Genomic DNA, 144,179 nt, shown 5'->3' with positions numbered 1-144,179 from the left:
TCAGCCAAAAGACTTTAGTTCCTGTCTCCTCATGCTGTATATACCTTTCTCCACTCACCATATCACTTCCTTTTTAGTGCTGGGATTAAATGCATGTGACTTTCCAAGCAAAGGCATGAGATCTCAAGTGCCTTTAAAGGTGTGTGCTACCACTGCCTGGCTCTGTTTCTCTCCTAGACTGAGTCAGTCCCATGTAGTCCAGGGTGGCTTTGAACTCACAGAGATCCAGATGGATCTCTGCCTCCCAAGTGCTAGGATTAAAGGTGTGTGCTACCATTGCCTGGCATCTATGTTTAATCTAGTGGCTTGTTCTGTTCTCTGATTTTCAGGCAAATTTTATTAGGGTACATAATATATCACCACAATTTCCACTATTATATAAAATAATAAAAGGTTATAACCAATATAAGAAAAACTATATGCAATAAGTATATACAATATATACAGTCAAGAATTACATTAACAATGTCTAGCCCATTAACATTTGACAGATTCAGAGAAAATACTCCATTATCTATCCTATTTTGGTGAATCCAAAATGTTGTGCCTAATGCACTTTCTATCCCAACTTGTATTACCAACCCCAAACTATCTTTTGATGTCTTTTGTTTTTTTGTTTGTTTTTTTTTTCTTTCTTTTCTTTTTTTTTTTCTAGACAGGGTTTCTCTGTGTAGCTTTGCGCCTTTCCTGGAACTCACTTTGGAGACTAGGCTGGCCTCGAACTCACAGAGATCCGCCTGCCTCTGCCTCCCGAGTGTTGGGATTACAGGCGTGCACCACCACCGCCCGGCTTTTGATGTCTTTCAATCTTATATACTTTACACTTCTTTAGTGAGTTTCTTTTCTGAATTTGTTAACAAGTAAAACTATAACTATAGTCTTCAGCTCCCTCAGAGACCTGAGAAGGAAATATTTACTAATCAGGAAGTACAAATAAGCAACTTCCAAAAAAAAAATGTGAGAAATGACAGAAACAAACTCACCCAAGGCTCCTCTGCAACATTGGGGCATCCATCTTTGGCCTACAGGCCTAACATATCTGACAGATTCATCTGTAAAACAGGGATTTTCTAAAGGGCCTTCTGACCTTGTCTTGTAAAGTTTGGCAGTCGTTTCTTTTGTGTCTGTCCATTTTGGACAGCATACTGTTAGCATTTGAGGCAAGGACACTTTCTTGCCCAATGGCTAACTTTTGCCACAAAGAAAGTAAACTCCATATGGAGTTTCTTTGATGCCTATCATCGTCTCTGAAGTAGATTGGTGCTGCCAGGACCAGACATGTCTCACAGTCATAAAAAATAAGAATCTATGTTAATAAAACATCTCAAATGCCATATTCTGTAGATCTCTGAAGTGTTTGAAGATGACCTGTCTATCTAAAATATGTTTGATCTTGAAAATATATATAACCTGACAAGTTCCATTGTAATAGGTGACTATCAATTAACCTGCATTTCTTTATATCCTAATTAGTTGGTAATAACTTTCAAGGACTAGAAAATTGCATTACATTATTAAATGAATTGTATAGGTACAATACCTTGAACAAGATTAGCAACGTATGTACAGTATGTTGTAACAAAAATAATCTCAAATTTGTATCAATATACAAAAGTTGTATACAATATAAAAAATCCTATCTAATGTAAAATATTTAAAACTAGTAGTTGCTTTTTAAAAGTAGATTCAATAATCTACCTTTTTATCATATATATATATCCTCCCCTTTTTCTTTCCAGAGTAGATTCAATAATCTACCCTTTTATCCAATCATTGCTATATAATACATTTCTATATCATATCCCCTTCTTCTTTTCTCTTATAAAGAGATTGACTATGACTAGTAACAATTTTTAACCAACCCCTAAACAAAGACAAAAATCCATAATGCATTTGGAAAATGTGGGTGTAGTGTTCTAGGCTACTTCCTGATGATAGGGGGTGCTGGTAGTTTTATGGGGACACAAAGAAAATTTAGAATTATGGTCAAGTCTTGATTGGAGTAGTCTGTGGGACTGTATCATCTCAGCTAGTCATCTCGATATGTCCTGAGTAGTCCAAAGCTGATCTTTGGGTGGTATTTGTCAGCTTAGTGGCATTACTATAGCCCTCATGGAATCACCATTATGAGGTCCCACCATCTTTTTGGAGACTTCAAAGATCACATTGGGTCAGATTATTCCTTTTCTTGGTAGTTTTTTCTGGGTAGTTCTTCCTTCTTTTTTGGATGCTTATATGTCCAAAGGTCTTTAAATTCCTCAAGATAGTTGTTCTTCTTTTTCTGGAATGACAAAAACAAATCCCTTCCCCAACCCTAACTTTGGGGGGGTTCCAAATCTAATCTTTATCAATTTTGATTTATGGTTTCTCCTGAATTTTTTGTTTTCTCTTTTATAGCCGTTTTATCACCCAGAGCCATACGGTTTTTTACAATAGGCATTAGGTTCTTTATTTGCTCTGAGAAGGAGTTTCTTCCATAATGACAGAAAAGGACTGAACAGAATTTGACATGGGGGCCTGCAAGAAGCCCCTTAGGAAATAAGGATTACCTTGTCTGTTCCTTGTTGATCTACATTTGTTAGTCCAGTGTCTGCCTTTGCCACACCTTCTGCATAATCCAGAATGGATTATTCCTTGAAAAAACACTGTTTCTAGAAACATCCTTTTTATAGTCCCTTCTTAGGGACATTTGACATTACTATTTTTCTTCAAACCTCTGGAAATCACCTTTCCTATCCAAGCATCATCATGATCATGAGATTCGATATTTATTGTATCTCGGATCCATTCTTCTAAGGGTGCTGATCTTGCCTTTAACAGCCTAGTTACCTTTTTGCATTGTACATTAGCATTTTCAAAAGCCAGAGATCCAATTATTACTTGTCTAGCTTCTGAATTTGGTATCATTCTATTTACAGCTGAAGTCAGTCTTTGTAAGAAATCAGTGATGGTTTCTTTTAGACCCTGTATAACTTTAGTAAATGACTCAATTTTCTTTCCTACTTCTTCAATTCTGCTCCAGAATTCAAAGCTTCCATGTGGCATAAAGCCAGGGTGTGGTTGCCATATAAAGATTGTCTTTGTATATCAGCATAATTGTCTTCTCCAAGAAGTTGATACCTCTGGCTCTACTTCATTGTTCAATGGTCTTAGCTTCATTTTTCCACCAGGTCCTCCATTGTAATTGTGGGGCATCCTCCAAAAATGCTATAACCAAATCTCCAGTCTTGAGAGATAATTCTATTACAAGTTGACCATGAGTTTAACATCTGCTTCATGAAAGATGAGTGGATGCCATATGAGACTATTGCTTCTTTGAATCTCCTCAAGTCTAACAGTTGCACAGGAGTCCAGTCAGCTCTTACACAGCCTTGAGGATATCTATTACTTGGTAGTTCCTGTAAGGTTACTGGGTAGATTAGGGTTGGCTATTTGAAAGCCTTAGTCTGTTTCTCTGTAACCTTGAAATGCAATGTTAAGATTGATTCTCCTTTAAATTCCTCTGTCTGGGTCTGTATATCTCTATGATCTGTTTTAACAAGTTTTTCTAAAACTTTTATCTTGACACTCATATTAACCAACTTTTTAAATGATGAAACAAATAATATTTATAATTGACATTACATCTATCCCATCAACATTAATTATACTCTCATTTAATTGTTCCATTTTAAAACCATCAATAGTTATTGCATTACCAAGCAGGGACCAATCCCCCACAATTGTAAAAATGTTTCCCATTTTTTAATGTGGGGAAAAACTTTTTTAAACTAATTCCTCTCTTTAAGAAATCCCAATTGACTCACCAAATCTGCCGACAATAATGATTTACAGGATGATGTGGCAGCAGCCTGAGGAAGGGGCTCAAGGAAAGCCAAAACCCATCAGGAGAGGAAAGAAGTGAAAGATCCAGCCATCTGCATGGGGGAAGTGTGCAAAAGTGGCTAACTCTATAGTTTTTGGAGCCCAAAAACTTATCAAGTTTGCTGCAGAGAGGCTGCAACAAAAACTTAGCCAGCAGGTTAGGAAGTCCTGCCCAGGTGGGGTGGAGATTCCAGCTGTGCATAGCTCAGGCCTGAGCCGGAGACTGCAAGGCCACAGGCAAGTGGCATTTTTGTGAATTCATGCCCCATGTTGGGCACCAGATATAACACAAAATTGGAAGGTCCATTCAGGCACTCTTTTCATGATTGATAGTGGTCTTAGCTGGGGTCATCCTGTGGATTCCTGGGAATTTCCCTTGTACCAGGTTTCTCCCTAACCCCATAACGGCTCCTTCTATCAAGATCTCTCTCTTTTTTTTATTTTATTTTTTTAAGATATCTCTTTCAAGCTCCCGTCCACCCTGGAACTCCCATCTGGACCAGAGAGATGGCTCAGGAAGAGGAGAGAACAGATCTGCTGAGGGAAGATTCTGCCAGGGCTTAGCAGTGCTTCTCCTGGGAGACACTCCATCTCTCTCTGAAGATTGTGGTGGAGCCCCAGTGTGGCCCCTTGACCAGGAACCACTTGCAGATGCATTTTTGTCTTCCACCCACATGTTGTACATCTTTCTTCCATAAGAACCTGTATTTGAAATAAATAGATTCTCATTCTCAAAAAAAAAGATACCTCTTTCATTGCTCTCCCTCTCCATCCCTCCCCTAGTCAACCATCCTGTTCCTTCCCTCATGTTTTCATCTCCCATCCTCTACCCCCTCCCCCACTCCCTCCCAGTTTACCCAGGAGATCTTATCTATTTTCCTTCCCAGGGCATTTCATGCATGTCCCTACTTTCTTATTATCTTAGTTTATGTGTATGGGTGTTTTGCCTATATTATGTCTGTGCATAACTTGCATACCTGGTGCCTACAGAGACCAAAGAGGTTGTCAGATCACCTAGAACTAGAATTATAGAAGGTTATGAACTACAGTATAGGTGCTGGGAATAGAACCAACATCCTCTGGAAGAGGAGCCAGTGCCTTTAACTACTGAGCCACCTTTCCAGCCACAAATGTTGCTAATAGCTTTTGGTGATCCTTGGAGTAGTTTTAGAGAACTCTGTTTATTAAAACATAGCCAGATTGCTTTGCAAAAGATTCTTAAAATTGGGGAGGGATATTTGGAAGGGACATTGGGTTCAACCCCAAACACAACTTGGGAAAAGGGGAATTCATTGCTAAGAAGCATACTGATCCATGTCAATAGATGGGAAATGACTAACAGGAAATATGGGTAATAAAGGTGAGTATGACTAAACCTATCTAAGAGGATTCTTATTGAAAACAAGTCAGGATTCTCAGATGTCATTTACATGATGGTAGAGGAAGAACAGCCTAATCTGAAACTGAGGATCATTAGACATTGCAGAGTGAAGAGGGGTTGATAAACTGACCTAGCAATGGTTCTTTGTTAACCCTGGGATCTTCTAAAAAAATCATGGATGAGCTTAAGAGAGATTAAGAGGCCTGGATAAAGTTTGATTAAGAGAAAATCTTTGCTCTTGTTCAAGAAATGCAGAGATCTTGGTGGTACAGGCCTGCAATTGGAGCTATCTGGGAGGCTGAGACAGGAGGGTCACACATTCAAAGCCTGTCTTTAGTATAAACTGAGTTCAAGGCCAGTTTGAGCAACTTAGTGAGGCTCTGCTTAAAAAAAAAAATTTAAAGAAGGCTGGGTATATTATTTAGTTATAGAGTGCTTACCTAACCTATGGATGGCTTCTGGGTTTGATCCCTAGCACTGAACAAAAATTTAAAAATTAATGAAGAAAAATTCCCTTTTCTTTTGAGCAATGTAAGTCAGCTCTCTCATTTGTTCACCTTTTATTAGACACTGGCTGAATCCTGTGTTAAGGCTTGGTAGTAGAGGCTCTCTGTTGGTTGATGCCCATAATCAGACATTTTGTAATGAGAAATTTCTATGAAAATGAAGAAAACAAAGATTATTGTTGTACTGGGAAACCCAGTTTCTGACTATAGAGGGAAGTCAGCTGACATTTCCCAGTATTAGGCTTAAGCACCGCAGTGACAACCTCACAGATTTCCTGCTAGCAGTTTGAATATCTCTGATATTAGTATTTAGTATTCTGATAATCTAATGCATACCCCAGCCATCAAGACCACCACTCCACTGAGGACAGGGAGGCATTGTTGAGTAATACTTGACTCTGTCTTTCGCATATGTACCATGACTTAAGTGCAGTGGGAGAATGTCTACAGGAAACCTTCCCCCTCCATACAGATACACACAGCCTCCTCATATGCAGTGTGGACCCCATTGCCTCATTTGCAGAATCCTGGGAGACCCAGATCCATGACTCTGGGACTGTTTCACTATGGCTTTCCTACCAGGAGCCTTCCTGATGCATTACATAAAGCCATATTCCTGGTCTTAAGCACGCCTAAGTGTTGCTCTGCAGTGTCTGAGTCATCCTCTTCCGCATCTGCCACACTGCCCAAATGCTGGACATGGTTGCCATGGTGATCTCTCCAGTAAAGACAGGGCTCTGAGGATAGGTCTCTGGCCCCAAATGCTGCAATATCCTGCTAAGGCCTCATGAGCACACTTCAACGGGTTTTTAGAGTCTAGGTGCAATGAAAACATTGGCAGAAGCTTAAAAATAAATCGGTTATTGCAAAGAGTTATTTGATTAAAAAATTATGACTCACTTTCCCATTGAAAAGAGAGGCTGTTTGTTCAGAAGTAGTAGAGGGACACCAGCCCCCCCCCCCCCCCCCCCCGCCACTGAAAGATAAGCTCCAGAAGCCCAGCATATATTCTGTGGTCTGTGTGGGCAGAGGAGAGGGTCAGGACATGAAGGGCTCAGGCTAGGCAAGCTGCCTTGGTACACGGGAACAGAGGGAATGGATAGATTGGGAGCCTTCCACAGTTGCTCTAGAATCCTAGGGCTGTGCAGGTACCCATGGCATTGCCAATATGAGAAGTTCAGAGTATGATATTATTATATGACAAGGGGCTCTTAGGCCACAGGAAAATCATGGGGAGGAATCTGGAGGGCTGCAGAGGAAAAAGAACAGGACTAGGAACTGGGAAGGAGTCTGGTTCCAGGCACAGGCACTGCATGTAGTATTTCAACTGATCACAGGCTCCAAGGGTTGCCCTACTATGCACCGCACTTAGCAGTGCTCTTGCTCACATCTGCATTCTCAGCCCAGGTGCCTACATCTTCCTGAGGCCTCTATTTAGTGGACAACCAGACAACCACAGAGTCCATATTTTCATGGCATTATATTTGGGGCCTTCCTGGCGATGAGATCACTTTTCATTTGTTGATTCATCTGATTCTAGTCCCAAACACTATGCCAGGGTAAAAGGAAGAACCTTGATGGGAAACCATTCATGTAAGGAATTGCCCTCAACCATAGAGCAGACACTATGAAATACTCTATCAGCAAATATCCTACTAAAAAGAAATCCAACGAAACATCGTATTTTGCAGAAGTATCATCCATCTGCTCTCTCAAGACTTTTTCTAATCTTATAAAAGAAGGTGATATTCAAGGAGCTATGAGGATAGTGGCCCTCTGAGTGATCAGGACTGACAGGGCACTCCTAAATTCTGCAGAAGGAAGGGTAGAGTGCAACATATTGTGATTAACTAGGAACCTGGGGCCCAGCTATAAACTTCACAATCTGAGTATGGGCTAGGAGCCATAAATGTGGCCTACACCTTGGTTACCTCACAAACTGGCTATCTGGTAATCCCTGGCTACAAGAGTGGGAAATGGGATCTCCAAATAGGTTGCTCCAGAGTCTAGACCTTGCCAGCATCATTAGTGATGGACTGGATTTGTGCTGCATTTCCTCTTCTACCAGATTTTGGAAAATACTTCAGGATTTGAAGAAGTGTGAGATATATAGGACATCTAAGCAAATGGGAGGAAGGGGGCACTGGTAGGAGGACACAATGAGAAAGGAGGCTAAGTTAACATTCTATTCCTATGACAAGACACCATGACCAAGGCAACTTATAAACATTTAGTTCAACTTACACTTTCAGAGAGTTAGAGTTCATAATAATAGAGCAAAGGCATGGCAGCAGGAAGAGTTGAGAGCTCAGATTTGACACCTCCACTGGAAAGAAGAGAGACAAACTGGGAATGGCAGAGTGATGTGGATATCGCTCTGTGTAAATAAAGTTCTGACTGGCCAGTGGCCAGGCAGGAAGTATAGGCGGGACAAGAGAGTAGAGAATTCTGGGAAGTAGAAGACTGGAGAGAGACACTGCCTACCGCCGCAACATGTAAAGACACCGGTAAGCCACAAGCCATGTGGCAAAGTATAGACTAACAGAAATGGGTTAATTTAAGATAGAAGAAGCAGATAACAAGAAGCCTGCCACGGCCATACAGTTTGTAAGCAATGTAAGTCTCTGTGTGCTTTCTTGGTTGGGTCTGAGAGACTGTGGGACTGGTGGGTGAGAGAGATTTGTCCTGACTGGGCCAGGCAGGAAAACTCTAACTACAGCAGAGGTTTTGAAACCTCTGCAGTGACACAGGTCCTCCAACAAGGCCACACTGCCTAATGCTTCCCAAAGAGTTCTAACAACTGAAAAGACAAGTATTTATATACATGAGCCTATGGGGGCTATTCTCATTCCAACCACTACAGAAGCCTTGGGTGAACAATGAGAGAACTAAAGCCTAGGATTAAAGGAATGGGTTCTCAGAGAAAGGAACACACAGGATTAGGATCTTGGAGAAGTGTTGGGTTAGGATGGGCAGGGATCCTGCAGAGCTTTCTGGAAAGGGTAGTAGTGGATTTAGGAACACACAATGGGACCACACACTAGTGGTCCTTTCAGGATAGCAACAAGGGTGTCACTCCAGTGGTACTGCTGTTTGACATACAGGTAAAGCATATATGTAAGGTCACCAGGAGTAACTGAATAATGGGCTTAAGCAGTCATATTCTAGTTTGTTTTCTGTGATAATACCATGACCAAAAGCAACTTGGGAAGTTTACAGGTGATAGTCCATCAAGACAAGAACTCAAGGCAGAAACCAGGAGGCAAGAACTGAAGCAGAAACCATGGAGGGATGTTGTGTATGGGCTTGCTTCCCCTAGTTTGCTCAGCTACCCAGGTTCTTATTCAACCCAGGACCATTTACCCAATGTGGGTACCACTAACAGTGGGCTGGACCCTCCTGAATCAATCAACAATATAGAAAATGATCTACAGATATGCCCACAGACCAGTCTGGTGGAGGCAATTTCTCAGTTGAGATGTCCTCTTCCAAGGTGACTCTAATTTCTGTCAAGTTGATAAAAACTGATCAGTACATCTGAAGTCTTGCCAACTTGATACACAAACATACCACTATTAAACAATAGCTATTCATTACTTGTTTATCCCTCAAATCTCATGCTAATATCACAATATAAAACACAATATAACTTTAAAAGCCCACAGTCTTTAAAAACTCAAAAGTTCAAGTTATCATTAAAAAAAAAAACCTGTAGTCTTTTAACTGTGGGTTCCTGTAAAACAAATAATAATAATAATAATAATAATAATAATAATAATAATAATAATAAGTTATATATTTTCTTACTCCAAAAGTGAAGAACCAGGGAAGAAGAACAATCACACTAAAGAAACTCAAAGTCCAAAATCCTGTAACTCTATGGACTCTAAAGGTTTGGGTAGTCCTACTTCTCCAGCTCTACCATCTGCAGGGACAGCTCCATTCTACATCTGTGACTGACTACCTTTGGTGGTTGTCCTATGGTCCTGGAATCTCCAATATCCCAGGGCATTCACAACAACTAAAGCTAAACGTTAACCAGTGGCCATCTACAATACCAAGTCTTAGCTGTTGTTCATCATAACTGTTTTATTCCTTCAAAACCAGTACCACATGGGGAGACTCTAACATATTTTCAGGCTTGACTTCCAGTTAAGATGCAGCTTTGGGCCCCCTCTGGACTACAGTTCTGTGTGCTAACCCTGGGGAAACACTTCTCAGATGACTCCACCCAGTGATGCTTGTCTCTTATTGATCACAAGATTTTTCAGCTCCACCTAACAAGCATCACACGTAAACAAGCGTGACATTAAAGCACAGGTTTCATTTCAGTGGTGCTGGACTCTTGTTAATCACAGCTGATTTTTCAGCCACAGCTGGGAATGAGAAACCACAGTTTCTTAATTCAAATACATAACATGAATGGACCATGAATAGAGTTTTTGAGGGACTATCAAACTTCCATCTGACATTTGACAAACTATGCTTCTTTCATCTAATTTGTCTCAAATTATCTCCCAAGCTTCCACAGAAGAGCCAGTTAAGCTGAGTATTCAAATGGCTTTAACATCCCAAAGCCTCAAGTTCTCCACCTTCCTCCCACAAGAGACTATGCCAAAAGCAACATGGTTAGGTCCATTGCAGAAACAACTCCACTCTTCTGGTACCAATTGCTGTTCTTACTTACTTTCTGTTGCTGTGATAAACACCACAACCAAAAGACACCCGAGAAAGAAAGAGTTTATTTAGTTTACAGGTTGTGATCTATCATCAAGGGTTATAATCTACATCAACCCAGGACAGGAATCAGGAGGCAGGAATGGAATTAAAGACTGGAAGAATCCTTCTTACTGGCTTTCATCCCCTGGCTTTCTCTGCTTGCTTTCTCATACAGCCCAGTTCCACCTGCCCAGGTACAACATCACTAACAGCGGTCTGGGCTATTCTACATCAATCACCAAGGAAGAAAATGTCCTACAGACCTGTCTGATGGAGGGAAATCCTCAATTGAAGTTCTTTTGCAGGCGACTCTAGATTGTTTCAAGCTGACAAAAATTAACCAACATAAGCCAAAACCACTTTCAGCAGAGTTTCCATGATCAAATACACAGCTAGAATGTATAGAGGGGCAACTGTTTGGGTGTCATTAACACCTGATGTTGGAAGACAAAGATGGCAGCTCTGAGGCTAACAGATCAGCATGAGGAATCGGCATCCAGTGGAGTAATTTTCTGTCAGCAATATCATGCAGTAGATCCTAAGAAGGGGTGTCTCAAACACAAAGCTTAGGAAAAGAGAGGGCAGCAGGCTTAGATGCATGTTAAGCTGGGAGACCTAGCCTACCATCAGAGATCAGGTGGCTCACTTAGCATCTATGGTCTTGCAAACCTCTCTTTGGTCCCAGACCCTCCTGCTGTGCCTTAGAAGCGGTTGGGGTTAACCAAGACTACACACATAAACTAATACAACATGATAATGTTTCCTGTATTCCCCTCCCAGTCCTCTAACAACAGAAGGAAAGTCACAGTTTGAGCTTGCAGCCTTGAATGCTTCACCATCAACAACGCAGACTCAAGGCAGACAACTGTCCAATCGAGGATGCACTTAATGCCAGTTTAGCATCTACTTTCTTTCAGGACCATTTTCCTTCCCATCTGTGGGAACCTAATGAAGGTGCATAGTTTCAAGTCATGACCATTTAAAATTCAGCAAAAGACATAGATGGATAGCAGGAAAATGGCAGAGGAAGGAGCTCCAAAGGCAGAGAAGAAACAAGCAAAGTGTCAGTCAACTGTTTTGGAGCTTCAGAAACGAATTTTCAAAAGCTCACAGGAAAAACAGAGGGCATTAAACTGATGGTGGCGGGTAGACAACAGACCAGATATCCAAGATAGCTACAGAAGCAGAGGTGAGAGCACAAACCTTGACACAAAATGATTGCAGCTGCTCGTGATGCCTGATGGTGTCCAGAGAACTGCATTGTAGGGTTGAGCTCCATTCCACCTAAGGACAAAGACATTATTATTAGTCACCAGTGCCTGGGACATGGATCGAAGCTGATGAGAAAGAGAAAGCAAATGAAACTTTTCTAGAGGATGATGACACAGAATCTAGAAGAGTGAGGAGAGCTACAAAGGCCCCCAGCTTTCTCAGAGGACTGACCCATAAGCTCTGAAGACTGGGAAAGAATGTCAACCAGTGCTGAACAGGAGATTCGCAAGCTCTGAAAGGTTGTCTTTGGTTCCGTGGGCATAAGGAAATCAGGGTTTCTGGTCTGAAGCATAACTCAGCGGTACAGTGCTGAAGTGGTTTGAGTGAGAAGGGCCATCCCACCCCCACTTTTTCCCAGGGTACTCTTGAGCAGGAGCAGCAGGAAATATTAGATAGAAAGATACCTGGAGAGAGAGAGAGAGAGAGAGAGAGAGAGAGAGAGAGAGAGAGAGAACACAGGACAGCCTTGGGAGGGCCTGGATCCTAATCCATCAGGCCCTGACTGTCTCGGCCAAAAGGCTTTTAAAGGAATGCCAAGGGGTGGAGCAAAAGACTTCCCCCCAGCACAACTAAGTGCAGGCCAACTCCAACTCAGACACCTGGTGACCATGCACATGGTCAAGCCATCCCCTAATGCAGCCCTGCTGTGTAAAGCAAGCTCAGATCTAACTAGGAAACCTTTGTGGGCTTCTACATATAGATTCCCAGTTGGTAAAACTGTTTAGGAATGTGTGATGGTTTGGTTGTTAACTTGACTACATCTGGAATTAACTAAACCCAAATGGCTGGGCACACGTGTGAGGGAGTTTTTTCTTAATTAAATCAACTGAAGTGGGAAGAGCCACTTCAAATCTGCATCGTTGAGGTGGGAAGATGTACCTCTAATCTGGACCACACTTTCTGCTGGTAGACTACATAAAGGACATGGAAGAAGGAAGCTTTCTCTCTCTGCATGCTTGTTCTCACCCGCACTAGGAAGTCCATTCCTTCGCTGGTGTTAGAGCCTACTTCTTTGGGATTCTGGGATATATTGAAGACTAGTTGAGACATCCAGCCTCACGGACTGAACAACTACTGGATTCCTGGACCTTCTGTTGGTAGATAGCCATTGTTGGAGTAGCTGGACCACAGCCTATAAACCATTCTAATAAATCCCACACCCCTCTCTCTCCACATATATGTATATATTCTGTAAACTCTGTTCCTCCAGAGAGAACCCCAACCAGTACAGAAGGATTAGGAAGTGTGTCTTGTTGGAGAATGTGTGTCACTGGGGATTAGCTTTGAGGTTTCAAAAGCCTATGCCAGGCCCAGTCTTCTCTCTGCCATATACTTGTGCATCCGATGTAAACTCTTAGCTACTGCTCCACATCATGCCTGGCTGCCTCCTGCTATGCTCCCCACCATGGTTGTCATGGACTCACTCTGAAACTGTAAGGAATCTCCCAATCAAACGCTTTCTTTTATAAGTTACCTTGAGCATACTGTCTCATCAGAGCAATAAAATAGTAACTAAGACAAGTGCTAACCTAGCATAGGTGAGGCCCTGGATTTAAAAAAATACCAAATACCACACACACACACACACACACACACACACACACACACACACACACACTACAATCTGAATGATCATTACCTGACCACCAAGTTAACAGAACATAGTTTCATAATTAATGAAGAGGGCTCCCAGTACTCCCCTCCCCTTTCTCCTATTGCTCTTCCTATGAAACGAATGAAATGCATTTCTATATTCAGATTAGCCAGTGTCACCACTGTGGACACTTAAACTGAATCAAAGCCACTATCACGTGCCTCACTTGGAAAAGACAGACCATGGGTAGAAAAACGTATTGCTTAGAATTAAAACTCAAGGTCATATGCTAATGGTCTTGGAAGTTGGGGCTAATTCCCTCCTCTCTTCAGCACTGTGCTCCATTACCCCTTTACATACACCTACCATTTCAACTACCTCTGGCAGCCAGCTTTGGAAGATGCTATGGGTTTACCAAAAGGATAGCCAATTTTGGCTAGCTAACCCCAGGAAGAGCTTTAGGTCCCTAGCTGGCTCTCCAATTTGGAACTACACACTTCATCAGACTTGCCACTGCATGACAGAGACAAATTGGCTCAGAGGCAAGGTGGTGATAAAGGAACGACATCATTAGAAAGCAACCATAGACACCTTGATTCAGGATAGTTGATGACATGGATCATCACAGGCAAGGGAGGGATTCTGGAAAAAAGACATGATTTCCTAAGCACAAGATGTTTTTTAATTCAGTGAATTTCAAGAACAAAGACCATAACTTCCTGAGTTTATTCTTCTTACGGACTTGTTTGGCTAAGTGCAGTTTGTACCATATTACAAAATTAATAGGAGAAAACAGTGGATCTCAATCTTCCTAGTACCAAGACCCTTTAATACAGTTCCTCATGTTGTGGTGACCCCCCCCCCCCCCCCCCGAGCATACAATTATTTTCATTGCTGCTTCATGACTGCAATTTTGCTACCATTATGAATCACAATGTAAGTATCTGTGTTTTATGGTGGCTTTAGGTGTTCCCTGTGAAAGGGTCCTTTAACTCCCAAAGTGGATGCGACCAACACATTGAGAAGCAATGCACGACAAGAATGGCTGCTCTGAGCTCTGCTTGCCAGTCATCAAATTGGGAGTAATAAAAGTTATTGTGGATACAGAGGGTCACGTGAGGCTAAATGAATAGTTAAGCAGAAGTTCAGTTAGCAAAGCTCATTTTCCAAACCACATTGAAAAATAGCATGGTATTCTACTGTTGACTTGAATACATACGGACCAAACGAGTCAGTCTATGCGTAAGTGTCTTCCAAGGCCAAGTTAAAGCATACATCAAGAAATCTTACAGATGGATGTGCATAAAAGCTTGATTTGAAGATTTAAGTAGCCACAGATTAGAAACTTGCAAATGTCCATCAGAGGCTGAGCACAGGAACAAGCTGTTGGGTAACTAAGCAGGAAAACACTAGACAGCAAAGAAAGCAGACAGAGCCTTGGCTAAGGCAGCAAAATAGGAGAATCTCAAAAGGAATTGCTATTAGGATTGAAAGAAGCCAGATGTGTCAAAAGGTCCATACTGTGGGATGTGTGTCTCTGTGAGGATTTGACAATCAGCATTTGTGCACAATTCCAGAAAGTACAAAGAAGCCCTCATTTCCCAAAAGCGGATCTGTGTTTGCCTAGAGAAAAGGGAGGAGAGTGTCATGGTGAGGGAGAGGGAAGCATTGCTAAGGGCTTGAGAACATGTTCTTAGCTGCGGTGAACACTCTAGGTGTCATGGGTCAAGCCTACCCAGTGCCATATTTGAACTATGAGCATTTTGTTGTGTATCAGAAATACCTCAATACAGCCTCAAAAGTCAAGGGAATAAAAACCACCTAGAAACTCATTAAAGAGTGGGGAAACGGGAAGTCACTGGACTTGTCTGCCATTGCAGTCTCTGAAAAAAAGAAAGAGGGACAGAGGGATGCAACACTCAGAAGTAATTTTGTGAGAAACGGTACAAACGAGAGGCAAGATGAGAAAACCACAGCTCTGGGAAGTGAATGAACTCCAAGCAAAACTATATGGAAGGCTCACAAAGAGAAAGCAGCTTCCAAATGAGAAATGCAGACAGGCTACTGCTAAAGGTGTGTGTGGGGGTCTTGATTACTTTTCTACTTCAGTGAGAAAACACCATGACCAAGGCAAATTCTGCAAGAGTTTACTAGAGATTGCCTGAAGTTTCAGAGGATTAATCCATGACTATCCTGGAGGGGAGCATGGCAGCAGGCAGGCAGGCATGGTGCTGGAGCAGTAGCTGGGAGCTGGGACCTTGATCCATAAGCAAGAGGCATAGAAAGGGCCAATGGGGATTTGTATGGGCAGGAAAAGCAGTACAACACTACAGCTCCCTGTGTTCCCTGTAACCCAGAGTATCTGGGTTCTGGGGGCTGGAAATCATTGACTGCCTGTGCAGAGGTGGCCTCTGTAGTGACAGCATGGGTTCCCACAGAGCAGAAGAACATGGTCTCCATGACCAATGTGGAACAAGAATGCCGTGTGTTGAATCTTATCCCAGATTCTGCACTGAGGCCAGTGCTTGAATAACACGGTACCAAAATGTTGTCAAAGGTAAAGCAGAGATGGTGTGAACACCAATTCCATAGGCGGTTGGTTACAGGCTGAATATTTATTGATATTAGTCTGCCTGCCCTTTGAGGACTTGCATACGTAGGAGACAGATACAAAAAGTGGATTTGGAGATTACTGCTTTGAGTCCAAACTAAACTCACCTTTCAGAAGTTCCTGGGAAGAAAAAAAAAAAAAAAAAAAAAAAGGATGAGATACACACTCCCAAGAGAGTTTGCCTCCTAATCGTTCTGCCTTATGGACGATACAGGTAGAAAAGAGGTGAAAGGCTCCTCATCTTGACTGACTTCGACCTCACCACACTATGGGAGAGTCAAGGATCTATCTGTTAGGCAAACCCAAAGCTGAAATGAACAACAACTTACAATACACACAATTTGGTAAGCCATGAACTGTCTGTCACTTTCACAGTCTTAGACATTGGCCATACTGTTGCAAGGATGACATGGCAGTATCAAAAGGCACCCAGTGCATCTGCACCACAGCAAAGCATTACCTTCTGTGAAGTGTGTCCAGATGTGTCCAGTGAGATTCTGAAAGAGAAGACAGACAACATTCCAGACCCATACACATTTTGATGAGCAAGTGGGTAGCTTCACACCTCTTGGGTGCTTTGCTTGAGGACAGAAGCACCAGGCTTTCATATGCTCATTTGCAAAATGCTTGGACCCCCAGGGGGGAAATCAGTGGACCCTAAAGTTGCTCTGGTTGGGAAAAGGTCAACAGAGGGGTTAGCTAAGTGAGTCCAGGCCAGAGAAAGAGGCAGTGGCCTGGAGTGAAATGTGGCCTTGACCACGGACTGAAGCCAGGAGGTCAGACTCCCTCTGTGCTGACACTTTGATCCTGTTCAGGGACAAAGTTCCAGGCATCCTGGGGTGCCAGAAAGAAAAGTCACTGGCTTCGAAAACCAGAGGAACAAGGCATCCCCAGGACAGAGGGAGATGAGATTAATAAACAGTCTATTGTATTGGGCATTGAATGCATGCCAGGCCTTGGTGAAAAACATTGGCCATACATGACCACTTTTCATGCTCATAAATATCTCTTTGTACAGCCCAGGACTCCAAAGGTAAGAAAACGAAAAGAACATACAGGAACATGTCCAAGGTAAGCACCTCTCCTAAGCCAGGGCCTTTGCTGCATCTTAAGTACACTGTTAAGTGATCACTCCTATAAACTGCCTGTGGTTATGACAGACAGGCCCAGGGGAACCTGGAAGCATGTGATGGAAGGTGAATTGGTTACCAGAGAAAATAGAGTACGGGAAAGCAAGCTGTGAGACAACCCTCAGTCCTGATCACTCTTTGCCATGGGTTTCAAAGCAGGGTTTGGGCAAAGGGACCGTCCTGAAGGAAACTGCCAGGGTCCTGCTGGAGAGTTTCCAAAATTCCAACCTCAGGAAGGAACTCAAGTGCACGGTGGTTACATCTTAGCCTCTAAGATCCTGCGCCAAGTCAGCTTTGTTCCCAGGTCCATCTTCTCCATCCCCTGAGGCAGCAGGTGGTCAGCAGTGCATTAGAGCTGCCAGAACAACATGCTTCTTCATATCTTCTGCCCACACCGAGGCCGATTGTCATCCCTTCTGTGAGCCCTGGCTGCTCAGGCAGGACCAATAGCAAAGAGCCAAAGGGGTTTCCAACTTCAGGGAGGAGGTAGAGTGGGGAAGATGGAGAGAAAACAAGAGAGGAGGGTGAGAGACAGGACGAGAATGAGGATGATCAGATAGTGATAGACCGAGATCTTACTTCCAGAAGAGACGCAGGGGCCACTCTATGAAAGACAGCACAGGGGATTGAATCCGGTTCCTCTGGAACATCAGTCAGTGCTCTTAACCACTGAGCCAACCCCAGACTCAGAAAGACAAACATGGTGTGTACTCACTCATAAGTGGAACTCATAGACAAAGCAAAGGATAACCAGATTACAACCCACAGCTCCAGAGAAGCTAGGAAACAAGGAGGACCCTAAGAGGAACTTAAAGATCACCTTGGGAAGGGGAAGGAGAAAACAGAGGAGATCTCCATGAGTAAACTGGGGATGGGGGGACAATAGATGGGAGGCGATGGGGAATGAGAACATGAGGGAACAGGATAGTCAAGCTGGGTGAGGGATGGAATGGAAGAGCAATGAAAGTGATACCTTGATAGAGGGAGACATTATGAGGAGAGGGAGAAACCTGGCTCTAGGGAAATTCCCAAGCATCCAAAAAGACCACCCCAGATTAGACTACTAGCAATAGTGGTGAGGGTGCCTGAACTGGCTTACCCTGGTAATCAGATGGGTGAATACCCTAACTATCATCATAGAGACTTCATCCAGTAACTGATGGATGTAGAGCTGCAGAGACAACTGAGCCAAGCTCATAGGAACTCTTGAACTTTAGACCAACAGTTGTGGAACCGGCATGAGACTGGAAAAGACCCTCTGCATATGGGAGACAGTTGAGTAGCTGGGTCTGATGAGGGCCCCCTAGCAGTGATGATCAGGATCTCTCCCTGTTGCATGATCTGGCTTTCTGGATCCCATTACCTATAGTTGAACGCCTTGCTAAGCCTTGATGGAAGGGGATAGGGGCTTGGTCCTGCCTCAAATGAAATGTACCAGGCTTAGCTGTCATCCCATGGGAGAATCCCATGGGAGAACTTACCGTTTTGGAGGAGGGGATGAGGGGTGGGTCGGGTGGGGGCTAGGCAGAAGGGAGGAGGAGGAGGGAGATAAGATGGGGATCTGTGGTTGGTATGTAAAATGAATTAAAAAGTAAAAGAACAGCACATGAGAATTAACTACAAAGAGTCACAAAGGCGGGAGTAATTTGATCATTTATCTATTATCTTTTGTCATTTCACAGGAACAAAACATCTGGACTGAAAAACAAAATGTTATTATTGTTGTTGTTCAGTTCTGAAAGACAGGTGCCTGAGCATGTGTTCTGAGACTAGTTGTAACCATCGAATTTTAAAAAGTTGTCTACTATTTCAAGAAGGCTGGAGCCCTCAGGAAGAGTAGGGCTCACAGCTGAGAGCAGTGTCATGGGACTCTCCCAGAGCTCAAGTTGGCCAGGGTATTGAGAGGACAGAAGTAGGTCTTTTGGCAAGGGCTCATCATATTTCAGCCATGCCAAGAAGTTTGCACTTGAGTCAAAGTGCAACAGGCAGCCATTCTGACCAGTTAAGGCCAGGCCAAGGATGTAATAATTCTCCTTTACAGATGAATCTGGCCACTGAGTCGGGCTGGGAATTTTGAGGAAAGGAGTGACCTGTTAGAAGACCATGCTGGGAATGCATGGAGCACAACGGCATTAGAGTTTAAGAGTTCCACTGGCATTTGAGAGTCGGTGGCCACAGAAACCACCTAGACACAGAATGGTGTCCCCAGGTACATATGGAGAGGGAGGATAGGGCAATGCCTCGCCAACACTGTTTCATCTTCATCCTTGGATCAATGCTCGCTATCCATTTTCCTCTGGAGAAGACTAATGGGGGAGTCACAAAGGAGAGGAAGGCACAGTGTTGTGGACTGACCCATCATTCACAAATACTGTCTGGCACTTCTGAGGTTTGGTGAGTGACTTCCTTTAGGGCACTAGTGCATGCTGTCTCCTTTACTGTAAAATTCCTTGGGAATCCATGCATTAGCCCTCAGACTCATGCTTCAGTCAGGAACAACATACTGCAGTCTTGTGCTTGAAAGAATGTCAGGTGGCACAGCCATAGCAACTTGGCTCCCTGCTTATCTCTGGGCCCTCCACATCAGCAAAACTGCCGACATGCAGGAGAGAGAGAGGGAGAGAGAGAGAGAGAGACAGAGAGACAGAGAGAGAGAGAGAGAGACAGAGACAGAGACAGAGACAGAGACAGACAGAGAGAGAGAGACAGAGAGAGAGAGAGAAAAATGCGTCAGTGTGGCTCTGGGCACCGCCTAGACTTAGGGATCTTCCCCACACCAATGAGAACAAGACCAGACCTTGATCTGGAGAGCTGTTCACCCCTGTACCCTCCTCCCTAGGTCCTTCCTTCTTCCCCCGTTACACTCAGCTCCAGGCTCCATGGATGGCAGGCTCCATGGATGGCAGGCTCCATGGACGGCAGGCTCCATGTAGGTCTAGCACCAGAGCCGTACTGACCTGGTGCTTTACAGCTCTGTCTGCTAGGCAGGTTTTCCATGCAAGGCTGGCAGCTCATTATCTTCAGAGAAGCCTTCCCTGGGTTCCATGGTGCTCCTCTGCAGCCTCCAGGACTCTAGAGGAGTGTGCCACCAATCATCTTCTTTATGCCCCAAGAGTTTTGCCTCCTCCTCCATCACGTCACGTTTTTCTGACAAGTCTATCGTCACATTCTCAGTGGAAAATAATCTCACTGAGTATAGGGACAGCCTGGCTAGGAGAGGACAAGGTAGCCAGCGAGGCTCTCCAGGAATCCTTGAGAATCATGAAATGAGGGACAGCAGTGGCACTTCCTCCCATTTGAAAGGGCCGTCCTCCCTGCAGGGACACTGCACAGGGCTCTTTGTCTTTACCCCTGTCACAGTGCTTCGTATTCTGCACACTTCCGGTTACAGGTGGGATGAACTCACCACTCGTACGTGTAGAAAGGAATGTGGGACTTTATGGAGGCTGCAGAGAAAGGACTTGGACAGTTTCCCTGCTGTTGTCCTCCATCACTGTACCGGTCTCCTTACTGTGGTTGGGGATCTTAAGGACCGTCTCTGGGACAGATTTGCAGACTCTGGTGATATTACCCTGCAGCCATTTCTCCAGCCATGCCACTGACATGTGTGGGTCAGTGATCTACAAAGGCAGAGTAGGAGCTTGGGGAACCCTGGCCCTGTGGTTGTCCTCCAATTGCTCTTCCTTCTCATAGGTCTCCTGCTCCCATGAAGAGAAATTCCTCTGCTGTGGTCATATCACACCGTCTTATCACCCTGACCCACCCAACAATCACGGCTTTACCCATGCTTACCCATCTTGGATAGACACCTGAAAAGGTGAGGCATGGCTCCTCTGTCCCTTCTGCCTGCCAGCATCCCATCCCAGACCACTAGGGGATGGCACCTGACTCCCAAGCCCCTTGCCTCTGCTGGTACAAGCTCTGTCTAGGTGCAGAGAGCTGAGAGCTGGGCTTTTCCAGAGGGTAAGGATCCTTCCTATCTGCGTCCCAGCTTTTCAGGCAGAGGTGGAAAGTCCTGCCTCACTGCCCACAGGGACTATGTCCCATTCTCAAGTTCCAGTTGTCCGATCCTGTCTGGGTTCGGCCATTAGCGAAAGGCACAAGAAAGCCTTGTATAAACAAGGCAGACTGGGGTGATGTGACAGGTCCATGTGATGGCAGGTAATATTCCATGGCCACCATAGTCTGATCACACAGACCTGATGGGATGCTAAGTACAAATGGCTAGTTAATACTTGAAACAGTGCTGAACTTCCTCAGCCAGAGGGAAACCACATACAAAACCTGCTGTGGCCCATCTAACCCAAGTCAGAAAGGCCACTGTGAAATAAACAAAGGACAAGTCGTAATGAGGATACAGGGAAAGGGCAGAGTGTGAACTTGGGGGACCATGATGGCAATGAGTTTGGCGATTCCCCACAAAACAACAATACAAGTACTGTACGACCCAGCTTTGCGACTCTTGGTCACAGACACAAAAGACTAAGTCTACACACCACCGAGATATCTGTGCATCAGACTCAGACAAACACCATTTTTTCTGCCAATGTGAATCCAAGATACAAAACTGTGTGTGGGGTGGGGTGGGGTGGGGCAATGACACCTGTACGAAGAAATCAAGATGAAACCCGTTACTTTTTGTTTGCCATTACATTTCAAGAAAATAAAAAAAAGTTTAAAAACAGAACAACTCAGTCTTCGGGGGCGGGGCGGCAATTCTGCTATGTAGAGGGGCATCTTGAGTTACTGTTAGTGCAGTCTAGAAGTCTTGAGGAAAGGCCCCATGGTTTGGGCATTTTAATTTCTGTAACCTATCCGTGATGCCATTGGTTTCCGGTGAGCGTGGGACCCGTTTTTAAAATGGCAGTGCAGACAGAGGGAAAGTTTGTTCAAACTCTTTTGGAACTAGTTCCCTCTAACCTTTGTCTTTATGTTCCACCACACATTTGGGGAAGGCACCCACACTTGTATGCACACTGATGTTCAAATCACTGTCTGCCATTTTGATGACATCACCCTTTCCTTGCACATGCTGAGTTGTGAGCAAGCCCATGGACAGATGTCCTAGAGACCTTCCACCCTATGGCCCTGTAGACTTTAGGTCGTTGGTAGGAGCACCAGTGACCTGTGGGTGCTGCCACACCACAGATCCTGGGGCACAGAGTGATTCCTTTGCTGGGTCCCTTCCCTCTTGCCTAGGGATGGAGATGTTCTACCTCCTTTTCCCAACCCACTTGGCATTACCTTTTCAACACAGCTTCCCTTGATACCTACCAGAACTCTGAACATCTGGTCCTCCTTTCTGGACTTGGGACTCCAGTCCCTGTTGGGCTCTACACCCACCCTGCATGTTGCCAGCTTGCCTGTCCCCTCAGCAGTTAGCTCTGTGTGCCCGCGTTGCCCTCACCACACCAGTGACATAGCAGCATCCCCTTTCCACACTCCCAGCCCCTGGTGCCAGAAGCCCTGGCTGGTGAGTGGGGACTCTGCATCTCACCCTCAAGAGAGATTTCAGGCCCTGTTCTCACCTGCCTTCTGGGCAGGGATGTGCACTTCTTGGTCCTAGTCAGGGTCCTCAGCACCTAAAGGGCATAGGCTGAGAATGAGCAAGCACCTGGCTCTGGACCAGGCCCTTCTCAGCTCCTGGCCCCGCCCCCAGCGACCAGCTCCCAGTTTGAGGACTTACCATTGAGAGGTGCACTAGAGACAAGGTGCTCTTGATTTTCACGTGCCACATGGCAGTGGGATCTGAGGCTCTGCAGAACCCCAGGTTCACAGTAGTCCAGGGGCTGGGGCACAATCATGGAGAGGCTGAGAGTGGAGTAGGGGGCAGTTTCCAGTCCAGGCTCTCTGCTCCCCAGGAGAAGCTGGAAGGCAGCTCATATTCCTCTGTCTTCTAGATCTCTGCATCCCCAGGGACTGGCACAGGCTCCATGTAGAGTATTTGTGGCAGGGCGTTATGAATGAGCATGCATTCTTTATTTTCTCCTTTGGAAATGTTGCAGAGTGGGGGGGGGGGGTTGGAAGGGGGAGCGTACTCAGAAAATGGCTCAGCAGGCTGCGTGGGGAGCTGGGAAGACTCATGCTTTCCTGGGTGCCAGTGGTGCTGGTGACGTTAACTAGTGAGTGGTGTGTGTGTGTGTGTGTGTGTGTGTGTGTGTGTGTGTGTGTGTGTGTTGTTTGAGAGAGAGCTAGACAGCGCATGCTCTCATGCCTCTGTGAGCCTGTGAGAGACATGACAGAGAGACACACACAGAGATATACAACACACAGGGGGGAGAGAGAGAGAGAGAGAAAATGTGCTTACTCCTGTGTGTGTGTGTGAAACTGTGAGAGACACACAGAGAAATACACACACCCATAAATACACACAGACTAGAGAGAATGCTCTTGCTTCTCTCTGTCTCTCTCTGTGTGTCTCTCTGTGTCTCTCTCTCTCTGCCTCTCTCTCTGCCTCTCTCTCTGCCTCTCTCTCTCTCTCTCTCTGTCTCTCTCTCTCTCTCTCTGTCTCTCTCTCTCTCTCTGTCTCTCTCTCTCTCTCTCTGTCTCTCTCTCTCTCTCTCTCTCTCTCTCTCTCTCTCTCTCTCTCTCTCTCTCTCTCTCTCTCTCTCTCTCTCTCTCTCTCTCTCTCTCTGTGTGTGTGTGTGTGTGTGTGTGCCTCTTTCCCAGGGGTGGTGGGGTCTCCACCACCACGGATGTTGGAATACTGCTTCTAGGCTCCACCAGCCAGGGGCACCCCACCCCCTTGATTCATGGCAACCTTCCCTTAGGGTGCTGGGGACAGAAAAGGAGCCACCCCCCCCCACCACCACCACCACTACCCCCACCACTCGCCAGCAGAAGACATGGAACCCGAACTCGAACTCCTTGGGTCCAGAGCTCAGTCCCGTCCCTGGCATCTTCTTCCCAAACGCGTGGGCGCCTCAGAGGCTGCGCACTGGTCCCCCCACCCCAACTTCTGCCCGCCCCCGCGCCCCCGCGCCCGCCCCCGCGCCCCGCAGCCCCGCAGCAGCCACAGGGGGAACCAAAGACACAGAAGCCTTCCCAGCTGCCCGGACCACAGACGCCAACACCCCCCGCCCCCCACCACACGCCGCCCTCCCGCCCGCGCCCCGCACGCCAGCCAGCCAGCCAGCCCACGAGCGAGCGGCGGCGGCGGCGGCGGCGGTGGCGGCGGCTGCAGGCTGCTGCGGAGACTGGGCTCTGCGCGCTACCGGCCGGCGCTCGCCACCCCGGGTGACTCGGTCCCGCCCGCTCGGCCATCCCAGGCTCCCTGTCCGCAGCTCCCGCGCGAGCCCCCGGCCCGGGTTCCGGCGCCCACCGGCTCTCGCCGCCCCTCCGCCCCCTCAGTTCGCGGCAAGGGAGGTCGCGGCAGCGGCCCGGCGGCAGCGGTGACCGTGGCGACCGCGGCGACAGTGGCGGCGGAGGTCGCTGCAGCGGCGGCTGCGGCGGCGGAGGCTGCGGCGGCGACCGTGGCGGAGGCGGTGGCGGAGGCCTCCGTGGCGGAGGCGGAAGCAGAGGTGGAGGCTGAAGTGGAGGCCGAGGCCTCGGCGGCCGCGGCGGAGGCCAGCCTGGCGGAGGCGGCGGCCCTGGCGGGGGAGAAGGCGGAGGCGGTGGCAGCCACCGAGGCCAGCCTGGCGGAGGCCGGCCTCGAGGAGGCCAGCCTGGCGGAGGCCCGGGGGGCCGCTGCGGAGGCTGCTGCGTCGCCTTCCTACGGGAGGGTGGACATGGATGAGGAGCTGGCGGCGGCCTTGGCTGCAGAGGAGGAAGAGGCGGCGGCCGGGGGCTCCGATGGAAACCCAGACTTTCCCACGGCCTCGCTCTACGTGGGCGACCTGCACCCCGACGTGACCGAGTCCATGCTGTACGAGAAGTTCAGCCCCGCCGGGCCCATCCTGTCCATCCGCATTTGCAGGGACAAGGTCACCCGGCGCTCTCTGGGCTACGCATATGTCAACTACCAGCAACCGCTGGACGCCAAGCGGGCCCTGGAGACCATGAACTTTGACGTTATCAATGGCAGGCCGGTGCGCATCATGTGGTCCCAGAGGGACCCGTCGCTCCGCAAGAGCGGGGTGGGCAACGTCTTCATCAAGAACCTGGGCAAGACCATCGACAACAAGGCGCTGTACAACATCTTCTCGGCCTTTGGCAACATCCTGTCCTGCAAGGTGGCCTGTGACGAAAAGGGGCCCAAGGGCTACGGGTTCGTGCACTTCCAGAAGCAGGAGTCTGCCGAGCGGGCCATAGATGCGCTGAATGGAATGTTCCTGAACTACCGCAAGATTTTCGTGGGGAGGTTCAAGTCCCACAAGGAGAGAGAGGCCGAAAGGGGAGCCTGGGCCCGCCAGTCCACCAGTGCTGACTTCAGGGGTTTCGATGATGACTCCGATGACGAGGCCACCTTTCGATGAAGACATCCCAGGCCCCAGCCAGTAGAGCCAAATCTTGGCTCCCACCCCGTTTACAGCCCCCCACCCCACCCCAACCCACCAGCAGTGTATTGTATTGGGAGTGCAGGTTTCTCTCTCCCTCTCCCTCCTTCACCCCTTCCCCCTCCCCTCCTCCCTCCCTCTTCCCCCTCCCCTTTCCCCTTCCCTCCCTCCCTCTCCTGCCCTCTCTCCCTCCCCTTCCTCCCCTTCCCCCCTTCCCTGCCAGCTCCAGCTAGCTTCCCCATCCCCTCTCTGCCCTCAGCCCCCCTCCCTCTCCTTCCCTCTCTCTCCCCACCTCCAGAAAGCCCCCCCCCCCGGAGAATAATCCCACTAATCTGTGCCATTTGAGAGGTTAAAGGCTGCCTCTTCTCCCTGTGGTCGGTCTGATTCTTAAAAGCGTTCTCTGTCTCTTTGTTTACTGCACAGGTGATGCAATTTCGTGGTAGAAATGTCTGGAAGGAGAAGGAAGTCTGATGTGGGAGAAAGAACCAAGAGTGCAATTGCTTCCCATCATCCTAATACTCAGAGAGAACCTCTTTTACCTTCTTTGGTGTGCTGTTTTTCCAGGCTCTCTGCTACCCCTTTCTCCCCCTCTCACCCCAGACCCACCTTCCCTTTTAACATATTCTTGTAGAGTGGTTCCTGTATGTGGTGTTTCTTAACCTGCTTTTTTCAGCGACTAAAACCAAACAGAAATCAACGCATTGAACTTCTTTCCATGCTATTCAACAGGCTTATGGAACGTCATCTTCAGTGCCTGCAGAGTGCTCCTGTGTATCCATGGACCTTAACATTTCTGTAATCATTCCCGCATTGTTGGACATTCAGGTGGTGCCTAGTTCTTTCCCTGTGTTTAAAACCAACACTGCGTGCCCTGATGAGTGAATCCTTCCTTGTCAAGCCAAATCTAGGCTAGCATCCTGGATGGTCTCTCCTTAACTGTGGACTTGCAGGATCCACATATAGACGTTTCAAAGACTTTCCCTGTGTGTTGCCAAAAGGCTCCCTTTCATAAGCATTGTACCAGTTTGTATTTGTGCCAGCCAGCCAGTGCAGCTAGTAAAAAGAAAAAAAAAAAAAAAAAAACCCTGAGTATACCCATCGCCCCTGCACAGTCTCATGGTCTACTGTAACTCCTGCGTGTGTGTGTGTGTGTGTGTGTGTGTGTGTGTGCAGCGTCATGAGCTGCAAATGGTATTCCACTGTCGTTATTTCACTGGAATTGAAAGCTGTTAATCCCCCTTTTCTGCATTCCTGCTTCCTTTCCTTTTCCCTCTTGCCAGAACAATAAATAGCTATGTTGCAGGAAAAAAAAATCTCTAAGCAGATGATTTAACCTAAGACATTGAATGCTATCAGCAATCAATCCTAATGACTCCCTTGCCTTCTTGACTTGTACTCATTTGTATGTGCTCAGTGTTTTTCAAGAACTATCTGAACATTTTTTCTTGTTGCTCCAGTATTGTTCTTATGCATTGTCATATATGTATATTGTAATGTACATATTGTTTTTATATCTGCTTTTCATGTGTGTGTATGTGTGTATATGCACACAGATTGCTGAGCTTCATATCCTGTCATTAAAGATACTTTTAAAATACTTTTTTGGCTGTTCGTACTTAATTTGTGTCTTGGATAATGTGTTTAATATGAATGTAGAGTTTGATAGATTCATAAATGTGCATACATAGTCATGTTTATATTCATCTGTTCTGTGTTTATGTATATTTTAACTCTATACATTCTTGTACATCAACCTTGGTTACATTCAAAATTATTTCCTCAGCAAATGCCTAGAAGAAGTTTCAAGTATTAAAAGTATATGTTACTTCTTTGTGCAAGAAGAGTACATTGTTTAATGGCTCACTTAATGATAGTAAGTTTTCTTCCTTAGGCTGCTCTAGGCCTGAGTGTCTCATATCTACAATTAGAATCATCTCTGCATTTCTGTGTTTGGCTTATCTTTTAAAAGGTTGAAACTCCTTCTGGTTTTCTGTATTTTTGGCACTTGTTTCATATTAATTGTACATAATTATAATTAGAAATACATATTGAAATTTTTCAATATAAAAATGGGCAATAAATACCCTATACTTCTGAATACCACTAACTTGAAACAAAACATTTAATAGATGTCTGGCAATTTATTTATAGTATAATATGCATTATTTCAATGAAGGACATTTTCACCATAACAGTTCTTCAAGAACCATCCTGTTGTAAATCACTCAATATACTCAGGCAATTAAGATAAAAGTTTCATCACAGTGATAAGCAGTCATATCTACAACCAACACATCTGAGGGCATGTTTAAAATATTTTTCTGTACAAGATCAATTCCATGAATACCTCTTTTTCTCTCCCTTTCAGCTTCATTTCAGACTAAGTTACAGAGACTTGTCAGATACTTTGCATGCACTAAGTTGTATTACTTTGAACTTTACACCTGTAGTAGTGCTGGAGAGTGTACATATCACTTCTCACCTCAGTTTCTTCAGTTGTTCGATGTGCTTTTCTAGGTTTTCTAAAGTAAATGCCTCATAATATGCTTTTCTCCATAAAATTTCATTGAAAACATGGAGCTCTAGCACAGTGTTCTCAACTTGTGGGTCATGATCCCCTTGGCAAACCTCTGTCTCCCAAAAATATTTACATTATTACAATTTATACCAGTAGCAAAATTACACTTATGAAGTAGCATTAAATAATTTTTTGGTTGGGGTCACCACAGCATGAAGAACTGTATTAAAGGGTCACAGCATCAGGAAGGTTGAGAAGCACTGTTCTAATCCAGTAAAGGTGGAAGAAAAACATCATTTTAGTTTCTCTACAGGCTTTTTCTATATCTCTCTAAGAATTTCCAAACAAACGTAACCATAACTATATAGAAGTCAGATTTTTTTTAGGAGTTTCCTTATTTGGGCTATTAGAATAGATCTCCATGTTTAATGGTTGATTGTTTTGTGTTGTATTTCCCCTCCTCCCTTACCACAGGGAAAATCATTTAACAGTTGTTTTCCTCATGCTGGCTGTGGAGTAACAGTTAAAAAATCAAGATAATTATCAGGAAGTTGATTAGAAAGAAAAAAAGACTATGTTTAATAAACCATTTGAAATGTTTCTGCAAATTCTGTAATGCCAATGCAACAAAGTCTGCCTCAGTAGGAATGAGTAATTTATGCTCTCTAATACTTCTAAGTACACCCTCCTTGTAGGTCAAGACAACTTTGACAGTTCGGCATAGAAATACGAGAATTGTTTTATTTTAAAATTTTTTTGGTAGGCTATGGATTGCTTTTATTCTTCATAGAAATTATATATTAAATACATCTCTGTTGTATCATTTATTTAGTCCATCCTGTAAGAGGTTCAGAAATAACCTCTCATTCACAAAGATGTATAACTCTTAGTATGACACAAAAGATCCATGTTAATTCAGGCAGGTCTGGTGGTTCACAACTGCAATCTAAGCACCCAGGAGCCTAAGGCAGCAGAATCCTGAGTTTAAGGTCAGCCTGTTAGCTAGACAGTGTCTTAAGAAAAAAAGTTAAAGACATGTTTGCTACCAGTATGGATATTAACTTAACTTTGATTTACTCCATAGAAAATCCATTTCATATCTGTGGGGGGGCTTGCCCCCACCTTCCCCCAACCAGGGTACACTTGAGGGGTGGGGGATAAGAGATTTAGATAGATGGATAGAGAGGAGAGAGACAATTAGAAACACTGGACAGCCTTGGGAGGGTCTGGATCCTTATCCACCAGGCCCTTCTGTCTCTTCTAAAGGGCTTTTTAAAGGAATGCCAAGGGGCGGAGCAAAAGACCTCCCCCTAGCACAGTCAAGTGGAGACTCTTCCAAATACCTGATAATCATGCATGTGGTCAATCCATCCCCTTATGCAGCCCTGCTGGGTAAAGCAAGCACAGATCTCACTGGGAAACCTCTGTGGGCTCCCACACATTTCTACCAGCAAAATAATCTGAATGTACTGAGAGTGAGATCAGTTTGTTATTTTTTACAGAGTAAATTTCTTAACTGTAGCTCTTTATGATAGCATTATAAGTAGAATTTATTCCCTAATTTTTCCTTGGTTGGCTTAATAATGTATAAAATAGAATAGATTTTTATATATTGGTCTTACAGTCTATTTTTCTTGTATTCTGATTCTTATATTTTATAAATAAGAGATTATGTCATTGAAAGCTAAAGTAATCAAAGCAGTAATGTAACATCATTAAAAACAGGCTAACAAGGATGACACCAATAAATATGAATATGGGGAAAAGCCCATAAGAACTCAACCCTACACAAAGAACTATAGACAACAGAAAAGTTGGGAGCAGGAGAGGGGCCTTCCTCAGGAAAGAGAACACCAATTGGGTGTCCAGTGCCAAATGGTCGGCTCTGAAAACATACATGCACGTAACATCCAACAGGTTATATTTAGAAATATATATGTATATACAAATAGATATATGCATGCAATAACAATTAGTGAAATAAGAGACCATGAACGTGTCAGGGAGAAGGGAATATGTATGCCAGGCTTCGGAGGGAGGCAAAGGAAAGGAGAAATGTAATTAAATTATAACCTCAAAAAACCAAAGCAAAACAAAACTGCAGGCACTTCCAGGAAAGTTTAAAGATATATTTGTATGGAATGGCATAATGAAACCAATTAAAACATGTATCAGTGAGACAGAATAGACATACTAGAAACAAATTCAATATGCAGCCAAATGAGCTACAACAAAATTACAAAGAATACATGATAGAGAAAGGATTATTTTTTTTTCCAAAAATGATGTTGGGAATACCAGATATGCAAGTATTGCATCTCCCAGTTTATCCTTACATCATATTACACACAAAACTGACTAAACTTGACTGAAACAGATGAGTGATCTAAACATATGACTTAAATCCATAAAACTCCAAAAAAAAAAACCAGGCAGGAGAAAAACTCCATTCCATTGATATTAACAATGTTTTAATGGATATGGTACCAAAGGAAGGACAACAAAAACAATAATAAATAGCTAGGATTATGAGAAAAGAAAATAAAAGTAAAAAAAAAATCATACAAATGGAAGATAGTATTTGCAATTATATATTCAATAATGAGTTAATATCCAAAATATATGAAGAAACAATGCAACTAAAATCCAAAATGAAAACTGACTTAAAATGAACAAAAAAGACAAATAGGTGTTTTCAAAGGAAGCCTTCCATATAAATGCTCAATGAGTACAAGAAAAGGTGTTCAACACACCCAATCATCAACATCACTGAAATATAAGTTGAAGCCACAATGAGGTGTCACCTCTTGCATGCTAGAATGGCTATATTGAAAGGAAAAGGGAAGAAATTTAATGAGGATGTGAATCAAAGAGAACACTTACATACTGTTGTTGGAAATGAAAACTAGAACAGGTATTTCAACAAACAGTATGGAGGGTCATCAAAAACTAAAAAGTAGGTCTGGATCCACCCACAGGCAGCTTTGTCTAATTTCTACTGCCTCACTCCATACCCAAACATTCTACCTCCTCCTCCTCCTCCTCCTCCTCCTCCTCCTCCTCTTCCTCCTCCTCCTCCAGAGTCTATCCTGGTTAACAACTTCCACCACCCAATACTTGTTTTTCTAAAACCCATCAGATATAGCCTGGGTTCAACAGGCAGTGCCCAAGTCTAGTCTGGCCACCTGCACCTTGCAGCAGCCAACCTCTAGGCTTCCACTAAGTCCCAAATCCCATGCCCTGGCCTAGTCCCATCACTTCTTCCTGTGCCACATCCATCATCTATGCCTTTGCCAGGACCCACCCTCCCCACATACACCCACAAGTTCTTTTGTTCCACCTCCACCACCCCACTCCACACTCAGACTTCCCATGTCCTCCTCCAAGGTCTAGCCTGCTGGGTACCCTTGACCTCCTCATCCACACCTTTTCCACAGTCTACCAGAAATATTTAGCCTGGGTCCAACAACCAGTGTGCCAGCCTAGTCTGGCCTTCCTGCCTGCATTGCAGAAGAGCTCTAGGCTTGGGTCAATATCCTCTCTACGTCTCCACCAAATCACAGGACTCCCCCACACTCCCAGCTTGAAACAGAAGGCACATCTTCAACACTAGTCCAGGCCCCTCAGCCAACTTGACTTCATTCCACCCAAAACATTTCCAACCTCTAGATTCAACCTGCCCCTGTATCGTCTCTTCTCTCCTGACCTGCTCGAACTGATTCACTACAACGCTGATCAAAATCCTCATCTTGTTCTTCACAGAAATAGAAAAAAAAATGTCCTAAAATTCCTATGGAACCACAAAAGACCCCAGATAGACAAAACAATCCTGAAAGATAAACACAATGCTAGAGGAATTACGATTTCAGATCTTAAGATATATTACAGACCCATAGTAATAAACAGTATGTTGTTGGTACAAAAACAGATATATAGACCAATGGAACAAAATCAAAGACCTAAACATGAGCACACATAACTCCAGCCACTTACTATTTGACAAAGATGCCCAAAAACATATACTGGAAAAACTGGATGCCCACATGCAAGAGAATGGAATTAGACCCGTATCTATCACCTTGCACAAAAACTAACTCAAAGTAGATCAATGACCTAAACATAAAATCCTCAAACATTGAAACTGCTAAAAAGACAGCACAGGCAGTATCCATATGATTAAGTGTAGAAAAGGACTCCATTGGCCCAAGAATTAAGGCCAACAATTGTCAAGTGAGACTTCAGGACACTATAAAGCTTCTGCACAGCTAAAGGAACAATCACCTAGGGGAAGGGGAAGCCCACAGAATGGGAGAGAATCTTTGCCAGCTGTACACTTGACAAAGGTTTAATAACCAGAATCTACAAAGAACTCAAAAATCAGAGTAAAAAAAATGAATGACCCATTTGAAATATGGGCCTGAGACCTAAACAAAGAGAGAGTTCTCAAAAGAAGAAAAACAGATGGCTAAGAAATATCTCAAACAGTGTTCATCATCCATAGCAATTAGGGAAATGCAAATAAAAACAACTTTGAGATTTCATCTTAGCCAAGCCAGAGTGTCAAAGATCATCAGAACAACTAACAACAATCACTGGAGATGTAGGGAAAAGAGAAGCCACATTTACTGTTGGTGGATTGCAGATTGGCGCAGCCACTATGGAAATCGGTGTGGAGAACTCTCAAAAAGTTAAAAAGTGAAACTACCATATGACCTATCTGTACCACACCTTGGCATATACTCAAAGGACTTGACATCCTATTCTGCAAATACTTACTCAGTCATGTTTGTTACTGCTCTATTCACAATGACTAAAAAATGGAAACAACTTAAATGTCTGTGCTGGTTAGTTTATGTCAACTTCCACATAGAGTCATTGGAGAGGGAATCTCAATTGAGAAAATCCCTCCATAAGATTGGGCTGTGGGCAACCTTTAGAACATTTTCTTAATTAGGGATTGATGGGGGAAGGCCCAGGCCATTTAGGGTGGTACCACTGGAATGGTGGTCCTGGGTTCTATAAGAAAGCAGACTGAACAAGCCATGAGGAGCAAGCCAGTGAGGGGCACTCTTCCATTACCTCTGCATCACCTTCTGCTGCTTGATTTCCTGTCCTTACTTCCTTTCATGATGAACAGGGCCCTGAAGTGTAAGCCCAATAAACCTTTCCTCTCCAACTTGCTTTTTGGTCATGGTGTTCCATCACAGCAATAGAAACCCTAACTAAAGCAGAAATTGGTACCAGGATAGTGGGGTATTGCTGTGACAGACCTAACCATGTTGTTTAGGGAAGGATTGTCAAAGAACTTTGGAACTTTGGGCCAGAACAGCCATTTTGGATTGAGAGCTCAATAACCTGTTCTGTAGGAACTTGGAAGATAAGAATATTGAGAGCAGGGCAGACAATGGAGGCCTGGCTTGTGAAATTCCAGAGGGAAGCAAAACCTTTACCAGGCCTTTTGTGCAAAGAATTTGTGGTATCTGGTTAGCTGGAGCTGAAGAATCAGCTGTGATTTACAAGAAACCAGAAACACTTTGCTTTTGTGGGACAATGGATACTAGACAGCTGGGGCTGAAGAATCAGATGTGATTAAAAAGAGACCAGCAGGATTGAGGTGAAATCCTCTGGGAAGTGTTTCCTTAGGGTCAGTGCACAGAAGCTGTGTCCCAGAGGTGGCCAAGTTTGTACCTCATGTTGGCACCTGAACTTGATAGTGTAAGAGTCACCCAGGTGGTACTGGTTTTGAAGGCATGAAGGGGTCATGGAGAACAGCTGAGGCTTGGTGCTGTGTGTCAGAGCTGGAGTCCCTGAAGAGAGCCCCCAGGAGAGGCTATTGGTGAAGGTGCAGCCCATTTGCAGCAAATGACCCCAGCATTTTTGGAGATTACAGTACCATGGGATGATCACCAAGAACAGCAGCAGCAGTGGAGTGGAGCCAGCCAAAGATTAAAGACAAACTGTGTATGCTGCAGAAGGCAGAGCCAGAGAAGTGGTCCAAGCCCTTTGGAGGAGCCCAGAAGACTGTGTGAGAATCCCAGACATTGGATATTGAGTTATTTGCACAGTTGGAGTTTGGTTTTTCTTTGTTCTGATTGTGACTGTGTCCTGGTTCTTCCCACTTCAAGTAAGAAAGTATTTAATTTTTTTTTAATTTGATGGGAGTCCAAAGTTGAGAGACTTCAAATTTTAAGAGTTTGGATTTTAAAAGAGACTGGCTATTTTAAAGAAAACGAATTTTTAAAGACTGTGGAACTTCTAAAATCTGGAATTTTATTTGTGGTGCTCATATTAATGTGAGATCTTGGGGATGACTAAGAAAGGAAAGATTGTGGCTTAATAAAGATGTGTTTGTGTGTCAAGTTGACAAAGAGTCAGGTGTGCTGGCCAGTTTATGTCAACTTGACACAAGCTAGAGTCATTGGAGAGGAGGGGGCCTCGATTGAGAAAATGCTGTAGGCAAGGCTGTAAAGCATTTTCTTTTCTTTCTTTGTAAAGCATTTTTTAAATTAATGATTTCATGAATTATGGCTCAAGCCATTGTGAGTGGTAACACCCCTGGGCAGGTGGTCCTGGTTCTATAAGGAAGCAGGCTGAATGAGCCATGGGGAGCAAGTCAGTAAGCAGCACTCCTCTATGGCCTCTGCATTGCTCCTGACTCAAGGTTCCTGACCTGTGGAGTTCCTGTCCTGATCACCTTTGTTGATGAACAGTGCTGTGGAAGTATAATCCAAATAAGTCCTTTCCTCCCCAACTTGCTTTGGGTCATGGTGTTTCATCATAACAGTAGTAACCCAAACTGAGACAATGCCCCACAACCAAGAAATGGATGATGAAAAATGTGGTATTTGTACACTATGGAATATTATTCAGTGGTTTTGTTGACTGCAACACACTTCTTTCTCTTTTGTTGGTTCCACTCCCTGTATGCAGCTCTCCCTGGCAGACATCCCATGGTTCTTGCACTTTCAACACACTGAAGTCTCCAGTGCTATCCAGGATTCTCTTTCACAGCTTCATACAATTATCTCCAGTTGGGGGCCTCCATGCGGGACTCCCTTGCCACATAGATGGCTTCAGCAGCTCTCCTTAGCTGTGGAGGAATTCTCCATAACCGCCTTTCTTCTGTATCCTTCATGACTAAAGGCAAAGCCATGTGACTGATGCTGCCAAATTCTGTTGCCTGCTTGGAATAGAGCTTGGTCCTCTCCTTGAATTACATTTTCATATACCTTCCTTTGTTGTAGCTTTTTATGAGCAGAAAATTTTTTAGACATTTTGTTTTAGTAGGTTGGAAGCTTAGGTAGATGAGGTCTTGCCCTGATGACACCACTACCTTCATTCCATTTCATATCAGGCGTCTCATTTCTTTCAATACAAGCTTTGGCTCTAATGTTAAATTTCCTGATGCTCTTTTTCTTTTCAAACTAGACTTCGTTTTATTCTACTTGCTCTTTTTGCATTGTAGACCTGCATAAGAGAATTTACTAATAACTACACAACAGAGTCATGCTGTGGAATAATACTTCTGTACACTATGAATATGTATTACTCTCATTGGTTAATAAAGAACTGACATGCCAATAGCTAGGCAGGATTTTCGGGGCAGAGGAATGCTGGGAAGAAGGAGTCTCGATCAAGACTCAGAGGAAACAGGAGATAAACATGCTGTGCTGAAAGAAGTTACCATTATATGGCAGAGAGTAGATAAGAAATATGGGTTAATTTAAAATGTAAGAGTTAGATAGTAACCAGCCTGAGATATCTGCTGAGGATTTATAATTAATAATAATATTTGTGTGGTTATTAGGGAGTGACTGCTGAGATACAGAAAAACTCCACCTACATAGTCACTATTAGGCTGTCTTGAAATCTCCTCTACCAACAAAATTAGTCAAAACATTTCTGTTTATCCTTAGGCATAGTCTTAGGCCAGAGGCAAATAGCAGCCACATTTTTTGCCAAAATATTCTAAAAGCGGCCTGTAACCCAATTGCTAATATTGTTCCCCTCAAACTCTCTTGAGCTGGGCCTCAGTAGTCCACATGGCTCTCAGCATTATTGTCTTCCAAGGTCCAAGTAGGAAGGTTTGTTTAGTCCTGTTTACAGTGTTCAACTGCTTTCCTAGTCCAAAGTCCCAAAGTCTTCCCCATTCCTCCAAAAACTAGCACCATCAGGCCTGCCAGAGCAATTGACCACTCCCTAGTACCAACTTCTTTCTTAGTTACTTTTCAATTACTGTAACAAAACACCATGACCAAGGTAACTTATAAACAAAAACATTTAATTGGGACTTACAGTTTCAGGTGGTTAGGGTATGGCAGTAGGCTCTGGAGAAGTAACAAAGTTTATATCTTGATCCACAAGAACAAGGCAATATAATGGGAGGGAGATTGAGAGGGAGAGGGAGAGGGGGAGGGAGAAGGAGAGGGAGAGACCTAACTAGGAATGGTGTGAGCTTTTGAAACCTCAAAGCCCACCCACAGTGACATACCTCCTCCTACAAGGGCACACCTTCTAAGCCTTCCCTAATGGCCCCACCAACTTCTGTAAATCTTACTCTTACTCTGTGTCTTGCTGTGTAGCTGGGTGGCTGGGCCCTGATACCCTCCTCCTTCTCTGGCTCCTTCTTCTTTCTCTTCCCAGATTTCTCCTTCTATATATTCTCTCTACCTGACAGCCCTGTCTATGCTTTCTCCTGCCTTGCTATTGGCCACTCAGCTCTTTATTAGACAATCAGGTGTTTTAGACAACACCAAAACACTGGGGTCTTCTGCTGCAACTAGGCTGCACTTTCATCAATAGCCTCTCATAGGCTATCTTCATGGTGCTAAACCTCAACTTCTTTTCATGACCCCTTCAGTTCTGGTCTTTCAACTGCCAGTCAGGCTGCACCTTCACCAATGGACTTTTCTGGCCTCTCAAAGTGCCAACCCTCAGCTGCTCTCCATGACCCCTTCATACCTTCAAAACCAGCACCACCTGGGTGATTCTTATACATTATCAAGTCTGGCTACCAGCACAAGATACAACATTGGCCACCTCTGGAACACAGCTTCTCTGTGCTCTCAGGAAACACTTCCCAGATTTCACCACAGTGGTTCTGGTCTCTTCTTAATTTCTTAGCTCCAGCTAACCAGCATCAATTGTCCCAGTAACATAAAGATCTCACTTGTAGTTCTGGTATCTTGTTACTCACAGCAGATTCTTCAGCCCCAGTTAAGCAGAACCACAGAATCTTAATTTTAAATAACAAATGACCCTGATAGAGTCTTTAAACTTCCCTCTGAAACTTTGCAAGCCAAGCCTCCATCTTCTGCACTTCTCTTAATATTTTTATCATCCAAGTTCCCACAGAACATCTCACTGAGGTCTCAACTCTCAATGGCTTTTCTAGCTCAAAATTCCAAAGTCCTTCCACAGTCCTCCCCAAAACATGGTCAGGTCTGTTGCAGCAATACCCCACTACACGGGTACCAATTTGTCTTAGTTAGTGTTTCTATTGCTGTGATGAAACTCCATGACCAAAAAGCAAGTTGGAGAGGAAAGGGCTTATTTGGCTTATACTTCAGCATTGCTGTTCATCACTGAAGGAAGTCAGGACAGGAACTCAAACAGGGAAGGATCCTGGAGGCAGGTGCTGATGCAGAGACTATGGAGAAGTGCTGCCTACTGGCTCGCTTCCCATGGCTTGCTCATCCCACCTTCTTATAGAACCCAGGACCAGCAGTTCAGGAATGGCAACACCCACCATGGGCTGGGCCCTCTCCCACAGATCACTAAAAGAGAAAATGCCTTGCAGCTGGACCTCAAGAAGGCATTTTCTCAGATGAGGCTCCTTTCTCTGATGACTCTATAGCTTGTGTCTAGTTGACATACAAAACCACCCAGTACAAGTCCATTAAGTCCATTATCGTCGGGCGGTGGTGGCACACACCTTTAATCCCAGCATTCGGGAGGCAGAGGCAGGTGGATCTTTGTGAGTTCAAGGCCAGCCTGGACTACAGAGCTGGATCCAGGAAAGGCACAAAGCTACACAAAGAAACCCTGTCTCGAAAAACCAAACCAAACAAACAAAAAAGCCGGGCAGTGGTGGCACACGCCCTTAATCCCAGCACTCAGGAGGCAGAGGAAGGTGGATCTTTGTGAGTTCAAGGCCAGCCTGGTAAACAGAGTGAGTTCCAGAAAAGGTGCAAAGCTACATAGAGAAACCCTGTCTCAAAAAACCAAAACAAAAAACAACAACAACAACAACAACAAAAAAAACCAACTCCATTAGCTTATGTCTCTTTATTGGCAAATTGAGCTCTTTGATATTGAAGAATATTAATGACTAATGATTGTTAAATTCTTGTTATTTTGGTGATGGTGGTGGTGGTGGTGGTGGTGGTGATGGTGGTGGTGGTGGTGTGTGTGTGTTTATGGGTATAGTTAACTTCCTGGAGTTGGAGTTTTCCTTCTAGTACCTTCTGTAGGGCTGAGTTTGTGGACAGATATTGTTTAAAATTGACTTTGTCCTGAAATATCTTGTTTTCTCTGTCTATGGTGATTGATAGTTTTGCTGGGTGTAGTAATCTGGGCTGACATCTGTGGTCTCTTAGAGTCTGCAAGATATCATTCCAGGCTTTTCTGGATTTTAGGGTCTTCATTGAGAAGTTGAGTGTGATACTAATAGGTCTTCCTTTATATGCTGCTTGACCTTTTTCCCTTGATGCTTTTAATATTCTTTCTTTTTTCTGTATGTTTAGTGTTTTGATTATTATGTGGCAAGGAAATTTTCTTTCTGATCCAATCTGTTTGGTGTTCTGTAAGTTTCTTGTACATTTATAGGCATTTACTTTGAGAAATTTTTCTTCTATGATTTTATTAAATATATTCTCTGGGTTTTTGAGCTGGGTTTCTTCTCCTTCTTCTATTCCTATTATTCTTATATTTGGTCTTTTCATAATGTCCCAGATTTCCTGAATGTTTTGTGTTAGGAATTTTTTAGATTTAACATTTTCTTTGACTGATTAATCTATTTCCTCTATTGTGTCTTCAAAGCCTGAGATTCTTCCATCTCCTGTATTCTGTCGGTGATGCTTGCATCTGTAGTTCCTGTTGGCTTACCCAGATTTTCCATTTCTGGAATTCCTTCTGTTTGTGTTTTCTTTATTGCTTCTATTTCCATTTTCAGGTCTTGAACAGTTTGCTCTATCGGTTTGTTTTTTCTTGGTTTTCTTTTGAGAATTTAATGATTCCTTCTAATTTTTTGTTTGTCTTTTCCTCAATTTCTTCAAGAGATTTGTTCACATCCTCTTTAAGGACCTCTATTATCTGCATAAAGTCATTTTAAGGTCATTTTCTTGTGTTGGATTGTTCAGGTCTTGCTGTTGGAGGATAGCTGGGCTTGCTGGTGCCATAGTTTTGCTCCTGTCATTGTTTTCTTACTCTGGTGTTTAGGTATCAGGATTTAAGATGATTTTAAGTCTAGTTGTTGATTCCTGTATTTTTCTTTGTTGGATGGGTGTTTCTTTGTCCTCTCTGGCCTTCTGGCCTAAATAGCCAAGGGTTCAGGTGACTAGTGTGTCTTTGGGTTCAGTAGGGTATCCCCTCTGGGTTTTTTAGGGCTAGGGGTCCCTAGATCCGGCCTGGCCTTTGCAAAGTCCTCTTCCAAATTTGTAGACTAGGATATGGAGACAAGGCAAGGGGATGCAGACTGTGGTCCCTAGAGCTGGTCTGGCCTCTGGTGTCCCTAGATCCATCCTGTGCTCCAGCAAGGCTGAATTCTTCTGAAGTTGTAGACCTGGGGTTCCAAAATGAAGACTGGCCTCTGGGGTTCCTAGGATCAGTCTGGCCTCCCATAAGGCTGCCAGGGCTGTGGGCCCTAATATAGAGCCCAGGGGAGGGGGGTAAGGTCTGATGTTGTTAGGCAGGATTTAAGGGGTGTTAGCTGGCAGTAGACAGTGTCTTATCTGGGGTTCCTTGATCCTGCCTGGCCTCTGATAAAGCCAAAGACCTCTTCCAAAGTAGTAGGCTGGGATATGGGGCTCAGGGGTGTGGCTGCACTCTGGGGTTGTTGAAAAGACTAAAAGGGTTTTAGTGGGCAGTGGACATTGGGGTCCCTAGAACTGCTCTGGCCTCCAATACAGTTGCTGGGGACTGTGGGTCTTAGTGTGAAGTCTAGGGGAGGGAGTGTACTCCGAGGTTGCTAGACTGGATTTAAGTAGTGTTAGTGGGAAGCAGGTGGTGCATGGGACAAATCTTAAACTGCCATTGTCAGCCTCCACATGACTCAGCTTAGCGCATGCCTGGTGCTGGTAGCTGGCACTGGCAGCTGGCTCCAGCCTACAGGCAACAGCCAGCCAATAGCCACACCTCTGCATGCTGCCCAGCACCAGACCATCTGAGAGATAGCAGGGCTAGGAAGGTACATCTGGCTCCTTGTTCAGAAATATTTTTAGCTTTCTCAGGCCCTGTGTTTGGATATTTGAGCCCCCACATTGGACACAATATGTAGATGGATTTTTCTTTGGGCCACCAGCTCATAAAAAGGTAACATGGAGACTTATTAATTATGAAAGCTCAGCCTGTACCTTAGGCTTATCCTACTAGTTCTTATAACTTACATTAACCCATTTATATTAATCTACATTTTGTCTCTTGGCTTTTTACCTCTCTTCCATCCTGCACCTCCTGTTTCCTCCCTATGTCCTCTGGTGCCCAGATTCATCCTCCTCTCTCTGCCTGGAAGTCCTGCCTAACCTCTTCCTGTGTAGCTATTGGCCACCCAGCTCTTTATTAAACCAATCATAAGGTGCCTTAGCAAAGACACATCTTCACAGTGTACAAAAAGATTATTCCACAGTAATGTACCTTGGAGAATAACTGGGTTATCACAAGCTTAACCAAGTGGTGACTCCTATGGTAGCTTCTATATAGGACATGGTTTCATTGACTGAGCAAATGAACATATCTTCTGTACTCAGTCCACAGCTACTATTATAGCAAATGTTCTTTGCTCTCTGATGTCAGACCCACCAGAGGCAGTTTGTTTTCAGCTTACAAGGCCAACAGTAACCACTGGCAGACCTCAGATTATATCAGCTTGAAGACATACAGCAAACTTAGGTTTTTAAAATTCTTTCTTTTATCCTTGGAGATTATATGATTACATCTTTTCCCTCTTTCCTTTCCTCTTTGCAAATTCACCTATATACCCTTCCTTTCTCTTTTTTGAATTCATGGCCTCTGTTTTTCATTAATTGTTACACAAATATGCCTAAATACATACATACAATTGGCTCAGTCTGTGTAATGTTACTTGTATGTTTTCAGGGATGACCATTCAGTGTTGGATAACCAATTGGTGTGCTCTTCTCTAGGGAAGATTATTTGGCCTACTCTCCACATTCCTAAGATGGCCATAGTTCTTTGTTCAGGACTGAGGCCCCCTTGGCCCTCCCTGATCCACTTTAACATGTCTTTTGTTGCTTCCCTGTTTCGTTCATGCTTTGGCAGTCAGCTTGATGAGATTTTATAGGTGTAGCTTCTGACATTCCTAGGAGACACAATTTCACAGCAATTTCCCCATTCCTCTGGCTTTTATAACCTTTCTCCCTACCTCTTCCTCAATGATCTCTGAGCTTAGGTATGGGAGTTTTATTAGAATTGTATCTGTTGGGACAACTCTGAAGTTTACTTGGTTGTGGTTTTCTGTAATGATCTCCTTCTGTTGCAAAGAGAAATTTCCTTGATGAGCAGAGATGACTTATCCATGATATATATGTGAGTATTAGGATAAATATTTAAAATGCAGTTAGGGATTAGGCTGGTTTAGTAAAGTGGTAGTTGTAGGTTCTCCTCCAAGATTTGTGACTATTAGCCCTGAGTAGTTGACTAAGTTTCCAGTATCAGGCACGATTTCCTCTTTGTTGAGCAGGTCTTAAGTCCAATTAGAGAGCTCTACCACCAAAGTGTGTGTGCCACTACAGCACTCTTACAGTTACCATAACTGGGTAGGACTGTTGCTTGCTTCCCTCCTTTGGAAGCTTGCATGGTACTTTCTGGTACCATGAAGCTGCTAGCCTTTTGGTAAATTCCAGCTCAGGGACTTTTGAACCCTGTATTTGAAGTACTTGATGTCTTCAGTTATTGAAAACCTTCTACTTCTGGGGGTAAATCAAAGCCAATAGAAACAATAGCCTATGGTGTTTGGGGACAACTCAAAAGAGAGCTGGTCATGTCTGCTGTTGGTTTTTATTGTTAGATGATATTTGGCTTTTGGACTGAGCATTAACACCCCAGTTGGGCAAACTTCATTTAAACTATACAAGTATATTAATACACTGACTTATGGGCATTATAGGTATTTTATGCAGGTAATTAAATATGATTCTTTATGACCTTTTCAGACATTTTTATTGTTATTTTATTCTCTTCCCTCCTTCTTCTTTATTTATCTCATTCCACCTTCATAATTAGAGAGCCCATTTTTCCCATAAGATCCCTTGTACCCTGCTATTCTACTCTCCCTGTGCTGCAAGCCGCAAAGACAAAGGAGGATCTTAGCTGATTATGACAAAGCTAATACCTGGAAGAAGCCAAGGGCCTTCCAGAGGTCAAGCTGAGGCTCAAGGAGTCTTGGTGATATTTGGCTTTTGATTATCAGCTGTTTCCTGCTATGAGTTTCTTGTGTGCTATTGTAGCTTTTCCATCATTGATTGGGCACCATTTCTGCTCTACTAAAGGAATATTTAGATAACCTTCTGTGCTGACAGCTATCCACAGTCAGAACGCCAGTTCAAGCCTCCCTGTAATTATCATCATTGGCAGCATCCGACCAGGTCCATCCCCAGACAGAGGAAAGTACCTTATCAGAGATACCTCTGTACTTGCTAAGAACAGACTTAAACATCTAGACTACCTGTTTGAGAAGGCCTGGCAGATGTGCAATTAAGCTTAACTTCCTCCTTTCCCAAATCTTACCTCTAGTTCCAGATCTCCCTTTAACTATCACCAGAGGCATCTAGCTGTACACAGGTTGCCTGGCGACCGAGCACATTTTCCCCTACCCTGGAGAAAAGCAGCAGATATCTTGGACAGATAGGAGCCACAGGAAAAAAGAAGGCAGTTTTATTTTCTCCCACTGACCTAGCAACTTATAGAGTCTTAACATTTTCTACCAATCATATTTAAGACTGTAGTTGAGTACATAAGATCCCTCTTCTTAGATATTTCCCAAATTTATCCTTTAGTTAATTCTTTCCCCTTTCGTCACTTCCCTTTGGTGTTGCAAATGAAAATTAATGGTTACTGCCCCTCTATGTGCTTCTTATCATCCCTCCATTTGACCCTGGAAGCCTGGTAGTCACTTCCTGAGGAAATTCTTACCTACCTTTATGACCCTGTAGAATTTAAGCCTGGTAACCTTGCTTGACCAAGGGATTGCTATTGCTTGGGTTTATAACTGGACTCCTGAGAGACATGGAAAGGACAGAGAGAGACAGAGAATGTAGAGGGATAAGGAGGATTTTGACCAGAGAGTGTGTGTGGATGAGATGGAAGATGAGGAAGAGTCAGATGGGGTACTATCTGGGTAAGAACATGATGGAAAGGACCTAGATGAGGCAGAATTAAGATGAGAGAATTAAGATAGAACTTAGATGGAGCAGTAGATAAATATAGGGAGAAATCAGGCAAGAAGGAACTAGGCGCTAGAACAGAACTGATGTTATTACAGAGAATTAAAGCAAGTGGACTATAGAGCTTGGTGTGCTGAGATTCTATTTCCCAAAAATAGTCCTCGCCATTAGTAGTTCTCTCTCCTGAGCCCCTGGGATGTATAATATTAAGGCTGGTCCCTCTAATAATATACAATATATAATACAATAATATACCTGGCGCTCTTGGGTACCCAGTCTCAGGAAGAGTAATCTACCAAGCATACTCAAAAAGCAGTGGTGTGCTTGGCGGAGGCTGTCCAGAGAGGAGGCAGTATCTCTGGGGAGTCATAAAGGTGACTTCTGAAGTGCCAGGACCTCACCAAAGGTGCTGCAGACTGGGAGGAACCCCAGGCCTCTTTGTGGTGAGTAGTTGAATATCTCCCTTCCCTATTAAGAATCCTTCTTGCACCGTGAGTCAGAATGAGTCTAAAGAGAATCAGCTTTTGATAGAAGTTACAGGACACAGGCTTAAGACAAAAGGCATTTCAGTCAGCTCCAGTCAGTTTACAGGCTTAGATAAGAAAACAACTGATAATCAAAAGCCAAATATCACCAAGGCTCCTTGAGCCTCAGCTTGACCTCTGCAAGGCCATTGGCTTCTTCCAGGTATTAGCTTTGTCATAGTCAGCTGAGATCCTACTTTGTATATATCTGCAACTTGCAGCATCCCTGCCCCACCCTAGCAATGATCCCTTTTTAGTTTCCCACTTCCTGGATTCCCACCTGAAGATTTGGAGTTAGGAGCCTCAGATGAGAGAGAACATGCTACATGTGTTTCTCTGGGTATGAGCTACCTTTTCAAATCTATCCATTTACTCAGAAAGTTCATGATTTCATTTTTCTTTACGGCTGAGTAGTATTCCATGGTATATATGTACTATGTTTTCATTATCCATTCCTCAGTTGAAAGACATTCAGGTTGTATCCATTCCCTGGCTATTGTAAATAGGGCAGCAATAAACATGGCTGAGCAAGCATCTGTGGAGGAGGTCAAGTCTTTTAGGCATGTGCTAAAGAGTGATTTAGGTTTTTCCACTTAATGGAACACAACTTCTTAAAGTATTGCCTTATAATGTTCTGAATGTCTTTGGTGTCTGTTGTAATGTTTCCATGTTCATTTCTGATTCTGCTAATTTGGGTCCTCCATTTCTTTTTTTGGTTAGTTTGGCCAAGGTCTGCCAATCTTGTTTATCTTCTCAAAGAACCAGCTCTAAAATTCCTTCATTCTTTGTACTTTTTTGTTTCTGTTTCATTGACTTCTGTTCTGATTTTTATTATTTCTTGCTGTCAACTGGGTTTGTATTTGGTTTGTTCTTATTTTTTCAAATTTTTGAGTTGAATCATCAAGTAATTTATTTGTGCTCTTTAAATTTTTAATGTAGTCACTTAGAGATAAAAGTTTCCCTCATAGGACTACTTTGAATGTGTCACAGAGGTTTTGTTATATTGTGTTTGCATTTAGTTTCAGGATTTTTAAAATTTCTTTCTTGATTTCTTCTTTGACCCAGTCATCATTCAATAACAAGCTGTTTAATTGCCATGAGTTTGTGTTTTACTAGAAATATGTTTACTGTTAAGTTTTAAGTTTGTTTCATTGTGGTCAGACAGGATACAGGAAACAATTTAAATCTTTTTGAATTTGTAAAGATTTGTGTGTGTGTGTGTTCTAGGATGTGGTCTATTTCAGAAAAACTTCAATGTGCTGCTGAGATAATGTCTTTTCTTTGACATTTGAGTGATTCATAGATATCTATTAAGTCCATTTGATGTATGGTGTCATTTAATTCTATTGTTTCTCTATTTTTTTTTTATCCAGATGACCTGTCTACTGGAGAAAGCGGGATATTAAAATTATCTACTATTAGTGGGTTAGTGCTAATCTGTGTCTTGAAATGCAATAGTACATATTTTATGAAATTGGTTGCACCAGAGTTTGGTGCATATATATTTAGGGCAACAGTGTCTTCTTGGCTAACTGTTTCCTTGACTAGATGAAGTGTACCTCTTTACCTCATCTGATTAGTTTTAGTTTGAAGTCTGTTTGGTCACATAATAGAATATTGATGCCTGCTTGATTTCTGGTCCTTTTCAGTTGGAGTACTGTCGGAACATGATCCAAGAATGGAGTTGTGTGAGAGGAATTCTGAGTGCTTGTGAGAAACTCTAAGAAAACAGATAAGAATCTTGTGACTTCAGTTTTTTTCAAAAACATGGAATTGTTCTTGGAATGTGTTTTCATACTCCTCCCAGATATAGCAGATAGGCATGAGTTTATTTCAGATTATTCATTACAACTGGCTATTTTTATTGTTTATATGCCTCTATGGAAAAACATGTTGAACTTGAACTTGACAACTTTACTCAAATGACTTTCTTAATCCTCAGGGTATAAATTGTCTGATGCTCTGAATAAAGTTGGGTATGTATACCTCATTTTTAGGCTCCATTCTCCCAGGTTCCACCACCTCTAGATCAGTAAACAGAGTACATTTGTCCATATTTTATTTCTAAAGTAGTGCTTATTTTTAAAGCTAACTTGTGTTTCTTGTAGATAACTAATAGATGGATTTCATTTCTTGATCATTCAATGTGTGTCTTTTGACTGGAGAACTGAAGCCATTAATACTTAGAGTTATTAATGAGTATGTGTTAATTGTTGTTACATGTTGCTGATTTTTGGTGTTGTTTGTGTTCTCAGTGGTACTTTGGATTTCAATAATTATAAGCTTCATTTTACTTTATATAGTCTCTTGACTATCTTTATTCTTCTCTTCAGTCAGAAATATTGCTTTCTGTATTTTATTTGGGCTTGGTTTTATACAAATTTTTAGGTTGTTTGTACCCTGGAAAGACTTCTTTTTCCTTAAGCTGTGGTAGATAGGTTTGCTGGGCATATTAGTCTACATTGGCCTTCATTGTCTTTTAGGACTTGCAATGCAATACTCCAAGCTCTGGCTTTCAAAGCTCTCATTGAGAAATCAGCTGTTATTTTGTGGGTTTTTTCTTTATATGTGATTTATGTGTTTTCTCTTGTAGCTTTCAAGAACATTCTTTGTTGTGTATACTTAGTGTTTTAACTATAATATTCCATGAGGATTTTCTTTTCTGGTGTTATCTATTTGGTATTCTGTGCACTTCTTGTGCATATATAATTATGTATTTTCTTAGTTTGGAAAAGTTTTCTTCTATACTCATTTGAAGATGTACTCTGTCATTGATTTGGGATTCTTCTCCCTTACCTATGCCTATAATTTAAAGATTTTGTCTTCTGAGGCTAGACAGGGATCTAAGGGAAAATCAAATACTACTGTACAACTAAAAGGACATAGCAATAAAATAACTACTAATAACATTCTGTTATACATCAGGACCTTGTTCAGCCATCATTAGTGACGCTTCCTCCTGCAGCAGATGGGAACGAATACAGTGACATTATGCAGAGAGTGAGGGACCTTGGAACACTTATCCCTATAGGATATCTTTCCATCAAATACCTCCCCTCAGGGTTTGGGGAACCCCCCACCCCAGAAGAGGAGACAGAAAAAATGTAAGAGCCAGAGGATAAGAAGGATGCCAAGGAAACAAAGACCTCTAAATCATCAAGATCAGCACATACATGAACTCACAAAGATTGAAGCATCATAAACAGGGCCTGCATGGATCTGTACAAGACAGGGCCCTAGAGCAGAAAGGAGAAATGGACACATATCTTTACCCCTAACTCATAAGCAATCCAATTGATAAACACCTGAAATTTAACTTTTTCCAAGGGAGTGTCACTGGGGGAACAAACTATTCTTAAGGGTAAGCTGCATGCAGTAGTAGATGGCCAATAGAAATGGCCAACAGAAAATGGACTCTGCATATTTGGAGGTTCCTTATCTCATAGTGTTGTATCAGAGCTTTTCTTTTTATTTTTCAATTATATGTGTGTATATATATGTGTGTGTTTATATATATATATGTCCATCTATTCTATAGGTCCTTTGCATATGTATTTTGTTTGTTTTGTCCAGGGGTGGGTCCAGATGGGAGAGGAGGTGGGAAGGAACTGGGAGGGGTAAGGGGAGGGGAAACTGTAATCAGAATGTATTAATTAATAAAAAATATCTGCTTTCTAACAGAGCCCAGGACCAGCAGCCCATGGATGGCACCCCCCACAGTGGGCTGTGTTCTCCCCTATCGATCACTAATTAGGAAAATGCTGTATAGGCTTGCTTACAGCCTGATCTTATGGGGGCATTTTCTTAGTTGAGGTTCCTTCCTCTTAGATGATTTTAGTTTGTGTCAAGCTGACATAAAACTAGCCAGCACACAAGTCCTGGATTGTCTTAGTCATTTCCATGAGCCTTATGTTTGTGTTTTCTTGGGCATCTCTCAGGCATCTATTCTCCTTAAGTTCTTTCTCTTTAGTTTGAGCTGTTTCTTTGTATCTTCTTTAAATTCCCTGTTCTCTTTTTATTTATTTTTCTCTCATACAACACATAATGACCACAGCCTCCCCTTCCTCTCCTCGTCTCAGTCCCCCCACATTCCCATTTCCCCAGTCTACTGCTCTTCTGTTTCCCTTCAGAAAAGAATAAACCTCCTCCCAATGATATCAACCAGATATGGCATAACAAGATGCAATAAAACAAGGCACAAACCCTCATAGCAAAGCTGGACAAGGTAACCCAGTAGGAGTAAAAGGGTCCCAAAAGCAGGCAAAAAGAGTCAGAGACAGCCACTGCTCCCAATGTTAGGAGTCCCAGAAGAAGACCAAGCTACACAACCATAACATATATGCAGAGGACCTAGCTCAGACCCATGCAGGCTCCCTGATTGTCGCTTCAGTCTCTGTGGGTCATGTTCTTGTGGTGTCTTTGACCCCTCTGGCTCCTACAATCCTTCCTCCCCGTCTTCTGTGAGGTACCCTGAACTCCACCTAATGTTTGGCTGTGGGTCTCTACATGTGTTTCCAACAGTTGCTGGGTGAAACCTCTCTGATGATAATCATGTCATTAACCTTGTGTGTGTGTGTGTGTGTGTGTGTGTGTGTGTGTGTGTGTGTGTGTGTGTGTTGTTTGGTTTTACCCTAGGTCTCTGAGCCATTAGGCTTCCCATTCCTGGCCATCCAGGCCATGTCAGACATGGGTTTCCTCTTGTGGCTTGTGTCTCAAGTTAAACCAGTCATTGGTAATCCACACCTACAAGCTCTGGGCCATCATTGCCCCTGAATTCTTTAATGAAGTCTATGGATTGTTTTTTCAACTTCTGTTTCCTGGAATTCATCTAGGTAATTCTTAATGAGAAACATCTCTACAGGACTGATAGGTTTTAGAGGGGAGATATTAGTTTTATATTTCATACTGTGTTCTGTGGTAAGATTTTGTTAATTCTATCTGACATAGACAGAGCAGGATAGGGTAGAAGAGAGGATGTGTGAGTTGTTTGGGCCTAGAAGTTGGAAATGGCTTAAATGGGATGAAGTCAGATTAACAAAGAAGACTGGGCTGGTGTGCAGGATGTACATCATGGTCAAAGCCTAGGGGTTGGAGTAGCCTGGGTTAAAGAGTTGAATTTGCTGTGAAAAGATCCTGTGGATCAGGGCCAGGCAGGGTGAGTTCTATAGGAAACATCGAGGTTGGTTGCATTGCAAGAAGGGGTGGCCAGGATAGGCAGGAGCACTGGGTGTGGGGCCAGGGCTAGGTCTGGAGATTCGAGGAAGGTACATGGAGGGTGCAGTCAGGCATACCCACTGGGAAAGACCCTGGAGAAGGATATGTAGGATCTGGCTGTGTGGAGAGGTTGGATCAAGAGAATTTAGTTTAATCTTGATCTCTTCTCTTCAAGATACTACATTCATTCGTTACATTGATGACATTATGCTGGTGACATCTAGCAACTTCCCCTGACTATTACTATTAGTAAGAACAGTTTCTAATAACTAGGAGGGACTTGTGCAGGAAAATGGACATTCATCTAACAGGTTAATGTTAACTGACACAGCTAGGATAGAACAGTTAATGACATTTAAAAGACTTCTACTTTTCAAAACAACTTTTAGGCATTTATCTTAAGCAAAAAATACAAGGCTACCACTGCAAAAAAATTCATACATATTAAAGTGTTCTGGAGAAATTTTAGAAACTACTTTTATGGCCAAAGTAAAGAAACACTTAAAAAAATATGATATGCCTATAGAATTAGTGAGTTTTGGGAAAATATTAAGTATCAAGATGTGATTTATGTGTTTATATATAAGAAACTTACATTCAATATAAATATATTGAATATACATTTAATAGTGAATATATTCAGTATGATTCAGTATTTGCTTTAAAATGTACTAATAGGCAGTAAAATAAACGCTTAAAGCACTTGGGTGTATTTAATATTCGTTCATTTTGTAAAAAAGAAATCTATTTGTAAAATAAAAAAATATCTACAAGTCTGATAAGACACCTGTCAGAGACTGGGAAATAAATCTAAAATGTCTTTTCTACTTTCACGAAATTTCAGTGAATCCAGGGATAATGGGGCATATTGGAATAAACTGTTACATCTGGTCCTTCCCATAACTAAGAAAGAGGTATGAGGGGCAGTGGGACTATTTAGATCATCAAGGCAACACATGCTTTACTTGAATGTGTTACTCTTGCTGATTCATTAATTGACCTAAAGCTGCTAGTTTTCAGTAGAGCCCAGAATCGAAATATGCTATGAAGCATTTCCAGGATGCTGCTGTGCATGGTGCTTTGCCATTTCTGCCATGGGATACAGTGCATCTAGTATTAGATAGCCATGTCTTTTGGAGCCTCTGAGAGGCCCCTATATGTAAATTGTAGTACACTACTTTAGGATTTTGCAGCTAGGGCATGCCATCACCTAAACTAACTACATCACTTGAGAGAGAGTTCTTGACCTACTATTGAGCCTTAAACACTTCATCACAAACTACCAAGTAACCATTTATCTTGAGTTGCCCAACACTGAGTGAGTTATAACAGACCCAGATTCATAAAGTTAGGCTTGATAATAATGCTCCATTATCAAACTGAGCAGGCCCCAAAGGCACAAAAAATATACAGAAAATGGCCTGAATGACCATGATTCCCTCTCCTGTTAGGCTGCCTTATTGCTCCAACAATCTGATTCTCCAAGTTGGAGACAGCAGACTGTTGAACTTCTTACCCTCCAGTAACCATATAAGTCAACCCTCAAAGTAAATCTCATGTAGTATATGCTCCTATTGGTTTCCCTGAAGAATGCTAATACACAGATCTCATTGTATTATATGAATTTCTACAAATAAAAGTGTAAAAATCATACAATATAATTTTAATAATGTGTTTTTCTCAGTGGTAACATTGTACTTAAATTCTATGGTCTTCAACATATTATATTTCTGAGATTTATCTACCAAATAAAAGAAAAATGTTTATTCTAAGTAAACTTCTAAAGCATGACTTATATTTTATCCCCTAGTAATATAGCAAAACCAACATTAAGTGTAGTAGTTGAGAGCCTTGTGCAGAAAAATGTGTATGTTTTTAGATATGAATAACACAGAATATAAGTCAATCCAATCTTAAAAGCAGAAATTGAGCTACAAAATAAACATTCTTTAAAAATGCATTATAATATTTTTCTGTTTGTTTTACAAGCATTTGCAGTGGAAATGATTATGGAAGTAACTGAATTAAAATAAAAAGTCAGCATAGATGTTTTAAAGTCAAATTGAGAATAAATAAAATTTCTGACAATGTGAATATAAAAATGAGTTACTCTATATGCACAACAAAATTTGAAAGACCATTTGAAATGATGTGAAAAAATAAATACATAGATGCCAGATGTTTATTACTGAATAAAGATTGTGAAACAATGTAAAGCATGGTTTGATATTTTACATACAAAATATATTAATTATAATCTGCAATAAAATATGTATATATTTCTGGAAATACATTGTCCAGCACTAAGGATCAAGTTATAAGAAAATGCTAATGTTTGTCATCTATTAATAGAATTATATGAAATTAAAATCACTATATAACAGTAATGAGAAACTCTAAATTTGTCTGTAAGAATGTTCAGGGACCAATACTAAATGACAGCCATGAATATTCTTAGCATCTTTGGTTTGAATGAGGAAAATAGAAACAAGAGACATACATGAAAATTCAGCAACAAATGAGGCCAGATGAAGAACAAGCCGATCAAAATAGAGTTTTGTTATAGATCAAGAGGTGCATCACATACGTAGATCGAATAATCATTGGTTTTTAATTTGGTAACTTTAACTATATTTAAAAATTAATTTATTTGAATGACAAGAAAAACATTTATAAAAATGAAAGCAAACAAAAATGAGGTATAGTTTTCAGAGAATGGGATTAGTAAGAACAGTTTCTAATAACTAGGAGGGACTTGTGCAGGAAAATGGACATTCATCTAACAGGTTAATGTTAACTGACACAGCTAGGATAGAACAGATAATGGCATTTAAAAGACTTCTACTTTTCAAAACAACTTTTAGGCATTTATCTTAAGCAAACAATACAAGGCTACTACTAAAAAAATTCATACATATTAAAGTGGTCTGGAGAAATTTTAGAAACAACTGTTATGGCCAAGGGAAAGAAATACTTAAAAAATTATGATATGCCTATAGAATTAGTGAGTTTTGGGAAAATATTAAGTATCAAGATGTGATTTATGTGTTTATATATAAGAAACTTACATTCAATATAAATATATTGAATATACAGTTAATAGTGAATATATTCAGTATGATTCAGTATTTGCTTTAAAATGTACTAATAGGCAGTAAAATGCTTACTTTAAAACACTTGGGTGTATTTAATATTCGTTCATTTTGTAAAAAAGAAATGTATTTGTAAAATAAAAATATTTACAAGTCTAATCAATTTCTCATAACTTGAAAATACTAACATGAGAAGAGAAACATGAAATATTTATATTGTTAATAGGCACAAATTTTACAGGAAGAGCATTTGACAAAAGATACTAATGCATATAAGCCAAATACCCCTAGAAATACTACAAATACTAAAAAGTACTTTCTTCATAATAATAACCATACTGGGGCTCCAAAGTATGGTCAAAGACTAGAACCATTGAAAAGTATAACTGAAATTATATCTTATCCATAAAAGGGAAATTTTAAAATCTGTATATTTAATATTTGGAAGTTAAAAAACACAAATAGTGAAAATATCTCAAAATGAAAAATATCTTATGCTTTTATAGGTATGTTTGATTTATGCACACAATCCACATGCTTGAAATTTTATGTTGTCAAACTGTTGAGTGGTATTTTATGTTTACTTAGCGAGGATACTTTAAGCACTTCTATTAATTTAATAAAGATATATGATTTAAATAAGTAAAAACAAAATCTGATTACCCTGAAAAATTATAGGTATACAAGAGTGAATGTCATACACACTCCAGAAAACTGACCAGATGTTTAAGACTACTGGCTCTTGTGTTATTCTGAGGGGAAAATGTGACTTTCTTGCAAAAAAAAAAAAAAAATAGACCTGCCTTTACACTTCAATTTCACTTTGAACAATACTTGATCAGAAAAAATATCATAAATATAAGGGAAAATCCTTTAGGTTAGACTTAAGGTCACTGATGTAGATTAAAAAAAATTCACAGAAGTTAAAGAGGAGCAATGAAAACATAATACATATCCCTGAATCTGTGTGTAAATGTTGATGTAGACCCATGCACACATTTGCAGCCCATAAATTTGACTCATTCATACACTGGAACACTACACAAGCACAAAATATATTTTAAAAGAATATTTAATGACAATGAAAGGAAGTTCAAGAATATCTATACATCTATGTCTATAATCTATATTATATTTTATGCATGAAAAAGCAGATATTGAAATATTATATATATTAAATACACATATATTTCACATGAAAAACACTGGGCACATACAGATTAGTACAAGTCAAGAAGGCAGGGAGTCATTAGGATTGATTGCTGATAGCATTCAATGTCTTAGGTTAAATCATCTGCTTAGAGATTTTTTTTCCTGCAACATAGCTATTTATTGTTCTGGCAAGAGGGAAAAGGAAAGGAAGCAGGAATGCAGAAAAGGGGGATTAACAGCTTTCAATTCCAGTGAAATAACGACAGTGGAATACCATTTGCAGCTCATGACGCTGCGCACACACACACACACACACACACACACACACACACACACACACACGCAGGAGTTACAGTAGACCATGAGACTGTGCAGGGGCGATGGGTATACTCAGGGTTTTTTTTTTTTTTTTTTTCTTTTTACTAGCTGCACTGGCTGGCTGGCACAAATACAAACTGGTACAATGCTTATGAAAGGGAGCCTTTTGGCAACACACAGGGAAAGTCTTTGAAACGTCTATATGTGGATCCTGCAAGTCCACAGTTAAGGAGAGACCATCCAGGATGCTAGCCTAGATTTGGCTTGACAAGGAAGGATTCACTCATCAGGGCACGCAGTGTTGGTTTTAAACACAGGGAAAGAACTAGGCACCACCTGAATGTCCAACAATGCGGGAATGATTACAGAAATGTTAAGGTCCATGGATACACAGGAGCACTCTGCAGGCACTGAAGATGACGTTCCATAAGCCTGTTGAATAGCATGGAAAGAAGTTCAATGCGTTGATTTCTGTTTGGTTTTAGTCGCTGAAAAAAGCAGGTTAAGAAACACCACATACAGGAACCACTCTACAAGAATATGTTAAAAGGGAAGGTGGGTCTGGGGTGAGAGGGGGAGAAAGGGGTAGCAGAGAGCCTGGAAAAACAGCACACCAAAGAAGGTAAAAGAGGTTCTCTCTGAGTATTAGGATGATGGGAAGCAATTGCACTCTTGGTTCTTTCTCCCACATCAGACTTCCTTCTCCTTCCAGACATTTCTACCACGAAATTGCATCACCTGTGCAGTAAACAAAGAGACAGAGAACGCTTTTAAGAATCAGACCGACCACAGGGAGAAGAGGCAGCCTTTAACCTCTCAAATGGCACAGATTAGTGGGATTATTCTCCGGGGGGGGGGGCTTTCTGGAGGTGGGGAGAGAGAGGGAAGGAGAGGGAGGGGGGCTGAGGGCAGAGAGGGGATGGGGAAGCTAGCTGGAGCTGGCAGGGAAGGGGGGAAGGGGAGGAAGGGGAGGGAGAGAGGGCAGGAGAGGGAGGGAGGGAAGGGGAAAGGGGAGGGGGAAGAGGGAGGGAGGAGGGGAGGGGGAAGGGGTGAAGGAGGGAGAGGGAGAGAGAAACCTGCACTCCCAATACAATACACTGCTGGTGGGTTGGGGTGGGGTGGGGGGCTGTAAACGGGGTGGGAGCCAAGATTTGGCTCTACTGGCTGGGGCCTGGGATGTCTTCATCGAAAGGTGGCCTCGTCATCGGAGTCATCATCGAAACCCCTGAAGTCAGCACTGGTGGACTGGCGGGCCCAGGCTCCCCTTTCGGCCTCTCTCTCCTTGTGGGACTTGAACCTCCCCACGAAAATCTTGCGGTAGTTCAGGAACATTCCATTCAGCGCATCTATGGCCCGCTCGGCAGACTCCTGCTTCTGGAAGTGCACGAACCCGTAGCCCTTGGGCCCCTTTTCGTCACAGGCCACCTTGCAGGACAGGATGTTGCCAAAGGCCGAGAAGATGTTGTACAGCGCCTTGTTGTCGATGGTCTTGCCCAGGTTCTTGATGAAGACGTTGCCCACCCCGCTCTTGCGGAGCGACGGGTCCCTCTGGGACCACATGATGCGCACCGGCCTGCCATTGATAACGTCAAAGTTCATGGTCTCCAGGGCCCGCTTGGCGTCCAGCGGTTGCTGGTAGTTGACATATGCGTAGCCCAGAGAGCGCCGGGTGACCTTGTCCCTGCAAATGCGGATGGACAGGATGGGCCCGGCGGGGCTGAACTTCTCGTACAGCATGGACTCGGTCACGTCGGGGTGCAGGTCGCCCACGTAGAGCGAGGCCGTGGGAAAGTCTGGGTTTCCATCGGAGCCCCCGGCCGCCGCCTCTTCCTCCTCTGCAGCCAAGGCCGCCGCCAGCTCCTCATCCATGTCCACCCTCCCGTAGGAAGGCGACGCAGCAGCCTCCGCAGCGGCCCCCCGGGCCTCCGCCAGGCTGGCCTCCTCGAGGCCGGCCTCCGCCAGGCTGGCCTCGGTGGCTGCCACCGCCTCCGCCTTCTCCCCCGCCAGGGCCGCCGCCTCCGCCAGGCTGGCCTCCGCCGCGGCCGCCGAGGCCTCGGCCTCCACTTCAGCCTCCACCTCTGCTTCCGCCTCCGCCACGGAGGCCTCCGCCACCGCCTCCGCCACGGTCGCCGCCGCAGCCTCCGCCGCCGCAGCCGCCGCTGCAGCGACCTCCGCCGCCACTGTCGCCGCGGTCGCCACGGTCACCGCTGCCGCCGGGCCGCTGCCGCGACCTCCCTTGCCGCGAACTGAGGGGGCGGAGGGGCGGCGAGAGCCGGTGGGCGCCGGAACCCGGGCCGGGGGCTCGCGCGGGAGCTGCGGACAGGGAGCCTGGGATGGCCGAGCGGGCGGGACCGAGTCACCCGGGGTGGCGAGCGCCGGCCGGTAGCGCGCAGAGCCCAGTCTCCGCAGCAGCCTGCAGCCGCCGCCACCGCCGCCGCCGCCGCCGCCGCTCGCTCGTGGGCTGGCTGGCTGGCTGGCGTGCGGGGCGCGGGCGGGAGGGCGGCGTGTGGTGGGGGGCGGGGGGGGTTGGCGTCTGTGGTCCGGGCAGCTGGGAAGGCTTCTGTGTCTTTGGTTCCCCCTGTGGCTGCTGCGGGGCTGCGGGGCGCGGGGGCGGGCGCGGGGGCGCGGGGGGCGGGCAGAAGTTGGGGTGGGGGGACCAGTGCGCAGCCTCTGAGGCGCCCACGCGTTTGGGAAGAAGATGCCAGGGACGGGACTGAGCTCTGGACCCAAGGAGTTCGAGTTCGGGTTCCATGTCTTCTGCTGGCGAGTGGTGGGGGGTAGTGGTGGTGGTGGTGGGGGGGGGTGGCTCCTTTTCTGTCCCCAGCACCCTAAGGGAAGGTTGCCATGAATCAAGGGGGTGGGGTGCCCCTGGCTGGTGGAGCCTAGAAGCAGTATTCCAACATCCGTGGTGGTGGAGACCCCACCACCCCTGGGAAAGAGGCACACACACACACACACACACACAGAGAGAGAGAGAGAGAGAGAGAGAGAGAGAGAGAGAGAGAGAGAGAGAGAGAGAGAGAGAGAGAGAGAGAGAGAGAGAGAGACAGAGAGAGAGAGAGAGAGACAGAGAGAGAGAGAGAGACAGAGAGAGAGAGAGAGAGACAGAGAGAGAGAGAGAGAGAGGCAGAGAGAGAGGCAGAGAGAGAGGCAGAGAGAGAGAGACACAGAGAGACACACAGAGAGAGACAGAGAGAAGCAAGAGCATTCTCTCTAGTCTGTGTGTATTTATGGGTGTGTGTATTTCTCTGTGTGTCTCTCACAGTTTCACACACACACACAGGAGTAAGCACATTTTCTCTCTCTCTCTCTCTCCCCCCTGTGTGTTGTATATCTCTGTGTGTGTCTCTCTGTCATGTCTCTCACAGGCTCACAGAGGCATGAGAGCATGCGCTGTCTAGCTCTCTCTCAAACAACACACACACACACACACACACACACACACACACACACACACACACCACTCACTAGTTAATGTCACCAGCACCACTGGCACCCAGGAAAGCATGAGTCTTCCCAGCTCCCCACGCAGCCTGCTGAGCCATTTTCTGAGTACGCTCCCCCTTCCAACCCCCCCCCCACTCTGCAACATTTCCAAAGGAGAAAATAAAGAATGCATGCTCATTCATAACGCCCTGCCACAAATACTCTACATGGAGCCTGTGCCAGTCCCTGGGGATGCAGAGATCTAGAAGACAGAGGAATATGAGCTGCCTTCCAGCTTCTCCTGGGGAGCAGAGAGCCTGGACTGGAAACTGCCCCCTACTCCACTCTCAGCCTCTCCATGATTGTGCCCCAGCCCCTGGACTACTGTGAACCTGGGGTTCTGCAGAGCCTCAGCTCCCACTGCCATGTGGCACGTGAAAATCAAGAGCACCTTGTCTCTAGTGCACCTCTCAATGGTAAGTCCTCAAACTGGGAGCTGGTCGCTGGGGGCGGGGCCAGGAGCTGAGAAGGGCCTGGTCCAGAGCCAGGTGCTTGCTCATTCTCAGCCTATGCCCTTTAGGTGCTGAGGACCCTGACTAGGACCAAGAAGTGCACATCCCTGCCCAGAAGGCAGGTGAGAACAGGGCCTGAAATCTCTCTTGAGGGTGAGATGCAGAGTCCCCACTCACCAGCCAGGGCTTCTGGCACCAGGGGCTGGGAGTGTGGAAAGGGGATGCTGCTATGTCACTGGTGTGGTGAGGGCAACGCGGGCACACAGAGCTAACTGCTGAGGGGACAGGCAAGCTGGCAACATGCAGGGTGGGTGTAGAGCCCAACAGGGACTGGAGTCCCAAGTCCAGAAAGGAGGACCAGATGTTCAGAGTTCTGGTAGGTATCAAGGGAAGCTGTGTTGAAAAGGTAATGCCAAGTGGGTTGGGAAAAGGAGGTAGAACATCTCCATCCCTAGGCAAGAGGGAAGGGACCCAGCAAAGGAATCACTCTGTGCCCCAGGATCTGTGGTGTGGCAGCACCCACAGGTCACTGGTGCTCCTACCAACGACCTAAAGTCTACAGGGCCATAGGGTGGAAGGTCTCTAGGACATCTGTCCATGGGCTTGCTCACAACTCAGCATGTGCAAGGAAAGGGTGATGTCATCAAAATGGCAGACAGTGATTTGAACATCAGTGTGCATACAAGTGTGGGTGCCTTCCCCAAATGTGTGGTGGAACATAAAGACAAAGGTTAGAGGGAACTAGTTCCAAAAGAGTTTGAACAAACTTTCCCTCTGTCTGCACTGCCATTTTAAAAACGGGTCCCACGCTCACCGGAAACCAATGGCATCACGGATAGGTTACAGAAATTAAAATGCCCAAACCATGGGGCCTTTCCTCAAGACTTCTAGACTGCACTAACAGTAACTCAAGATGCCCCTCTACATAGCAGAATTGCCGCCCCGCCCCCGAAGACTGAGTTGTTCTGTTTTTAAACTTTTTTTTATTTTCTTGAAATGTAATGGCAAACAAAAAGTAACGGGTTTCATCTTGATTTCTTCATACAGGTGTCATTGCCCCACCCCACCCCACCCCACACACAGTTTTGTATCTTGGATTCACATTGGCAGAAAAAATGGTGTTTGTCTGAGTCTGATGCACAGATATCTCGGTGGTGTGTAGACTTAGTCTTTTGTGTCTGTGACCAAGAGTCGCAAAGCTGGGTCGTACAGTACTTGTATTGTTGTTTTGTGGGGAATCGCCAAACTCATTGCCATCATGGTCCCCCAAGTTCACACTCTGCCCTTTCCCTGTATCCTCATTACGACTTGTCCTTTGTTTATTTCACAGTGGCCTTTCTGACTTGGGTTAGATGGGCCACAGCAGGTTTTGTATGTGGTTTCCCTCTGGCTGAGGAAGTTCAGCACTGTTTCAAGTATTAACTAGCCATTTGTACTTAGCATCCCATCAGGTCTGTGTGATCAGACTATGGTGGCCATGGAATATTACCTGCCATCACATGGACCTGTCACATCACCCCAGTCTGCCTTGTTTATACAAGGCTTTCTTGTGCCTTTCGCTAATGGCCGAACCCAGACAGGATCGGACAACTGGAACTTGAGAATGGGACATAGTCCCTGTGGGCAGTGAGGCAGGACTTTCCACCTCTGCCTGAAAAGCTGGGACGCAGATAGGAAGGATCCTTACCCTCTGGAAAAGCCCAGCTCTCAGCTCTCTGCACCTAGACAGAGCTTGTACCAGCAGAGGCAAGGGGCTTGGGAGTCAGGTGCCATCCCCTAGTGGTCTGGGATGGGATGCTGGCAGGCAGAAGGGACAGAGGAGCCATGCCTCACCTTTTCAGGTGTCTATCCAAGATGGGTAAGCATGGGTAAAGCCGTGATTGTTGGGTGGGTCAGGGTGATAAGACGGTGTGATATGACCACAGCAGAGGAATTTCTCTTCATGGGAGCAGGAGACCTATGAGAAGGAAGAGCAATTGGAGGACAACCACAGGGCCAGGGTTCCCCAAGCTCCTACTCTGCCTTTGTAGATCACTGACCCACACATGTCAGTGGCATGGCTGGAGAAATGGCTGCAGGGTAATATCACCAGAGTCTGCAAATCTGTCCCAGAGACGGTCCTTAAGATCCCCAACCACAGTAAGGAGACCGGTACAGTGATGGAGGACAACAGCAGGGAAACTGTCCAAGTCCTTTCTCTGCAGCCTCCATAAAGTCCCACATTCCTTTCTACACTTACGAGTGGTGAGTTCATCCCACCTGTAACCGGAAGTGTGCAGAATACGAAGCACTGTGACAGGGGTAAAGACAAAGAGCCCTGTGCAGTGTCCCTGCAGGGAGGACGGCCCTTTCAAATGGGAGGAAGTGCCACTGCTGTCCCTCATTTCATGATTCTCAAGGATTCCTGGAGAGCCTCGCTGGCTACCTTGTCCTCTCCTAGCCAGGCTGTCCCTATACTCAGTGAGATTATTTTCCACTGAGAATGTGACGATAGACTTGTCAGAAAAACGTGACGTGATGGAGGAGGAGGCAAAACTCTTGGGGCATAAAGAAGATGATTGGTGGCACACTCCTCTAGAGTCCTGGAGGCTGCAGAGGAGCACCATGGAACCCAGGGAAGGCTTCTCTGAAGATAATGAGCTGCCAGCCTTGCATGGAAAACCTGCCTAGCAGACAGAGCTGTAAAGCACCAGGTCAGTACGGCTCTGGTGCTAGACCTACATGGAGCCTGCCGTCCATGGAGCCTGCCATCCATGGAGCCTGCCATCCATGGAGCCTGGAGCTGAGTGTAACGGGGGAAGAAGGAAGGACCTAGGGAGGAGGGTACAGGGGTGAACAGCTCTCCAGATCAAGGTCTGGTCTTGTTCTCATTGGTGTGGGGAAGATCCCTAAGTCTAGGCGGTGCCCAGAGCCACACTGACGCATTTTTCTCTCTCTCTCTCTGTCTCTCTCTCTCTGTCTGTCTCTGTCTCTGTCTCTGTCTCTGTCTCTGTCTCTCTCTCTCTCTCTCTGTCTCTCTCTCTCTCTCTCCCTCTCTCTCTCCTGCATGTCGGCAGTTTTGCTGATGTGGAGGGCCCAGAGATAAGCAGGGAGCCAAGTTGCTATGGCTGTGCCACCTGACATTCTTTCAAGCACAAGACTGCAGTATGTTGTTCCTGACTGAAGCATGAGTCTGAGGGCTAATGCATGGATTCCCAAGGAATTTTACAGTAAAGGAGACAGCATGCACTAGTGCCCTAAAGGAAGTCACTCACCAAACCTCAGAAGTGCCAGACAGTATTTGTGAATGATGGGTCAGTCCACAACACTGTGCCTTCCTCTCCTTTGTGACTCCCCCATTAGTCTTCTCCAGAGGAAAATGGATAGCGAGCATTGATCCAAGGATGAAGATGAAACAGTGTTGGCGAGGCATTGCCCTATCCTCCCTCTCCATATGTACCTGGGGACACCATTCTGTGTCTAGGTGGTTTCTGTGGCCACCGACTCTCAAATGCCAGTGGAACTCTTAAACTCTAATGCTGTTGTGCTCCATGCATTCCCAGCATGGTCTTCTAACAGGTCACTCCTTTCCTCAAAATTCCCAGCCCGACTCAGTGGCCAGATTCATCTGTAAAGGAGAATTATTACATCCTTGGCCTGGCCTTAACTGGTCAGAATGGCTGCCTGTTGCACTTTGACTCAAGTGCAAACTTCTTGGCATGGCTGAAATATGATGAGCCCTTGCCAAAAGACCTACTTCTGTCCTCTCAATACCCTGGCCAACTTGAGCTCTGGGAGAGTCCCATGACACTGCTCTCAGCTGTGAGCCCTACTCTTCCTGAGGGCTCCAGCCTTCTTGAAATAGTAGACAACTTTTTAAAATTCGATGGTTACAACTAGTCTCAGAACACATGCTCAGGCACCTGTCTTTCAGAACTGAACAACAACAATAATAACATTTTGTTTTTCAGTCCAGATGTTTTGTTCCTGTGAAATGACAAAAGATAATAGATAAATGATCAAATTACTCCCGCCTTTGTGACTCTTTGTAGTTAATTCTCATGTGCTGTTCTTTTACTTTTTAATTCATTTTACATACCAACCACAGATCCCCATCTTATCTCCCTCCTCCTCCTCCCTTCTGCCTAGCCCCCACCCGACCCACCCCTCATCCCCTCCTCCAAAACGGTAAGTTCTCCCATGGGATTCTCCCATGGGATGACAGCTAAGCCTGGTACATTTCATTTGAGGCAGGACCAAGCCCCTATCCCCTTCCATCAAGGCTTAGCAAGGCGTTCAACTATAGGTAATGGGATCCAGAAAGCCAGATCATGCAACAGGGAGAGATCCTGATCATCACTGCTAGGGGGCCCTCATCAGACCCAGCTACTCAACTGTCTCCCATATGCAGAGGGTCTTTTCCAGTCTCATGCCGGTTCCACAACTGTTGGTCTAAAGTTCAAGAGTTCCTATGAGCTTGGCTCAGTTGTCTCTGCAGCTCTACATCCATCAGTTACTGGATGAAGTCTCTATGATGATAGTTAGGGTATTCACCCATCTGATTACCAGGGTAAGCCAGTTCAGGCACGCTCACCACTATTGCTAGTAGTCTAATCTGGGGTGGTCTTTTTGGATGCTTGGGAATTTCCCTAGAGCCAGGTTTCTCCCTTTCCTCATAATGTCTCCCTCTATCAAGGTATCACTTTCATTGCTCTTCCATTCCATCCCTCACCCAGCTTGACTATCCTGTTCCCTCATGTTCTCATTCCCCATCGCCTCCCATCTATTGTCCCCCCATCCCCAGTTTACTCATGGAGATCTCCTCTGTTTTCTCCTTCCCCTTCCCAAGGTGATCTTTAAGTTCCTCTTAGGGTCCTCCTTGTTTCCTAGCTTCTCTGGAGCTGTGGGTTGTAATCTGGTTATCCTTTGCTTTGTCTATGAGTTCCACTTATGAGTGAGTACACACCATGTTTGTCTTTCTGAGTCTGGGGTTGGCTCAGTGGTTAAGAGCACTGACTGATGTTCCAGAGGAACCGGATTCAATCCCCTGTGCTGTCTTTCATAGAGTGGCCCCTGCGTCTCTTCTGGAAGTAAGATCTCGGTCTATCACTATCTGATCATCCTCATTCTCGTCCTGTCTCTCACCCTCCTCTCTTGTTTTCTCTCCATCTTCCCCACTCTACCTCCTCCCTGAAGTTGGAAACCCCTTTGGCTCTTTGCTATTGGTCCTGCCTGAGCAGCCAGGGCTCACAGAAGGGATGACAATCGGCCTCGGTGTGGGCAGAAGATATGAAGAAGCATGTTGTTCTGGCAGCTCTAATGCACTGCTGACCACCTGCTGCCTCAGGGGATGGAGAAGATGGACCTGGGAACAAAGCTGACTTGGCGCAGGATCTTAGAGGCTAAGATGTAACCACCGTGCACTTGAGTTCCTTCCTGAGGTTGGAATTTTGGAAACTCTCCAACAGGACCCTGGCAGTTTCCTTCAGGACGGTCCCTTTGCCCAAACCCTGCTTTGAAACCCATGGCAAAGAGTGATCAGGACTGAGGGTTGTCTCACAGCTTGCTTTCCCGTACTCTATTTTCTCTGGTAACCAATTCACCTTCCATCACATGCTTCCAGGTTTCCCTGGGCCTGTCTGTCATAACCACAGGCAGTTTATAGGAGTGATCACTTAACAGTGTACTTAAGATGCAGCAAAGGCCCTGGCTTAGGAGAGGTGCTTACCTTGGACATGTTCCTGTATGTTCTTTTCGTTTTCTTACCTTTGGAGTCCTGGGCTGTACAAAGAGATATTTATGAGCATAAAAAGTGGTCATGTATGGCCAATGTTTTTCACCAAGGCCTGGCATGCATTCAATGCCCAATACAATAGACTGTTTATTAATCTCATCTCCCTCTGTCCTGGGGATGCCTTGTTCCTCTGGTTTTCGAAGCCAGTGACTTTTCTTTCTGGCACCCCAGGATGCCTGGAACTTTGTCCCTGAACAGGATCAAAGTGTCAGCACAGAGGGAGTCTGACCTCCTGGCTTCAGTCCGTGGTCAAGGCCACATTTCACTCCAGGCCACTGCCTCTTTCTCTGGCCTGGACTCACTTAGCTAACCCCTCTGTTGACCTTTTCCCAACCAGAGCAACTTTAGGGTCCACTGATTTCCCCCATGGGGGTCCAAGCATTTTGCAAATGAGCATATGAAAGCCTGGTGCTTCTGTCCTCAAGCAAAGCACCCAAGAGGTGTGAAGCTACCCACTTGCTCATCAAAATGTGTATGGGTCTGGAATGTTGTCTGTCTTCTCTTTCAGAATCTCACTGGACACATCTGGACACACTTCACAGAAGGTAATGCTTTGCTGTGGTGCAGATGCACTGGGTGCCTTTTGATACTGCCATGTCATCCTTGCAACAGTATGGCCAATGTCTAAGACTGTGAAAGTGACAGACAGTTCATGGCTTACCAAATTGTGAGTACTGTAAGTTGTTGTTCATTTCAGCTTTGGGTTTGCCTAACAGACAGATCCTTGACTCTCCCATAGTGTGGTGAGGTCGAAGTCAGTCAAGATGAGGAGCCTTTCACCTCTTTTCTACCTGTATCGTCCATAAGGCAGAACGATTAGGAGGCAAACTCTCTTGGGAGTGTGTATCTCATCCTTTTTTTTTTTTTTTCGTCCCAGGAACTTCTGAAAGGTGAGTTTAGTTTGGACTCAAAGCAGTAATCTCCAAATCCACTTTTTGTATCTGTCTCCTACGTATGCAAGTTCTCAAAGGGCAGGCAGACTAATATCAATAAATATTCAGCCTGTAACCAACCGCCTATGGAATTGGTGTTCACACCGTCTCTGCTTTACCTTTGACAACATTTTGGTACTGTGTTATTCAAGCACTGGCCTCAGTGCAGAATCTGGGATAAGATTCAACACACGGCATTCTTGTTCCACATTGGTCATGGAGACCATGTTCTTCTGCTCTGTGGGAACCCATGCTGTCACTACAGAGGCCACCTCTGCACAGGCAGTCAATGATTTCCAGCCCCCAGAACCCAGATACTCTGGGTTACAGGGAACACAGGGAGCTGTAGTGTTGTACTGCTTTTCCTGCCCATACAAATCCCCATTGGCCCTTTCTATGCCTCTTGCTTATGGATCAAGGTCCCAGCTCCCAGCTACTGCTCCATCACCATGCCTGCCTGCCTGCTGCCATGCTCCCCTCCATGATAGTCATGGATTAATCCTCTGAAACTTCAGGCAATCTCTAGTAAACTCTTGCAGAATTTGCCTTGGTCATGGTGTTTTCTCACTGAAGTAGAAAAGTAATCAAGACCCCCACACACACCTTTAGCAGTAGCCTGTCTGCATTTCTCATTTGGAAGCTGCTTTCTCTTTGTGAGCCTTCCATATAGTTTTGCTTGGAGTTCATTCACTTCCCAGAGCTGTGGTTTTCTCATCTTGCCTCTCGTTTGTACCGTTTCTCACAAAATTACTTCTGAGTGTTGCATCCCTCTGTCCCTCTTTCTTTTTTTCAGAGACTGCAATGGCAGACAAGTCCAGTGACTTCCCGTTTCCCCACTCTTTAATGAGTTTCTAGGTGGTTTTTATTCCCTTGACTTTTTGAGGCTGTATTGAGGTATTTCTGATACACAACAAAATGCTCATAGTTCAAATATGGCACTGGGTAGGCTTGACCCATGACACCTAGAGTGTTCACCGCAGCTAAGAATATGTTCTCAAGCCCTTAGCAATGCTTCCCTCTCCCTCACCATGACACTCTCCTCCCTTTCTCTAGGCAAACACAGATCCGCTTTTGGGAAATGAGGGCTTCTTTGTACTTTCTGGAATTGTGCACAAATGCTGATTGTCAAATCCTCACAGAGACACACATCCCACAGTATGGACCTTTTGACACATCTGGCTTCTTTCAATCCTAATAGCAATTCCTTTTGAGATTCTCCTATTTTGCTGCCTTAGCCAAGGCTCTGTCTGCTTTCTTTGCTGTCTAGTGTTTTCCTGCTTAGTTACCCAACAGCTTGTTCCTGTGCTCAGCCTCTGATGGACATTTGCAAGTTTCTAATCTGTGGCTACTTAAATCTTCAAATCAAGCTTTTATGCACATTTGTCTACAAGGCTTATTTGAATTGTACTTGTGTATTCAACTATTCAGAGATCAGCAAGATATTGTGTGCTTAGTAATATTTCTGGTTTGGCAGTTTGGTTTGGGAGTTAGGAGGTAAATAAATGGAGTACAGAAATAGCAGATGACTTTGGGTGTAAATTTACCAAAGCCAGATAAACCCAATATTAAAAAAGAAACCAGTAATCAAACATTCTTAGAGCATTCATGTATTAATTTGATACTATTTTAGATACTCAAATTCATCAGTATAATACCATCATACACTATAAGAAAGTGGAATTTCTTCGTTTAATTGACAGTGACTGAAGATATGAATATTATATATGGAGAAATGGCTTACTGTCTTGCAGAGGACAGTAATTTTTGCCTACCACCCACATGGCAGCTATGTCCTGTCTGTTACCTCAGTTCTAGTAGTTCCAATAACCCCATTTTCCCCCACTGTCTCCTGCAGGTGCACTTAAACTCTTTAAGTTCACATCCATACACATTAATAACAAATAAATATTCTTTTAAAATAATGTCAGTAATATGGGCATTTCATGAAACCTACTGGCTCTAAATTAGAGTATACACAAATACTAAAAGTTGTACCCTGCTAGTATAGAATCTCATTATCTAATGTGGGAGCCCATGAAAGCATAGCAAAATGCAAAGTATAGTTGGCAAATCATTATAGACACAGCATGGAAAAGACATAGGGATCCAATCTTGAATGTTCTACTTATTTTAGTTTTTCATAAATGTTCTAATCTCAAGAAAAACTATATAACCAAAAACCAACTTACTGGGGTTTTCCCAGAGTCTGCTCTCAGAGAAGGGAATAATTAAATTCAACACATTCTATTTTATATTTTAAAAAAAGATATAATTGCTTTCCCATCCTAAAGTCAGACAGAAAAGCACAGATTGTGGACACAACCAAAATTTTCTCATAAGACTATCATTTTAAAATTAATAAAAAAATCAAAGAGAGCAGGTAGGATGGCTTAATGGGCAAAGAAACTTTCTATATGAGTCTCATGACCTGAATCTGATCCTTGGAATCCTGGTAAAATTGGATGGGGAGAACTGACTCCACAAACTTTTCTCCATCCTCCATGTGCACTTGTGTATCCAAATGCATACACCATATTCCCATTCACATTAATCAAACCTAGTCATTGATATTCAGTAGAAGATACTTTTTAAAAGATTTTTGATTTTATGTGTTTGAGTGTGTTGTATGTATGTCTGTGTACCCCGTGTGTGCCTGGTGCCCTCAAAGTTCAGAAGAACTGAAGTTCAGATGAGTGTGAAACTCCATGTGGGTACTATTAACTGTTGAGTCATTTCTACAGCCCCCAAATACATTATTAACTATATTTTGTGTACTGTACATTAGCTTCCTAAAGTTTTTCATCTCACAAGACAAATTTGTCCTCATCTTTCCCCCATGACCCTAGTAACTTCTTTCCTGCCTATGTTTCAATGCATTTGCTTTTTTTTTTTTTAAATCAGAGGTCATGTTTTTACCACAAGAATATTAACTTTTTTGAACTATGTGTGATGACAAACATATTAATTGATTTTCTGTAATAGTCTCTGTCTATGGAAAGAGACGTTTCCTTGATGAAGGGTAAGGATTGTATACCCATAAAAGTCTCACCAACATGGCTGCCTATTCATGAGTTAAAGAATGACAACACTGGTATACATGCTAAAGTGCATGGGGAAATCCCAGAGGCCTCAATACTACACAAATAAAGAATGCTGACAATTCAATAAATAGTCTTCCCCAGGGAAGAGCACACCAACTGGTTCTCCAATACAAAATGGTCAGCCCGGAGAACATACATGCAATAACATTATACAGATTGAGCAGGTTACGTGTGTGTGTGTGTGCGTGTGTGTGTGTGTGTGTGTGTGTGTGTAAATGAAAAAGGCTGAGAACAGAGATTATAATAGTAGTGAAAGAGAATTGGTAATGAAAGAACTTTCCAACACAAAAAATCCCATTAGAGGAAAAATCCTATATATGGAATGACTACCAAATAACAACAGAGAGCAGTGTATCTCAAACTATTTCCAAAAATTAAAGAGAAAAAAAATTCCTAATTCATTATGAATCAAGTATCAGTAAATTCTCATACTTTTATATAGTGTTGGCATCTATTTTGAACATAAATTGGACCTTTTAATATGAAGAGTGAAACATATTCCAATATTCTACACCCTCCCAGTTCTCAGTGTGATTAATTCATATACCTGATTTCTACAGCTGTCTCCTAATGACCACTGGCTTTGGGTTATAACAATACAAAATACTTGGCTTATTTTCCTGATTCCACACCCAACACTGCACATATATATTGTAGTTACCACATTGGAGTCACTTCACAAAATTGGTCTTTAATTTCTCTAACTTCATGAAAAAAAACTTCCCCATAGTGGATTAGGATGTAGTTCAATTGATAGAGTATGCAGAAAGCCCTGAGTTTGATCACCATCCCTGCATAAATTGAGGATGGTGGTGCATACCTGTAATCCCAGCACATGCTTGGTAAAGTAAGGAGGCTCAGAGAACTAAGGTCACCCTTGGCTAATTAGGGATACATTAAGACAGTCACATTAAAATAAAAACCAAGAGAGTCCATTGCGCTACAAGATGCTGGAGAGTTCAAAGATATATAAAAATATAAATTCCCCTGAGGAAAGTAAATATGTAGGCATGCTGTGGGATGTCTTTCTGTATGCTGTGAAGGTGTTGCTCTGATTGATTATAAATAAAATGCTGATTGGCCAGTAGCCAGGATAAGGAGCGAGGAGAATTCTGGGAAGTGGAAAGCTGAGAGAGGAGACTCTGCCAGCTGCTGCCATGAAAAGCAGATGTTAAGATACTGGTAAGCCACAAGCCACGTGGCAACTTATAGATGAATAGAAAGGGGTTAATTTAAGATATTAGAACTAGATAGCAAGAAGCCTGCCATGGCCATACAGTTTATAAGTAATATAAGTCTCTGTGTGTTTACTTGGGTCTGAGCAGAACTGGAGATAACTCCAGGTACATAGGCAAATATAAAACTATATTGTTTTAACTTCAGTTTGTGGCTCCAATTGGAATTCTTTTCTATTTAAGACAAAGACCTAAAATGATTAATCTATATTACAAAGTATGGAATGTGCAATGCATGTTTTGTGTGGGAATATGAAGGATTAGGGTCTGTATGAGATTAAATTCTTACAAATTTTAAAGAAATTGTTGCAATTTCTAGATGTTTTATGAAATTCCCATGGAAACCACAAAGTGTATCTCCATGGAATAAAAACAAGAAGAAATGATTGCTGGAGGCATGGCTCAGTTGATAGAGCACTTGCACTTTATGTAAAAGTCTTTGAGTTCAGTCTCCAGTACTGCAAAAAGGGTGCAGAAGATCCCCAAGATGGCAGAATAGAGACCAACAAGACTTCCCTATGTCCTGACAGACTTGTAGGAAAATACCTGATACGTGATTGCAGACAAAGGTGAGAGACCGGTGATAGTAAACAATAGACAGAAGGAAACAGACTAATATTCAGAAATAGTAAATATTCACTTTACAAAAGAAAAGTCCAATGTAGACCACTAAATGGAGTAGAAGAAAGAACCCATTTGGGGGCCACAAATAGAAGAAAGAACAGTCTCAAGAAGCAAACTCCAAGAACAGTGCTCTCTATGAGAGATCTGTGTGGGCCCTGTGAACCAGATGCTTGGACATGACTTGAGAACTGTCTCTCTTGCTCCTAAGCTGGGGTGAAAGAAGGAACTGTTCCCAAGATATATTCTATCACTAAATTGTTCCACCAAAAAGAACAGAAAATTCAGCGCTACTGTATCTATAGACCCAAGCCCCTCACTCCCTTTACCAACTAGGCAAGTAAAAACACTGATAACTACACAAGTATGAGGGGTGGCAAACCTGACATAGGCTTCGGCACAACAACAGGCAAGACTTGAATTAGGGAATCTGCCAGGGTTCTGGTGAGATGAGAGCATGCACCTTTAAATTTAAATACTAGTGTAGACAGCTCTCCCCATGTCTGCCTGAGAATGCTAGATGCTAGAAACATACATGGAAACTGTGACCATCCAGCACACCAGAGAAAAAGCCATGGGGCATTTTCTTAATTAGTGATTTATGTGGGAAGGGCCCGCCAACTTTGTGGGTGGTGCCATCCCTAGGCAGGTAGTGTGTAAGAAAGAAGACTGAGCAAAACATGGGAAGCAAGCTAGTAAGCAGCTCTCCTCCCTCCATCACTTTTACATTAAATTCTAGCCTTGAGGTCTTGTTTTGACTTCCTGGATGAGGGACTACAAGATGTAAAATGAAATAACCCCTTTCTTCCCCAAGTTGCCTTTTTTCATAGTGTCTTATCACAGCAATAGAATGTTGACTAGGGCAGAAATTGGTAACAGAATTGAGGTATTGCTGAGACAGATTGGACCATGTTTTTGGGAGGGTCATGGTAGAACTTTGGAACTTTCACCTGCAGAAGCCATTTTATGTTTAAAGCTCAATTAGCTATTGTGGAAACTGAACTTAGAAGATAATGTTGAGCACAGTACAGGCAATGGAGGCCTGGCTTCTGAGGTTCTAGAGCAAAGTTTGAGAGTCCCTTAAAGACTATGTTGACCATTTCTGTGTGTAATGAAATGGTCAACATAGTCTTTAAGGGACACATACACACACATACACACACACACACACACACACACACACTCACACGCACTCACACATATACACTCATACATGTAAAAATAAATTTCCCAAATTAGAGGCTATCAAAGAAATCAAGAGTTAGTTCTTCAAAGCGGTTGACAAAATTATGAAGTGTTTAGTGGTACTAATAAAAAAAGAAAGGACACAAATAATTAAAATCAAAACAGAAAAAAGACATGACAACTGCATTTGTAACAATTAAATAGATAATAAAAGATTATAAATAAATTATACCTACTCTTTGATACCTAAAAATATCTAGAAACACACTCTCTCCTGAGAGTGAATCATGAAGAAAGAACATGGATGGAGTAGTAATTGAAACCCTCCAGATACCGGGAAGGAGACAAAACTAGTGATGAATTCTCCTGTGCACTTAGATAGAATTAACATGGATCCTTCTTAAACTCTGAAAACAAATGAAGAAGAAGGGCAAACGTTTTCAAACTCATTGTATGAAGTAATAGTCACAGAACCAGAGGAAAACAGAAAGAAAACTGCAGGTAAAAGGTAGTGATAGTTTTTAGTGGTGTAACCATTGGTGAGTTGGCCCTGTGCCAATGGATGGTTTCAAACCCAAGCCTACACGGATGGCTCTGCTTAAATTTAGAATTCAAAACAAAACGACAACAAAAAAACAGCTAGCAAACAAAATCCAACAACATATTAAAATGATTATATACCATAACCCAGTTGGAATCATTGTGTGAAGGTCAATTATGCAAAAAAAAGCCATGGATACCATTCACAATTAAAATGGAGTGAAGAAATCATTCAGTTTGTAAAAAGACATGTTTCAAAATTTGTTGCACATAGCCATCCCCAAACTACAAAATTATGTATTCTCTGTTTCTGAAATTTCAGATCCAACCAACCACAAATTGGAAATATTCAAAAAAATTGCATTTAAAATGTACAGATTTTACTCTATTATTTCTCAAACATTACATTATTTGTAGCATAGTATTTCTAGTATATTTTAGTGCTACAAATAATCTAGAAACATACCTCCTTTGGTGCTAGGAGCTAGGAACCCTCCACAGGTACATTACTGCTATGGTCATAGTGGCTTTCTGCTGAGCCCTCCACTCACTGCTCCTCTGAGGAACACAACTCATGACAGACACCACGAACCTCATTAGAATACAACCAAGGAGCTGTGCAGCAGCGAGATGCCAAAGACAGAAGTCAGAATGTGGCTTGTGACAGAACCTTCTGAACTAGAAAAAAAACATGTCCTCATTTCTCTCTGCTTGAGCGCCATCATGTGGTGTAAAGAGGTATGCAGGACTTCACCTTTGTGAAGAAGCTGTGGTTCCAGGAAGACAAAAAGCAAAAAGCAGAAAGAAAATTGGTTGTTTGTTTTCTTGATGTCCAGTCTTTTTTTGGTTCCTTATGCTATGGGTGTTCTGTTCAGAAAGTCTTTTCCTGTGCCAATGAGTTCAAGACTGTTCCCCACTATCTCCTTCTATCAGGTTCAGTGTATCTGGCCATATGTTGAGGTCCTTGATCCAGAAAAGCCGTGGGTGCTGGGATGACCAACAAGGGAGGAAGAGGAAAAAGAAAAAGTGTGAAGGCAGAATATTGGATAATAGAAGTCAAGACTGCCTTCAAAATAAAACACCACCTCAAGAGGCATACAGTCACTGCAGGTCCCTCAGGAAATGATGCAATGTACAGCTGTGTCAGGTATAACTTGGGCCAAAGAACAGAGCAAGAAGACCTGAATTGCTTCTTCCTCTTTCTGGATCACTCTTACATATTCTTCCTTTTCCTTTCCTTCCTTTTCCTATCCCTTTCTTTCTCACACATTACTAGCTATTCATTCACCCACCAACTCATCCATCCTTCCATCCACCCTTCCACCGATCCATCCACCTACCCATCCATCCATCCACCCACACACCCATCCATCCATCCTTCCATCCATCCATCCATCCATCCACCCACACACCCACCCATCCATCCACCCACCCACCCACCCACCCACCCATCCATCCTTCCACCCATCCATCCATCCTTCCTTCCTTCCTTCTTTCCATCCTTCCATCCATCTACCCACCCACCCATCCATCCTTTTATCCGTTTAGTCCTCCATCAGACACTCGCTCACCACTGGTACCAGGAGCATGCCTGCATCTGTAACAAGGGGGAATGCATCCCATGGGGGGACTGAGCAGCAAGTGAGTAGGAGGGTATTACAAAGGACTGAAATATTTCAGTCAAGTTGGGCTTCATTTGGGATGGGATGTTGTTAAAAAGTAGAGAAAACCTAGACTGAGTATCATGGTAAATTTTAAATATTCATTTTTATTCTTTAGGTATGATGGCTAAAGAAATTCCCTTTCATGCCAGGCATCCATCTTGGTAAGTTCCCAGTGACCCTGACTGAGTGACCACCATCCCAAAATGTACAATTGTGACCATCTACTTGTTAGGATATAACATTTTGGCCTCTGTAACTTCTTTTATGCAAATACCCCAAAATTGTTTTGAGTAGGGTTAACCATTGAAATTGGCAAAACAGACCAGTTTTTGCTTGCTTGTGTAGATATTGAAGGTCTTCTTGCAGTTTTGCCTTAAAAAATTCCCTTCCCTGTTCCTCTCCTTCATGGCAATCTCAAATTTGGCCCAGAGATTGCCATCCTGCTAACAACTAATCGATAAATATTTTAACTGTACTTGGATGGAGTCACAAGTCATAACATTTGGAGGCCCCAGAGATCCGTGGGAGAGCCTAGACTCAGGGCCAGGGGTCCAGGGTAGGCCCCAGAGGGAGCAAGTCCAAGGTGGACTTGATAAGCTAAGGGGACCCCAAAATTCAGTCTCCCAAATTTGCAAAGGGGAAGCAAAAATGAAAGTAAGACTTGCAGGCCAGTGGCTTCTGAAGTGCTGACTGACCAGTGAGTTACTCTGTTTGGTTTTGGACTCTGTACATTTGGAGAAACAAAGGCAAAATCGGGCTCAATAGTAGACTCAGTCTTTGGGGCAGAGGGGACACCCTACTGTCCTTCTGGTCTTGGTGTATGAATGAAGGTGGCCGCCACATGTCTGAGTTCCTCTTGTCTTTCCCTGATAGCACTGTTGTCTTTTTATGCTGTTTTCTTTCGTCTCTTAGACTTGTGTTTTCAAGTTTGTTGCAGAGATGGGAGTCAGAGTGACTATAGCCTAATGGCCCCTGAGCTGCCTGACACAACATTTTCAGGATTTCTGCTAGGCAGACTGCTCCTGGCTGCCTCTATGCAAGCTCCTCCATGGAGCTCCATCTAGCCTGAGCCATCTCTGTCCCTCTCATTGGCTCCCTGGAGCCTCCTGTTTAAGTCCTGCAGGTATACCAGGCACTTCTCTGCACTTTTGTGTTAGCTATGCTTTCCCTCACTCTGATTCTGAAGGATGTCTTTTTTTCCTGCTTGCTCTATATCCCAGCTGGCTCCTCTCTCTGACCCTGCATCTCTGTTTTTTGTTTTGGTTTCGTTTGGTTTTTCGAAACAGGGATTCTCTGTGTAGCTTTGCGCCTTTCCTGGATCTCGCTCTGTAGACCAGGCTGGCCTCGAACTCACAGAGATCCACCTGGCTCTGCCTCCCGAGTGCTGGGATTAAAGATGTGCGCCTCCTCCACGTGGCCACCCTGCATCTCTGGCTGCCACTAATCCCAGTGCTGCTGGGATGGAGCTCAGTGGGTGCTGTCATCAGCAGCCCTCTCAAGCACCATGAGCTCCCTGTTCCACTGCCCACAGCTCTCTGCTCTGCTGCAGGCAGCCTGTGCTGAGAATGGCTCTCTGACCACTGGATTCAGGGTGTTTGGGGCATACATAATGTTGCAGTATTGTTTTATGTTGTTCTACTGTATTAAAAAGCTAGCTCTGGAGGTGAGTTATAGACCCCCTTCCCAAACCAAGCATGCTTGATTAAAATTTCCTCCAAAATCTATGTCCTAGATCAGAAGGCCAGTTGACTCTAGGACAAAGAGAGAAAACTAACCAAAACAGCGCAAGAAAAACACCATGTGCTTTACAACAGCTAAAACATCATTTTTTGTACCTTACGACTTATAGGCTTGTTGAATTTAGTTAAAAATCTATAAATGAAACAAAACCAACACAATGCCAACATTTTCTGAGTTCCCATAGATACCTGTTTTTTACAGTTTCCTGTTTAATGTTGTCTAGCTTACAGATGCTTATATTATTCTGCAACTTAATGACTTTATAAGAAAAATATTTATTAATCTTTTCAGGTTGTCTTGCCTCCATCTGCAGACACACACAAACTGGCTAAAAAAATAAAATATTTCTCAATAACACCTCCAGATAGGCCTGCTTGAAATGATCAGAGTTGGACTTGTTAAAAGTTAATATTCCAGCCAGGCGGTGGTGGCGCACGCCTTTAACCCCAGCACTCAGGAGGCAGAGCCAGCTGAATCTCTGTGAGTTTGAGGCCAGCCTGGTCTACAGAGTGAGATCCAGGACAGGCACCAAAACTACACAGAGAAACCCTGTCTCAAAAACCAAAAATGTTAATATTCCTACATAAAAGAGAGATAGGCAAGGTCATTGGACCTTCACCTAAGTATACAGACACTCCTCCCAGCTGATAGTGCACAAATCCTCAAGGTTTTCTGAGAACAGAGCCAACTATGGTACAGAGGCTGAAAACTAAGAACAAGGAGGAGGGGCCCCATCTATGCAACAATGGAAAAGCTATTATACATACTGGGTAAAGGCTTCAGATATTGTCTAACAACATCCTTAGGAAAAATTTCTTCCAACACATGGAAAATTTGTTACTATTATGTATCATGTTATTTGAATATTTTAATAAAAATGGTTTACATAAAAATTAGGATGGCTAAATGTAACCAACAGATGTCTGCTATTTGACTTCTTCTCCATTTCTTGGTTCTTGTTTACAGAATGTTCTCCCATTTAAGGTCATGGATATTCAAACCTCTTGCTGAAATGTAAACTTTCTCAAGATCTGTAGACGATAGTGTGTGCGGGGTGGGGGGGGGGGGGGGGGAGAACCTGTAAAATCCCAAGTAAAAAGTTAGCTTAACACTTGTAACAAAAAGGGGTAATAGTTTTAAAAAAGCCTATACATAGGTCATCTTAATTTGCTACTAAGACTCATGACAATTTCTTAACTATAATCCTCTGTAAAAATCAAAATCAAAAAAGCAGATCACATACTTCCAGCTTATAATGGTACAGGATATGCATTACTCTTCCAAACGTAGGGAAAGGAGCATAGTGTAGAAACATTGGACCAAACAAGACCAAAAACCAGCTGGGCAAACTCCAAACTCTGCATCTCAATGTCTGATAGCAAACGCTCTTCAGATTTCCAAGTCTATTCAGCTTTGTTGACTACAACACACTAGTCTCTCTTGGTCTGGTTCCACTTCTTGTTAGCATCTTTCCCTTGCAGACACCCCGTGGCTCTGGCATCTCCAAAATCTTGGGGTCTCCAAGTTAATCTAGGCTGAACCTTCACAGATTCACCAATAGCCTCCCTATGTCTCTATTCAGGGATACTCCTGACACATGCCTGGCCTTAGCAGCTGATCTTAGACATGGAGAGAGATTCCATAACCCTTGTATTCTATCCCAGACTCTAAATTCAGAACCACGTCACTGAAGCTGCCAAGTTCTGCTGCTTGCTGGGGCTGGAACATGGGCCTCTTGTTTCAAATACATTTTCACAGGCTTTCTTTTTTCCATGGTTTCCTTCACTGCCTAAGCTTGGCTATCCTGGAACTCACTCTGTAGACCAGGCCAGCCTTGAACTCATAACATAATCATCCTCTGCCTTCAGAGTGCTGGGATTAAAGGTATGGTCCACGACACCTGGCTCTAGGCTTTTCTTTAATTCCTTTTCACAAGTTGGAAGCTTAGCTGGGTGGGGTCTGGCTCTGAGGTCACCACCTCCGTTATTCCACTTAGCATCAGGCTTTTCTTTAATCTGTTTACATGTCCTGATGCTCCTTTTCTCTTTGTATTGTGCATTTTTAATTTTTCATTATAGATCTGCATAAGACTGGCCACTAATAACTACACAACACAGTCAATTCTATGCTGCTTTGAAATGTCTTCTGCCAAAGCTATTAATCCATAACTCTTCAGTTTAGCTTCAGGCAGATTTTGTCGACAAAAGCAGAAAGCATGGTCACATGCAGTGTGACATGACGCTGGAGAAGAAATCTGAGAGTTCTACATCTGGATCAAAAACTTCTCTATGTACTTTTAAGGTTAAGCATAAAGAAGGTAGCTAAACACAAAGTTTATTTAAAATAAGGTATACTTAATACATTAAATGATGTCCCTCAAACTCCTCAGAGATCTATTCAATATGGTATTTAAAATGTTTAATAAAAAAAACTTCCTATATATGTGGAGCAAGGGGAACACTCCTGCATTGCTGGTGGTAGTGCAAACTCGTAAACACCACTGTGGAAATCAATATAGAGGATCCTTAGAAAACTGGGAACCAATCTACCTGAAGACTAAGCTACACCACTCTTGGGCATATACCCAAAGAATGCTCCATTCTACCACAAAGACACTTTCTCAATTATGCTCATAGTGGACTTAAGAGAACTGGCTGCTCTTCCAGAGGTCCTGAGTTCAATTTCCAGCAACCATCTATAATGACCACAGTCATCTATAATGAGATCGGGTACCCTTTTCTGGCATACAGACAGGCACAATGGTAAATAAATGAATCTTAAAAATAAAGAATGGATGATGACGTTGTGGTACATCTACACAGGAAGTATTACTTGGGTGTTAAAAATGACATCATGAAGTTTGCAGGCAAATAGATGAGAATAGAAAAAATTACCCTGAGAGAGGTAACTAACACCCCCAAAAGACAAACATGACCAGTGCCTAGCCCAATAGTCATCAAAGAGACTGCGGCAACAGCTGATGGGAACAGATGCAGAGACCCACAGCCAAACATTAGGTAGAGAGAGAGCCCAAATTCAAGATCTCCGTGGGTCCCTCCCCTTGGAGCTTAGGGAACCTGATGGAAGAGAGGCAGGAAGAGATCTAGGAGCCAGAGCGGCCAAGGACATCAGGAGAACATGGCCCACAGATTTCAACTAAGTAGGGAACATAGGTGTCCATATAGACTGGAGCAGCAATAATGGAGCCTGCATAAGCCTGTGCTAGGTCCTCTGCATATTGCTGTGGTTGTTTAACTTGGGTTTTTGCGGCCCTCCTGAGAGTGGGAGTGAGGGGCCTCTGACTGTTTTGGTTGTGCTTGAGACACTTCTCCTACTGGCTTGCCCCGCCCAGCATTGAAATGAGGGTTTGTGCCTAGACTTATCCAATCGTGCGATGCTGTGTTCAGTGGATATTGTGGGAGACCTTCTCGTATCTGAAGGGAACAGAGGAGAAAAGCATCTGGAGGAAAGGGGTGGTGTGGTTGTGGAGTGATGGGAGGAATGGAAGGAGGAGAACCTGCAGTCATAATGTATTGAAAACCAAACTCTTCCTATGATAGACAAAACTGCCATATGCTAGTGGCAGCCCTTAGGTTTCCTACAAGAAGAGGGCAAGACACAGATGACGCCACTTGGATTGTGAAAACACTGACCACTGGGCCAAGAAATGCCTCATGCCTCACCAGGACTCTACCCAAACTGTGGACAAGCAGGACACTAGAAAATTGACTGCCTCTCTTTGCCTTGCCTGGGTAGGCCACTATCTCAAGTTCCTCATCCACAGAGTCTCCCAGATCTTCTGGGTCTGGCAGCTGAAGGCAAATGATAGCCTATGTGGCAATGGGAGACTTAATTCTGTCATGTGTGATTGTTGAAGACCACTGAACTCTGCCCCAAAGCCACCAAGTAGGAACCTAGGGTAACTGTCTAGGAAAGTCTCTGTCATTTTAGTTGATACAGAGGCCATTTGGATTATACTTCCTGCTCAAAAATTATCCTTCTCACATCTCTGATGAAGAAGATGATGGCTAACTGTAGCTTTATCAGTTTAAAAGCAGCAAGCTCCCAGCTCCTCACCCAATGGCTGCAGCTGCCTGCTCAGTCCATTTCATGTGTGAAAACCAGGCCTTGCTTTTTCTAAAACTACTAGGTCTCCTGCTAAAAAAGGCAAACCCCATAGTTTACCCTGCTGATAAGCTTCACACTAAAAGAGATAAACTCACAACACAGGTTTCAATGTAAACTCTCAATGTTCCTCTTTTTTTTTTTTTTTACAAAAACTTGGCTTTCTATGACTACTTTCAATAATCAGCCAACTATGTCTCATGAAAGCTAATAAATGAAAAGGTAATTAAATAAACATGAGGATCTAGAAAATTTATTTAGGGTGTAAGTTGTAAAGGTCTATGGATATAAAAGCTTTAATAAATTATGAGAGTCTAAGAAAGTAATTTAAAGTACTTAAATGCAAGTTACAAAAGTCTAAAACAATAATTTAAGGTAAAAGAAAACATGCCCCAAATTCTTTCTCTCTCCCTATGTGATTGTTGTCATATTAAGATCTCTTTTTATAAACTAAAAAAAAATCATGTAAACGTCAGGGAGTCATAACTTGAGTCCAACTTTGTAGATAAAGTGGATTCCAGACAAGTTCCTCCTTCCATGTCAGTGCCCAGGCGCAGCCTCCCCACCTATTGCCTGTTCCTGAGGGTGGGTGCATTCCTTCTGCTGGTCTTGAGCCATAGGCCTAGAAGTTTCAAATGTACACCCAAGATAAAGATTTTCCCCTGAGCTCCTCAACTTTACCTTCTGTCCTTAGTCTATAACTATCCTAGCAGGTTTCCAATCAACTAAAGATTGTGAACTGCTCCAAACCCCCACCTCAGGTGGTCCTTCAAACAAAAAACCTTCCATATAATGTTCCTTCATGACAATCTATTTGTCATCCTGCTAACAACTAATCAATACATCTTGTAATCATACTTGAATTGCATCTATGGTCTTTTCCCAGGGGTTACAAACTCCATAACATAGGTTATGTGATACGTGCTTTGCTTGCATGTTCATATGTGTACCACTTGACAGGCTGGTACTCATGGAGGCTAGAGGAGGGTGTCAGATCCTTGGGAACTAGAGACACAGACAGTTGTGAGCTGTCATGTGGGTGCCGGGAACCAAACCTGGGTCCTCGGAACCAAACTTGGGTCCTCTACAAGAGCAGCAAATGCTTTTAACTGCCGAGCCACCTCTCAGGCCTTCATGGTTAATTTAATCTATGAGGAAGGAGGAACTGGGGTTAGACCTGTCAAAAAGAAAACACAGTAGTCACTAATGCTGGCTGAGAGAAGGGGGGGTGTTTTTGTGGCTTTGCAGCGACCTTGTTTGAGGTGAGTACTCTGTGTGATTGCTTAGTTTCAGCAGGAAACCATCACGGCCTAAGCTAAGGGACACTGCCTCGGGAGTCCTTCAGCATCCTCGGCCCCAGCACCTCCTTAAGGACAGAACTGACCTGGTGTTTGCCTCTTCCATTCAGCCGACTGTTTCATCTCATGGACAAACGCCACTCAAGACACGTGTAGCTTTTAGAAGGTTGGACAAGGATTTGACAAGGAACAACACAATTCTGATGTCAAAACCAGATCAATCCCAAGGAAGCTTAATCCCAGGAAAACAACATGAAAAAAATGAAAGCAGTGCTGAAGAGATGCAACAATACTGCAGCTGAATTCGCATGAATTCGAACCAGCCATGAGTCAGATGCACCACCACCATGCAGAGACCCAAGAGGCCTCAGATGCGCACCTGTTTTGAGGCCAACATGCTGAGCACTTCCGCTGACTCTTGGGAAACTCCCTTTGTGTCAATTGCTTTTGGGAAATGTCACCAGAAGGCCATTGGTAGTTTTGAATAACTTTGCGACAAAGGAAACCATGGGAAACTGGGGCAACACAGTAGGAGACTGGATTTTTCAGCTTTTTCAAGTGGAACAGCCATGAACAATTGTGTGGAAGTGACAAGAAAGATGCATGCCTTCGTTCCTCTTAGGTGAATACCTAGGAAGAGAATGGCTAATTCGTGTGGTAGGTGTATTGTTCATTTTAAAGGCGCTGCCAAACATTCTCTGTGGTTGAACCATTTCATAGCCCACCAGCCTTGAAAGGCAGTTCCAGGTCACGCTCAACCTGGAATGTTATTGCTGTTTTAATGGACACTTACATAACGCTCATCTTGCCATAAGCGTACCTAAAAATCCATGTATCTTCTTTAGTGACATGTCTCTTCACATATATTGTCCACCTTAACAAAATAGATTGCCAGCTTCCTTATGATTGACCCATGAGCATCCTGGACATATTCTATGTGTAATTCCTTTATCAAATATATGCAGAAAAATATTTTCTCTCCATGTGCCTTACTTTTCATTTCCTTAAAAAGGTCTCTCAAAGGTGTTTTTAATTTTGACAAAGTATAATTTTTGACTTTTTAAGTGAGATCTTTCCTCTGGCTTTTTGAAGTCACTCTTTAGCAGGATGAAAGATGCGCTTAAGTTGCACAGTGGTTATTTTTGAGATTTTTGTTCATTTTTCATGTGTATGAGTATTGTATCTGAGTGGGTGTCTGTGTATCACTTGCACGCAGTGTCTGTGGAGGCCAGAAAGGGAGCTGGTCCATTGGGATTGGGGTTACAGAAGGTTGTAAGCAGCTATGTGGGTGCTGAAAATTGAACCTGCATCCTGTGAAAGAACAGCCAGTGCTCTTAACCACAGAGTTACCACTCCAGCGATTTGAGTGTTTGATTCATATACACATGCTGAGTTTCCCCCTTTTCCTTTCCTGCCTCCAAACCCTCCCAGGTATTGCTCCTTGACTTCTTCCAAATTCACAGCCTCTTCTTTCATTAATTGTTGCTACATGCACAGACAAACACACACACACACACACACACACACACACACACACACACACACACACACACACACAAGTTCCTAAACACAACCTGCTCAGGCTGTATAATGTTACTTGTATGTGAGTTCCAGCAGATGCACACACTGCATCATCTGACACTGTCAATTTGATTTTCGTTTTTGGTTTGTCCATTGGATGTGTGATGCTCACTGAATTGTGTCACGTTCATACACAAAGCTATGATTCAAGAGCAGGAGTGGAGGTGGATGGAGGAAGCTAGACAACTGGTACTTACATACAGTTGCTAAGGAGAGGCTTTGCCCCTCAACCACACACTAGTGTGACTGCAGATCATTCCTTACAAGCAACTGGAAGAGCAAAGTTTATAATTTCCCACCATAAAAAGTTAAGTGTTTAAGGAGTTGGAAACTTTAGTTTTTCTGTCATTTGATCATCATAAAGTATATACATATGACAATTTATTACATTGTATGCCATAAGAGTATAGTTATTATACATCCATTTCAAAAGGTATAGAAAACTAGAGAGAGCATAAAGCCTCTTGTAGCAAAGTATCCATGTACTGTACAGTAAAACATGAAGAAAAGAGAAAAAGAATGGCTTAATATAAAGGGAAGAGGAAGGAATGAGTTCAGGTAATGGACACAGATATGAAAGAGGATATAAAGATAATTATTTTTCCAGTCCTAATTCTGTCCTAGAGTCTTAGTTAGGGTTTCTATGGCTGTGGTAACACACCATGACTGTAAGCAACTCAGGGAGGAAATGGTTTATTTCACTTGCATTTCCACATCTCTGTCCATCATCAAAAAACTAGGGCAGGAACTTAAACAGGGAAGGAACCTGGAGTCAGGAGCTGATGCAGAGGCCATGGAGGGGTGCGGCTTACTGGCTCGCTTCCCATGGCTTGCTCAGCCTGCCTTCTTATCCCGCCCAGGACCACCAGCCCTGGGATGGCACTGTCCACAACAAGCTGGGCCCTCCCACATTAACCATCAATCCAGGAAGTGCACCACAGGCCAAACCAATGGGGACATTTTCTCCATTGAGTTTCCCTATTTAAAACGCCTTTAGCTCGTGTGAAGTTGACATCAAACTGGCCAGTGCACATGAGTTGTTGTTGTTGTTGTTGTTGTTGGTGGTGGTGGTGGTGGTGGTGGTGTGTGTGTGTGTGTGTGTGTACTAGTGGATAAAATACATTTGATCCTGATTGTTAGATTTAATATCATGCTTCACAGCTTCCCTTTTGGATGCAAAATCTCATTGTATGTAAGTTCATTAAGTTGTATAGACCTTGGGGCTGGTTAATTTGGTTATATGGTGCTTTTTATTTGGAAGTATTTTTTATTATGAACGTTTATTTTTAAAAATAGATTCCATTCAGTCAGTGATTTGAAAGGGTCTGTTATGCTATTATTCCTTTCAGGACTAATTTTTCATGACAGTTGTCCCATTCTACAATGGATCAGGCTGTATTTCATGTGATCTCTTGGTTAATGACCTGATGACTGTCCCTTCTGACCTCTTGTAATGGTTCTTCTAGAACACTATATTCCCGAGACAAGCACCCAATTTCCCTTCCTACATTTGGGTTTTATGGGCTTGTAAGCAGATCACTGTGTCAACGTTTGGGTTCATGGTAGCTGAGCCTGGTTTGAAGAACACAGATTGCAGTTTGCAAAACTCCCATAGTTCCAAGAAATCTGCTACATTGGCAAACATCCAAAATAAATGACCTTTTAACCTTAGGCAAGCCAGCTAAGCTGCAGAGATAAAGCACCTATTTCTTAAGACCAGTCCTCAAAATTCAGAGTATCACTACCACTAGAAAGGACGAAATGCCTGGATGGACTGTATTTGCTGGCCAGCAATGTGGCCATCCTGAACTCAACTGCATGCTGATCTCAAACATAAAATGAACCCCCTTTAAAATACAAGAGTTTCTGAAAGGTAAGTATAAAGGCGCTTGCAATTCAGATCATCATAGATCCCAAACAAAACCTCTGGTACTAGAATATCCTGCCTTTAGGTTGTTCCAGCCTCTTTAATCCTGGAAAACCTGTTTCAGACCTGGAGTACACCCATGATTGGGCTATCCCATGATCCACAAGTCCTATTTTCTGGGACAAACATGGGAACATTAATTCCAAAATAGTCTTCCACCACACAGTGATCTAGCTTCCCCAGATTTTTCAATGATATCAACTCTACATGATGAACAGGACCATAGTAGTCCAGCTGCCACCCAGGGTCACTTGGCTTTTGCAACCTTGGTGGTCCATTGGTTCCTTCATAATGCCCAGAAGTTTTTAGCCTTCGTTTTTAAAGGTCCTCAGATTACATGCATTTGTAAGGATCCATCTAAATTGAAGCAAAGGATGCCCTTTACACCGCTTGATTAAAGGCCATGTAAGTAAGAGTATACAGCAACCCCTATTATGGATTAGGCATGATGCCCTCGCCCTGCCCACAGGCTCTAGTACTGAAAGATTGGTAAACAGGGGTGTTGCCATGTAAAGAGGTTCTGGGAACTTTGGGAGAGATCTAGCTGTAGGAACCATGTTACTGGGGTGGGTTATTGGAGAGACATTATCCTTGGCTCCCTTTCTCTCATATTACCACTACTTCCTGTCTGTCACGAGGTGTTGTTTCCCTGCCTCCTAATCCTGTTGTCACAATGCTGTGCTTTAACCTGGACCCAGAAACACAGAGCTGTCCCTGATCAACTGAACCCTCTGAAACTGTGAATCAAAGGAAATCCTTCCTCTGATAATATGCTTCTGCAAGGTAATTGGAAAGTGAAATGCAAAAGCAATAGACCATTCCAGAATACACCATCAGTACCACGACTCCAGGGTGGCTTCACGATGACCAGAGCCCCCTGAAAGCGGCTATTGATAACATCTGGTATTGATGTCCTGACTCAAAAAGTAAAATATGGTAAATAAAAAGACCCTGCTGAGTACTGCAAGCCAAATGAATCTCAGTGGGGTTTCTTACATTCTCAGAATTTGAACCTCCAGTAGCAACATTTTGGGGCTCCATGCCATGGAACCTCACAGGTGCCCACCATACTAGAATTTGACTACTGCAGCTTGTGTTCTGTTTCAGTCCTAGCCTGATGCACAATGGAATTAATACCCATATCCAGTGCACATAGTACACTAGGACTACCTGACTCTGGATGGAACAGGGCAACACCTGGCAGAATTTTTCTGGAAAGCAGGTGCTACTATTTCAAAACTTTCACCAGTTATGATGGGTTTAAAGGTCACCTGATGTCAAGTCCTCCCTGCCAGGATATAGAGATACTTGTATATAGAGCAGTGTCTAACACCATGCATGTCTTGCAGAAAGGTAGAAAAGACCCCAAGGTGGCCCTGATGTCAATATTTTATAATAACATGCCTGATGCTACTTATTCACTACCCTCGGTCGTAAATCTGGGCTGACTCTCAGAGCCCTAGAACATAGAGGCCACCACCGCTACAGGTAGACACCCAATATTCAGAGAACTCTCTAAAATCTTGAGAAGATTCCTGAGGGTCTTTTCAGCTAGCACTGGCCTGCTTGTGCCCACTGACTTATGGGCACTTAAGTACCTAGGACTGTGTATCTAAGACCTGGTTTTCTTGATTAATTGCTAGCCCACCTAGATAATACTGCACCCAGAGTAGCCCTGTGAAAGTGTACCTCCTACACTACCACAGGCAGGGCATGTTGCACTATCAGGCGGAACAGTCATCAGGTTCAACAAGAAATAATGTGGTCTGGTGTTTGTAGTCCTCCTCTGACTTACCTTCATATTAGTTTTGATGATTGACTATTTGGATTTAACCATGTCTTGGATCTGGCCCACGAGTTGTATTGGCCTTCAAAGCCCATGGTCACAGCCAGCCAATCCTAAATCCCAAAGGATGACTGACCATGGCTGAGACAACACCCATCTTCTAGGCTCCTGGTCACAACCTTCTCCCCTGTTCACCACATCACAAGCAGTAAAGCACACTTCCTGGGGTTTACATACATAATCCCACCTTAGGAAATCAAACCCCATTAACATTAGGGCTACAGCTTGTCCTTTGGACGTCCCATGGAGAAGCTGCTGCTTAGGGGTAGCCCTGTGCTAATCAACATGTAAACATCACAGAAGATGCAGCTCTTGATGGCAGACCTCTTACCTGCTCTCATGACCATGCCAATTTCTTTGCCCTGAGTATGGGTCAGGCACCACTTTAAATGCACATGGCTGTTTGGTTTCTCATGCTTACATGCTGCAACATATTCCTCTTCCCACGTATGAAAGGAGTCTGAGCAGCAGAATATTCGAACAGGAACTGGTTCATATGCCCTGCCCCTGACAACCCATGCCCTATATCCCATCTTGTCAGACTCTCTCGTAGCAACTTCACCCACAATCTGCTATCCCAGCCTTTCCCCCTCCACTTTCTCACTCTAATGCGCTGCAGGAAACTGATAGTTCTTTCAGCACTATTCAAAAATCTCCCGGGCTTTTCATGTCTAAAATGTTTTCCCTGTTCTTGCCATACTCTGGTCTCCTTCAGGGGCTGACATCATATTGAATATGCCTGGGGAGGGGAGCATATATTCATATTATTTAACCTACTGCGAGATCTAGTGTGCAAATTGTCTTGACTTTGATACACATCTCCTAAGGACAGGGAGTCACAGCACTGGCCGCTGGACAGAATATCCTTTCTGTGGTAGGGGTGGAATATATTCACCTATGAATGGGGTATCACGCAGAAACAGGGAAGTATTATGGCTATGTATGACATTGATGAATCTTAAAATTATTATACTGAGAAAGAAAAGTCAGGTAAAAGAACATCTGATGGTTCAATAAGTAAATAGGCACAGAATGGGCAAAACTAATTTATGCTGATACCAAGAAGAAAGGTAGCTATGCCCTGGGAAAGCAGTGGTACTGATTAGAAAGAACACAGGGGACTTTCTGGGACTGATTGAAGTTATCTCTATTCTGATCTGCGCTTTAGCTACAAGGTCCAGTGCATTTTGCAATAATCAGCTACCTTCAGACTTACCACCTGGTCTCGTGTATTTGAGAGTATGTAACTGACACTTGAATCTGAATCATCTCAGTACAAAACTACCCTCACACAAATTTGTTTGCCACCTTTTTTTTGATTTACATTTCCGCTCAAATTCTCAATTTCTCTGTGTTTCTTGATCTTATTTTTTTCTGCTTTGATGGTGTTAGTTGAACATAAGGCTTTGCACATGTTAACTCTATGTTCCTAAAATGCAACCAAAGACTCTTTTAATCCCTGAATTTAAGTGACAGAATTCTACTTATAATTGTCATGTTATATGAGGGCTTATTCGAGCCATATTATGCCATCGCCTTTGGACAGTATGTTGGTTAACAATCCTACATATAGCTGGGCGGTGATGGTGCACACCTTTAACCCCAGCACTCAGGAGGCAGAGCCAGGCAGACCTCTGTAAGTTCGAGACCAGCCTGGTCTACAGAGTGAGCTCCAGGACAGGCACCAAAACTACACAGAGAAAGCCTGTCTTGAAAAACCAAAAAAGGAAAAGAAAAGAAGTTTCACCACTTTGAGTCCCTGACTGAAGAGAAGATGTTGAAATTTTTGTTTGTTTTTGTTTTTCTGTTGTTGTTTCTATCTCTTACCTCTTTATTTTTCTCGAGCAGGTCAACATGAGCAGTATGTGGCAATGGTGTGGGGCTGGAGTGCCAAAGTCTCAGCCACAGCATAGAGATTGATGCAGAGAGCAAGACAGACCTGGGACTCCATCCCTCCCCTATGAGCATGCCTAACATCAAGCTGCTGGCAACCTGGGTCCCTGTGTGGTGGCTCTTCTTCCTCAGTGGAAAGGGTTTTGGCCTTGGCCTTTTGCCTTTTCTTGGAATACAGAGCCCAGTCTCATCTGGTTGTAACAGAGGTAGATTGCAGACATCTCCCTGGGATGATGGTTGGCTTTGTCAGGGTTGGGGGTCGGAGAAGATCTGGAACAAGTTCCATGGTGGAGGCAGCAGGGCTGTAGTCCTGAACACAGGTGGAACCCATCAAGTGTCCAACTGCCTGTGCTTAGTGGCCAGTGCAGAGAAGACTGTGTACTGCTGGCAGAATTTTAAAGAGAGTGTGCAGCCAGAGGTTCTGGCATGTTCCCTTGGTTTGCATTCTTCTTTCCTTTCTTGCTTTTAACAGTTAAAAGCCACCCGAAGAGAGAAACGATGTGAATCATTGATAATGAAACACCTTTGAGTGGAATTTAAAATGCATGTCCAATAAAACTCTACAGGGTTTGGTTTAATGGAAAATGTCTCTGGTGATGACTATCTTGTGGGTGAGGGTCTAGTCTGGAGGCAGCACCATTGCTGTTAGTTGGACCAAGAAGTATAAAGATTGCCTGAACAATCAAAAGTGTGCATGAGCACTTTTAAGAGTTCCTAAGTTATGGGTGCAAAAGAGCAGTTCTTTCCTGTAGGAAGAGAAAGGACAGAGGTTGAGGAGTAAGAGAAGACACCCTCTCTTCCTGGCTGCAATTAGACCTCTTAGAGACAGCACAGATGTGATAAGATCTTTTCGTCTAGGGATGGGGACACTTGCAGAGAGTAAGGGTCTGTGTGGCTCTATAGAGACCTCCATCATAGAGTTGGGAAGTGTGGTGGTCCATGGAGGGGTGAGTTGCCCAAGGGCAGTACAGTGGTTTGAATCTGTATGGCCCCCATAGACTCTTGTGTTTGAATGCTTGACCTCTAGGGAATGGCACTATTAGGAATTGTGGATGTGTTGGAGGAGCCTTGTTGGAGAAAGTGTGCTACTGCGGGGCAGGCTTTGAGGTCTCATGCTGAAGCTACATCCAATGACGCAGCCTCCTTCTGCTGCCTGTGGATCAAGATGTAGATTTCTCAGCTCCTTCTCAGAGCATCATGTCTGCCTGCATGCCACCATGTCTTGCCATGGTGATAATGAACTAAACCTCTGAACTGTAAGCCAGCCGCAATGAAATGTTTTCCTTTATAAGACTCGCCTTGGTCACGGTGTCTCTTCACAGCAGCAGCGACCCTAGCAAAGACAGGCAACCACGGGGAGGAGAGCAAGGCATGAGGGGCAGCTGGAGTTTATCTGTGCTGGCCTCTGGCCTCCTGCAGTGAACACCCTAACCTGTGGCTGGAATGCAAGGGATGCAATTTCCTGCTGGGACTTGCAGGGCCACTCCAGGGCTTGACCCTTACCACACCTAGCACTCCCTTAGCTGGGGCAGCAGAAAGGGGAACTGTCATCAGCTCTTCTGCCACGAGGCAGGACAAAGGAAAATTCATTTGGACCTGGACAAACAATAGATAAGGAGCTCAATGGACATCAGAATCCCACAGCATACTGCATTTAGCTCAATGGCACTAGAGCCCCTCCCATTAAAAACAACAACCGAAATTTCACAGGAGGAACATTAGCTACCAGAGTACCACAGTCCTAGTCAGGGTGATAAGAAAGAGGAAATCGGGTACAAGAACTGCAGCATTCAAGGAATCCTCACTGACAGCAAGTTCCAATCAAGGACAGTTGTTGTTCGGACGGCTTCATAGCAGATCGATCACATGTACGAGACAACTGGGCACCTGACATGTCAAAAATAATTAGAATACACAGTGGGGAATTCTCCAACTCAGAGCAACGATAAAACAAAAAGGGGCATTGGCAAACGTCAGAAACACGCAATAGTCACAGAAGGCAAGTTATGAAGACAACTGAAGTACTCTGAATAGAAGCCAGAATCAAGGGAAGGGCATACACTCTCCTGGTTGGGAACCCTCCACATTTTCCAGACGCTAACCGTCCTTGGTACTGAGCTCTACATACCGGGGAACACTAATGCAAATCGAGCCAAGTATGTCTTGGTATCAGCAAATTTTGGCCGTGATGTTCATATAGAGGACAATATTTTTTCAAAAATTTGAAGACACAGAATAATGAGGGGAAAGTGTTTTACTCAGACGGTAAAATTGACGTTCAAGTCTCCATAACAGGAAGAGCAACAATAAAATGCCAGCAGTGGGAGAAATTGAAAACACAGAAGCATCAAAAACCACGTGGCAATTGTGACCATTGTATTGGGATACAGAGCTGGCCATAGGCGTTAAGGCCAAGAGGCTGGTTGCTGACTGCCTAGAAAGGGTAGGCTGAAAATGGAATTCTACCCTGTTGGATACGCTGCAACAAAAATAGGCACTTGCTGGGGTGGAGACCCCTCCCGGCTCCCTTGTGGGCTCCCCAGGAGTTGACCTCAGAGCCCCAAGTTTATTGAAGGTCCCTGAATGTCAGCTGAGAGGCGTGAGGGAAAAAAGTACTTTGTGGGGGAACAAGGAGGCCCAGTGAGGTGGGAGGCAGAGAACTAAGTAAGCAAAGATGCCATGAAGTCTGGAAAGTTAGACTAAACTTAACGCCTCTCTGGACTGTCTAGTGGAGAAGTAACATACAAAAAGGGCATGCTACCACCGGCGCCCTCCCAAGTGGAGCATGCCTAGAGGAAGCAAGAGGGCCTGTTGCTGGAGAAGGGCTTGCACTCAGGGGCAGAAGCATCTATCTCCCAGGGAGCCTCCTCCTCAAGGGACAGGGAGAGGGAGACGGGGATGATCTGAAGCGAGCCAGCAAGCCAGCGACCGGGTTCTTCCCAGTAACAGCCAGAAGGGAGGAAGGTTTGCTTTGAGCTTGGTCCTGAGGCTTCTGGTCTCTTGGGAGGCTGGCATCAGGGGCCCCCACCTCTGCAAGCAGAGCCCCGCATCCTTCCGGCCCCGGGCTGCAGTACCGTCCCCGGCCGGCAGAGGCACTGCGGGGCGGCGCCAGCGCGTTCCCACCGCTCGCGGCAGAGCCGGGAGGCGGAGGCTGCGCCCCCTCCCCTGCCCGCTTCCTGGTCCTCGGGGTCTGAGCGCCGCGGCCTGGGACTGCAGACCCAGGGGCTGCGGGTGTTCTCGGCGGCCGCCGCAGCGTCCGCGGCGACGTCACGGTCCTCGCGGCCTGGCAGCCAGCGCTCGGGCCGGCCGCCGAATGCCCGTGGACGCGCATCTCCTCCCCGAGTTCCTGCTTCCTGGGCCAGCCAAAGCCGCAGGTGAGAACGTCCGCGGTAGAGGTGGCACCCAGGGCCTGCGGGTCTCAGAGGCCCCCTGGCCTCCTTCTTCTCTCCTCCTTGCCCAGGAAACCCCGCGGGGCCGCCTGCAGCGGGGACGCTAAGTGCTCCCCGGAGCCCCGAGAGAGAGCACTTCTTCTGAGGCACGTAGCCCCCCTCCCCCGCCCAGGTGCTCCTGCAAGCTCCTTTGTGGACCCCACAAGCCCCTAGGGGATCCCCCGCCGAGCACCCCGCGGGTCCCACCACCCCTGGCGCGCATGCCCAGAGGCCCTGGGAGCTAGAAAGTAGCTGAGCTGCTGGCGCAGTACCTGCTGGCTAAGGACGCGAAGACTGTGTGGATCAAAAGGGCAGACAAGATGAAGTGTGTCATCCTAAAGGTGCAGGAGCTTCTTCCCCGAGATTGCAAGACAGCCTCTGACCTCCCCGAGTTAGTCTTTGGGTCTAGGTGAAGGAACTTGGCCCTCCAGAGCTCTCCTATGTCCCGAACAGGAAAAAAAAAAAAAAAAAAAATTCACCCTGCCCTGCCTTTGGGGCCTGACAGGCGACCAGGGCACTCGAGCCAAAGACTGGGCTTTCTGCTGAGTATCCCGGACTTGATCTTCGTGCAGGCCAGCTGTGTCCCAGAGGAGGTGTTCGGGGAGGTGTGGAGGGTGTTGGAGGTATGTTCGCCTACAAAGCACCCCATCCTTGGGGAGCCGTCACCAAAGCGCATCACCAGAGCTTGTGCGCCCCACGAGTAGTATCTGGTGCAGGAGTAGGTGTCCACCATCAGGCCCCGTGCTCTCGGTATTCTTGTGGGGCCCTCAAAGGAAACAAGACAGATGGAAGTCCTGGAGTTTGTGGCCCAAGTGAATGACACCCGGCCCAGAGCCTTGGCTGTGGCAGTGAATGAGGCGTTGAAAGAAGAGGAGGAAATACCGGTGCTGTGTGGTGGCCCAGAAGCAGCTGCTGCTGGTGATGTGACAAGTGCGGGTGTTAGTTCCAGTTCCAGGGCCCGTGCCATGGCTGAAGCAAGCATCAGCGCCAGTGCCATTGCAAGTGCCAGGGCAGGGCTAGAGCCGTGCCGGAGTGATGATCAGTACCGGGGACAGTCACAACCTCAGGCCAGGGTCAGGGCTTCTGCAGCCCCCAGGGATGGCTGAGGCCGAGGCATCCTTGTTTTTGTTGTGGTAGTCAAAGGGCCGCTGGAGCAGTAGGCGCTCTGATGTAGGAAGCCTGCAGGGGTAGAGCAGGCTCAGGAAGGATACCCAGCCTTGGGCTCCAGCTCTCTGGGCTTTCTGGTGACTTAGCGTCTAGTCTGCCCCTTGCAAAGTCGTGCGTGCTTCGTAGCTCCCTTCTTTCCCGTTGAAAAGCAGTGGTGAGGCATCTAGTGAGGAGAACTAAGTGATGAAGGCTGAGGATGTGGCTGAGTGGTAGACGACTTTCCTCACATGGGTAAGGCCCTAGGTTCCATCCCCGGAACCATCAAATTAGTCAAAAGCGACTCCATATGAACAGGGTCAAATCAGAGTGGAGGTAAAGGCATGCTAAACTATTTTCCAAATCCTTGCTGTTATAGACAGATGATCTAGTATGAGCATCTAGGTTCATGCTTGGCGTACATCCAGGTTTCATTGTTCCTTCTTTAGGAGAGATTTGTTTGTTTGTTCAAAACAGTTGTGACACTGTCATTTTAGGCCTGAAACATACTAGAGACAGTAGTTCTTTGAGGTGTGGAAGGAATTGATAGCACAGTGATTCCCCCGCCATATATTCAGAAGTAAAACACAAACTTGGCCAAAATCTGACACACAGCAAAAGCAGCTGATGTTTCCTTGTATTCACCTAGAGCTCTGGATGTAGGGAAAAATAAAATTGAATTAGACACCTTGCTCATGGACTCATTTATTTAACTTGTGTCTAGTGACCGTTTACCTCGTGTGAGGCACTGTGCCGAGATTCAAGGGTACACCAGACTCCAGCTCTGCCCCACATCTGAGAGTCTAGTTTGGGCTCTCAGTGTACATTACTGAGGTAGATGTGGCAGGCAGGTTTGACCGGGATGGTCGTACGATCCAGGTGGTCAGGGAGCCCAGAGGAGAGACATGGATCCGTGGGAAGGGAGCATCTGGGAGGCAGCAGGCTTCACTGTTGACAGGTAGCAGCACCCTGTCAGAGATGCCACACTAGAGATGTCAAAACTGCAAGTGATGCCCTCCCTGTTGGCTTGTTGTGGATACCTGGAGGACTCCATGCTTCCATGGAAGTGGGAGGCTAGAATTACAGGATGCTGGAGGGCTGGTGAGATAGCAAGAACCTGTGTGCAGGAGACCCACTCTTTAGTTGTACCTGAGAGAGGATGAGAAATGAGTGGGAGTGGGCACTCTTGCCTCTGAGGTTTGCCAGAGGGACGGCCCAGCAGCAGCAGCAGCAGCAGCAGCTGGGGTAGGTGCTCTGGACTCTGGCACCCATGCAGCGTGGACCCTACACACTCTGGCTCCGGAACCCATCATTTCTAAGGAGTGGCAGGAGAGGAACAAGTGTCCATTCACCGGAACAGAGGTTGTCCCCTGAGGCGAGGGCTCAGAGCAGAGGTCGGCTGCTGAGGGCTGTGAGAGCCAGGGCTCCGTGTGTTACGAGTGCAGTGCTAGGATTAGAGTGAGGTTCCATAAAGTAGAGAAGAAAAACAAAGGCCTGTGTGTGAGCAGCTGGAAAGGATTCTGCTGGTGTTGTGGAACACTGTGGATGGAAGTGAGACAGAAGTGTGTCTAAGCAGAGGCAGCATAAGCCTTGGTGGCCAGACCGAGATTCCAATCCTATTAAGATGGGCTGCAGAGGTTTTTATGAGTAGACTGTGAGCTGATGAAAGCGTAGCTCTACCCAGTGTTGATGGCCTGTATGTACAGCGTGGCTATTGAAGAACCCCCGCTCCCTGTGCTGGCTTAGGATGGCCTCCAGTGGATATCAGGAGCATAGTAGCTAGCCTGTGAGTCCCTTCCGCCCTTACAGGCTGCTGGTCACATTCATGCGTGTGCTGGTGTGTCTTGGAATCCTCTTGTCCTCCAGATGCAAATCCCATGGGATCTGGTAACAGCAATCCTGGGGACTCCCCTGGGGGCTGTGGGGTCCAGAGAGCACTGCATCTAAAACCCCCTCACTCTTTCCCTTCTGTGAGGAAAACAAGGAGAGATGTCTGCTGGTGGAATGGGGGTGACGGTATGGGAATCTGAGGTGAACTGGACCGAGTGTTGTGGGAATGTTCTGTTTTTTCTCTGGAATAGGGTTCTTGGGGCAAATATGTGGATGTCAGTCTAAACCCTAACTTGAGGTGCCCAAACATTTCCTTTCCACTTGCAGCCCACAGGCCATTGTCAGTTATGCAGGCTGCGTATTAGATGCTATATATTTTTGCAGTTCTTACGTCAGATTTTCTCAAAAATGGTCATGGAGGATACATTGTCTATAGCCCATAGCCCTAATAGGTACCTCAGCGAGCTCTACTGTCCCAGGAAAAGTACTAAGGATGTGGACTATTCTCTTGCTTACTTTTTTTTTTTTTAATTTATTTATTATGTATACAGTGTTCTGCCTGCATGTATGTCTGCAGGCCAGAAGAGGGCACCAGATCTCTTATTGTAGATGGTTGTGAGCCACCATGTGGTTGGTGGGAATCGAACTCAGGAACCTTTGGAAGAGCAGCCACTGCTCTTGACTTCTGAGCCATCTCTCCAGCACCCCTCTTGCTTACTTTTTAAAATGTCCCCTGTATCCAAATGCCAAGATCATCCCACCTAAATTAATTTTTCTTGTTTTGGAAGAGGTGCAGGAGCAATATTGGTACAGAATTCAACAGATATATCAAGACTTATTTCCACCCAAATGGAAAAAGAAGCATAAGAAAGCCAGATGTGGCAGAATGGAGAAGGGTGAGCCTACAGAAGGAGGGACTTCCCCAGAGTGCTGCTCTCCCATCAATAAGTGGAGGCAAAAATTTCACTCTTTCTACAAGGCTAAGCTCCACTCCGGGAGGCACTGTGGGATCTGGGTCCCCATTTTGACAGAAAAGAAAGTATTTTGAGGGTCCCCCATGATGTTCAAATCTGTGTGGTTTCTGAAGTCCAGGATGTTGTTGCCTCTGTCTCTGATACCTGGTGTTGCCAATTTCTTTATTTTTAATTATTTTTATGTCATGTTGTTGGTTGTTTTGCACACATCTGTGTACCATGCGGGTGCCAGGTGCCCATAGAGGTCAAAACACTAGGCAGCTAGATCTCTTGGAACTGGAGTTATACTCAGTTGTAAGCCAAGGTGTGGGTGGTGGGAATCGAACCCAGGTCCTCTACAATAGAAGCAGGGCCTCAACCACTGAGCCATATCTCCAATTCAACTGTTGCCATTACTAACAAGGCCTCCTCCACGTTAGATTATGGTTCAGCTGTACTGCATCTGCCATTGGAGCCTTGCCCTGAGGAAACTATGTTTCATTGCCTTTCAAGGTCACCAAGGAAAGGCAAGAAAGGCCCACACAGGAAGACGAACCATATGTAGTTAGAGAGAAGGTCGTCCCTTGGAGGGTGTCTGTTTTGATGAGCAGTGGGTTGTCTGGGGACTCCTTGTGAGCACGGAAGTCAGTCTAAAGCACTTATGCAGGATCGACAGAGTCTCCATACAAGTGCCTGCCCCCCATTATGCACCCTCCTCCATGTAAGCCCCCCATCTACTCCTCCACTACCCATTCATAAACGAGGCGAAGGATTTCTCCATACGAGGATTATTGGCAATGAAAGCAGGCAGAGAGACATGCTATTCCCTCCTTAGGGAGTTTGGTGCCTGCAAGTGCCCATTACTGTGGGAGTTGAGAGCTGTGGGAAACTCAGTGCACATTGAACAAGGACTCCACCAGCACCACCAAGCAGCAAGCACCCTTGCCCCAAGAAGGTGAGAGGATGGCTCAGCAGGACTCAGAAAGACACTAGTTCCGGCAATTCACACCACCCCACGCCCAGGCCTGCAAGTCTGACACCCAGATCATCTCATCCGAGGTGGGTGTAAATATGAAAGTGAAGAAGACACCATGAAGGCAACCATTGTAAAGCACAGCGGCATTTATTTCAACCTCACTGACAAGGTTCTTGGGAGAGCAGGGGCCTGGACAGCAGAAGGTCTTGCTCTTTCTCGTGGCCCCATGTCTCAGGCTCATGTGGCCTCAGCCACGGAATGATCGGCGTCCTCTCCTAAGAAGGAAAATGAGAGACAAGTGGACCCTCAGGAGCCCTGGGGGAAGAGAGGGGAGGCCCTGGGTGCTCTCTGGGGGAGTCGGAGGGGGCGTCCTTGCTGGCTGTGAGTGACGAGAGAGGCAGGGACCGACTCAGAGCCCTCACCTGAAGAACTTGGACACACGTGCCAGGGCTCTCTGGAACCGGCCCTTCCAGGTCCTTCTGGGACGAGTAGCCTCCCTGGTTCCTCTTGGGACATTGAATGTGTTCCCCATGGTGGGAAGAAGGACAACCCCTTCCTGGGAGTATTGTTGGCTTCCCAGAGTCTGAAAAAGAGAGTTGAGGCCTCATCTTTGCAGCCCCCCCCCCATGGCTTCTGTCTGTCACCCATTCGGCTACTGTGATGTGCACTGCTGTTTGAGGATGGAGAAGTGGGGAGACCTGCCCTGAGCAAACCCAGCCCCCTGAAGGATGTTCCAGAGCACATGGGAAGTGAAACTCACCTGCCCAGGAGGTGGGAAGAAGGGCATGAAGACCATGATTCCAGGAGTGTGTGTTCCGGCCGGAGTGAGTCTTAGGACTTCCTTCCAAGGAGAGTGTGTGATGGCAGGAACGTCACCCCCGTCCAGGACTTTATAGAGATCTGCTGAGCTGCTCACGTGGCTGAGTGCAAATGCTAAGCACGCCCCTTCACAGCGCCTGCCCACTCTGCCCATGCCCTTGGGCCCTCCCTGCTTTGGTCCAGGACGTCCAGTCCAAGCAGTGGATACATTGCTGATATGGGACTTCTCCTCTGTTCCTGTGCCTCTCACTCCCAACTCTCCAATCTTCCTCCCTCCCTTCTGTTCCCATTGTCGCTGTCTCTGTTCCTCATTCCTCCCTCCCTCCCTCCCTCGTCTTCCTCCTCTTCCTCCTCACGTGCTCTGCCCTTCTCTCTGTCTCCTTCTGTTCTTCTGCTTTCCTCTGGCCCCCAGTAGGCTCAAGCCATGTTTCAGCTTCCTCAGATGAGACGCACAATGGGCCTCACTTTGACAAGAAAACAGGCTGATATTTTAGCCATACCTCGTTTGGGGTGACAGTATTTGATCCTTTTCCTTCGGTTGACTCTCCTGGTCATGGTGTGCACCCCCAGGTTTTTTGTCTTCTGTTCTTTCCTGAGTCCCGAGAAAAGCTTTTGCATCACTCAAGCGGGCGTGTTTTATAATCTGCTCCAAGCAGACGCTATCCTCATATAACCTCTATGGGTTTTCACACATTGACTTGTGACACTTGTCGGTGAAATCCTGGTGATGCTTGTGATGCAGAGGTGGCATTTGTGAGGAACGGGTGGCTGCCGATGTGCCTCGGTAGCTTCTAAGTGTGGAGGTAAATGGAGAAAGGTCTCTCGGGCCTTTGTGTATGTATGCTGTAGATAGCTGCTGTTGGCCTTCAGCCATTACCTCTGTTCTTCTGGCTCCACAGGCATGACTCCAGAGTTCTAGGTGGACCCCAGGTGGGAGAGACATTATGGAAGGAACTGGGGGTGGGCTTGCCGGGGAGCAAACACTGTAGGGGAAATTTGACAGACAAAGTCTTTTTCTCCAGACAAGCCATCTCTGGTACCTGAGGTGATGATTAGCAACCCTGGAGATGTGCAAGCAGGTGTTTCACTGCTGAGCCGTGCCCTAAAGAATAGGGTATAGGTCTTCCCTGTGCAAATCAGAGGTAAAAGAGCCGACAGCTTTCACGTGTGCCTTTGCATGATTTACCCAAGCACCCCATAGAATTATATGAATTGCCAGGTACATTTTTGACTAAAGCTCACAACCATCACGTACCACCCTCCCTCCCAGAAATGAATAGGTTTCTTTGTCCTCACTGTCTGCTTTCCCTTGCCCATGCATTCAGAGGGTTTTCCTCTCACAGTGCTCCATGGGAACTTAGAGTTAGTGCCATGTGAGCCTATGAAAGAGTGAAGTGATTCTTCTCATTTCTATTTGTGCCTCGCTCTGTGAGTACAATATGGGGTTCGTGTGTGCGGTTAAATGTAAGTAAAGCTCTGGGTTAATTCGCTGACCTCAGTGGTGAGGAATAGAAACAAAGGCCTCATAACGATGTGTCATTTGCCAACTTCCTTATTCATGGAAGGAAGGTGGATGATAATTAGGGGTTTCTTCCATACTCCAGCAAAGACCCCTATGCTAATAAGGAGAAGGCCCACCCCTTGGTCCTGAGTCACATAGACCTCCTGGTTTCCTTGCCTGTACTTGTTGCTCTCCAGAGCTACCACCTGGGGGCAGAAGGAGACATGAGAGCTGTCTCAGGCAGAGGCCCTGAGCCCTTCCTTTATGATGCAGCTTCTGAATGAGGATTCCAGGAGCCAGGGTTCATCCTAAACTAAAGGCCCATGCCCAGATTCTGTCCCGTAAGTTGCTTTAGGATGTGGCTAGGGCCCGGCTGGGAGGTTCTGACATTTGCAGTGATGCTTGAGGGACTGACACTGGGGAGGGCTGGGGCCCCAGTCCCTCACCAGCACTGGAGCGTGGCAGTGAGCTGAGTAGGCAGGATGCGGGGCAGGAGTATCCGACACTGTCTCAAGGCACTATACATGTGTCTGTCGTTTGACAGCATGCCTCAGAAGGAGCAGGTCAGTGTTAGCCACAGGACCCTTTTCTGTCTGCCTTGGTCTGGACCACACCCCCTCACAATTGTTTGGTTGTTGTTGAAGTCCTACCCCAGAGCTGACTAGGTTTGGAGCCTTTAGTGTGGGATTAAGGAGGAAGTTAGCCCTAGGGGGGAAGCTGCCTTTAGAGGGTATCCTTGTGTGAAGAGACCCCAGAGGACTTGCTCTATGTATGCCCGAATGCCCGCTGGAGTATCCATGTAACAGCTTGAGAGAAGAAGCCGAGCATGAAACTCTCGGCAGACACCAAGCTGGGAAACACTTGGATCTTGGACTGGCCAGTCTTCAGGACCATGAAAAAATAAATATCTGATGCTCTAATCATCTTGTCTCTGGTATTTTCTTATGGCAGTCTACGAAGCAGAATAATGCGGTCATCTTGGGGTTTCTCCAAAAAAATGAATCTGGGGTTTATGTGGATAACCAGGCAGCTTCCTCCTTGAGAAACCAGCGCAGGGCGAGGATGACAATGCTGACCAGCATGGATGTTTTGTTTTTCCTTTGAAACCTCTTGGAAAACAAGAGCTGGCAAAATGCACCTGCTTTGAAGGGTACCATAGTTCTTCAGGGGTGCGAGCAGCTGGGAGGTGGTCGGCCATGTTAAAGAGAGTCCCATCGTGGGATTGACTCATACCAAGAAGTGCTTACTGTATGTCTGAAATTTCACCGAATGAAAACATTACATATGAGAAGAAGAGAGTGTTTTTCATGGCAGCCTCAGCTTTATCAGGTGCAGGGATGGACAAGGGCATAGGGAAGAGAGAGCGAGTGTGTTGACATTTTCTGTCTGTCACACAGAAGACAGGTCAGCAGCATCCGGTCAGCCCTGAGACACATCTGGATAAATTACAGGTAATTATTTGTGGGAAGCACTACGTGCATAGGGGCATTTTCGTATCTTCTCCCAGTCTCTTAAAGCGTGGGCAGCTCTTTGATTATTACAGCGTTAACAGGCCCCTTTCTTAGGACACACAACAGTGTCTCCTGTTGTGAATCTTGCTTGCTTCCATCCATCCATCATCCGTGTGTGTATTCTCACCAAAGGCTGTAGGAGCAGAGTCTGATTAAAGAACAATCCCTCCCTCTGTGTAACTTCCACTGTTACCAGCCCTCATGCTAGCAGTGGGTGCCTGTCTTGAAGACTCCCGCAAACGTGCATTTACATACATCCCTGTGCCCCCATGGATGCACACAGTTCTGTTTTTCTTGACATAAAAAAGGCTCATATTGAACAGAGTAAAACATTAGGTTTTTATCATTGTCCATGGAGGCAGGGGGAATTTCCTTATCTCGTAGAAAGCTACGCGCCGTGGCATGGTGTCTGTACCATGCTTTGTGCCGGCCTTCTTTATGTCCAGATGTAAAGACCTTGACCCGGCTCTTGACAGTTTTCAACTCTTCATGTGCTTCTTAAGTGCCCTTGTTGCAGAGATCATTTCCCTAGAAGAGAAATAGGGAAACAGAATTTGGAGGCCACGTTAAACGTACATTTAAACAGCCGTTGGCGAGTGTATCTCCAAGGAGGAGTTGTGCATCTGTGAAGCCCACGTGCTATTCATTGTCTTCAGGCTTCTTTGTGCAATCGTTACCCGCTGAAACTTTGCCAGTCTGATGGGTGACATATTGAGAGGCCTAGAGAAAATGCCTCTAGGTGCACACTGAAGTCCCAGGGCCGATGGGTCATCCCAGGCAGGCAGTACTCAGAGCTGGCCTCCAGGTCCTGTGTGGGTGAGATCAGAAAAGGCACAAGGACAGCAGAGAAGGAAGGAAGACGATCAGGGACCATGGGATTGCTAGCTGTCAGGAAACTCTTCAACCTTGGCGATTGTCATAGAGTCAGGGACGTTTTCCAGAGGAGTACCTCTCTGCTATGGGTGAGGATAAGGTTCAATGGGGCAGAGGAGTAGGAAGAACTCTGGAGGAACAGGACCAGACAGATACAATGACTCTGAAACTGTGGACAGGCAGCTGCCTTTTTCTCTACGGAGTGTCTGCAGAATTAAAACACGGCTACCAGTAGGCAGCAGGGCACAACCTCATGCCTTGTAAACACACTGATCTCTGGGGCTCTGGGTGTTCAGAATGAGGGGGCTTGGTCCAGAACTGGACTGCTGCAGTGTTTGGCCTGTGAGAAACTTGCAGGGCATGATCAGGGATGGTCTGGAGTTTGTGAGGTCTGTCTTGTGACTTCAGTGGTGATGATGTCCTAAGGCCCTGGTCTGGCCAATGCTGCTCAGTCGACCCACACTGTAGCTCTGAGCTTTGAAAACTGACCATTTTGGGCACGATGAGAGGAGCAGGTCAGGGGGACAGATAGTGTCTTAGCATAAGGAGTCACAGAGGAAGGATCACCAGAGAGAGACCCTCATGACAGATCACCAGACAAAAGACCCTCAGGAACCTTGAAGCTGGGCTGCAGGGTCCTAGACCCCTAAGCTTTGAGATCAGAGAATGTGCAGGTGAGCAGAATGTCAGAGATCTCTGAATGGACGATTTCACTGTAGGTATAATAGGGAATGGCAGCTCTGGGAACCATACCAGCTCGTTCAAGGTCACAGAGACGGATGCTATCACCGACAAGACAGTCAAATGAGCACACCATGATTGTGATGAGCAGTGACATATACGAATCATGTCTCCTAGAAACTGACAGAGTCCCGAAACTAAGGAACTGTATGATGCAACCATCATGAAGAGGAGAATCTGGGAGGGTTGTTTTGCCGGGTATGGCACAAAAAACAGGGGCCTTCTTCCAAGTCAACCAGGAGTGGTGCAGTTGGGACATCAGGCTCTGGTGGGTGGGGATGAGGTTTCTGAGACTTTCTGTGTGCTGGGCAGGAATAGAGAGATGAGGGCTGCTTATTATGAAGCCCCACTCCATTCATCCCCTCATTGGCTATTGGGATTGTGATGTTTCCAGTCATACCCCCTCTTTAGCCATCTTATATGTCGAGGGTGGCAGTGTCCTGAAGGGCTGAAAGGAACAGGAAGCTTCAGAACCTCATCCCTTGGGCCTATGCCTCTAAAGTAGATCTTTCCCTCTCTCTCTCTCTCTCTCTCTCTCTCTCTCTCTCTCTCTCTCTCTCCCTCCTTCCCTCCTCTCCCACTCCTGCCACCCCCACCCTCTACAGTCTATGCAGTGTAGCACCCTATGTTCATTTGGTCAACCCAGATTCTTTCGGGAATGCTCAAAGGCCCTATAAGAATTTCCTCTCCACGTTCACACTCCAAGTGTCCAGCATCTACTCTGTGGGAGTCTGGGCTTCATGTTGGGGCAGTAAAAGGGAGAGTGTGCACCATTAATCCAGGGAAGAATCTAGGAGCAACAGATTTCGGTGGATGCATGATTACCACCGCATTTGGTCAGTGCAAGGTACCCCAAGACAGGGACTGCTTGTTCCCAAAGCAGCAAGGCAAAGCTCTTCCCTGGAGTGGAGTGTGAGTATGGGCATTTATGGCAGTGTCCCTACCAAAAGTCACAGTTCAGCGTGCAAAAGCTATGGTGGAGAAGAGGACATTGTCTGTGGGTGGGTGTGCACACGTTTGCGTGCACTCACAGGCAGAGCAGAAGCAGTAAATGTCCTCCAGTCTGGGGTGCTGTGGAAAGAAAGAAGGGGGTGTGGGTAGGATGGGAAGAAATGGGGGAGCAAGCAGGAGGGAAGGGAGGGAAGAAGAGAGGCTTCCAGGTTGAGACAGAGAAATGCGTTGCCCTCTGTATCAGCATCATGGCCTCATTCTGTGTTTGATAAGGCTCCTCTATCCACCCCGGAATCCCTTGCAAAAGTATCCACTGTGATCTGCTCCCCTGCTGGCAGCACAATGGCTTTTGTGCTGTGTGCTGAGAATTGGCCTGTAGTTTTGAGCCTCAGAGACCCAGAAAGCAGATGAAAGCCCTTGTAGGAGAATGGTGGGTCCAGAAAGAACTGAGTGCAAAGGCCCCAAGGGAGAGGAGACTTGGAGGAGCTCTTTGTTGAGTGAAGGCAAAGTCGAGACCACCATGGAGAATCCCAAGGCTGCAGGATAGATGGAATGTGTGTGGAGTGAAAGGCAAATTCTCCTACAGAACCGTTTCATTTGGAAATGCCTGGTGGATAGAGAAGCCACCACAAGCCTGCTTATCAATGTATCCCGCCATCTAAATGTTGGGCTTTCTTAATGAACCATCTCTAGGTCATGAAGGAAAGGCCAAAGTAATGCCCATCTGAGTGCCTACCCAAAAGGCATTGCCCAGATCCCATCCCCTGTGTCCTGGGGAACCTGGAGGGAGCCATGTAACTAGGACATTGACAGTACTTGATTGGTTCGCTAGCCTGGAAGCAGAAGGAAGGGCATGGTTCCTAGCTCATATGAAATGCATGACAAGAGGCCGAATTATGGGGTCAGGCCCCTGAGACAGGAAGTCAAGGAGATTTCAGGGAGAATGAAAGGGAGGAGAGGCAAGGGGCATGGTGGCTGTGGACGGAGCAGATCGGGCCCTGTATCCAACCATACGGCCTCATTCTGTGTTCTGATAAGGCTCCTTCTCCCTTCCTCACAGTAGCATGGTTTAAAAATGTATCCTGTCTGATCTGCCTCCATTCCAGGAGAACAAAGGCTTTTGTACTACCTGTTGGAGAGATCATTTTTCTTTCTTTTTCTTTTTCTTTTTTTTTTTTTTTTTAGCTGAGGACTGAACCCAGGGCCTTGCACTTGCTAGGCAAGCTCTCTACCACTGAGCTAAACCTCCAGCCCTGGAGAGATCTTGTGCCTGCAGGTACTTTTTCTGCACCAGAAGCCTCCTGAGTCAGTTGCAGAATTCCCGAGTAGTGGATGGTGGGTACCAGTCACCTAACTTAAGAGTGGAGCCTACTATTTCCTAAGTTCCTAGAAGATCCCAGATACTGTCACACCAGCTACTTCAACTGGTGCATATTTAAACCATTCTTGCAAGATCAGTGTCAGTCAAGCTCACGGAAGCGCTGCCTCAGTCCAGGGGCATCAAGTGGTTTGTTCAAACTCACACAGATGACTCACACCAAACCTGGGACCTGACCCTGAGTCTGACTGAAAGGTGTGCACATCCTGTTCCTCTTGGGTCACAAGAAACTCTCCTGGTGTGACTCAGGCCTTCTGTTGCTTGCCACAGTCCCGGCCCCCAGGTAGTCCTGTTGTCTTCAACATTAGTGAGAGATATGTAGCAAATCACACCAAATATTTCAGCTTAGCAGAACATGCAGTTTTCGTCCCAGAGTTTGATGGATGAGGGATTCTGTGTGTTGTCTAGGCCTCCACTTCTCAGCCTTCTGACACCTAGTTGCAATCGAGGCGTCCGACTCCCCGGAACTGTGGTCTCTGTCTCATAGGCTTGACTGAAGGTGAACCGGTTGTTGGCAGGATCCAGTTCCTAATGGGCTGCCGCTTATGGGTCTTAGCCTGTTCCTGTCTGTTAGATATGTTACTGCCCCCAGCTCCTTGCCAGCTGTCCATCTCTACAGGAACATGTCCAGTTAGCACTGGAGGAAAGAAGTTTACCTGCCCCTGGGCAGAAATGACATAGTGTTGTTTTCCAAGTTCTCTTGGCTAGAATCCTGGCACTGGGTTGGCACATGAGTGCCTGTAAGGAGGCTGTCACTGGTGGCTCCTAGAAGTGTGCTTACCACACGTGTTGCTGCACTTTCTTGGAATGTGGAGTCAGCACAGCTGGTGGGGGACCCTCTCAAGGATGGAAGGGACTGGATGTGGATTGGAGGACCCTGAATGCCTCCCCAATACGTAAGTGTCAATTGGCAGGGAAGCAGAAGCACTCACAGCAAGACAGTATTACGTAAGCAGTGGGGGCTCCAATGTTATTCCCTGTGGTTTTCGGAGGATTGGAGGGGTTGCATTAGAAACTATGTTAAAAACTATGAGGCCAAGTGCAGCGCCCATGGCTTCATTCCCGGGCCCCATGCATCGAAGTGAGGGGTATGTTGAACTGTCGGCAGTCCCATGAGCTCAACAGATTCATTTGGCATGGTTCCCAGGACCCAGGGAGCCAGAATCCCTAATCCCAGCCTTAGCCAGGCTCCAACAACTTTTGTGCCAGTATCACAGATGCTGTGTTTTTTCTCAGCACATGGACACTAATGGGGATCATGATCTGTTGTAATTTTACTGAATTCTCCCCAAAGGCAGAAGCAGACAGGGTGACACATTGTGACATAAACAACCAGAGGTGATGAATGATGCCTTGTGGTGATGGAACTCTCTTGGATTGGAGTACTGTTGCTGTCAGAATATAAGGTACCACTCCACCTCAAAGGCCTGAATGTGGTTTCTGGGATATGATGATGCCTTCTTCCAGCTCCACATCCTTCCAGCCACAGCCCCCTTGCTGGGCACTACAGTGCTCACTCAGTCCCTGATGGAGACCACCACTCTCGATGAAATATTTGAAAGCGGTACTATGATATCCTTTATGTCTCAGACTCACTTACCATCACCTGCACAAAAACACACAAACCATATCCACAGGAGATAGGAGGAACCACGAGTATTACAAAGCCAGACCATGGAAGCCTGCTTAGCTTTGGAAAGTAACAGCTGAGAGCAGCAGACAGAACCTGGTCACCATCTGTGAGTCATGTCTGTGACACTGCTGATCGCTTGCATCTGAGTTGTCTCTGTTGGGAAGGAGAAAATAGGGGCCTTGCTTCTTGAGCACCCTGAGGAATTGAGGCATGGGCTGTGCATCTCTTGGTGGGACGGGAATGGAGACAGCTAGGCTTGCTGCTGTGAGAGAGGCAGTGTCTGTGGTCACAAACCTCTATAATCCCAGGACTCAGAAGGTAGTGGCAGGAGGCTCAGAAGCTCAGGGACATGATAGTGATGTCTATGCCAGCCTGGGCTAAAGGCCTTGTCTTGAAACAAAGCTATGGAGAGGAAAGGGATTGATACAAAGAGGGGGAGGGAGGGGGAGTAAAAGGATGGATACAAATACAATGTTTTCAGTAAAGCCAGTCCTCTTCGGGATCCTTCATGGCCTGTCGTGACATTTGCTGGCTTTCCCCAAGTGTTAATTGGGAGCTTTATGTGGATGCAGTGGGTCCAGGACTATATCTGTGATCCCTCAGACTCTGTGACTTCATATGTCCTATTGGTGCAGGCCACCACAGCCAGCCTAGATCTATATTCGTTTGATGCAACAATGGCATCCAGATTCCTGGGTCACTGGCCTTTCTGTGCAACGATCAGTCACACTGGAGGGACAGACTCCACATGTTCTTGAGTTTGCTCATCGTGGGGAAGGAAGGAAGATCCAGCCACGTCCACTCCAATCTAGGACACCACCCTTTCCATTGCAGGGGAGGGTCTCCAGCAAGACACAGTTTTCCTCATACAGGAAGCTCCTGTCTCAGCCACAGCAGGGTGCAGAGACATTCTGATTCTCCCAGGAGTGTGATGCACATTTGGTGTAGGAAAGGAGTTAGTGTCAGAGGCACACAAACCCCTCAATCTCATTGTGTTTGTGAAGGCTAACTTCCTGTCCATACTGTGAAACTCCATCCCTGTGACCCTGGCCCAGATTTCCACCCGCCCCTTCCGCAGAAAAGTACATGCTGGCCAGGCATGTGATACATTTCCCTCACTCCTTTGAACCGTGGGATGTCTCACTGACTTGTATATCTGTTTGCTGTCCTTCCTCCTCCTCCTCCTCAAAATACATTCTTATCAAGAGTTTATACCCAGCACAAGACACCAAGGCCAGCGACCAAATGGCTTATTGAAAGTGCTGTTTCCTACTCTTTAGAACCCTCTATTGATGATTCGGTAAGGAATAAGACTTAGGGAAAGGATGAGTTTGGCATTGTCAACATCACATTCACTAAAAGGTAAAGACGGTGCACTTTCTAGTTTCCAGCTCCATTCCTCATGTGGACAATTTCAGTGAACAGACAAGGAGGCTCTTCCTGGTCTCTGAAACGGCCCAAAGGCTCTCCATGACTTAAGGCCTGGGCCCACTAAGGATTGTAACCAAGCTCCAGTTTTCTCTTCTCTGAATTGGTGTGAGTCAAGAGGTACCAGAGGAAAACACAGAGGCAGGAAGTGTATCACAGAGACCCTGAAGCCTTGAGCTGAAAATCTTTTTCTCTTTGATGTACTCAGCATGCTATTGTGCATTTTGTTTTCTAACTGGTGTTTATGTCCTGTCCATAGAACTAGATTTCGTAAGTCTGATTCATGCAAGTATATGAGCAGCCCCTCACAACCCCCTTCCTTTCCCTTCTGTTCCCCTCCCACTATGACCAGCCCCTCAGTTCTTTCTAGACTGTTTTGCTTCTACTTGGAAGTCATTTACATATCCATGATTTTATGATCTATATAAAATGTAGGATCCTCAAATGTGAGAAAACATGTAAGACTTGTCTATGTCTGACATGCACGATTTGTCTGTCTGACGTTCACTTAGAATGCTGCACTCCAATTGCAGAAGAATGAAGCTAGATCCCCACTTCGCAGTCTGTGAAGAAATCCATGGCAAGCGAATAGGTCTAGTCTTAGTGTAAGACCTGAAGCCCTGCCTATGATAGAGGTAGATATCATCATCACAGACAAGGAGTTCCTGAACAAACCTGTGCTTGTTAGCAAATAAGGCCAACCACAAAGAGAGCCGCTAACCCACTGAAGAGACCTCATGCAGAATAGGAGAAAATCTTCACTAACCACATGTGGCAGAAGAGCCACACCCAGCTGTGAGTCTTGAAAAAGGGCAGCATGACTGAGGAACTCTCCGTGGTCCTTACCTTGAGGATGCCCCGGCCTAGCATGTACCAGAGCTGGAGAAAACCTGGTTAGAATGTGATGATTGGCCATGGGGTCATGACACCTGAGACCCAGAACATTGAAGTCGGAAACAGCTGTTTGTTTTGTTCCCAGGCTGGTCTTACACTCATAATTCTTCTGCCTCAGCCTCCCTGTTGCCGAGGATACAAGCATATACCAACACAGCCAATGCACAATTCTGATCTGCAGTAGAGGGAGAAAGACTTTGGAGATGTACCCTGGGTAGACGTTTTTAAAGTAGAGGAATCCCTGCTGGATGCTGTTTCCAAGAACATGTGGACTAGTGCCCAGGGCCGGCCACCCAGCTGCATTGTATGGTCCAGCTGGAATTATTTCTGTTTGTAGCATCTCAGTTTCTAACAGGACACAGGCATCTGATTTGTCTGTCGTTTCCATCCCGACGTGTGACTTGGTACTCCTTTGAAACGGCCTTTTCACTGCTATTTGTGGCACGCTCCAGTTCTAGGTTAACTCTTCCATTATGGCTCGTTTCTTTTTGTTCATTTGTTGGTTCTTTTCTTCACCTTGCTCCCGGGGTTCTCAGCGTGCTCCAATGTGTTTCTTCTGTGCGGTTTAACTGAAGACTGTTGCTCTCAGCCTCATGCTTCGGTTTGCTATTTCTTCTGCTTCTTCTCAATGGACTGTCAATACTGGCAGTTTCTTTTATGCTCACAACAGCCATAAGAGGCTGGAAAGCTTTACCTGGCTGTTCTACTGGAAATAGTGCATCAACCCATCAACGAGGCTGCAGGGATTTCCCCTCAGAATCTAGCCAGGTATCCTGATGAGTATGCGCCTACCCCGAATGCTATGCAAGTGCCTGGGCCCGTGGCAGACTGTTCCACATCAGCAGCTCTGCTCCACACCTGCTTCCTCTCAGAAGTCGATGGAATAAAGCACACAGTATAATTGATGCACAGAAACTGGGAGTTTTGGCACATGCCTGCCTCCCCCTACAGGAGACTGAGTCTGGAGTATTGTAAGTTTGAGGTCAGCTTGGGATACATACTGAGTTTCACATCGCTGACTTAGTTCCTTCTCTATGGTTGACGAGACGTCATGACGGAAGCAACGTATGAGGGAAAGAAGCCTTTTGTTGGGTGTTTGTTTTTAATGTCATAGGTTGAGTCCTCATCACCATAGGGATCATGGTGGCAGGCTGGAAGACATGGTCCTCAGCAGGCAGCATGCAGCATGCAGCATGCAGTAGGCAGCAGGCAGCAGGCATGTTGCTGGAGCAGTAGCTTCGAGCTTAGATGTTGGGGCAACAACCAGGATGGAGAGAGAGCCAGAGCTGCCTTCTCCCCAACCCCAGGAGGGTGTGAGCTTTGAAACCCCAAAGGCCCCCTCCCAGTGACACATCTACTCCACCAAGGCCATACCTCCTCACCTTCTCAAACAGTCCCCCCAACTGGAGCCAAGTATTCAAACATAGGAGCCTATACACACTCACACCACCACAGCCACATTACTGAAAAACTGAGGACATATCTCAAAAACACTCCCAACACTCATGACAACTCTGCCCAACCAACCAAAGCTCCCCAAACACGACCACCAAACTCACTGTTAGAAAACCCCGGATCAACTGTCCTGACATCCTTCTAAGTGTCTGACTCCCAGCAAACCACATGAGAGACGGCATCACAGAAGTGGCCTGAGGATGGATGTGGTGGACAGAGAATACTGGGTAAGCCTAGAGAGATATGGGGGCCAGGGCCAGATCCACCACTGACTGTGACTGGCCATTAGTAGCTGCTTCTCCAGGCCCGTTTCTCTAAACGAAGTTTTCACTGCAGCAGCAAGTGTTGATGGCTGGAGAATTGTGTGATTTCAGCTGAGGTGAAAAGGTTTGCTGTGCCTCAGACAACCATTTAGCCAGCACAGAATCCTCCTCAGCCCTATGTCTCTCCCTCTAGATGCTGCGGAGTTCATCAGGACTTCATGTAGGTGTGAAGGACAATACATATCCAAAAATACAGAAAAGGTACAGAACTCAATAGCAAAGGAAACCCACAGATATCACTGTTTGCAAATGGACTAAGGACCTGTGTAGGCATTGTTAGAAAGGAGATGTACGAATGGCCACCAGATATAGACAAAGGTGCTTGGCAATAATAATCGTCTGGAGAATGTGAATCAAATCACAGGGAGAGGTCATCTCTCCTTTCTGTGTTGGGCTTACTATGAGAGATGGGAATACGTGTCAACAAGGAGCAACATTACCCCTTGTCCAATATTGTTAAAGCGTGAGTCCAAACAGCAGCTATGGAAAACACTGCATGTGTTTCCAAACATCAAAATTAAAACTAGCGGGCCTTTTAACGGTACCTGCACTGGTGGTCTATCCGGACGACCTCAAACCCGTCTCTCCAAGCAGTATCTGCATTCCCATGTTGGCTGAAGCATCCCCTACAGTACCTGACCTAGGGACATCATCTAAATGTCTGCTAGTGGATAAATAGATCTGGAATATAGCTGCATCTGAAGGCAAAGCCTGCAATTACAGGCACTTGGGAGGCTGAGCCAGAAGGATAACAAGTTGATGACTTCCCTGTGCTACAGAATGAGCTGAAACACAAATGGTGTGCAAATTAGTGAGGTACAGTTACATTTCTTTCAGCTTGAAAATGGTCTGGGAATAGAGCCAACTGAGAGAGCGTTTACTTACCAAGTGTAAAGACTGACGTTCATTCCACAGCATCTGTAAAAAACACTCCTCTCTATGCGCACAGACGTGTGTACACACAAAATGAAACATCCTTTTGCCAGAGACAGAAATCTTGGCAGGCCTAAGAGTTGACTGTTGTTTACAACAACATGGGATCTGTGAAACAAAGAGTGTGTGATCTGCTTTCTCAAGAGAAGGAATGCATATAAAAGTCGATGTAGGTGGGGTAGGGATGGCAAGTGGGAAGGTGCCCTATAAATGACAGCCTAAGGGCACACGCTTATCTTTTCTTAAAAGAATATAACGTAGTCCTTGGTGATCCTGCTTTGTAGCGTGTATAGTTGTAGGTTGTCTCTGTCCTGTATGTAATCCATGAAGTAGATCATAAGGTTGTGTTAGCTGTATAGAACTTATTTACCCACATCAATACTGTCTATTTTGGCTCCTATACGGTACAAAATTATACATTTAAATCTATATCAAGCACATATGTTCAACATGTGTTGAACATATGTGCTTAAGACTTCAGAGCATACGGGAAATGTGCTTGGTGGAAGATCTTAAATGCTTTTACAACAGAAGAATAATGTGAGTCTGGAGGGTGACTCATGAGCTATTTAGCTTGATGATGGTAGGTAGTCATTTCACAATGTGTCACATACTAAATGCATACAATTTTATTTTGAGTTTTCCTTTGAGAAAGCTGGGGGGGGGGACATATCCACACAGCTGTGAGAACCTCTGGATAAAACTCAACAAGTGCTGAGCCCTAAGCAGGGCCAACACTTGCACTGGGCCATGGCCTGGTTCCCAGGCTAGGGGAATAGCAGTGTTATTGGTGAGAGTACAGAGTCCCATGTGAGTGGGGGGGGGTGGCAGAGGAACGGATCTTCTCCTGTGAAGCCATGACTCTCCGACTCTGTAACCTGGGAGGCGGAGACAGGTCCACCAAATCCTAGAATACAACAGTGGATCTCTACCTTCCTAATGCTGCAACCCTTTAATACAGGTCCTCGTGATGTGCGGACCCCAGCATAAAACTATTGTGTTGCTACTTCATAACTATAATTTTGCTACTGCTATGAATCGTAAATATGTGATAAGTAGGATGTCTGAAATGCAACCACAAAGGGGTCACGACCCACATATTGAGAATTGCTGGCCTAGAATGACCGTGATAGTTGATTGTAGCATGAGTTGAGATCAGCAGCAGAGTACATCTTTGGAAAACAAAATGTAGTGCTGAAAATACCTGCTGTGGATATCGCTCTGTGGGTTAATTTAAGATAGAAGAAGCAGATAGCAAGAAGCCTGCCACGGCCATACAGTTTTTAAACAATGTAAGTCCCTGTGGGCTTTCTTGGTTGGGTCTGAGAGACTGTGGGACTGGTGGGTGAGAGAGATTTGTCCTGACTGTGGGCCAGGCAGGAAAACTCCAACTACAAATACCAGTGAGTACCTTGTGGGGTGTGGGCAGATAGTTCTATGGCCATGGTTACAGTCAGCTTGGAAGGTGTTGATCAGAAGTGGTCTGTGATCAGAGGAGCCAATCGATGTGAAGGACACCTCCTGGATCAGTGCAGCTGCCATTATCCACCTCTGCTTCTGGATTTCTAGTGCAGCTACTGAGTGGAACCAAACTTCACCAAATATTTCAATAGACATTCACTGTTTAATCACACACACACACACACACACACACACACACACACACACACACACACAGGGACATGCAGAAGTCTATAAACTAAGAAGGCATAACCACTGGGCAGACTGCCTGTCTCCTAGGAGTTGAAGCTTCTAAGCCCTGCATGTGAGGTTCGACTAGGACTGGGCAAGTGATGACATGGAGCTCACCTTCCCAGCTGAGTCTGGGCCTGTGTTAGTTACCTTTTTGTCAACTGGACACAAGCTAGGGTCATCTGGGAAGAGGAAACCTCAGTGGAGTAATCCTCCCATCAGAGTGGTGTGCATGGTTTGTTCATGATGGATTGATGGCAGAGGACCCAGCCCACTGGGGTGGTGCCATCCCTGGACAGGTGGCCCTGTGCTATACAAGAAAGAGACTGAGAAGGCCATGAGAGCTAGGCAGTAAGCAACATTTCTCTATGGCCTCTGCTTCACTTCCTGCCCTGAGGTCCTGTCTGTCTTCGACAATTATAGGACCCTAAGCTGTGGGGTGAGACAGGCCCTGTCTCCCCAGCTTGCTCTATGTCCATGGTATGAACAGCACAAGGCCCAAGTCCGTAGACAGGGGACTGGTGGGGAGCGATGATGCTCAGGCCCTCAGACATGCCACCGAAAGATCATCTCTAAGTCATTGATCACACTGGGATTAGCTACTTGGTGATGGTTAATCTTCACTGTCTATCTGACTATCTATTTGGAATCCACCGGGAGACTTATCTCTGGGGTGTCTAGGAGGATGTGTCCAGAAACATTTACATCAGGAGAGAGGGGCTCATCATGAGTGTGGACTGTGTCATTACATGGACTGGGTTCCCGGGTTGAATAATAAGGAAAATACAAATGCCAATGTCCCCTGCTGCATGCGTTCTGGTTTTCCCAGTTGTGGAGTCTCGGCTGCCTGCTGGCGCCACTATGAATGAAGACTGCCACCTTCCCCTCCAGCATGGATTGGACCCGTTTAATCTGTGAGCCCAAATAGAGCCTTTTGTGGGTTGTTTTTGAAAGAAATTAAAACAGAGGCAATGCAAATTCCAACTATTCTCTGTGGCTGCCACCCTGGCTTGTCCTTCAGAAATAGAGAAGAGAGGCTTGGGCCTTGAAATGCTGCTGTCTGCCTGTACACTACCTGCCTTTCTGAGAAGACCCTCCCTCTCTCAGCAAGGAAGGACAATGGTTTCTCACAGCTGGCCCTGGCCAAGCATTTTTTCACTCCATTAGTCTGAAGCCTACAGGAGCCCGTGGGATTTCAAAGGGGAGGGGTATTTGTGTTTTTCTGTATCTTATTGTGTTTTCTGGTAGCGAATATCCATTTCATAGTTCAGTGAAACCGCCTGGCGACTCCTCCACCTGAGGGCAATAGATGAGCTTTGCCTCATCCGCCCTTGCAGCCTGGCCCTGGAAAGCTGTGACAGCACCTTTCACAGTCCCCTAGGAAGCCAAGACACCCTCATCACAAGGAGAGCAACCTTGTGTAGCCGAGACAAGGCTGTCTCTTGGTGGGTCTCTTGTCTTGAGGAGCTGTGGGTGCTACTGTTTGTGAGCACCAAGTCTAAAGCCCTTTTAGAGGCTCCACAGATTCTTTGTGTGTGTGCCCCTCTCCTCCCTCTTCAGGAACTCTGCTCAAGATTTCTCAGCTATGAAGGCTGCCAGACAACAGGGGAGAGAGGCCTGCAAGTCTCTCCTCCTGGCTGTAGGGCAGTGTGGGGTCAGAGCTGCCAGCTGTGAGGGAAAAAACTGTTGACTGGAGACTGCCTTGCAACAAAGACCCCCCACGGAGCAAGCATCATTGCCTCAAGGGGGAACTTGAAGCCCTTGGAGTATTTGGAGATACTTGCTCTCCTCTCCAAGATATCCCCATCCCCAACCCCTGTCAGCAAAACATCATCCCCAGCACATCTGAAGTTGATGTCAATATGGAGCATGAAGAAAATACCATGAAGGCAACCATTGTAAAGCACAGCGGCATGTCTTTCAACCTCACTGACAAGGTTCTTGGGAGAGCAGGGGCCTGGACAGCAGAAGGTCTTGCTCTCTCTCGTGGCCCCATGTCTCAGACTCACGTGGCCTCAGCCTGGGAATGATCAGCGTCCTCTCCTAAGAAGGAAAATGAGAGACAAGTGGACCCTCAGGAGCCCTGGGGGAAGAGAGGGGAGGCCCTGGGTGCTCTCTGGGGAGTCGGAGGGGGCGTCCTGGCCTGCTGTGAGTGAAGAGAGAGGCAGGGACCGACTCAGAGCCCTCACCTGAAGAACTTGGACACACATGCCAGGGCTCTCTGGAACCGGCCCTTCCAGGTCCTTCTGGGACGAGTAGCCTCCCTGGTTCCTCTTGGGACATTGAATGTGTTCCCCATGGTGGGAAGAAGGACAACCCCTTCCTGGGAGTATTGTTGGCTTCCCAGAGTCTGAAAAAGAGAGTTGAGGCCTCATCTTTGCAGCCCCCCCCATGGCTTCTGTCTGTCACCCATTCGGCTACTGTGATGTGCACTGCTGTTTGAGGATGGAGAAGTGGGGAGACCTGCCCTGAGCAAACCCAGCCCCCTGAAGGATGTTCCAGAGCACATGGAAGTGAGACTGCCCAACTGTAGGAAGAAGGAGGATGAAGACCATGCTTCCAAGACAGTGTATAATGGCAGGAATGACACCCCCCTCCAGGACTTCTTTGCAGAGATCTCCTGAGCTCCCCATATGCTGGGTGCAGAGTTGGTGGCCTGCCCCCTGCGTTGCCCTAAGCTCCTCCCCCTCCATGGCCCTAAGCCCTATTGCCTCTTCCTTGGTTCCTCCCTGCTTCAGTGCAGTACATTGTGCTCAACCAGGGGATACATTTCTGGTGTGTGGCCTGCGTCCCAAGTCCCGCCCCTCGGAACTTTCTTTGTTTCTTCCCTTGCTTTTTATCTTCACTCTGGCCAGCTCACCGCCTGAACGCACGTTCTGCTGGCTGCACTGAAAATGCAGAGGTCTTCGGTCATACCGTGAGTTCTCCTTCCGTGGCCTTTCCACGGACAAAAGCGCTCACCAGGCCTGTCTGTGGTAGCCGCATTGTGTTAGGACTGTGACGTTTCTCTTGGCCCTCACAAGATGCACGGTCCAAATGGTTCATAAGAGGCGAGAGCAAGGGCTGGGTTTGGCGCCCCAAGGCCACAAGGCCTGGACCCTAGTTTTTCTCTGTGAGGGGTTTGCTCTGCACAGGTTACCCGCATATCTGCTCCTGAGTGCTCTGGTGTACGACGGAAAGTATTTGGGGGCCTGGAGCTTCTACAATGTTCAGGACAGTCGTCAGGGGTCCAGACACAGGTTTTTAAATTTAGCACTTTACACTTAGCATTGTGATTATTATGGGGTATGTCTTGTAAGTTGTTGGAGCCATTGACCTTTGTTTGCTTTTTTCCCTTAAGGGCATCCACTTTTTTTCTGTGCCATTTCCTGATATCATTATTGTAGAGCCTTGTTGTGCTGTTTGTCACCTTTCTTGGTTTCAGTGCTGTGTGTGTCCCGTCCTAAGGTGACCCCGTGTCTTGGTGCTTACCACCATGTTGTAGCGAATTTCCATAGTTCCGTCCTCCATCTTTGTCCTCATCCAAATGCCCTTAGCCATTTTGTGTCATATGCGTTGCTATAGAACTTTGAGCAATAACTTTTCCTTTTATTGATGATTTGAGTGGAAATCCTGACCTTTTGACTGTTTTGATCAATGAGCACAGTATATTTTTTATTTTAATTTCTCTTTGCAGGATTTTAATTGTTCTTTCTAAAGAAATCAGTGATTGTGCCAATATTCTTAACAGATATTTCCTTTATTTCAGTGTTATTGAAGATGTCATTTAAAACACTTCTCTTTTTGTATAGTCATTTCTAGTTTATTGGCATAGAGTGGCTTTTTGCCCACTAACTCATCTTCTAACTTTGCCCAAATCCTTTCTGAAAACCAGGTGATCTGGAGTATGGAGTATTTCCTATGTAAAATATTATTAATTACTCTTTGAAAATTTTATACAGTGTATCTTATTATATTCTTTCCCTTCCCCAACTCCTCCCAGAATTCCCTCCCTCAAGATTCCCCTTCCTCATTTCCCTTCTCCATGCCTTTGTTTACATTTTTTGCCTGACTGAAGCAGTTATGGTCTCAAGTGTAATGTTGTGTGCATATGGTGAGAATCTGGAGAAACATTCTGCCATATTTCTAAAATACTCATGGGAAATTTCTGTCTCTCTAATATCAGGTGCTTTCTGTAACCGAATATCAGGTTACAAGTGACATTATTTGGGGGGAGGGGAAAGTAAAGGATGGGAAAAGAGTGTAACAGTGGAAAACAAAGACAAGTGTCGGATATTCTGTGCATGTGGAGAATTTACCTTCAGCTGGAAATGTGTCTAAGGGTGTACATGATATGAAGGTACAAGAGAATCCTTTATGTGCAGGAGGGGCACTGGATAGACAGGGAACAACAAAGGGGAATGGAGGTGTCACCTCAGTTGTTATGAGCACCTGCTGCTCTAGCAGAGATTCTGGGTTCAATTCCACATAGTGGCTTATAACCACCTGTAACTCCAGTTCTAGGGAATCCGATGTCCTCTTCTGACCTCTGCAGGCACCAGACATATGGTGCAATACATACAGGCAGGTAGAGTATACACACACGTGAAAATAAATAAATAAATCTAAGAAAATGTAATATTAAAATGGTTTTGCATTACTAGAGTAAACTATGCTTGTCAATGAACATTTTTCATACACTGAAACTGCTGGAATTTCATTAGAGATGTTTGCATCTTTGTTTATGAGAATTACTTGTCTGTAATACTTCTTGTATTGTTTTTCTATTGTTAATCATTTTTATTAATTCTTTTAGAATTTCATGCAATGCATTTTGTTCACATTTTCCCCAAACTCCCCCCCGCCCCCTGCTAACTCCTTCCAAACCTGCTCCTCCCTCCTTAACTTTGTATCTTTTATTTTGTTAGATTTACTATTAACATATATGTATGTGAGGCTTTATGCACGTGTCTGCTGGTGTCCAAGAAGGCCAGAAGAAGATGCTGGATCCCCTGCAGCTGGAGTTCTGGGTTATGAACAACTTCCTGTTGGGAATGCTGGAAGTTGAACTTGAGTCCTCTGCAAAATCAGTGCACTCTTAACTGCTGAGCCATCTCTCTAGTACTATCTTTTTTTTAAATTTAATAATGCATTGACTCCATTTTGTGCTCTCCACATACTTCTGGGTATAGGGTCATCTGCTTGAGTGTGGTCAACCTACCAGTAGCCACACCCTTAAAAGAAATTCTGACTCTCCTTTTCCCTGAAACCATCAACTGTCCCTAACTCCTCAGTTACAGGTTGGGGGTTCCTGCACCCCTTCCCACTTCCTTGCAGAATGGTGACTTACTTTTGTGCAGTTCTGTCCAGGCAGCCACAGCTGCTGTGAGTTCATGATTGCAGTTGTCTGTCATGTCTTGATGACATTGTTTCATTCTTGTCCTTCACTACCAGGGCTCTTACAATGTTTTCTCCCCCTCTTCCAGGATAGCTGTGTGTGTGTGTGTGTGTGTGTGTGTGTGTGTGTGTGTGTGCGCGCGCGCGCGTGTGCGAGCACACGTGGATACATACAAGGGTGTACATGTTCCAGGGAATGCATATGGAGGTCAAAGAATAGATTTCAGGAGTCATTCCTTTTCTTCCTCTGTGAGATCTGAGGAATAAACTTGGAACTTCAGGCTTTTACCCACTGAGCTATCTTGCCTTCTTTACCATAAACATAATGTTAACTTCATAAAATGAATGGAGAAGTATTCCCTATTTTATGTTCTGAAAACGTTCTTGTTATATTGCTCAAAATTTTCTTGAATTATCAGATATTATTCCCTAGTGAAATCATTTAGTGGAGAGATTTGCTTTATGGGGATATTTTCAATTCTGAAACCAATTTTTAAAAACTTAAAACCTTTTAAAAGATGTGTTTTGGCCAGGCAGTGGTGGTGCATGCCTTTAATCCCAGCACTTGGGAGGCAGAGGCAGGCGGGTTTCTGTGAGTTCCAGGACAGCCAGGGCTGTTATATAGAGAAATACCCTATCTTGAAAAACAAAGAAAGAAAGGAAGGAAGGAAGGAAGGAAGGGAGGGAGGGAGGGAGAGAGGGAGAGGGGGAGGGAGGGAGGGAGGGAGGGAGGAAAGAAAGAAAGAAAGAAAGAAAGAAAGAAAGAAAGAAAAGATGTGTTTTGTGCACCATGTGCATGTGATGCTCATGGAGGCCAAAAGAGGATGTTGGATCACCTGGAGCAGGAGTTAACTGAAGGTTGTGAACCACCATGTGAGTGCTGGAATTGAACCTGTGACCTCTGAAATAGCAGCAAGTGCTCTTAACTGCTAGGCGGTCTGTCATGGCCCTTTAAAAAATTTCATGACCCCTTTTACTTTAAAGTGGTCTTTAGAAACAATTATCATTTAATTATACAGCTAACCAAAAGACTGTTATTTACAAATTATCTAGCTTTTGATATCTTTGTTGACAGTCTCTGAGCACTGCTGCTTTCTCTTAGGCCACGGATGTTCTGCCCTTGACCCCTTGCCTTCAAGTATAGCTCAGTCTGTAATCACTTGGCCTCTTACTTGGCCTTGTGTACTCTTAACTGCTTTTTATTACTTCCAGTGTGGGATGCACACAATGCCTCTGTTTTCTGTCGGAATCTGAGGGAGGCAAGCAGGGTGTCCCCAAGGGCAGCCTGCTGACAGGCTAGTGATGTGGACAGCAGTTTTAAAATTTGTACTTTTCAGGTAATTCTCCCTACAATTTTCTACGCTGGGCATACTAATTTCTACTCACGGCTTACATTCTCTCTGGGTGTGTAAGCCATGAGCTCTTGCTGTATTGCCTGCCTAGGCTGTCCTCCAGCTCCTGTGCTCAAGACAACTTCAGGACTCAGCCTTTTTATTTTCTAGGACTGCAGGTCTCCCTGATTCCCATTAAGTTCCTGTTAATATCTGTAGAATTTATTTTGATATCCATACTTTAAGCTTTGATTAGCCTTATCTTACTCAAGGCTTGTTAACATTTTGTAGAGAGCAGCTACCCTAGTGGAATGAATCGGTACCTCCGTGTGGCTTTGATTTTCATTTCCCCACTGATTATTGCCTCTGATCATCTTTTCACTTTGCTATTTGTATGCTTCAAAGAAATGTCTGTTTCTGTCCTTTGCTTACATTTCATGTAGGTTTTTGTACTGTTGTGTTGAACACTTTTTTTTTTTGTTTTGAGATATTTTCTCCCTAGTTAACCCAGAGTGGTCTCAGACTTCTGATCCTCCTACCTCAGCCCCTTGAGAACCTGAATCAGAAGAATACTATGATTTTTTTATGAGAAGCAAGATCGTAGTCAGTATAAAGGGGGAATCATGGTGGTAATCAAGATTAAGGTTCAGTGTGAGAACCTTAATGGAAACTTAAGGGAAATATGGAATTCATGAGACTTCTGGCTGAGAGCATGGGGCATAAAATTCCATCCTGGCAGTGAATGAAGGACATGAGGATGACAATTAATGATGCGACAGAATGGAGTGTAGTGATTGTTGAAGATGCAGGGCTGTCTATCTGTGCTTGAAAATGGATTGTGGGGAGTGAAGGTAGGCAGAAAACTCACTATCAGGTTGAACTTCTATTGGACTCTGAAGATCTTCATGCATGTGGGACTTCTGGGAAGGAGACGGTGTAAGAAGACTAGGTAAAAGTTGAGAAAAACATAGGGAAATGAGGGAGTGAAAACTTATTCCCATAGTGAGCAAAAAAGAGAGAAAAGTCCTAGTCACTGAAGATGTAGCTTTATAGGTTCAGGGGAAGTAACGTTGAGATGGGGGGGTCCAGGTGCTATTCTGACCTCCACACCCTAAAGCAATGGAACACAGATACATACCTGCCGTCCCCTGCTGCTCTTCTCACATGCAACAGTGGGCATGAGACTGGAGCTCCCTGGGGAGAGAATTTGGCTCCAGAAGACCTCTAGGCCACTCTGGCAACTTCTCCAACCATTGCATCCCTACCCAAACCAGGGATTAAAAGCGTTTCTGCCTCTTCCAGGCTCACAAATGTCACAGCTGCACTGCGTTCTTGTGAGTATCATGTCCAGGAAGGTTAAGATCAGGCCTTTAACGCATTACTAACCTTGGACCTTCAATCCTCCACTTTAGGGAACATCATGGGCCCTTGATTGCTGTGAGTGCCTCAAAGAAGCAGCAAGGGAGAAGGCTGAAGAGGCACCTGGATCGAAGCCTGATAAAGAATATGTCTGCTGCCCCCAAATTCTACAAGAATGGCAAGCAGGTGGCTGTTGAAGCAGAAAACCGCAGTGAGTGTCTTTGGCTGGCCAAGGAACCATAGTTTAGATGGCGGGAGCATAAGTGATTCTGTCAGCATCCCTTTCTTGAAATTGTAGCGTGACTGTTGGTAATCACTCATCAAACCAACGTTAGGAATTGAATGCTCTGGAGAAATGGCCAAGGCTGTTGCTTATATTTTATGTAGGTAGATTTTTGTTGTTTTGAGACACTGTCTTGGTAGTTAGCCCAAAGTGTTCTCATACCTGTAATCCTCCTGCATCAGTCCCCACAGTGGCCATTTACTAGAAAAAGAAAGCTTATCCCAGAGCTGGGAAAGGTACATAGGGTCACAAAGCTCCAGATGGGGCCGGAATATTTGGAATGATGGTGATAGTGAGGCTTATCTAAGCTGAGCCTGGTGTTTTACAGATGGAAAGGAGCTCATTGTGCATAAGAGTGAGGCCAGGCCCCACAAAACACCACAGGAGGTAAGGAGACTCTGTTGCTTTATGGGAGGTGCTTCCAGAAGCTACTTCCCAGACCCCTTGTACTGTGTCCTAATAACATGTGTTCCACCCCCAAATCTACCATGACTTACCATGTGACCTTGGGATCAACTGCATCTTCCTGAATTTTAGTATGAACTGAAAATTAAAGGTAAACCTCGGTGATCTTCAAGGTCTTCAAGTTCTGATATTCTAGGCTGCTGTGCTCATCCCACAACGTGCTCATCTCTCCTCTTGTCATGATTGGCTGGTACCCAGATTCCTACTATTGTTTCTACTCCAGCAGGGAAAATTTCAAGGAACTCTGATGCGTAGCCAGCCTCGTGAACATTCAATTCTGCCCTATACTCCAGTGACCTTGGAGCAGCAACCAATGATTTCTTTTTCCCGGGAGCCTCGTGGTTCCTCTGCCAGGCCCCAAAGGTGAGTTGAATAAGGACCTAAAGCCAGCTGTATCTCCTATTATTCCATGTTCAACACTGGTTAGAGCCACGGGAGGTAGGCAAATAAGGAAGGAGAAGAGGAGAAAGAGGAAGAAAGGAGGAGGAGAGGAAGAAGAAGGAAGGCAGCATCTCAGAAGGAGGAGTGAAAAGCCTGAGAATTCCTAATCTTGAGGGTTTGGATAAGTGAGTTCATCTTTCTAAGAATATGTTTTCCAGTAGCCACTCTGGGAAAACAGTCTATCTACACTTATAACATTGACAAGAGAGCTAGAAGAAGACGTACCCCATAGCAAGCCTTCAATATGCCTGGGCTGTTACTCCATATTACAATAGATGGACGTGAGAGAAGGTTCTGAACGGTGGAATTTTGTGTCATGATGGGGAGGGCCATAGAGGCCTAGGGGAAAGCTAAAGGCAGCAGAGAAAACTCTCTAGAGAAGGACCTGCCTTGTCCCTTCTCTGTGGGCTTTTTCTCCCTCTCACTGGCGGCTCAGTGTGGGAGGGGGGAGGGAGACAGAGTCACAATGAGGCTCTCAGGAAGCAGACTCCCAGAGACCAGCATGGAGGGGCAGATCTGGTTTAATGTGAATGTTCACTGGAATGTACGCATACATTACTCAATCAACTAAGGTCAGATCGAGCGACTATCCAACGGGTCCGAATGGCACACAAACTGTGTTATGTGAGGGTCTACAGGGGAGGGGGCCAGTATGTCCAGGCTGTGTGTCTGCAGACAAAGGACAGGAAGCAGGTAACACCCTAGGTTTTGATGCCAAATTAGAAGATGTCCAGTTAGCTGAGACTCCATTATGAGTCATCTGGTGTTCCAGAGACTCAGGCCTGCTCAAAACAGCCACAGGAGCTGTTGGCCGGTCTCATGTTCCCTGTCTTTTAGTGACACCATCTGAACAGGGACTGACCCCTCACTTCATAACCAATGTGGACTGAGCAAAATGGAAGCAAGAGCCAGTCCCTGAAAAAGGAGGGACTCACATCTTGCCAGCTGCTTTGCAGATTAGAGTATAGTTACTTTGGATTCTTCGTCATCTTCATTGTAGCCCTGGGAAGAAAGAGCTGGTATAAACTAGTCTCTCAAGAAAAATAGAGATGTTTTAAAAGGAAAAAGGCCAAAAAGGTGCCTAGGTCCAAATGGGTAACATTTTCGCGTCATTCGGATCCCCCGAGCCTGGTTTACAACACCCTGGTCCTCCAAGTGTTCTGGTAGTAGGTTTCCACCAGAGGGTTTAATCCCCTGGCCTCTCCTCTCCTTGTTTCCAGATTCTCAAGTGTGATCCTGCAACCCTGCGCCACCTCTGGCCCTCTTCTACTGCAGCCACAGGTCCTGGCAAAGTAGTGGGGTCCAGGTCCCCGGGAGGGAATGAGCTTAGTGGATGGGAAGAGCAAAAGGTCTTGGGTTGGGGGTGGGTGCTCAAGGGAACTGGGCACTTAAAGGGGCACCATGCTGGTGGGAGGAGGTATGGTTTCCCGGCTGCCATTATTGAATGCCATTTCCTTTGCAGGCCCCTGATGCCACCAAGCAGGACACTGTTGCTGCTGCCTTAGAGTGGCAGAGGAAGCTGGAGGCTGCTGAAGCTCTGTTGGCCCTGAAAAACTCTTCTCAGGTTCCTCCTGTTTCTGCCTCTCTTCAACAATGTGCCAGCATGCCAGGTAGGTGCCTACTTTAAGATGGAATATGGGGTTGGGGGAGTTGGGAAATTGGAGGGGTTGTGGTAAACTGGTTGTACCTGGGAACCTGGATTTTGGATCACCTTGGGTCAGACACTTCAGTTCCTCAGTCTGATGTGAGAGATGGTACTCAGGGGCTCCTCAGTGAATCTTCAGTTCTCAAGTGTTTCTGCTCAACAGCAAATGTTGAGGAAAAGTTCAGGAGCTGAACTAAAAACAAAGTACCACCAGCACAGCAACAACAAAAGACCCCTGTAGACTGAGGCTCCCCAAGGTGGCCAGGTCTTCTCAGAGTTCAGGAGCCTATCCAATGGAAGGAATAGAATGAACTATAATGACTCCCAGCCCAGGACAATGTCTCCAGTCCACTGTAGACTGAGGAAGACTGCCGGGAGCTTATGGACAAGGGATAAGGGTCTGGAATGGAACTGAGATCATGCTAACAGCTTCAGAATGCTTCCTGTGTGGGTGTGGAGCCTGGCTGTCCCCCAGTCTGAATGTTTCCAGTCACTCTCACTGCTCCATCCAGTCATGAACTCAGAGGAGAATTACATAGTTGGGGAGGCTGGAAGGGAAGGCTGAGCCCTGATAAGAAAACAAAACAAAAACCTTGATGAAGTGTGTTAGTGGGAAACAACTTTGGGTGAATGAAGCTGGAGACTTGCTTCTCCCAGAGGTCTGGCACAGTGGGTGATTCAGGCTGGGCCAGCAAACTTGAGGGAGCGGTGTAAGGAGATGTAGCACCTCCCCGACACAGTGAGGATCATATCTATAGACCCTAGAGTGACTAAAAGGTTTGGGGGCTGTGGGTGAGAAACTGGAGAGCCAAATAAGGGGGTGTGTCCATTCCTGGTTTCTGTGACAACTCTTAGATTGAGTGGGACACCAAAGTCTGAGGGGTTTGCTGGGTGGTGACATATATGTAATCTGGCTCTGGCTTTTGCTCTTCAGGTCCTGCTGGAGAGAGAGGACTGCAGCCTCCTAGTCCCTACCTGCCACCACGGCCTGCCAGCTCTGTCTCACTTACTGGACATCTGGAGTGCATGTCCTTCTTGACCTAAGAGCCCATAGTGGGAGGCCTCACTAGAACACTGCCTGTTTGGTATCCTGTTTCATGTCTAAAATGACTAACGTTTTAATTTTTTTTTTATTTTTGAAATAAGTTCTCATGTAGCCAGCCCGAACTTGGACTCAGTATATAGTTGACGATGACTTTGAATTCCTGATTCTTCTGCCTTCACCTCCCAAGTGCTGGGATTATAGGCATATAGCACTGTGCCTGGCTTTTTTTTAAAATTAGTATTATTTTAAGTGTTGAGGAGTTTTATAAGCTTTCAGATCCTTTTTATGATATAGGGCAATTACTTGACTGAGGTTCCATGTTGCTCCTCTATTCATTATCTCTTTGGAATAATTGCTTTATATGCTTCTTAGAAAACCAGTATTGTGTGATCTAATGTGATCAATCAATGGGATTCTGAGTGGGTTTGTATGCCAATATTTCATTTGTTCTGTGATTGTATATACACTGGCACACTCCTGTATGTAATCATCCATGTGAAATCATGAAGAGTTTTCACTCTGCATCTAGGCGTGTGTGTGTGTGTGTGTGTGTGTGTGTGTGTGTGTGTGTGTGAACAAATAATAAACATGTGTTGTAGGCACTGAAAAATATGAGTTGTTTTTTAAAATATCAAGGAGGATTGTTTACCTTCACTAAGCCCCAAGTTAACTAATCATTTATTTTTTTAAATTAATGATTGAGTGAAAATTCCAAACCTTGGTATAGCAGACATCAGAAGGCTTTCTCAAAAGTGCCTTTATCGAGTAATTGATAGGAACATTTTTTTTTCTTTTTTGGTTTTTTGAGACAGGGTTTCTCTGTGTAGCTTTGCGCCTTTCCTGGAACTCACTTGGTAGCCCAGGCTGGTCTCAAACTCACAGAGATCCACCTGGCTCTGCCTCTCGAGTGCTGGGATTAAAGGTGTGCACCACCACCGCCTGGTGATAGGAACATTTTTAAAGCCTGGATATTCTGAGTCTTTGATCTTCCAAATACATGAACTGCAGGCCTCGCCAGGCAGACAGCTAGCTAACTGAAAATTGCTTGATCTAGACTTTTTATTATACCTTTACTTCCTTTCTTTCTTCATCGCCTCATTTAAAAAACCAGGGTCCTATTATGTCGAGCAGGCTGGCCTTGAATTCACTGCGTACCTCAGGTTGGCCTCCAAAGATCTTGTGACCTTCCTGCCTCAGCCTCTCAAGTGCTAAGATTATAAGCATGCTTCACCATGTCTGGCTTCCTGATTCTATTTTTAATGACAAGTTTCATGATGATGATATCTAGTCATCACAATTCCTTTGTCTTCTGAGGCTCTGAAAAGTCAAGATTCTTATATTCTCCATCTAACGGGCGAGAAATAAACATGTAAAATCAACAATGATTTGAAGAATTAAGCTGGGCTGAAGTCCATCTCATACCCTCTTTTTTCCCATGATCCCAAAGTTCACTATCCTCCAGTGACAGATGAATATGTCCCCATGTTTCTGCAGTACTATTTGGTCCAAGCCTCACTGTGGTTCTACAGTTGTGTTGGGTAAAGGGGGAAATAGGTTTTGATTGAAGGATGTGGCACAAGAAGAGGGAAGAGAACAGAAACAATACAATAGATAATTGAGGAAGGAAAGAGACTACTTTCCTTGGGCCCTGTCATTTTTGTGAGGCCTACTGTCTTTGTATCGGGTTTTCAGACCTGACACTCTCCCCTCCCAGTGTTTTATAATTAAAGACTCTCTATCTGGCATATTTTAGTTCTCTTTGGATATCTGTGTCAGTGTTCAATGTTAAGCTTTTTGGTATGTCTCTCTTTGTCATGTACTGTCACAGTTCACAGTTTAAAAACCTCACCTCTGCTATATTTGGACTCTCGTATGTTATATGACATCATTGGTTATGTCTGAACGTATCCATAGTTTCAGAGCATCTCTAGAGTGGGTCAATTTGAACAAGAAGTGTTAAGATAAAAGAATCTATGCTGTTATACAGGCCAAGTATAGGATTTCTAGGGAAAGGGGCGTTTAAAGGGAATTCTCTGTGTTGTCTCATTTACTGAATTCACAGTACCAAAATGTCAATGATCTCCCAAGTTGGAGATTTTTTTTTTTTAGACTAGTACTTTAAGTTACCATTCGAACATGAACAATAGTGAGATGGTGAAAAATAATTAGAGATTGATGAATTTGACTACACATATTTCTCCATTTACAGTATAATGGATGTGGTGAACTTATGAATTTTGTATAATAGTAATTGCCTGTATTTACGAATGGATCTCAAGCTCCTGAAAATTTAGCAATGAACTGTTCTAGTCCAGGAAGAGCCAGTTCCAGCAGCCCACTGCTTTTCATCTTTGTCCAAGCAGACTATTCAAGGTAGATCCAATTAATATTGGATTGCCGTAAAGGCAAAAAGCATATTAAAGCCTGTGGGAAGGTAGTGTTTTAATAACAAAAGGATTCTTGGAAATGTTAAACAGAATGTACAGTCAAAGCCATTTATGTTGAAATGCACATTAGTGTTGCTATGTGATTAGTTACAATGGAAATAAACATCTTTCCTTTAGACTGGTTTAGAACTCCTTCAGGGTTGATGGGCAATGGGCATAGTAACTCACCAAATATCCATACTATCTGTGGGAGACAAGATGCTCACACTGTTTTTGTGTCACAGTGACACTGATGTATTTGGTCATTTCGGTAAATCTGCTAGCAGTCCCTGCCTGTTCTCCAACTGACAAAATCAATTTCACATGGCTTCTAAACAGATGAAGATTTGAAAGTGTTTGCCCAGTGAAAGTGAGGCACACAAAGCAGACTGAGATATGGGGCAGCAAAATATGTGCATTAAAGCTACATGGCACACAACAGTGCACAGGTCACAAAAACACAAATGGCATCACAGACATGAAGTCCCTGAGACACTTGCACACCCTTGAGTGGAGAATGACAGTGTGAATAGTAGGAGATCAAAGAGTAACCAGAGGGAGGGCCCTTGCAGAGATGCAGAGGGCACTGCCACAAATCACGAATTGGCTTCAATCCAGTTCTCAAGCCATAGGATCGAAGAAAATGGGCAACAGAAAAATTTTGAATGGGTCTTCTTCATCCAGAATCGGTAACAGAAAGCTGAATGTCCGGGAGGGCACTCTTGAGGCCAGAAAAACAAAGGAATGGTCCCAAGCCTTCCAAGGGTGATGGCCTATGCTCTACTGTATAGTGGGGAGCGGGGAGGGACATGGCCCAGCCACTGGAGCATCACGGGGGATCTCAGTGGATCTTCAAATCTTGTTCTCTGATGAGACATTAAGGTGATTGTGGGTAGGGCTGCTGCCTTGAACCTGCACAAAGTGGCAGCTGAACAGTTCCTCTGGAAGGATTGAAAAAGTCAGCAACACCTTTAATAACATTTACAAGTGAGTTCTATTTTCTTCTACTACTACTCACTCAAGAACTTCTGCAGTTGACACTTCTGAAAACTCTATAACATAAATTCTCACTGCAAATTTAAAAAAAAAATGCAATTTGTAAAAATTGTAACTTGCCCAGGTCTAAAACAATCTTGAAACTATAAAGATGTGTTGAGAAAAACTAGACTTAATAACAGCTGTATTTTTCTTTTTTTTTTCTTTTTTAAATTTTTTTTGAGCTGAGAATCAAACCCAGGGCCTTGCACTTGCTAGGCAAGCGCTCTACCACTGAGCTAAATCCCCAACCACAGCTGTATTTTTCATTACACAAAAGATATACCTTTACACCAAAAGCATAAAAAGCTCATAATGAATAGATGATGAACATAGTTTGAAATACCTGCTAAATTGGTTAAAAAAAAAAAAAGCAAGCCCATCACGTCTTCAACTCTGTTCTGTAGTTCATTTCCTGTCACTGAAATTTCATACTCATGTCTACTTACACAAAAGTGGAGATGGTAACCCAGAATTTCCTCAGCTTCCTGTTCCTCTCCATGACTATCATCTCCAGGCTCTATGTGATTGTGCAGCCATGGTTTGTAAGCCTGATGTATATCCTGTCTCACTGGTCTCCCTCGTTGTCTTGAACCCTGTTTGTCAGCACCTTCCACTGCATCAGAGGGCTGGAATCCCATGGTTGATACTCATTGGGTCAGCACACACAGTAAGTGTGAGCCTTTGTCTTTGGTGCGGATGACATTGTTGGGCCGGTTCTCTTGTTATTTTCTTCACTCACTATTTCAGTAATTCTGCAGGTGATTATGTGGAGTATCTCTACAATGCAGAGAACATCTGACATGCTTGATGTCTGATTCATCTGAAGGCCTTAAAATGAAATTCCACGAAAGCCTGAAACACCTGCTGTTTCCAAATCCTGTTCTTTCAGTGATGTAAGACTTCATAGTCTTTCCAATTCTACACCAAGAAGGTGCTGCTTTGGTGTGTGTGTGTGTGTGTGTGTGTGTGTGTGTGTGTGTGTGTGTGTGTTACATAGATATGTGTGAGTATACTTGCCTCTTTAGGTGTTGTATGCATGTTTGTGTGTTCCTGCCTGTGTATGTTTGCATGAGTGTGTGTGTGTGTGTGTGTGTGTGTGTGTGTGTGTGTGTGTAGGTCAAAGAGCAACACTGAGTGTTTTCTCCTGTCATTCTCTACCTTAAAAATATTTTTGCTGGGCGGTAGTGGCGCACGCCTTTAATCCCAGCACTCAGGAGGCAGAGGCAGGTGGATCTCTGTGAGTTTGAGGCCAGCCTGGTCTACAGAGTGAGTTCCCGGACACCCAGGATTACATAGAAAAACCTTGTCTTGAAAACACACACAAAAAATTTTATGTGTATGAATGTTTTTCCTGCATGTATACATATACCACATGTGTGCCTGGTGCCCATGAAGTCAGAAGAGGGGGTAGGATTTCTGGAACTGGAGTTTTTGATGGTTGTGAGCCACTGTGTGGGTTCTAGAAACGTAATCTGAGTCCACTGCAAGATCAGACAGTGCTCTTAACTGCTGAGCCATCTCTCCAGCTCCTCCACTTTTTTTGAGTCAAACTCTCACTAAACTTGGAGCTTGCCATCTAGGCCAAGTTAGTTGACCAGTAAGCTCCCAGTATTCACCTGTCTCCACCACCAACCCTGGGGTTACAGACAGATGCCGAGGTTTTTGGATTTTACATCTGTACTTCAAATCTGAACTCAGGTCTTTGTGCTTGTACAGCAAGCTCTCCATCCTCTGAGCCATCTCCAAAGCCCTAGGTTAGGGCATGTGGTGTACAAATTGGTCATTCCTCTTCTCCAACACATCTAACTTTCAACATTGACAATCAATATAATGGGCCAATGAGCTGAACAGACAGTTCTAAAAAGAAACATGTGGTCAATAAATATCTTTAAAGTCGTCAACATCCACAGCCATCAGAGAAATACAAATTAAAACTACTTTGAATTTCCATTTCATCTCAGTGAGAATGGTTTTCATGAAGAAAAAAATAACAAATTCTGATGAGAGTTTGAGTAAAGGGGAATCCTTGGTGTTAGTGGAAGTATAAAACTGCTGCTGTCACTGTGGGAATCAGTGTGGGGGTTTCTCAAAAAGCTAAAAATCAAAGTTCTTATACCCCAACTGTACCCACTATCACTGAGACATTTGAACATCTATGCTCACTGCTCTTCTATCCCACAATATTGAGGAAATAGAGCCAGTGTAGACAGCCATCAACAGATTACTGGGTAATGAAAATATGGTACATATACACAATTGGATTTTATTCAGCCATAAAGAAAAATAAAATGTACAGGAAAGTGCATAGAGTTGGAAGATATTACACTAGGTGAGGAAATCCAGCTCAGAAATACAGTAGCTCATGTAACTCTCATATGGGGATCCTGACTTTTAAATTTTGTGTATGTATATTTTGGATCAAGTGTAGTTAGAAATCAGGAAACTATAAAGGGGCCTGTGAGGGGGGGTGAAGCATGATGGAAGTGGATGAAGATTAGAACACATGATATGAAAGTGGAAAGGAGTACTGGGGCTAATGTACAAGTGGGGAGAGAGGCAAGGAGATGGGGAGGAGAAACAGGAAAAAAGAACTAAACACTTATGGGAAGGCCACCAGGAAAACTGTTCCTTTACATTCATTCAATTTGGGTTCAAACTTTTGGGTTTAACTATTTTATTGTTCCTTAAAGTTTTTTTTTTCTCTGTGATGTGATTTTTCTTTTAAACAAAGGATCTCACCAAATCCTGATATGGCCTACATGGGTCTAAAAATTGCCATCTTCCTGACTTGAACCTTCAGAACAGCTGGGATCACAGGCATGTATTCCCATGCCAGGTTTGTTATGATCTTCTTTTCTTTTCAGATTTATTTTTATTTTATATGTATGACTATTTACCTGTGAGTGTGTGTGTGTGTGTGTGTGTGTGTGTGTGTGTGTGTGTGTGTGTGTCTGTGTGTCTGTGTGTGTGCACACACATGCATGTCTGGTGCCTGCAAAGACCAGAAGAGGGAGTCAGAACCCCTGGAATTGGAGTCACAGATGGTTGGGAGCTACTATGTTGGTGCTGGGAACTAAACTGGGTCTGCTCTTAATCTCTGATCAATCTAGCCAGTGCCTGCTCTGATCCTCTTCTGTGTTGCTTGTGGGATACCATCTGGGCACCTCTTCCCGTACCACTGACCATGGCACAAAGAGTACAGAAGCAGCAAAGAGGGATGGAGGAGCCTGGGCATTTCTTCTTTCGTGGTCTTGCTACTCCTATTTGAGATCATGATGGCTGAGGCTGGCTGTTGCAGCTGGAGCTTCGTACATTTTGGTAAGGTAGGCAAATACTGCTGGTAGAGGTGCCCAGAGATCTCTGGGGTCTGCTCTGTGCCCTTGGTACTGATCTATAAGTCATTTTCAAAATAGGTTTTGGACCCTACATTTGAGCATTATGGTGAAGAGCACACAGTGAAGCAAAGTGGCTCATTTATGGTGGGAAGAAAGGAGTGGGTTCAAAGACAAATACACCTGCTGAGGGTACCCTTTAAAAGGCCACTCCTTCAACTAGTCCTTAACCCTTTCTACTACCTCCCAATAGACAATTGAAGTGTTGCCTTAGTTCTTTTCCCTGTTGCTGTGATACAATAACCTGACCAAAAGAACTTCAAGGGAGAAAAAGATTTATGTCACCCCAGAGCTCAACATACAGTCCATCACAGCAGGGGGGGTCAAAGCAGCAGGAGCAGAAAGAGATGGCGGCTGCTTATTTCCTTTGTTGTGCCTATTCACCAGAGAAGACTGCTCAGACCGAGTGTAAGCCAATAGAAAGTCTTTATCAGCCATCCAGCTTCTATATTGAGGTGGGTGGGATTCCAGAGTAGCACTGAGCCTTTCTCAGGGTGTCGTGCCCACCTTGACCAGCAAGGATGACGCAGCAACACCGGAGCTCTTCTTTAAGCAGTTTATTCAGGACCTTGTTACAAGTGATGTCTCTCCCCGGGCGAGCCTCTCCCAGCCCTTAAGTAGGCATGGACTGCCAACCCTGAGCAGCCACGTGGGCGCTGTCCATTGGTCCATGCAAATGCAAGCAACACTCGATTCCAGCCACAGCCAAATAAGGATTTGTTTACCACTTCGAGCACTCACCGTCAGGAGGGTGGAAGCCAGTGCCATCTTTAAGGTGCGGCTGCACGCAGCTCTCTACAGTTCCCCCTTTTTGTTTTGCAAAGCTACAGGAAAGAGTAGAGGTCTGACCTCTGTCAAAACTGGACATGTACTAGTGTCTGTCCAGGCCTCATCCACCCAGAGGACACCTGACCCGTCCGATGCCCTTTTTACAGAGGTGGGAGTTGGGGCATCAACCCACATGCTATCAGACATGCTCTTCTCAAAATCGTATTTACCAATCTTGAGTGCAGTGCACAAGCCTCACATCCTGTGCTTAATACTCTTTAAGGTTCAACAACCAGGCTTGGGGAGACTGCCCTGCCTCAATGGCTGTAAAGGCTTGGATGATCATGGCTTCATTGCGATGCTGTGAAAACCTTATGCAACAGATACACCACAGGCATACCAAGGAGACGAGCACCAATAAACCTGCTAGGGCTCCTAGTCCCGCCCACTCCTTCAGATGATTCATGGCTGCAGAAATCCAGGATGAAAGTCCCTCTGCAAGTCCAGGATCCACTCGGGTGGAATTAACAGCAACAATGGCTAAGCGAAGCTCATCCACTATAGCATCAAATTGTCTGCTCCAATTACCTGTAAGGTATCTAGAAAGCTGTTTAGACATATTTGCAGCATATGTAAAATTTTGATAAGCCACACTGGTGATGCATAATCCTGGGTATCGCCATTGACACCCCAATTGAGCTACCTGCCACAAAGTATCAACTTGTTCTTGTACTAAATCTATTCTTTGGTTCACTATCATCAGGCCTCCTTTTAACTGGCCATTTATGCCTCTTTGCAGCTCCAGGGCTGTAGCTACATTAGCGGAAAGATTATTCAAGGTTTGTGCAGTCTGCACATTGCTCGTAAACCAGCTGCTTTATTAGAGGCATAGCTGCATCAGGGTCACCAAAGATTCTTCCCGCGGCTTCTACTAAACGAGCCACAAAATCAGAGAATGGTTCCATAGGCTCCTGAATGATCTTTGTGAGATTGCCACTCAACTCTCCTCTATTGGGAAGTGCTTTCCATGCTCTTGTGGCAATGACGTTTATCTGATCATAAACTTGAACTGGGTACCCATTCTGCTGATTAGCAAATCTGCCTTGCCCTAATAACATGTCTACGTCCCAAGCTGCCTGTCCTCCTCCTGCGGCTCTGTTTGCAGCTGCCTGCTCACTAGCAAATTCTATTAAAAATGCCTTCCAATCTAAATATTGCCCTGAACTGAGACAGGCCCTTGCTAGGTTCATCCAGTCCACTGGTGTCATAGTGAACCTGTGTAAAGCTTCCAACTGAGCCACTGTGAAGGAGGCAGTGATATCATAGGTTCGGACAGATTCTGCCAATGATTTAATGACCTTAAAATCCAAAGGCTCATGGTACCTGTTACCTGGAGGATTCTGGAACACAGGGAATGCCACCTGTATCTCTGTCCTGACTTTCCTCCACACATCAGGGTTAAAGTATGCCCCTGCATTCGATGGCACAGGGAACGCGCCAGGATATGGTAGAGGAGCGGAAGGAGGACATGAGACTCAGACTCCTGCTCCTTTTCCTTTTCATCCCGACTCTTCTCTCGGTCTTTACGTCTCTTTTTTATTTTGGTACTTCGTAAAGACTCGCATAATGATTCCATGTCCTCATCCTCAAGGACAGAATCGGAGAGAATGGAGGACTCTAAGTCCTCAAAATCTTCCAAATCTGAAAGCCTAGGGTATAAGCTGTTCTGTCCCTTTGTTTGTGTTTCTCACCTTTACCGGCCTTTTTAGAGGCGGCCTTCTGGGAGGCTGCCTTCTCCGACCTCTCTTCCTGGAGTATCTCTAGAGCTGCCTGTCCATTTTCCACAGTGTTATCGCATCTCTGATCTTCCAGGCAACCTCTAACTAATTTCCACACTGGTCTTACCCCATTCTTAAGCGTTCCCTGTTCTACAGCAAAGTCTAGGTCACGTCCTAGCTCCTCCCATGATGCCACCATGAGACTACCAGACACTGCGAACCAGGGAGCAACGATGTCACACTCTTCCAGAAACCTTTCTAAGGTGCTTTTCTTAATCTTTAATTTCTTGGAAAGAAGGAGCTCATTAAGAGCCAGAAAAATTGGGTGCAAGGAGGAAGTGCCCATCTTAGTATATCCTTTCTTCCTCAATTTTAGAGGTTTCTCAGAGCCTTTACCAAACAGCCCCAGCCTTCTGGTTTCACTTTCTTACTTTGTTTCCTGATTACCCTTCCCCTGTAGTCGCGGCTCTACTATCCCGCTCCCCCTCTATTTACAGGTGAGAGCAAAACCCCGCCTTTGTCGCGGATCCCCAATTTACCTGAGGATTTACCGGTATACCCCCTGACTGCAGACAGTTCTGAGCCCCACAGAGAGACGAGGAGGTTCCCTGTATGGGCCACCACTTGTCGCACCCACCTTGACCAGCAAGGATGACGCAACACCGGAGCTCTTCTTTAAGCAGTTTATTCAGGACCTTGTTACAAGCGATGTCTCTCTCTGGGCGAGCCTCCCCCAGTCCTTAAGTAGGCATGGGCTGCCAACCCTGAGCAGCCACATGGGTGCTGTCCATTGGTCCATGCAAACGCAAGCAACACTCGATTCCAGCCACAGCCAAATAAGGATTTGTTTACCACTTCGAGCACTCGCTGTCAGGAGGGCGGAGGGCGGAAGCCAGCGCCATCTTTAAGGTGCGGCTGCACGCAGCTCTCTACATCAGGGTAAGTTTTCAAGCACAAAAGCCATGTTCTGGGTTAACATACTTCAGTTAACAAGAACAGTTAACCAGAAGCAGAACTACAGAAGCCAAAAACCAAGGTTAGAGACTTTCCCAGAACTATGGACTTGGTGGATTAGGTCTTTGTTTTAGTTTTGACAGGTGGTGCTGTTCACATGCTGACTTTTACAACCTGAATGGCACTTCCATTATGGAGTCAGTTGTGCTAAGGTCTTGGGGCCTACTAAGGTCTGGGGTCCCGTTACAGCTTTTTTTCCCCCTTATACAGTCCAGGGTGCTGGACAGGGAAAGGTGCTGCCCACAGTTGGCAGAACTTCCTGTCTCTTTTAACATAATCAAGATAATCCCTCATAGGCATTACCAGAGGCCATTTCTTAGGTGATTCTAGATTCTGTCAAGTTAATAACACTGGCCATCACACATGTATGAACAATAATAACCATCATAATAAACATAATAATCACAATAATAATAAACATAATAATCCAGAGACCTCACAAGTCACTCACCTCTCAAAGGTTCTAGCTCTCAATCCAGCTGCCCTGAGAACCAATCCTTCATTCAATACATTAGATCTTGACAGAGATTTAAAACATCCAAACCGTAACATTTCCCCATTATTCTTTTGAATTACTATATTAATGTTTGTCTCACAGGGGCAATTAATAGTTTAACTTAAAAGAATTTAGCTCAGGTTAATAGAAATTAAATTTCAATATTATACATAAAAGCCTAGAATAGAACAGTGGTTCTTAGCCTTCCTAATGCTGCAACCCTTTAATACAGTTCCTCATGTTGTGATGACCCCAACCATAAAATTATTTTATTGCTACTTCATAACTGTAGTTTTGTTGCTGTTATGAATAGTAATGTAAATGTCTGATATGCAGGATATCTGATATGTGAGCCCAACGGGGTTGAGACCCACAGGTTGAGAACCACTGCTCCAGAGGAAAAAACTGGTTGAATAAGTATGTATTAAAAAGAGGTTTATTGGATTGGTTTATGCAGTTCCATCTGGGGTAGTCCGACAATGGCTGTCTTTATGCTAGAGAGGCGGAGAACAGCTGTCAGTTCATGAGGCTGAGGTACCTGTGATGGCTGTTTGTGGTTGTCGACTTAACTATAACTAGAATGAACTATAACCCAGAAATGGAGGGCACAACTAGGATCCAGATCTTGAGGTGAGAAGGCACACCTTTAATCTGGGCCACACCTTCTGCTGGAAGCCTATATAAGGACAATGGAAGAAGGAAGGGTGTCTTCTTTCTCTGCTTGTCTTCACTTCTGTCAGCACACCTGTTCCTTCTTTGGGATCCCAGCAGACCAGCTGAGACACCCAGCCTGATAGGACTGAGCAGCTGCTAGATTCTTGGACTTTCCATTCACAACTAGCAATTGTTGGACTGAAGCCTGTAAGTCATTCCAATTAATACATACATACATACATAGATATATATAGATACACACACACACACACACACACACACACACACATACACACACACACATATATATATTCACTCCATAAGTCCTGTGACTCTAGAGAACCCTGAAGAGCACCCCACCAGTATATGATGCTGAGAGCTTGGAGGACTCCCGGAGCTCTGTTGGTTGTCAGTCTACTTTGTAAAGCAGAAGAAACTGAGTTCTGTTGTCAGTGAAGGATGATGCTTAGTGGCAGCAGCAACAATGTCAGCACTAGTAACTAGTACAGGGACTCATGGACGGAGCAGAATGAACTTGCCAGGAACAAAAGCAAGCAGACACAAAGCCAAAGCTTTCCCCTTCTTTCTATCTGGACTTCCTCATATTGGGGCATCTAGTAGAAGGTGATGCCCACATTCAAGGTGGATTTTCCCATTTAAAATATCCTAGTCAAGAAAATCCCTCAGAGGCTTATCTCATGGGTGATTATAGATCTTGTCAGGTTGTACGGAAAAGAGAAAGTCAAGGCGCCCATGTTGAAGTCAAGAACATCAGAAGCAAAATTGGGCTTTTACAACTGGAAATGGAGATATGAGATACTCAAGCCTTTCAAGTCCATACTAGCATGAAAAACATGAATAGCTTTTGTAAAAAAAAAATACAAATAATGAGAATATAGTAAGTCAATGAAAAATACTTACAAAACACTACAGAAATTGTATATGCACCAACAGTTGATCTCACCTGTTCCTGGGATGGGCATATCATTAGAAGACCTAAGAGATTATGGATTTCAATCTCAGACACATCGCATGTTAAATCAACTGGCCAGAAAATGATGTTCAGGTGTTTTTAGTGACTGATGGACAGAGTATTGCAGGTTTTGTATATTTGAGTGTTTATAGAATGTGGAGCCCAAATAGGAAAATGTTGTATGTAGTTTGTGCACGATGATGGTCTGAGATGCCATCCATTGCATATTGAGGTAGGAAGTGACAATAAAGCACTCACAGAAGATACATTTCACAGTGTCTTGAATAAGAAGTAAGATCATGATCTGGAGAGATGGCTTGGCAGGTAAAAGTGCTTACTGCTTTTCCCAAGGATGCATGTGTGGTCACTACACTCATATCAGGAGGTTTATAATTTCCTCTGACTCTAGCTTCAGAAGGACCAATACCTTCTTTTTTTTTTTTTGATTTTGATTTTTGATTTTTTTAGAGACAGGGTTTCTCTGTATAGCTTTGCACCTTTCCTGGGTCTCAATCTGTAGACCAGGCTGGCCTTGAATTCACAGAGATCCTCCAGCCTCTGACTCCTGAGTCAGATTAAAGGCGTGCACCACCACCATCCGGCCCAATACCTTCTTTTAGTCACCACAGGCACCTGAACACACATAGCAAGTGCGCTCATGCATGCCCCCCACCACACATGAACATACAGTCTTTGAGTTCTCTTTCATCTGTTGTTCTGATGCATCTAGAACATCAGTGTCACTGTTTTTTAGAAGCTGCGAAAGCACTAACTGGGCAATTGATAGAAAAAGCAGTAGATCATGGGAGGCTGTACTTATGAATTGCTAATATTGAACAAGTTTCTATTGACATTGCTCTTAGGGAATGCCTATATAAGAATAAAATTACTTTATCCTACCCTAAACCAGAAGTTAAAGCCATATACCAATGAAAGAATACGCCAAAGTGAGTATAATTCCCACCAGGCAGACGTGTATGGCTTTGGCATGATTTGAACCAAACCTACCTCCTTAACATAATAGAAGCATTCCAACTAATATGGCCCATGCTTCAGAGAACATGTTCTATGATGATTTTGCAAAAAAAGATTGATAGTCTCAAATTTGCTTCCATACCACAGAAACTTCATGTATTATATTTTTCTTATGAGTCTCCATCATGTCTACTGGAGTGCTGTACCATTAAGGCCCTTCCTCTACTATCTATGATCAAATATCCAGCATGCTTTAGTACTGATTTGTAGCCCATGTCATACCCAAATTGTGTTTAAAATGTATTGGACGTGTTTTTCTGTGTATTCTTTTTTATCTTTTTCAGTACTGGTGGTTAAAACTGGATGTAGCTCATGCAAGACAAGTACTCCATCCACCACAGAGCAAGATACACACCCATTTACATTTCACTGTGACACATACTGCTCAGTCAACCATGCAAACCAAGAACTCACTATGTATCCCACATAGGCCTTGAATTTGCCATCCTCCTGCCTCAGGCTCCTGAGTCCATGGGATTATAGACCTTTACCATTAGGCCAGCACACGCATACTCTCATTCCTTGTTTTCAAGGTGTTTGTTATTTATCGTTGTATGCACTTGTCTTCTCTCATCCAGTATTTGAGCGCACTGAAAAAATATTCACTAGTGTGGGTATGACGACAGACTTTTCAGAAGCTAAATTTTAATGAGATCCAAAGAAAGATGGTTCATACGGAGCCCTGGCTTTTTGTACTTGGTTCGCCGTACCCGCATGCTCTGAGATTCCTTTCTAACAGACGATTGGAGGACATGCAAAAGTTCTAACTGATTTTCTGGAACGAAAGTAGTGCCTAATTCTAGCATTATGAAAGAGTAATCAAAGAACTGCTGTTACCTTCCATAAATAGCATAGTCCTTTGCAACGTCATATGAAAATCACTTTCTAAACAAAACAAAACAAAAAGGAGTAGGGTAAACTTTTTTAAAGGCCGTGGGGCAGGTAGGAGAATTTGAATAGGGACTGTCTGGCAACCTGGCTAATACTTGCATTTAACGACTTTTCTTGGTGAGATACTGTTATTGTGCTCGTCTGGGGACACAACACAGTTCTTCTCAGAAGATGCATGCCAGAATAATTTAGGGGAAGGGTTTGAAAGGCTAAGTGGCAAGGCGAAGCTTCAATCCCTACAAGAACCCGGTGAAACAAGCCAATGTGAGTATATGGTTTAGATAAAAGTGTGTTCACTGTGTTTGTCTTCAGCTGTGTCTTCTCGGGATAAAAAAAGGTGGGGGGAATGGATCGTTCCCCCAGTTGTGGAGTTGCACGTTGAACACTCTTAATGGGATTTGCTTGAAAAATCACCGGGGAAATACGGAGCTCAGAGGACATACACAAAAGGAGATCTGCAGGGAGTGTTAAGGGTGTCAATGGAAGAAAGGTGGTTGCTGTCCTCTCTCCCTGCACTGGGTCTCGAAGGTTGTCCCCGCCCCCAAGTGCCACCACCATCAGCAAGAAGAACAGAAAAGTTGTCCAAGATCAAACTCTGCTTCCCACACGTGGTGCTCTCATCTGAGACTACAAATATGGCGCTCAACACGGTGTGTTAAAGAATCATCGTGAACTCGCCATGGGGCTCCTGTCTATGTCCCAGCACACAGAAGGCTGGGGCGAGTTACAGGACAGCCTGGGCTACACAGCAAGTTGAAGGCCATCCTGAGCCACACAGCGAGACCATTTGTCAAAAGAATTTTTAGGGTCTAGAGAGATGGGTGGGCTGTCCTGGAGGATCCGGGTTGGATTCCCAGCACCCACGTGAAAGCTCGCAAACGTTTGCCACAAAATTGGGTCCCAGAGGGTCCAACAAGCTCTTCCAGCTTCTGACATCACTGCACTCTTCTGGAGCACAGGCATGCATGCGCGAAAGTCATACACATAGAAGAAATCAGTAAATCTTGAAATAAAACTTAAAACAGAGCAAAGGAGAAAGACAAAATAGCAACCGCAGATGCTACAAGCACCAGGAAGTAGGGCAATATTCCAGGATCCCTGCTCTACAGCTTCAGGTTCTACATAGGGGCTGTGTACAAATTATTCATACTTGCCTGAAATTAACCAAAACACGGCTTGAATGTGGGTTATGTGTGTGTGGCTGCACAGTCCCCTGTGTATGTGTGCGTGTTGGGGCCAGAGGTGGACTTTGGGTGTCTCGCTCAATCCCTCTTCACCTTCTTTCTTGAGACACTGTGTTTCCCTGGATCTCACCGATTTGCTTCAACAGGCAAGCAAGCCCCAGGGTTCCTCTTGTCTCTGCCTCCCCGGTGTTGGGATTGCAAGATCCTTCCTCCATAATCAGCCTTTTATATGTGTTCTGGGGTTCAAACTCGGGTCCTCACGGTTACTATGTACAGACTGAGATTATTGCTCTGGCCGCCAGAGGTTGACATTTTTTAAAATTTTCATTTTTTGTTTTTCAATAATTTTCATTTCTTTTTTGTTCTTGGTTTTTTTTTTTTTTTTTTTTTTTCAAGACAGGGTTTCTCTGTGCAGCACTGGCCATCGTGGAATTCGCTCTGTAGACCATGCTGGCGTTGAACTCATGGAGATCGGCCTAGCTCTGCCTCTCCAGTGCTGGGAGTAAGATGTGTGAGCCGACTGATGCCGGCCTTCAGCCCCCATGTGCTGGACTTTGGAAAGGTGAACAGGAACTTTGCAAGCAGGTATGCTGAAACTGCTGGCACGCCACGTTTCCCACGAAAAGGAGGCAACGCAGGTAAACACCACTAGAGAGCACAAGTCTCATTTCTCTCCCCAGAGACACTGGGTGCTTGGGAGTGAGAACCGGAGGTCGGTGTAGATCACAGAGAAGCCATAAGGTGGCGACAAAGCCAGTGTGAGGGGAGTAACCCTGAAAGCTCATTGGTCCAGAAACAACAGGTGCTGAGGAGGGAAAAAAGAAGCGCGTGCAGCTCATTGGCAGGAAACTGAGTCGGCAGAGGAAGGACTTGCATCTCCCCTCAGAACTCAGCTCCTCGCTTCTGATCCGCTGGACACTGAGGTAACCACAGGCTGGCAACAAGAATACGAGTTGCACATTCCTTGTCCTGTTCTCCCCTCTGGGAACCCCGTTCCTTCAGCTTTCTGTCGCCTCATGCAAGTCTACCGGGGCGAGGCCAGAGAGGCAAGGCTTGTCCCCGCCTAGCCTGCGCACTGGTGGAGCACTGGCTGCAAGGGTTCCCAGCTTCGGGACCCTCAAGGAGGCGACCTTTGGCTCAGGTGAGGCAGAAAAGGGTGACTGGGTTTCCCGAGGAGAACCTGTGCTCTTGGAACAGCTGGAGGATGACAGACAGACAGAAACAAGGAGGGTACTGCCAAGGAAGAGAGGAAGCTGTGCTCAGGAAATGTGGAGAAGCATCTAGGAGGTTGGCCAGAGGCTAGGGCAGAATTGCATGAGTTTTCATAGCAGCAGAGAGTATGTTGTCCTGAGAAAAACAGCCTGCTGAGGAACTGTCTCCTGGCTTGAAGGGGCATAGCATTTCACGCTCGGCCAAAAAAAACGTCTTAAATTTTTTTTTGGTTGCCGAAAAATGCTGAGGGAAAAGGAGGATACAGGAAGATAAATATAAGAGGTCCAAGATACTAGAGGACAACAATCTTTTATTAATTATTTATGGATTGTTCATGTAATATAAATTTTAGACATTAATAAACACATTCATTAAAATTATAGATAATTAATTAATTAATGTATTTCTTCTTCTTTTTGTTGTTGTCTTTACTGTGGTTACTACCAGAGACTAGTTGTCCCAGTGTTATGAGTTGTCATCAAACTCACCATTCTCCTGCCTCAGCCTCCTGTGTGGTGGGATTTTAGGCAGGAGTCAGCCAAGTTGGCTTGAGACTTGATTTCAAGCGGAGCACTTGGTCAGTGATTTCCACGGAGATCAAAGGAATTATTAAGATTAAAATGGGCCTTAAGGATGAACCAGGGAGAAGGGAATATATGGCACCCCTTGAGCTAATGACCAAGTTCATTGACTTCCATGTGGGCAGTCAGAAGTCAAGTTAAAGTCAGGACTTTAGGGAGACAGTTAAAGGTGGACCCATCAGCCAGGAATAGCAGTTGGCTTTGGCAGGACACAGTAAGAACCAAAAAAACCAATGAGTGGTGATTGCAGAAGAAGAAAGAGAAGGTGTGTGTGCGTGTAGGTGTGTGACATGTGAGCGTGTGTGTGTGTGTGTGTGTGTTTCATGTGTGTGTGTGAACGTGTGTGTATGTGTGTGTGACTCGTGTGTGTGTGTGTGTGTGTGTGTCTGTATGAGCGTGTGTGTATGTCTGTGTGACTCATGTGTGTGTGTGTGGCTGTATGAGCGTGTGTGTATGTCTGTGTGACTTGTGTGTGTGTGTGATTGCAGAAGAAGAAAGAGAAGGTGTGTGTGCGTGTAGGTGTGTGACATGTGAGCGTGTGTGTGTGTGTGTGTGTTTTATGTGTGTGTGTGAACGTGTGTGTATGTGTGTGTGACTCGTGTGTGTGTGTGTGTGTGTGTGTCTGTATGAGCGTGTGTGTATGTCTGTGTGACTCATGTGTGTGTGTGTGGCTGTATGAGCGTGTGTGTATGTCTGTGTGACTTGTGTGTGTGTGTGATTGCAGAAGAAGAAAGAGAAGGTGTGTGTGCGTGTAGGTGTGTGACATGTGAGCATGTGTGTGTGTGTGTTTCATGTGTGTGTGTGAGCGTGTGTGTATGTCTGTGTGACTCGTGTGTGTGTGTGGCTGTATGAGCGTGTGTGTATGTCTGTGTGACTTGTGTGTGTGTGTGTGTGTGTGTATGTGTGTGTTTCATGTGTGTGTTTGAGCGTGTGTGACTCGTGTGTGTATGTGTGGACGTGTGTGTGTGTGTGTGTGTGACATGTGAGTTTGTGTGATTCGTGTGTGTGTGTCTGTGTGAGCGTGTGAGCGTGTGTATGTCTGTGTGACTCATGTGTGTGTGTGTGTGTCTGTATGAGCGTGTGTGTATGTGTGTGTGACTCATGTGTGTGTGTGTGTCTGTATGAGCGTGTGTGTGTGTGTGTGTGACATGTGAGTTTGTGTGATTTGTGTGTGTGTGTCTGTGTGAGCGTGTGAGCGTGTGTATGTCTGTGTGACTCATGTGTGTGTGTGTGTGTGTGTGTCTGTATGAGCGTGTGTGTATGTGTGTGTGACTCATGTGTGTGTGTGTGTGTGTGTCTGTATGAGCGTGTGTGTGTGTGTGTGTGTGTGTGTGACTCATGTGTGTGTGTGTGTGTGTGTGTGTGTGTGTGAGAGAGAGAGAGAGAGAGAGAGAGAGAGAGAGAGGGCAGGGAAAGGGCATGATCAGGCTTCTGTGAGGCTTAGAGAGCAGGTTGTTAGGAGAAGGTGATGTGAGAAGGGGACATGTGTGATGGAAATTCTGAGTAATCAGGTGAGATCAAGGTTCAAAAAAAAAAACACCATGGTAAAAAGAAGGGAGGGGATATTCTTTCCGGAGATGGCAGGAGGGAGAACAGGAAGATTCTAGGCACCAGAGACAGAGTTAACTGGTGGTAGAGGAAGTACACTGGGGCTAAGAATTCCAGTGGCTCTTTTGGTGGCCTCCCCTAACCCTAGAACCACGGAACACAGAACATGAAAGACATTCTGTTTTCTAGTGGACTCGTGACTCCAACTTAAGGTTGGGTATGGGACCAGGTCACCAAAAGGGGGGGGGGTCAAACTGGGTCCCAGAGAACCCATAATTTGCTCTGACCATGCCATGCACATGGAATCAGAACAAGTCAGGGGAGGAACGTGTTTCTGCCTCTTCCAGACCTTTACATACACCTTCTCAGGAGTATACTATCTCTAGGGGAGAGGTCAGGCCTCCTGTGTGTGTGACTAACAGGACTCTTTCCCCTATTTCAGGGAGTCTGGTGGAGTCTTGCCTACTGTGAGTTCTGTAACTAAGGACAGTGTACACAGAGAAAGAGGCGTCTCACTTGAGGCCTGAGAAGAACTATGGACGCTGACCCCAACTCTCACAGGGATGCTGAGCGGTGCCCCACCAAATCACCAGCCATGGGTGAGTGTCTCTGGCCAGGGAGTGGGGGGGTCTCAGGTTGGCAGGAGCAATCCTAAGTGCTCTGTCCCCGGCCATGCCACAGAATTTCCACTTGGCCTTGGGCAAACCCTCCCCAGGTTGAAGGGGTCCTATCAGTGCCAAGTATCACATGCTTACAGAAAGGAGAGGCATTGTGGGTGGGGTATTAACAGATTGATGTTGACCTGAGTCCTCAGATGGAGGGGAGGTGCTTTTTCAGGAGACTGTGGTGGGAAGGGAGGCACAGCCAAGCTCTGTGTGGTCTTTTACAGATGGGCAGCAGGGTATCATGTACCAGCCTGAAGGCCCGCCTCACACAGTTCCCCAGCAGGTAAGAAGAATAAGCTCCACGCCAGCAGTCATTGTCCAGACAATTTCAACTATGTCCTAAACCCTGAGGGTCCAGCAGTAGGCCTGTCTTGCGACCTTGGGAGGAAAAAAAAAAAACCACTTTGCTTTTGGCCCCAGTATCCTCACTCACAAAAAACCCAAATGGTGAGACTGTGCAGTTGGTCAACAGAGTCTTGAGAGCTCTTCCATTCCCCATGGCCGTCACCAGGGTCTTGAGAGCTCGGCCAATCTCCACGGCCGTCACCATTTTAAAACATTCCCATCCCTTCTATCTTGGTGGTCAGCCGTGATCTTCAAAATGTCTGTCTGTCCTTGCAGGAAAACTCCCAAGTGCCTGTGCTGCTAAACTGGCCCACAGCAATTTTACCTATGAACAGTACTCCGGTGACTTTGAGTCCTCAAATGATGATTTCGTTCTCATGTGACCACTGCCAGCCCATGACTGTGCCCTGCGTGTGAGTACCA

General features: G+C 45.0%; 4 protein-coding genes and 1 long non-coding RNA gene across 5 annotated transcripts in view; 4 read left to right on the top strand and 1 right to left on the bottom strand.

Annotated features, from left to right (window-relative positions):
• The first annotated feature begins 24,086 nt into the window (after window positions 1-24,086).
• Window positions 24,087-25,647, top strand: LOC118574099 (polyadenylate-binding protein 1-like 2). The gene has a single exon (XM_036174753.1). It carries the CDS (start codon window positions 24,805-24,807, stop codon window positions 25,489-25,491), a length of 687 nt encoding a protein of 228 aa, XP_036030646.1. The 5' UTR covers window positions 24,087-24,804; the 3' UTR covers window positions 25,492-25,647.
• A 29,330-nt stretch (window positions 25,648-54,977) lies between these two features.
• LOC118574109 (polyadenylate-binding protein 1-like 2) lies at window positions 54,978-56,455 on the bottom strand. The gene has a single exon (XM_036174769.1). The coding sequence runs from the start codon at window positions 55,817-55,819 to the stop codon at window positions 55,133-55,135; it is 687 nt and encodes a 228-aa protein (XP_036030662.1). The 5' UTR covers window positions 55,820-56,455; the 3' UTR covers window positions 54,978-55,132.
• A 15,811-nt stretch (window positions 56,456-72,266) lies between these two features.
• On the top strand, window positions 72,267-81,060 carry LOC118574834. The gene is made up of 3 exons (XR_004943750.1): window positions 72,267-72,422; window positions 73,055-73,100; window positions 80,092-81,060. It is a non-coding gene; the product is annotated as an uncharacterized LOC118574834 (long non-coding RNA).
• A 7,149-nt stretch (window positions 81,061-88,209) lies between these two features.
• Window positions 88,210-130,801, top strand: LOC118574733 (doublesex- and mab-3-related transcription factor C1-like). The gene is made up of 11 exons (XM_036175640.1): window positions 88,210-88,296; window positions 90,368-90,723; window positions 119,931-120,088; window positions 120,489-120,547; window positions 120,849-120,988; window positions 122,287-122,347; window positions 122,529-122,676; window positions 123,646-123,796; window positions 127,968-128,113; window positions 129,952-130,056; window positions 130,331-130,801. The coding sequence occupies exons 1-8, from the start codon at window positions 88,210-88,212 to the stop codon at window positions 123,753-123,755; spliced, it is 1,119 nt and encodes a 372-aa protein (XP_036031533.1). The 3' UTR covers window positions 123,756-123,796; window positions 127,968-128,113; window positions 129,952-130,056; window positions 130,331-130,801.
• A 9,061-nt stretch (window positions 130,802-139,862) lies between these two features.
• The window catches only part of LOC118574150, a 7,723-nt gene continuing 3,406 nt past the window's right edge, over window positions 139,863-144,179 (top strand). The window contains exons 1-5 of the mRNA XM_036174855.1: window positions 139,863-139,990; window positions 140,086-140,328; window positions 143,189-143,345; window positions 143,636-143,694; window positions 144,033-144,169. Coding sequence (XP_036030748.1) covers window positions 143,282-143,345; window positions 143,636-143,694; window positions 144,033-144,169 — 260 coding nt within the window. The 5' untranslated portion in view covers window positions 139,863-139,990; window positions 140,086-140,328; window positions 143,189-143,281. The remainder of the gene's footprint in view (window positions 139,991-140,085; window positions 140,329-143,188; window positions 143,346-143,635; window positions 143,695-144,032; window positions 144,170-144,179) is intronic.

The sequence above is a fragment of the Onychomys torridus genome, chromosome X (genome assembly GCF_903995425.1).
Source record: "Onychomys torridus chromosome X, mOncTor1.1, whole genome shotgun sequence".
NCBI lineage: Eukaryota > Metazoa > Chordata > Mammalia > Rodentia > Cricetidae > Onychomys > Onychomys torridus.
This window is presented reverse-complemented; position numbering and strand designations above follow the sequence as displayed.

Excerpts from the sequence above, each read along its gene's own strand:
- LOC118574099 (XM_036174753.1), top strand. The coding sequence starts at position 24,805 with ATGGATGAGGAGCTGGCGGCGGCCTTGGCTGCAGAGGAGGAAGAGGCG.
- LOC118574109 (XM_036174769.1), bottom strand. The coding sequence starts at position 55,819 with ATGGATGAGGAGCTGGCGGCGGCCTTGGCTGCAGAGGAGGAAGAGGCG.
- LOC118574733 (XM_036175640.1), top strand. The coding sequence starts at position 88,210 with ATGGGGACACTTGCAGAGAGTAAGGGTCTGTGTGGCTCTATAGAGACC. Across the intron at positions 88,297-90,367 it reads GTGTGGTGGTCCATGGAGGG|GGGCCCCCACCTCTGCAAGC; the intron begins GTGAGTTGCCCA and ends GGCTGGCATCAG. Across the intron at positions 120,089-120,488 it reads TGTTGAAGCAGAAAACCGCA|ATGGAAAGGAGCTCATTGTG; the intron begins GTGAGTGTCTTT and ends GGTGTTTTACAG.